The following is a 144179-nucleotide window of genomic DNA, read 5'->3' as shown; positions in this document are numbered from 1 at the left end:
CATTTTTTTTTCAATATAGATCAGTATTAGAAAATATTGGCCATGATTGGGAGTTCAAACTATGGGTTTCAAGGCCAAGGCAACACCATTGCCCTTGAAGCTGCTCCTGTAGCTATGTCAAACATTGTTTCTGCCTCTACCTCGCTTTTTGGTATTCCTTTCAACTTAAAGCATTCTATCTTTGCTGCCAAAGTAGTTAATAGGAGTGTTTATAGCAGCAACACTTGGGTTCTAGATACATGTGCCACCGATCACATCATTTGTTCTGTTAATTTGCTTACCACCATTACTAGTCTAACCCAATGTGTTGTTGAATTGCCTAATGGAGAAAGTGCCCAAGTAACTCATATAGGTTCAATTGTACTTTCTGCAACTTTAGGTCCCTGAAAATGTCCTTTGTGTACCTACCTTTTCTTTCAATTTGTTATCCATTAGCAAACTTACTCAGAAATTGCCATATTGCCTTGTTTTTTTCCCAATTTTGTTCCATACATGACATTTTCTCTTGGAAGATGATTGGAATAGGTGAAGTGCATCATGGACTCTATTTGCTGCAAAAATCAGATTGTATCAGACCTTCTTCTTTGATAGATCACCTCACCAAACACAAGTCTGCTAATTCTTTGTCTTTTGTCAATTCTATAACTAGTAGGCCTAAAATTTGGCATTTTAAGCTAGGTCATCCATCCATGAATAAATTGCTACATTTACAAGAAACTTTTTTTGTTGATTTCAATTCTTTTACTGATGTTTGCCATGTCTGTCCCTTGGAAAAACAGAGAAGGTTACCTTTTCCTTTTAATAAAAATTTCTGTGATTCTCCATTTGATCTTGTGCATGTTGATATATGGGGACCTTATTCTATCCCTACGCATGAAGGCTTTAGATATTTCTTGTCCATTGTTGATGATGCTACTAGAAGTACTTGGGTTTATCTTTTAAAAACTAAGTCAGATGTTAGAGGTCTACTTATCTCTTTTTATAAAATGATTCAAACACAGTTTAAGACTAACATAAAATCTATTGGATCTAATAATGGACAAGAATTTGCAATGGTTGATTTCTATTCTACTCATGGTATCATACATCAAAAGATTTGTGTTTACACTCCTTAACAAAATTCTGTGATGGAAATGAAACATCAGTACCTTTTTTCTGTTGCTAGAGCATTAAGACTTCAATCCAATATACCTTCATGTTATTGGGGTGACTGTATTCTTACTGTAGCTCACATTATCAACAGGCTACCTTCTCCTGTTTTACAAAATAAAAGTCCTTTTGAACTTCTTTTTCATTCAAGCCTTCTTGGATGCTTGTGTTATGCTTCCACCATATTTTTTCATGGGGACAAGTTCTAACCTAGAGCCCAAGCTTGTGCTTTGCTAGCTTATCCTCCTGCAACTAATGGGTATAGACTTCTTAATCTCAACTCTAGAAAAATTTTCATTTCTAGAGATGTGGTTTTTCATGAGCATATATTTCCTTTCATTTCTCATAATCCTGTGTAACCATCTTCTGCAGCTAATCCTCCTAATTTTACATCTGATCTCACCTCAAGTCTTTCCTCTTTTCCTACTAATTCATTTGTTTACCATGACAATTTTTTTTCATGCCCAGCATTTGGCTCCTGATATTGATTTAGATTCTGATGATGAGGTTGATGGTCCACCTCAATCTGATTAAATTCCAAATGTTCCTTTTACTGGTTCCCCTCAATCTATTTTATCTTAAGATGTCCGCCATGCTTTTGAATCAAATATTGTTCCCTTCCCAATCTGTAGCCTCACATCCTTCTCTAACTGTTGTTCCACTTGAGGTTCCATCTATTGACCCAGTTATACCATCTACCACACATCCTACTGTTCAACCTGATGCACAACCTCAACTTGTTGCCCAACCTCAACCTGATGCACAATCACAACCTGTTGCATAACCTCAGCCCGTTGCCCCAACTCTTGTTCTTAGGAGGTCCACTAGAGTGTCACAGCCCCCCCTCTTACTTACAATCTTGTCATTGTAGTCAAGTCAGTACTTCATCTTCACCTTTTACTCTAACACTTCTGTTGGGAAATTTAGATCCCGGTTGATAGAATTAACAAGTTTTAAACCCAACTTATTAATTAGATTTATTATGAATAAACCTTGTTAAAACAAACTAACATCAATATCATGCACAACGGAAAATTAAATAAGACAAGATATGATGACCCAGGAAAACCAATGAAACAAACTAGTTTCACAGTAAAAAACCTAGGGGGATCCCTTCCCGAAAAGCAATTCACTAAAGTAAAGTGAAGTTCCAGATCTAATACAAAACCTTTGTCCCTAGACTCTACAATCCCTGTAGATGAACTCACAGCAGAAACCTTCTATCGCTTCAAAAGCTCTAAACTCTTCAATATATGAACGCCATCCTTTTGATGCATGAATCCTAGTACATGACTAACCAATGATGCACGGCTCCCAGTATGTGACTAACTCATCAACTTGAAGAAGATGTTGGGTGCAAAATTCTTCACTTCATTAACAATGAAGATCAAGAAGCACTTGGTTACAAAACCCTAAGGTACAAGGACGCAGTAGCTTCTTTCGTAGAGAATAAGGCATCGGTCACCTTTTGCATATGTTTTTCTTGTATTCTCTTGTATGACGGCCTTTAAAATAAGCCTTATATATGTTTAGGGTTGTAAGAAAAGAAACCCTACACATACATGTCAGAATGGGCCGAAAATTAGATCTGAAAATTTTGATTTCGTAATTCTCGATAGATAGTATCTGTTGAGCTATTTGTCAAACCTCGATAGATAGTATTTGTCGAGCAGTTGTTAAGCTTTAATGAGTTAATACTTCTTCACTTGTTTCTTGGACAGATTTGCATGGATTCAATACTAGATTTGAACTCTTGTTCTTTGAAGTATTAAACACATCCTAGATCTACCTAAATACAAGTAAAGTGCGTTTTGTCAAAGGATTAGCCAATTCTAAATGCCATATGTTCCTAACATGAATCACATATGTCCTAACAACTTCCTAAGAAAGGTACTGCTCATCCTCTTCATAACTTCCTTTCTTACTCTAACATCTCTCCCAACCATAGACACTTCTGCAATTCTATTTCTTCTGTTGTGAAGCCTATTTCTTATTCCCAGGCAATTAACAACCCTAAGTGGAGAGATACTATGGCAGCTGAGGTTGCTACCTTGGAAGCTAACAATACTTGGTCTCTCACTTCTTTACTTGTCCACAATAAGCCTATAGGTTGCAAATGGGTGTATAAAATCAAACATAAGGCAGATTGTTCTATAGTGAGGTATAAAACTCGGTTGGTTGCCAAGGGTTTCACTCAAAGAGAGGGTTTAGATTACACAAAGACTTTTTCTCTTGTAGCTAAGATGGTTTCTGTCAAGACTTTGCTTGCAGTGGCTACTGTGAAAGGTTGGCATTTGTCTCAAATTGATGTAAACAATGCCTTCCTTCATGGAGATCTTGAGGAAGAAGTACACATGGTTTTACCTCCAGGCTTTCACAGCAAGGGGGAGGTTCTTTGTAAGCTTAATAAGTCTTTAAATGGTCTAAAGCAAGGCACTAGATAGAGGTTTTCCAAGTATATTCTAATGCTTTGATTTAGTTGGGATTTCAACAGTCCAAGGTAGATTACTCTCTCCTTACAAGGAACTGATCTTTATTGCTTTACTTGTCTATGTGGATGATGTCCTCATAGCTAGTAACAATGTACAAGATGTTTCAGATCTTAAAGTGTTGCTAGACAAGCAATTTAAGCATAAAGATCCAGGAGACTTGAAGCTCTTTTTGGGCTTAGAAGTTGTAAGGTCTAAAGAAGGCATAAATCTATGTCAAAGGAAGTATGCTTTAGAGCTCTTAAATGATGTAGGCTTGTTAGGTTGTTGACTAGCAAAAACACCTATGGATCAAAATCTGAAACTAAGCAAGTATGAAGGAAAGGAGTTAAAAGCTCCTGGCATCTATAGAAGACTGATTGGTAGATTGTTGTACTTAACTATCACAAGACCAGACATCACATTTGCAGTTAATAAGCTCAGTCAGTTCATGGCCAAGCCTAGGATGCCACACCTTCAAGATGAAAATAGAATTTTATAGTATATTAAGGGCACTCTTGGTCAGGGTTTGTTGTTTTCTAGCCAATCTGAGCTGCATATTAAAGCATTTGCTGATGCAAATTGGCAGCATGCCTTGAGACCTGAAGATCAACCACAAGATATTGTGTTTTCATTGATGAATCCTTGGTTTCTTGGAAGTCTAAAAAGTAGCAAACTGGTTTCCAGATCATCAGCAGAATCTGAGTATAGGGCAATGGCTGTGGCAGTGTGTGAAATTGTTTGGTTGATTAGTTTTCTCAAGGATATTCAAGTTCCTTATCCTAAATTAGCTCTGCTCTTTAATGATAGCCAAGTTGCATTGCATATTGGGACTAATCGTGTGTTCCATGAGAGGACTAAGCACATAAAAATAGACTGCCACGTTGTTAGAGATAAGGTTTAGGCCAAAGTTATACGATTGTTGCATATTAGAACTAAGTCTCAAGTTGGAGATCTTTTAACAAAGGCACTTGGCTCACAACAATTCTCTCATTTGTTGACCAAGATGAATATGGTGAATATACATTCCCCTCTTCTTCTTGAGGGGGCGTATCAGAAAGATCATATTAAAGGTGAGCCAAGGACTTGAATTGGAGCTAATCAAAGAACCTATGCTAGAGCTTTTGCAGAAAACTAAGGATTTGAAAAATAGCACTAGAATAATTTCTTTTGCATAAACGGCAATAGCTCAGCTTGTATCTTTGTAATACTACTTGTAGTTTAGGCTTTGTAATAGTGAGTTAGTTGTAATTATTGACACGTGTCTGTTGTTGATTAAGATGGTTCATAACATAATTTTGGAGGGAAAATTCGTATAGTTTGGAGTTAGTTTTTAGGGATTTAGTTATTTTCTTCTTGTATAAATACATTGATGTACATTTAGTTTTCTAATCAATGCAAAATATTTAATCATCAAATTCTTATAATAATACCGGGAGTTTAGAGGAATAAACATAGACCGAATGGTTGTTAAACCTTAAGATAGATAACCTTACCTTATTCTAATTATGCATCTTGTAGTTCAATCTCATCACCAATCATTATGCCCATAATGATATGCGACAATTGTACGACTGCTGGAACCCAATGATACGTAAAACTTGGTTGTTAAGGATGATTTTTTTGAGCTCCTAAGAGCAACCACATCAGTTCTTTTATTTTACACATCCATTTTTACACTAAAAACCTACTTTTTCTATTTTACACATTCATTTTTACAAAATACCCACATCAGTTCATCTATTTTATCACCTCTTTTAATTAAATAATCAATTTTCTCAAATTTTTTATTATTTGTTGCTTTCTCTCTCTACCTATCTCTACCCATTTTTCAGATCAACTCTCCCTCTCAGATCAACTCTCCCTCTCAGTCTAATCCACATCATCTCGGCCACAAGCATCAATCCACAGCTCCGATCAAGCAAGACCTGACAAGCACCAATCTCCTTAGCTTTGATCAAGCCAGACCCAACAAGCACCGATCTCCCTAGCTCCGATCCACAAGCACCGATCAAATCTGAGATCTCCCTAGCTTCGATCAGGCACCGATCAAGCAAGACCCATTTCGATCAAATCTCCCTAGCTCCGATCAGGCAAGACCCACGAGCTCCGATCCAGTCAAGCATCGATCGTTCCATAAGCACCGATCAAGCACCGATTTGTGTTTGTGTATCTCTGTGTTTTTTTTTTTTTTGAGCAAGTGTATCTCTGTGTTGATTTGTCTGTGTGGATGTGTTTGTGTGTGGGTGTGTTTGTGTTCATCTGAGGAAAAAGAAGAAGATGAGGAGAAAAGTTACTGAATTTGTTGAGCACGGAGAAGAGAGAAAAAAGGAGCGAACGGGAAATTGATAAAATAATAAATAGACGAGTTACAGTAGCCGTGTATATTTACACGGTTACTGTAGCCCGTGGATGAATTTGCACAATTTTACATAGCTTTGCACCCACTGATGTGGGTGTTTTTTTGGCCAAAATGTGTAAAATGAAGTAGTTTTTCTATTATAGAAGAGTATCCACCAACTGATGTGGATGCTCTAATATATATATATATATCTTCTTATTATAATCCAAGTTCAAAACAATTATATATTTTGCTCATATATTGTTATGTAAACTCCTGCCTGACCAGCTTCCAAAATTTGTTAGGCTGATGAAAAATTTTATTGAGAAGAGAAGACACCATTGAGAGAGAGAGAGAGAGAGAGAGAGAGAGAGATTAGTCATAAGTTTTTTTTAGTAAACAGTAATACTTATTAGAACACACACGAAAATAGTTACATTAGTATTTTAAATCGGGTTTATATAATACATTACATAACTAGAGTACAACTATAAAATGACCTAACTTTTGTTGTTGTAGACTGGGGTTATAAACAGCGGACAATTAGTCATAAGTTAACATCATATCTTTAGGACAAGTTGACACCGTATCTTTCTCTTTCTTTCATTCTAATTTGGTAGGTAACATCAAATTCTAGCATCTAATACTATGCCAAATAATGCATATCAATCACCTTTGCATTTTGAAGTTGCTTTTAGAGTTTAATGACCAAATCAGGAGGTTAGAAGTCCACACCAGAACTTTCTAAGCCTTCTTTAATTTCCATTATTGTATTTTTGAAAGAAAAATATTGAAAGAAACACAGACATGGGAAGAGGGGATGTAGTTCTAGCACAAAGTCACGCCACAAACTCTATTCAGAAGTTATAATGTATAAAATGTATGTGATATACAAAAAATAATGCTCTTCTTTTGAAATTGTTTTATTCATAGGCCGAACCAAGGAGGGGCAATTGTCTCTCATATATAATTATTATTTTAGGTTGCCACATCAATAAGTAGAAAATTCTACAATAGAAATGATAGTCTTTTTTTTTTTAATATTATTTCTATTAAGAATCAAAGTCTTTCATTTTAATTGAAATCCAATGTTCCATATACCATATCATATATCATAGCACTTTTTCAATCCAAAGCAAATCATTTTTTCCTCCTCACTTGAAACTCAAAATAGTGGATTCTATATTTTAAAACTCAAAATAATTATATAAAAAATTACCGCTCTGTTTGTTTTGCTGGAAAACTTTCTGTAAAAATAGTTTTCCACATTTTTCAGTGTTTGGTAGCACCAAAAAAAAATGGTCAACGGAAAACTATCTTTAGTCAATGGAAAATCCTAATAAAAATAAGGCTTGTTTTTTATAGCTTGTTTTCCAAAAAAAAAAAATTGGAAAACAATCTCTATCTCACAGTACGCTCTCTCACTCTCACTCTTTCTCTTTTCCCTTTTCTTTTTCTTTTCTCACACCCTCACTATCACTCACTCTGGTCTCTCCTCTTCCATAGATCTCTCTCCCTCACTCTCTCTCCATATTTCTCTTCCCCTTTATAACACAATTCTTTGAGTAGATTTTTTTTCTCTCATTGCTCAGTAATTATTTCATTCCTCTCTACCAACTTGCAAAAGAGAACATATTTGCTGCGGTAATTATTCATTCATCTCTACTAAAATCTCAATTCTTTTATTTGAAATTCAAACTTGATTTTATTTTTTTCTCTAAGAAACTTTTGGTTTGATGGATTCCATGTATAAGTTTTTTTTTTGCACATAAAAGTGCTAAAAAAAATATATAAAAAATAAAAAAGAAGAAAGAATGAATGAATGAAGTAAAAGACGAAAATTTTAAACATAGTGCCTATATGACTCTAAATTACTTTTACATAGCATAATCTTTTTTGTTGATAGATACATTATGCAGATATTATGTAGTGATGATATATTATGTAGATATCTTATATAAATACATAATTTTGAGTAATATTAAAGACTTCTGGTTGACCATAGTAGACAATTAGTGTACTAGCAAAAAAAGTAGACAATGAAAAGTTATTGTTATTTTGTACTTATTAAAGATGTATTCTTCTGTCAATTTTATGTATATAGACAAATGGTTAATATAAATATATATATATATATATATATATATATATATATATATATATATATATATATATATATATATATATATATATAAATGTGTATGTGTGTGTGGACGTTCATGTCCCTATATATAAGTAAAATGAGTGGTAGAGATCATGAAAATTTGACAACTAATTTTTATTGTATCTATTGTCAAAATTTTAGTATGAAAACCAAATTCATTCTTGGTTTTTTTTTTAATATTGATTACATTAGTTAGTTTACATAATACGCATGTTTTAAATTATACAAGAAATATAAAAAATAAAAATAAAAATAAAAATTTGCATACCAAACACCAAAAAATATTCTCAAGCTCATTACCAAACACTGGAAAATGATATAGTTTTCTAGAAAATATTTTTTGGAAAATGAACCATTTTCTAGAAAATATTGATGCTGAAACAAACAGAGCGTACTATTTTGTCTTATTTCTTATGGCACAAGATCCCTATTGCGTCCAGCCCTACACTAACCTTTTTTCAATTAATTTGTTGACTTTTTCACTATTTCAAATTTTAGGTTTTTGCTATAAATCCAAATTTTAAATAATTATAAAAAATACAAAAAGAAAGATTGAATTCTACATAGTTTTTAAAGCAATCGAGGCACCAAGTATGCATCTTTCAAAGCATATTGTGATGCTTTTAAAACTTTTACATTGATTTATTTTCCTAATTTATTTAGAATAATCAAATTATTGAGAATGAAAAAATATAAAATGAATTTAAAAATATGTAAAATCACCAAGGGCAATGAAGTAAATCAAATTAGGTATGAAAAAAAAATTACAATTACAATTACGATTTATATTTTATTTTGTATATTAATTACATTATTTTTTATTATCACACATGAATTATCTTAAGTTTAATTTCACTTTCAATTTTTTCTTTTACTTTTTTCTCCGTAAACTAAAGTCCTAACTCTGACACAGATTCTAATTCTATTCCATATAATTCGGATTAAATACTATAAATTTAAAATTGAATCTAAAATTTAAAATTTTAATTTTAAATGACATATCACTAACAGGAAATAAAACTTTAAATGTGAAATGAACTCTGTTCTCTCAAATTTAAGTGAAATGAAGAGGAGGTTAATATTATGTGTGTTATTCCTTGTAACAAATGTCCAAACACATATAATCACCAGCAATGTAAAAGTAAGAGTCTAAAAGATTGATACATGAAGTGAAAATTTAGCTTAGCTCACCTCAAAATAATACTAACTAAATGATAACAACATTAATAATAATAATAATAGTAATAATAATAATAATAATAATACACAAAAACATTCAGCTAAAAATAGTTTCAAGCAATTTAGAAAGGGTTAATTATTATATGTCTGCAACATCCTAAGGATTTTTGTTTGTTTCTTTTTGGCCATAAGATCCCAAGCAATTGAAGATGAGGAGGGACAAGGGCACTTCGCTGTAACTTTAGGAGAGACGACAGATCGATCTGGTGGTCCTTACGTTTAGTTAACAAATAATTTTCTCTCAGTTAGGAAAAAAAAAAAACCCTAATAATTTTATTTCTTTCACCAAGAGTTGAGCAAGACACTTGTAACTTGTAACTCCCTCTTTGAAGGGGAATGAAAATGAACAAAACGGATCTACATGGTTGATATGACGACATAAAGATGACGGTTCATACTTAACATGGCCAAGGAGGACGGATCCACAGTGGACGGATCGAGTATGATACAGTGGTCATCCTTCCAGGATTGTTTCCAAGAAACCTTAAATAGGATTCACGCTATGTAATTAGGGTTGATGTGGCCTTGCTTGATCTCCACGTGAACATGTATAAGAAGAATTCTTGCATCACACGTTTAGACTTGATCAAAGGACTCCTATGAGGAAAAGAACTCTAGAAGGTATCTAAAAGGAAAGAGTTCCAATTCTAGAAGGAAAGGACTTCATGGTCAAGGCATGGATGCTAACCCTACACCACTATAAATACTCCAAAACCCTCATAAATCAAGGTACGCATTATTAACTCGACTCTGGCACTTTAGGGTTGTGAAAAAACTCTAACTTGACATTCGGAGGGTTTTTGGCCGGCACCACACCGGTGCTCTCTGTTAGGTCTTCTCTTTTCGTTTTATAGGTGTTGTTTCGATTTGGGAGTGTGTGCAGCTTACTGGTGATTTTTTCGGCATCATCACTCTTAATAACTAATCCTTTATTTTTGTTCCCTTTAATTTTCTTCTTAATCCCTGGCTCTTCACTGCAAAAAAGAATACGATATTATAATTGTATTTTTTAGTTTACTTTAAAAATTTTATTTTTTGTTTCAAAAAAAATTTATTTTCCAAAATAATTCAAAATTAAACATAAACTAATCAAGAATGTCCACAAAAGTAGTAGAGATCTGAGTTAAGAATGCCAAACTTTACCTACTTTGTTTGTGAACTTGTGCATGAGTGTGATATTGCCATGTACAATCTTTTGGCATCTCTAGTTTGGTATAATTTTCTGTTGGGGACATATTTTTATGTAATTGGCATATTTTTTGACAAAACGCACTTTACTTGTATTTGGGTAAATCTAAGTAGGTTCAAGATGATCATTACAAGTGGTTAAATTGAAGACATGAAGATTACTCAAGAACTGCTCAAGAAAAGTGCAAACTGTAGGTCTCGATACCTCCTCGATAGAAGCTCGATCTGTCGAGATTCATTAAAGCTCGACAGATGTCCCGATCAATCGAGTTTACAGGTTTCAGATTATAGCTAGCAATATTTTTACTCTAAAAGGCTATTTGTTTATGGGTTTGTATAATTCTTATTGGACTAGGAAAACCCAAAATTTGTGTAAACCTATTTGGAATAGGAGAGCCCATTAAGCTCCTATTTAAAGGAGATGGAAAAAGAAAAACCTAACCCTAGAAAGCTTCATTAGGTTTTCTTTTTGAAACCTTAGTCTCCTCTTACAGAAGAAAGAGTTCTTGCTGCGTTTCTTGTACGCCTTTGGATTTTGTAACCAAGCAAAGTCTTTTGCACTAACATTGAAAATCTTATTGGTGTTTCTATGTGAAGCTGCTGCAAATCAACTACAACAATCAAAGGGTTGCTGTGGAGTTAGTCACGTACTGGGATTCGTGCAAAGGAGTAAGCTGCGTACTGGGATCCGCACATCAAATTTGTTAGTCACGTACTTGGGAGCCGTGCATTGAAAGGAGAAATTGTTACTACAAAACAAGTCCAATTAAGTATTGGGGTAAATGTTCAACTGTAGGTTGGTAAGGTACTTGAGATTCCTTTATTTGTAACCGCTTGTTGTGATAATAGTGGAGTTTCGGGAGTGATGACCTTAAATTCACCCGGTGGGATTTTTGCCGTGTTGATTTTCCCCATTCGTAAACAAATCACCGTGTTATTTATTTTCCGCTGCATACTTTAGTTTATTTGTGATTTGTTTGTGCTACCACGCGTTTGCATGTTAATTTGATTAATTAATAAAGTTGACTAATTAATCAATTTATCCATCACAAGGGGTCAAAACGTTTTTGGCTTATCAAGTGGTATCAGAGCAGACACACTCTGATTATGTTTTAATCTTTACTGTGTGATCCATTGACCCCTGTTGTCATGGAAACTCTTGATTGTTTTGATTTGCATGATCTTGTGTTGAATGATGATGATGATATTCATGATGCCTATTGCAAGCTTTATAATTTTTGTATGAAATCTCTTGAATGTTCTACAAAATTAAAAGCTAAATTTAAAAAGGTTAAGCTTGAAAAAGATGATTTGATTGCAAAATTAGATGAAGCTAATAATTTGAATGAGAATTTTAAAAATCAAATTTCATCTCAGGTGGACAAAATTAAGAGTTTGGAAGAGCAACTAGTTGAATTTAAAACTGAAGTTGAAAAATTAACTAGTGCCAAACTTGTTGTTGAGTCTAACTCAAAAGAAAAAGATTTTTATATTCCCCCATTTAAAAGGAATAATGAAGAGTTGAAGGCTAATATTGTTAGGATAGACAAAGGTAAACAATTTGATGTTAACGCTGAAGTTTCTAAACCTATGTCTAAAACTCCTAGGTTGAATAAAAATTCTAAATTTGTCCCCACTTGTCATCATTGTCATATTGTTGGTCATATTAGGCCAAATTGTTCGAAGTTGAGGTCTCTGTCAACCTCTAAGGTTAGACCTCCTTCTAGGAAGCCGAGTAGCTCTAAAACTACTCATGTTTGTCACTATTGTGGTGCTTCCGGTCACACTCGGTCTAATTGTTTCAAGTTGGTTCCTCATAAGCGAGTGTCAAATAGGTCTCATCCTTTTTCTAAAGGCTCTGTACTTATTCTTGGTGAGTTATTTAAAGCTTTGAGCTTTTTAACTCAATTTCAGGGGAATTTCAATTCCTCTATGTCCTTTAGTAGTCATACTAGGACACGTGCCTTTTCATCTTCACGGCCAAATACTCGTGCTGTGTGGGCCAAAGACACGTGCCTTTGCATACAGCTTGGTCAGTCAAATTTAACTAGAGTTCCTAAACTGAATGGAACATAGAGCTAAGAACTCAAAAGATAATTGTTTTCTTTTCCTTCCCGGGAAGTTGGCTCTTTCTCCAAACTCCAGAATAAGAAAAGAAAATTTAACCATTCTAATGTTTCCACCAAATTGCAAAAAATTTTAGATGAAAAATGCCCAAAATAATTTGAACCGGTTCTGTTACATGCCAAAGTTTTTGATATAGATCACAAGTCATGGTTTCAGCATGATCTCTGCTACACCAGAGAATAGTAAACTGTTCCACACTTCATTTCACATCCTTTTCATGTTCTACTTCTATCATATAGCATTAAGCAAGAAATTACTGATACATTAAAATAAATGAGAATGAGATGGCCATTTGTCATTGAAATGAAAAGTACTCATCATAAGTAAGATTATACACCAACATCAAGCGATTTTATTTGTAATATATATATATATAAGCTCTTCCAAGCTCTTGTAGGAGTTGCACCTGTATACAAAACGTAAATAAATGAATACACAATCTATATGAGATAGCACATCTATTACCAAGTTTATCCCCCATAAGTCTATGGAGATCCATTTGGATTCTAAAGTCATCTTACTTTCTAAAAATTCACAAATAAGAATGAACTCTTAAAATTTCATCAATAGTATCCAAAAAATATTAGATATCAAGGTCTCATTTTGGCCACAAACAATATAATATTCATATAGTGTTACCAAGTAAAAAGAGTAGGTATTTGCTTCGTAGACACCCTTAGTTCAATCCAACTAATTTGAGAGGTCAGCTATTTTCTAGGGTTTTTGCTTTATGTTTTGTTTATTGAATTTCTGTCGTGTGATGCAATCAAAGCATAAACACAATAGTTGTATTTTGCTTTCAGTTGTGATGTATATTAATAATTTTTTTAAAAATCAATCAATTTTAGTAGGAAGAATAGAAGCCTTTTAGAGGCAGTGCTATAGATTTGAGTAAAAAACTATACCAATAAGGATGTAAGTTGAGAATGATTTTTGCAATATTTTAGAATGTCACTCTTCTCCCTACGTCTCTAATCGGTGAAATTTACTTGTTGCGTCATTGTTGTATGTTTACTTTATTCCTTTAATTACAAATATATCCAATTACGACCTTTTTTAAAAACATGAAAATAGAATTTGTATCACTTCTAAAATATGATTTTAGAGAATCAACACAGGGACATGAATATACATGTTTGTATGATCTAGAGGATAAATGATAGGAGACTCATTACAAAATCATTCCTTACTGCCATACATGCAAGAAGAGGCACTCATAAAAATAAAATAAAAGCCTAGTGGATACATATCATTTTGTAATTGGATACATATGCTTTAAAGTAAATATTTGATAAAAGGGAAATATGCACAAACACATAACAACCCTGTAAGCATAAATACGGGCGAACAAAGATGTGTTCTGCAGAGAACAAAATATGCAACAAAATAAATACAGCCCATGGACATACAATACAGAAACAGAAACAACAACAGATATTACAATTACCCCCCTGCAAGCACAGATTATGCAAATAATCCTGAACTTGTTCTATAGAAAACAAAATATGTAGCAACAAAAATACAGCCTATGGACATACATCAAAGAAACAACAACAGATATTACACTCAGCCCCCCTATAAGCACAGATTATGCAGAAAATCCTGAACTTGTTCTGCAGAAAACAAAATATGCAACAGCAAAAATACAGTCCATGGACATACATCATAGAAATAGCAACAGATATTACACTCAGCCCGCCTGTAAGCACAGATTATGTAGAAAATCTTGAACCTGTTCTGCAGAAAACAAAATAAGCAGCAACAGAAATACAACCCATGGATATACATCACAGAAACAACAACAGATACATTGTTTTTCTTTGGGTCCGAATAGATGCATCGATTTTCTTTGAGTGTGGCATTTCAAGTTTGTTTTACGCGTGTTTGTTTTTTAAGTGTGTATTTTTCCTACATGGCAGAACAACCAAATCTAAATCAATCCAACCAAGAAATTCAAACCTAAATCATATTCAATCCCCAAATTTGAAAAAAATAAAAAATAAAAAAAGCAATAACTTTACCGATTATGGGGTAATGGGTATGTGGCCTCTCTCTTTGTGCCTTCCAAACTATATCTCTGTGTGCATGTGGTTCTGACCAAAAAAAAAAAAAAACCTCAAATAAGATTGAAAAAGAAAAAAGAAATATCAGCGTAATATTCAATTCTATACTTATTTGATCCCAATGAAAATTTCATGGAGAACTCAAAAAATCGAAACAAAAACGAATGAAAGTCAAAATCAAATCTAAACCTATACAAAAAAAAAACTAAATAAAAAGTAAAATTGCATACCCAAATCTGAAAAATAAAAATAAAAATAAAAAGAGAGAGAGAAAAATGTCCCGGTGCTGGTTCCAACGATCTGATGGTGGAAGATTTTCTTTCTCTATGTGCTTGTGGTTCCGGTTGTCTATGTCCGGTGAGGGAACAAACGTTGGTCTATATTTGTGTCGTAAGTTTTTTTTTTCCTCCTTTCTATCTCTGTATCGCAGGTTTTTTTTTTCTTCTCTATCTCTGTATCGCAAGTTTTTTTTTTTCTTTTGGAGTGTTGCAAGCCTTTGCCTTGTATTTCAAGCGGTTAGTTTTCTTTTTATTGAAAAAACTATAAAGACCCAATCCCTAATTTAACTTGAATACCCCAAACGAAAGCATTATTACCCAGATTCCTTCATCAAAATCAAATTTAATCCAAACACCCAAATTGATATCAATCTAACCAAAATAACCAAATCTAAATAAAAATTAATCCATAAATTTTAACAATGAAAAAAAAAACGATAGGGTATGTGCAGCGTATATGTTAATCTAAATCTAAACCAATCCAACCAAGAAATTCAAACCTAAATTATATTCAATTCCCAGATTTGAGCACGAAAAGGAAAAAAACAAAAACGAAAAAGAAAACAATAATTTTACCGGTTATGGGTACACGGCCTGTCTCTCTGATGGTGGCAGATTTTTCTCTCTCCCAGTCCCCACTCTGTGCCTTCTCTGTTTACCGTTCTACCAAGGTTTTGGGTTTGCAAAATCGTTTTTTGAAACTTTTTGATTTCGTCGCCTCTTTCTTTCTCTACTTCTCTCTCTATTTCATCGCTTCTCTCTATTTCTATCTTGGTGTACAACTAAGGGTGAGTTTGGTTGGGCTTTTTGAAAAAGTGCATAATGAAAAAGTTGAGTTTTTAAAAAGTGCATAATGAAAAAGTGATTTTTCAAAAAACTGAGTGTTTGGTAAAAGCTGTTAAAAAGTGCTTTTTAAAAAAGCTGAGTGTTTGGCTAGCATTTATAAAAGTTACAGTTTAAGAGATAAATTACCAAAAAGGACAATGTATATATAAGGGAGTTTATTTCATACTTAAATCAACTACTTCATATACTTAAATCAATTTTACTCTTTCTAAAAAAAAAAAAAATTTCTCATCAATATTAGCTAATAATAACCTACCACTTAAGATTTATTGTGAAAGTATTGTGAAAATATTGTGATAAAAATTAATACTGATTAAAATTTGAACGTACTATTAAAATTATTTTTTTCTCTTTCTATAAAAATTATTTTTTTCTCACCAATATTATTTAATAATAACTTACCACTTAAGATTTATTGTGAAAATATTGTGATAAAAATTAATACTGATTAAAATTTGAACGTACTATTAAAATTATTATTTTTTCTTTCTATAAAAATTATTTTTTTCTCACCAATATTTACTAATAATAATTTACCACTTAAAATTTATTGTAAAAATATTGTAATAACATTCTCTTCTTTTTCTTTCCTTTTTTTTTTTTTTAATCTTTTTTTTCTCCTCCACACGTTATTGCATTTCCTTATCTTTCCCCCTTTTTTTTTTTTTCCACTCTTTTTTTCTCCTCCACCCACGTATAACTCCTTTCCTTTATTTCCTTCTTTCCTCACTTTTCCCAGCCACTTCTCCCATTCTCTAGAGCATTCCACAGAGCTCTCCAACTTCCTCTTGTGTTTTTTTTTTTTTTTCTTCTTCTTCTTCTTCTGCAAGAACTCATCCGTCCACAGAGGTACTCCCATCTCTTTTTTCATCTTTTTTCTTTATTTCTTTATTTCGTATTTCCTTCTTTATTCTTTTTTTTTTCACACTCCATAGAAGATGATGATGAAGAAGATGAAGATGATTGAAACATAAGGATTTTGGGATTTTGGGTTTGATTTTGAGTTGATTTTTTTTTAGTTGATTTTGGGTTTGATTTTGGATTTTGAGTTGATTTTTTTTTTGTTGTGGATTTTGGGTTTGATTTTGAGTTGGGTTTGGGATGGGTTTTCTAATGGGATTTGAGTTGATTTTAAGTGATTTTGTGTTGATCAGATTAGAGAAATAAATTTAAAAAAAAAAAAAAAAACTGAGGAAGAGGTAGAGGCGTGAGTGAACTTGATGAGAGGTGTTGAAGAAGACGAAGAAAGGAGAATTTGGTAATTGTCCAAGATTGTTCAACGGATACCTTAGAACGCGCACTGGCTTTTGGCAAAATGGACCTCCAGAGCTCCATAAGGGATTGCGCGTTTTATGCCTTAACTGAAAACGCAACTTTTGAAAAAAGTTGCGTTTTGGGCTGAACCAAACACGCATAAAGGTCTGATTTTTTGAAAAAGTGGCGTTTTGGGCTCAAAACGTTGAACTAAACGGGCACTAAGTTTAATCAGTTAGTTTTTTTTACTTACAATGAGAGGTTTTCAAATGGTGTACCAAATAATGTAATTTATCGTTTTTTAACTAAAACGTGGTTGAAAGTTTTTTTGAAGGTAAAACGTGGTTGAAAGTTAGATTGGCATTTTTCCTACATGGCTGCACCACCTTAATTGCACGAAAAGACTTATGCTATTATATATAATATATGATACCCTATTTCTAAGTAAACCAAATATCCTTATGACAGTATGTTGTGTGAGAATAAACTTTCCTTGCGACAAGTCAAGAAACTTGGTTCTTATTGCAACTCACTTTAAATGAAAAAAAATAACTCCTAACCATCGTAACATTTCAAATTACACAAACAAAATATTGGAAACAACAACATATCTAACAGGAGGCATTTCACATCTTAAGGTATTTCCTACATTACAAAGCAGAGGACATTGTCCAACAAGAGCACAAGAATCATATGTAGCAACAAAGAACAGCAGGGAAAAAAGAGCAAGTGGTTTCATATAAACTTAGTCAAAACTAATGAACAATTAATCTTTAGATTTGTAAAAGTTGAACGTACATACTCATCATTTGTCAGACATTAACAAAAATATTCTGTATTGCACACAACGTGTAGACATTAACAACAACGTCTAATGTTTGTAGATAGAAATTTTTGAAAATCATCATTGCTTGAATCTGAGAAGTCTGAAATATCTCTTTCATCATCTAACGAAGTAACTTCATTAATAGATTTGATGACTTGCTCTTGCGCCTTCCCCTTTAGATGCTTTCTAGCTTTTTGGATTGCGTGAAAATGGTCTAGTTGCCTTTGCATTTGATTGTTCTCTTGTTCAAGACCAGCAAGTATGTTGCTAGGTTCGTCTCTAGGTTACTCGACTGAGCGTGCCTTAGGAACTCGTAACCCGTGCTCTCGACAATACACTTCTAACTCATACCTCTTCTTGTATAGGGTTGACCATGGTGGTTCTACTACGGTGAACTCTATTATGGTGGTATCTGTACTTAGTTTTGTAGGTTTGACGATGATGATGTGCCCAACACTTTCAAGACTCTCGTACGTGTATATTGGAATATTAACAAAATCTCTCTTCTTTCTAACCCATTTCCCTCCATAGTGGTCTGTGTATGTCTGTAGTTGTTGATTTGCTAGAACTTGTGATAATCCATTTGTTGAAGTAGATCCAAACTTGTTTCGCATTGTACAATTTGATGTTGAGGTGTAGAGGCATCACCGACACCCAGTCTACAGACTTGTCCATAAACAAAATGGACCCCAACCACACGAGTATGTGATAGCGGGCATGTTGCTGCACTACATCGTCAGTAGCATCTGCAGCTAGGGGACCTCTAAACTGTGTCTCAAGCCAGCTGACTCTTATCCTCGCCCAGTAAGGATAGACTTGTTTTCATGGGGATGCGGTACCGGGTCTAGAGGTCGATGACCCAGTAAATCAAAAAGCATTGTCAACCAATCCATCCTCACACTCCTAGTCACGGGCGACCCATCAACAGGAACCCCTAGCATCACCTCAATATCTTGTAAGGTGATACCCATCTCTCCATGAGATAAGTGGAACATGTGCATCTCCGGACGCCAACGCTCGACCAGTGCCGTGATCAACGCATGATCAACTTCCATGTCTGGAACCTTGAATAACCCTTTGAAACCCGCCTCAGTTATGTAACGGGTGATCCGTTGGTCTAGCCCACCCTAGGGTAACTCACAAGATCGGCATCTACACTTTAGCACGCCTGGCACTACCTGCACATGAAAGAGCATTGTGTTAGGATAGTGCACACGAAATAACTATAAGAATGCTACATAATAATAATATGCAAGAAACAGTAGGCTAACGGTTGCTAGAAAGCAGTAAATATTACGAACATTTTGCAATATGTTAATTACAATGTTAACTGGTTATTCACTCTAGCTCAATAGCAGATAAGATCAATTCAGGTTGATTTTATGCCTGCACTTTGATACAGCCTGTATAAATAGGCATTTACCCTCCTATTGTAATCAGTAAGTTTGAAGTTAACCAAATATGTAGCCTTCAGTGCTAGTTGAGAGAACTAGGTATATTTCGATAATGAACTTGCATCATTCATTTACTGAAGTATGTTTCATAAACCATGAAAGAACCAAAACATTTTGAATATTAAGAACAGTACTTTTACTAGCATCAAGCCTCGTATAAAGGTGCTCATTATATATATTTTTTACCTGGTAAAAAAAATCATTGTTTAAGTTTAAGAGGATTAAACTTAAACAATGATATTTGGGATCAATCAATCAATCCAAATTGGGATATTGTCCCATAAAATGTCTGTGGACACTTCATGCTCAAATAAATCTATGCAAAATTTAATTTGGATTAAATAAAATTCTGCCTAAACCAAAAGAGAAATGAATCAAATGATACCATTTCCAACATCTATTTACAAATTATCAAAGAACCCTACAGAAAGAAAAAAGATATGATTTCGAAATGTCCGAAGTTCAGTACAACTACGTATCTGACCAACGGCGGGCGTCTCCCACAGTGCCGTGGATCGATGAGCCGACTGCTGCGTCAACTGTGTACGAACCATGGGTCCAGGATCCACATCTGACAATCGCTACATATTTGACACGCATGCAATCATGTTAATAAACCATTAAGCAAAAGTACAAAAATCTAAAACAAAAAACAAAAAAAAGATGGGAGAAAGACTACTGTTTAGCGTAAACCACTATTGCTTTTTTATGATGGCATATGATTTGTTTCAGGAGAGCAGTGTTGAACGAGATGATATTAAGGAACCTTTCAGTGAGGTATATTCACTTTGGTCTTTGCTTGACTTAGCTAGGATTTCAGTAATAGATATGACTGATTTGGTTTAAAAGGTAGCAACATTCTTACTGATTAAGTTGTAATATTAAATTCTTTGTATTATATTATGGACTATCTCTTTAGACATTTTTCAATCTTTGTCAATTCAAGTAGATTGCGTTTGGGAAAGTCCAAGATGCATAATTTGTTTCAAATAGAACTTGTCAAGGTTGCTTTGATATTTACTAGACTGCCTGTTAGATCTGATATTGAATTTCCTAGTCCTACTTTTTAGCTTTCCAAATAGGTCCTTAGTATATGCTTAACCTACACGCAGACATAAGCCATGCTTGCAGGGCATGTCCATGCAAATGGAGGTCTATTATGGGACACTTTTGTACTGCAATTATTTTAACCTAGATTGGATATGACTAATTAGTTTTGTTTGTAGCCATATATTACTTAGGAAGTTTTTGGATTTTGGTCAGTGAGTTAAGTTACGCAGGTTGAAGCACTTCACTATGCTGCAATCTGCTTCATATTTTTTAAGTAGCTTAGTTTTGAAGAATCTATGGGCAGGGAACTTACAAGTTATTATGCTCTAGTATGAAATGTCTCAAGATCACATGCTTTGTTAGTTTTTCCCTTATGCTCTAGTAGAACGTTCTTCAACCACATAATGGCAACAAGCCCAATACAAGTATCAAACAAATAAATCATATTCCAACTCAAATAATGTTTGACACACCATTCATTATAAAGAAAAAGGGAAAATCATCTAACTTGGTTTTAACAAGATAGCCTTTACAATCATAATGTTATTGACCATGACGTAGTAAAATAAAAATTGATTGAATTCACATAAACCATCCTCCCTAGCTATCAACGGTATCCATGAAATATACCCCAAAAAAAAGAAGAGGGGTGGGTGGGTTTAGCCGCGATGTTATCCCTAGCTTCCCCACAAATTCCTACTTCTGGGATGACGGCACAAAAAGTAGGCAAAGGACATTAGTTGTCAAGGGGAAAGGGAAGGGCATGAGCCCCAGTCATTAGGTTGATATGAGAGGAGCGCAAAGAATGGATGAAAGAACCGTTTAAGCATCCTTAAACTTATGCATAATCACTTATGCCACACACCTCATGCAAACATATAGAACACAGTTGCTCCAACCTTAATCCATGATAGTGATCTACTCTTCTCAGATAATTCTATCAATTAATATTCTCATGTAGTTTAAAAGTGAAAGCAAAAGAGGAGTAGTGTGTGTCTGGCAATCTATGGAGCATGATCAAAATAAATACTTCTAGCCACTTAGGGATACATCTCATTGCTTTCCACAAGGAAACCAACCTCCCCTCAGCCCTCTCTTCAGAGTGGATTCTTTTTGAGAACATTCCAGGGGGTGTTTATTAACATCATGTAGTTCAAGCATTATTTCCATCCAAGAATAATGCCCTAACTTCCCATTGGAAACCAACCTCTCCCATATCTAGTCTAAGGATCTCTTCAATAAATCTTCCCGAGTTATTTGATGGTTCATATCTCTAAATTTGTAAAAGTTCAAACAAGCAACTACAATATCACATAGTTCCAAGAGGGACAAATTGTGTACCCAAACACACACACAAAAACGCATATTGGACAAACTATGCCTTTCAACATAGAATGCTGATCCAGCAACAGTGAACATGTTAATGATGTATGCATGGCTGATAAAAAAACACTGAAATGCAGTAAAAATTCCTCTCTAGAGCATGTAGTAAGTCATCATTTTGACAAGCATTAATGACCTCAGTGCCAATAAGGTAGACTGGTAGAGATGTCACAATGCAATGGTGGAAGGAATTGAGTTGTCAAGATGCTTTTTCTCATGGGAAGTATCAATCTGAAACTTGATATGGACCTTGATTTGAAATTAAAAGAATTCTCCAATTCACTTTGTTGAAAATATGATACCATAAGCTACGAACACATGAGGAGTTAGCCTATCATTTTCCTTCACATGCAAACCAACACAATGGCGAGCATAAGAACTTGGTGACACAGATCACACACAGCTTGGTTGCATGCAGTGAGTGAAAACATGGAAAAATGTTTATGAACCAATCATAGAAAATTACCCTAGGGCCAAAAAAGTGACAAATTTGGGGTTTAGATTATTGAAAACTGCCACCTCCGATTTGTGAGAAATTTCAAGTTAAAGGATCCATGACACAGGCCAAAAAGTTAGAAATAGTGTTGGCAATCTTCGTACTCCACTGTGGCTAGAGCATGTCTAACAAATATATGTCACATAATCTTTGGTTGCTTACTGAGTAGAGGTGTGTCAAGGCAACAAACTGCACAACCTGCAAGACCTAGGATACAGGAACATGGCTAATATACGAAGTATTTATTATTCTTCTTTTATACATCATTATTCTTCTTTTATACATCATGGTAAACTTAACATCCATCTAATATGGCATATTTTATGTAGGCACTTCATAAATATCAAAATATCATCTTAAATTTGAACTCATTCAGAAAATAAACATAGAATTTGCAATTTTGGGTACATTATAAGCCAGACTCAAGAACTGTAATATCCAACACAGTGGATTTGTAATAGGGAAAAACGAGTTTCCATGTCATTGTGTACAGAAGCTTTGATGGGTTCCAATAAATGGCCAAAGGGTTTGCATCACCATCATAGGACCAGGCAACCAATAATAACACAACACAGATTCAGGCAAGTCCTTTATTAAGAAAATTGCCTCTACCTCTCTCTCTTTTCCCCCTTTATTTTGAGAGGTGTAAAACTGAGTGTCAAAACAAGTTGAGGTAACTGACTCATCAGGTTGCTTAAAAGTTAAGAAGCATCCAGATAAGGTACCTAGACTTTTAGGGATTCAACTCAAGTGAGCTCCACCTAGTATAATGTTTTTTTCCCTGATAAAGGAATGGAACTACAGTTAGCTCTTTACTTATTTCTTAGTCTATGCATAAAAGCACATAATTAAAATTAGCAAACAGGAGCATCCACTAAAATATGTAGTATATTGCACAGCACAATGAGTATTGGTTTTGGGTTCAATCACTGTGAATACAATATCATGTGGACCCCTAAGAGTCCTGGATTATTTCAATTTAACCCATTTTACATCTTTAGGGGAACAATCAGTTTAATCTTTAGTAAAAAAGTAATATTCAACTTCTTCTATTGATGAACATAATTTTACTGATTCTTTGAATCTCTTTGTTCAGTCAATGTTTCCAATTACTTTTTGAAAAGTAAAAAAAAGCAACCCACTTAATCAGACTTTTAACAGTCGTAACATAAGTATGGACAATCTATGGAGCATGATCTATGGAACAAAAGAGGAGTAGTGTGTGTGTGTGTGTGTTTGTCTTCCTCTCTTAGGAAATTCTCTAATTGAATAGTTTATTGCTATCAGAATACTATTGGTGCAGGACAATTAGTAGAAAAATAAAAGAACAAGAAAAGTAAAGGATAAACCTAAGAATCAGCACTTAGATCACTTGGAATCAACACCAAGCTAAATCCTTAGGAATCAGCACCTAAGGACCCTTAGGAGTTAGCACCTAACAACTGGAAAAAATCTCCAATTTGAATTTCATTAATCAGATCTATTCTCCAAATGCAAATAAACTAGAGTCTTATATAGAGCTAGAACTGGAAAATAAAGAGATAAAGATAATCCATGATATGAGAGGAACGCAAAGAATGGATGAAAGGGGGGTACTAAAAGCCTAAAACTTGTTATACCAAAAAGATAACCTTCTATCCTATATATTGTACAAGAATGTGAAGCAACTATCTCCCTCATTAGTAGGTGTTACATCCTTAATTCCTCAGCATGTAGCGGTGATAGCAAAAAACGGAAGGATTAGATACGCAAAAAATAGGAATGAACTACAACTATTTGGCATCCACATCCTTAATTCCTAAATGAATGCTTTTTTATTTTGATTGAGCAAAGATGTAAGATACCTCCACTTGTTCTGACACTAGTTACAATTCCGTCATTACATATCCTTAATCACCACAATATATATTACAAGAACTCATTTCTTTAACAAAATAAAAATAAATTTACCCATGACAGGATGAGGATGATGATGAGGATATTGTTCCAAAGCCAATAAAGGATTTACTTGGAAAAACATACATGTTTCAGGATGTTTTACCTTTATCCTTTTACCTTTACATTAAAACTCGGGCAAACACACATTGGGTTTCATTTTACCTTTTTCATTGGAAATTAGGAATTTAGGCAAACCCAAATCAATGCAAATTAGGCAAAATCTAATAGAGAAAAATTAAGAACTCTTTAACCTCAAGAACCCAAACTCAAATCAGAGTACATGCACAACCCAAACTTAAATGCACAACCCAAACTTAACTCGGATTAAGTGCAAAGGCAAAAAAAATTGAACTCAGAATTTTGAAATTACCTTAATGCGTTTCTAATCCTTTAACTCTAAAGATGGATTGGGTTGAGTTTCGGCTATGGTGAGGATTATGGTGAGAGTTGCAGGTCACGGTTAGGTTAGGGTGTGGGTTTGGGTTGAGCTTCGGCCTATGGGTAGAAAGAAGACAACTTGAAGATGGATTGAACTTGGAAAGGGTGTACTGAACGGACGGAGGGAACCAGAACGGACTAAGGGAGACAATGGTGGCTACTGATCGAACTAAGGGAGAGAAATTGTTTTGGAGACTTTATATTCAAAATTTCATTTTATTCTGCATGTAACACGATTTCATTATTACTGAGTTTTGAACCGTCCAGCTAGAATATTTTATTGCAGAATAGTCATGGTGACCATCCCGTGTGGCAAAAACGTGAGAGGAACTCGGTTTTAGCATAATCAAGTTCCTTATATAATTCGATTATTGGACGATCAAGTATTGAAACAGAGACACGCTCCTAAATAATTTGGAAACAGGGACATATTACTGGTTTTTTTGCTAAATAGGGGCAAAAGCCCAATTTCTCCTAAAAAATTAAAGAAGCATATGAAACAGGTGTAAATGCACAACAAAAAAGGATGAATGAGTCATTCACAATTTATGGATATGAGAGCTAATGATATCATGTTTTTTTTTAAAAAAAATTATAAAGTATGTTCTCATTTTGATCAAATTAATTATTAACTCGTGTTCTCATTTTAGGAGGATTCCTCTTATTATCACTTCTTTTTTTTTTTTTTATAAAATTCTTATTATCACTTTATACTTTATAGAAGGTTTTTAACTTTTCCCTCAAGAAAAAAAAAAAAGAAGGCTTTTAACTTTATGATGCGATTGTTTTTCAATCATTTTTGTAAGGGCTATTAATAAATAAATAAAACACAACAAATGAAATGTAGGAGAAAGCTCCTGCCGCTCATATAGGTAGATTTTGGTCTTAAAAAGCTGCAGTACTAATAAAATTTTCACATGGTAAAAAGATAGGAGTTATTACATATATATATATATATATATCATTCTATTAAAACAAAAAAGAGCATAATTTTACAATTTTAATTGAAATCGTGTATTAAAAATACTATTTGACAAGAAATATACAGTCATATATGTATGCAACCAGATTTACACCAAAAAAAAAAAAAAAGTCATATGCCACTGCTAAAACTACTACAATTTCCAAGAATAAAAAGGCATTGAATGCGTTTAGCAACCTCTTGGTCTTGGTCAGTCACAGACTCGCGCACACACATCACTTGCCTCTTTACTACTCACTGCCCCTCACTTCCTACATTCTCTACTTCTTCTCTCTCTCATCACTGTTTATATTCTCATTCTCATCCTTCTTCTTTGCCATTATTCTCTCCATATCTCTCTAAAAGCCATGAACCCCTCTGAAGAATTTGTAGAACAGGGAATATCTCAACAGGTATGCATCTTTTCGTGCCCACTGAGCTATTAAAGCAGTAATGGTATTTCTATTTTAGTGTCAATTTTTTTTTTTCCTCTGGGATCTTTTCTTTTTTGGGGTTGAAAAACTATATAGTTACTATCTAATAGCTTGGGTTTATTTATTATTATTATTCTTATGAGTTTGGCATTTAGCGGACCTTATGATTGGTGGTTATTTCTGGAAACTTTGAACTCTTGGAAAGAGTTTCCGGGTCAAATGCTTGTATGCTAGAATTAATGGGGTTGTTTGATATGATCATGTTTATGGATAATGTGAGTGGAAAACTAATAGAAGAATGGGATTATCATATTAAAATTGAGTCCTATTTTAAATGGGGTTCTAGAAAGAGTTTAATTGCGGAGTTATATAGTATGAACTGGTGAATGTAGAAGGAGGAATACTGTATTCTGCAGCATTTACTGAACTTAGTTCAGGATTTTAGGACGTTGTTGGCTGTTTCAGTTTATTTTGGACATAATGGTGTGTGAAGTGTATGACTGTTTCATATGATTCATCCCTGAAGGCAACTCATGTTTTAATCTTAATTGCTGCCTAAACAACGTCAGACAGTACTCAAAATGTGCAATCATTAGAAAGATATTGAACATGAAAAATAATTATAATATAATTTGAGTCAAGCTTGAATGATAAACCAAAGTAGGATAGTTAATATCTGATGATGCTGATCCATAAAGAAGAAAATTTGATGTGAACACTATTGCCTAATCATTTTCTTTCTTCTAGCTAAGTTTATCACTTATATTTTAATGAATTGAATGTCTTGAACCAGAACTTAAGAACGGTGTCCTCTACAACAGTGCTTACATTGGCTTATCAAAGTCTTGGAGTGGTATATGGCGATCTCTGTATCTCCCCTCTCTATGTTTACAAGACCACATTCTCTGGGAAATTAAGCCTTCATGAGGACGATGAAGAGATTTATGGGGTGCTTTCCTTTATCTTCTGGACAATTACACTTATTGCTCTCTTCAAATATGTATTCATAGTGATGTTGGCTGATGACAATGGTGAAGGTATAGATTTGTCACTCGTTCAATAACCGATTGCTTAAATTTGATAATACGATTGAATTCATGACTCAAAAATTTACTCCTAGTCCCTCAACTTTACCTCACATACCAACAATTGTCAAGGACTGAAGGATATAAAAGATGTTATGACACCATTATCTGGGAAGGTTCACTTCTGGACCTGATTCTGGAGACCGCTGCATGTATGGAGAACTTGCATATTGCTTTGCCAAGCCCTGAAAATGAGTGATTTACTTTAATCTTCTAATTTTTCTTTGATCTTTTTTCTCTTATAAATTTGGGGTGGTACATAGCATGCTATTAAAATGGATATATAGCAAGCTAACTGCTGCTTATTTATATGACAGCCTTCTCAACACTGAACAGAAGCACCATGTGCTTTTGATGCTTTACCAAAAAATTGTGGCTGAGAATTCCTCCTGTATGTTTAGACCTCAATAAGGAAAGCTGTAATCAGTTAGATATTATTGTTTGAAACATGATTGCAATGTTTAGGCAAAAAAGAAAGTTTATCTTTGTTAACTTTTAACTAATGATGCAGGTGGTACATTTGCATTGTACTCTCTTCTCTGCCGACATGCAGGACTAAGCATTCTACCCAATCAACAAGCCGCAGATGAGAAGTTGTCTGAGTATGTAACAGAAGGATCTGCAGACACCTGGCGGAGTTCTGCTCTGAAGTCATTCTTTGAGAAGCACCCAAGGTTTCGCAAAGGGCTGTTGATTTTTGTACTGCTTGGAACCTGCATGGCTATTGCTGACGGAGTACTCACTCCTGCAATATCAGGTAGCTGGATTTAGTGTGGCTGCTCAGCCTCTAGTGCTGTTTACTGCATTACTGTTATTTGCTCCATCATTTGAACTTTCTGACTACCCAGCATTATTCATATCAATTCTTCAATTTTTTTTATCCATATTCATATCAATTCTTTAATATGTGGATTATTCTTAGTTGCATATCGTAAATATGTTCCAGATTTTGAGTAATGAATTTATTAGCTTTTCGTGTACCAATTTTATTGTTGCTTTGTTTTAAGACTGCATGATATCTTCATTTCATTAAATAAAACGTGCATGTGCGCTCTTAATAAACCCAGCTCTAAAGCACATACTTCTTTCTAAAACATGTATAACTGTGATAGATCTTGCTACTATATTTTATTGTGTGATATTTTGTAGCTTCTGCACTTATTATAATCAGAAAAATCTTTTTTTTTTTTTTTTCTGCTGATTTTAAATTTCATAGGAAAATTCTTCAAATGATATTGGAAAAGCGAAGATTTTATCATGCAGAAACCTAGATAATAATTTAAAAAGAAACTTGGTTGAAGATGATTCTTCATGCTAAAGGCAAAGTGCTGTAAAGCATGAATGAACACCATGAGAGCATTTTCCTTTTGACTTTTCTTTCTTTTCTTTTTTTTTTTGGGGGGGGGGGGGGGAACCTACATCTTGAAATACATTTTATATGAGAGTCAAATATGTGTAGGTCTTTCAGTTTCATTTCTTCTTTACTTTCCATAAATGCTCTTATAGAGATTTGTGTGTGTTTCCCCTTTCAGTTCTTTCAGCAGTTTCAGGCGTCAAACTGAAGATCACAGAACTCCATGAGAGTGAGTCCAGCTCAATACATTGCTATCTTCCTGTTCCCTTTAAAAACTTTCACTGTCTATCAATTCTTTTTGAATTTCTTTTCTTTCAGATCACATTGTTATTATCTCGTGTGTCATTTTAGTGGGGCTTTTCTCCCTTCAGCACTATGGAACACACAAAGTTGCTTTCATGTTTGCTCCAATTGTCACAGCGTGGCTTCTTTGTCTTACTGGCATTGGGGTATACAACATATTTTGGTGGAATTCTCATATATTTCATGCACTTTCTCCCATTTACATGTTAAAGTTCCTTAAAAGCACAGGCGTTGAAGGATGGATATCATTAGGAGGAGTGGTTCTTGCCATCACAGGTAACTCTTTCACACTTCAAATATGGCTATTGCCATGTATTTGTAGCGAAAAGAACTACTGGAACTATTTTTAAACTTTTACTTGGAATATCATCTCAGGTGTGGAGACAATGTTTGCTAATTTGGGCCATTTCTCTCCACTCTCTATTAGGGTAAATCCAAACTCTAATTATTGTATAGGACACGAACACCTTTGCTTATTAAGTTATTGTGAAACTCATTGTCTTAACATTTGGTTTTCTAATCCCAGATAGCCTTCACATTTCTAGTATATCCCTCTTTGCTTCTTACGTATATGGGTGAGGCTGCATTCCTTTCTAAGCACCATGAAGATATTGAGAGAAGCTTCTATAAAGCCATACCAGGCAAGAACATCTTAATGTGCCAATTGGTTTAATGTGATTCTTTCCCCATCTCTTGTGTAAATACCATTATCTTCTATGCAGAAACTGTCTTTTGGCCGGTGTTCATAGTAGCTACTTTTGCGGCCGTGATAGGGAGTCAGGCTGTAATATCAGCTACTTTCTCCATTATAAGCCAGTGCTGTGCATTGAATTGCTTTCCCCATGTTAGAATCATCCATACTTCCAGTAAAATATATGGGCAAATTTACATACCTGAGGTCAATTGGATGCTAATGTGCCTTTCTTTAGCTGTGACAATCGGATTGAGGGACACAAGCATGATGGGTCATGCATATGGTATAAACCTAAACCATTGAGTATAAAAAGGGCTGATGCTCTTTAGGCCTTTTTGTGTACATGAATGAATGTGGTTGTTTTCCTGACTATACAGGGCTAGCAGTGACTACTGTTATGTTTGTGACAACTTGCTTGATGGCAATGGTGATGATAATAGTGTGGAAGCAAAATACATTTACTGCTGTTGCATTTCTGTTGGTGTTTGGATCAATGGAACTGCTTTACATCTCTGCATGTATTTTCAAGGTACCCGAGGGTGCATGGATTGCACTTACAGTGTCTTCTATTTTTATGGCTGTAATGTACATATGGAATTATGGAACAATGAAGAAACACCAGTTTGATGTGGAGAACAAGGTTTCGATGAATAGGATAGTGTCTTTAGGGCCAAGCTTAGGAATGGTCCGGGTCCCTGGAATTGGACTTGTATACACTAATCTGGTAACAGGGGTACCAGCTGTTTTTGGACATTTTGTGACTAATTTACCTGCATTCCATCAAGTGCTTGTTTTTGTTTGCATAAAATCTGTTCAAGTTCCCTATGTTTGTGAAAAGGAACGAATTCTCATTAGTAGGGTAGGCCCAAAGGAGTGTGGCATGTTCAGATGCATTCTGAGGTATGGTTACAAGGATCTGCAACAAGAAAATTACAATTTTGAGAATAGATTGGTGTCTGGACTAGTACAATTTGTAGAAACTGAGGAACAAACTGCACCAAAAGCAACTGATTTTTGTGGAGAGTTTGGAAACTCAGATATTGAAGCCTTCGATTCTTCAGTGCATACCACCACAATTTCATATCCTGAAGAGGACAGAGCGAGGTGTTCATGCGATATTCAAGTGATGACATCAGATATTGGTCGTGTGGAAAGTTTTCTTCTTAAAGATGAGTCCCTGCAGATTTTAAAAGCCAAAGAATCTGGCGTCACTTATGTGTTGGGGCATTCCTATGCAAAGTCAAAGAAACCATCTTCCATTTTTAAGAAATTTGCCATTGATGTAGCATATGCTTTTTTAAGCAAGAATAGTACAGAGCCTAATATTCTCATGAAGGTGTCCCCTACTTCTTTGTTGGAAGTTGGTATGATTTACTATGTCTAACATCTAAGTGCTAAAGAAAAAGTTCACTTCTTGCCAGAGGATCTTCCCCACAAGTGTTATTTCTTTTCTGTTAGATTATCTGTTACTGATCTTTAGGTTGACATGCTACACTGTCTCTCAGGATGTAAATTATGTATATAATTTTATCTTTTTGATAAATGAACACCACATAGCAGAACTGGCACTTAAGAAAAAATTGTACATGATTCTTTTAGGGACAGGGAAACAGAAACGAAGTAGTCCCGTAGTGAGGGTTGTAGGGGTCAAGTTTTGGAAAGGCTAAGTAAAGCAGAAATTGGTCCAATCAGCCCCAGGTTCAATAAATGTAAAGAATAAGAGAGTCATGCCCAAAATTCACATTACTTACTGATTAGAAGCTAGTGGTGCATCACAAAGAAATACCCAAAGGTGCCACCTCGAAAGGGAGAAAAATACATGAAAATTCCTCGAACTTTTATTAAGTCATACATATAGCAGAATGGGAAAATAAAATTAAGGGAGGTAGTAAGGGAATTAATGTAGATGACAACTGCAATTTTGGAAGAGTTTGTGGCGAAGGTGATACAACTTAACCTACTCCTTCAAGAATGGTTACTGACACTGAGTGCTTAAGATGGAGATAACTTTATGGACTTCATTGGTCTACATGGAGCACAATCAACCAATATATGATTTGGATAGTGGACAATTTACACAAATCATAGGTTTAGTTTTTGATATTCTCTAGAAATCCCCCCCCCCCCCCCCCCCCCCTCCCTCCTTTTTATTTATTTATTTATTAATATTAGGACAAAGTTTAGCTATAAAATTAGTTGTAGCCTAAGGCAACAACTTTACTTAATAAAATAAATATTATTACATATTTTGAAAATCTAACTGTTGAATTGTATGTTTTTTTTGCGTTCTTAATACACAAGTCAAACTTTGTATCAATTGGATATTATTTACTATATGATCTATAAATTTATATTTTATGCATAATTTTAAATTACAAAAATTTGCAATTTAAACAATTTATTGATAAGATATCTATTGATCTTTAATTTTCTAGAAATTTTGCAAGAATTGAAAATATAAGATGAAGGTGTAATCCAATGATGGATTTGTCAAAATTCACCTCCAATAAAAATATATTGAATAAGATTGTAACTTTAAGCCACAACCAATTTTGTAGCTAAACTTTATCTTTAATTTATTTTTTTTCTAACTTCTACTATATTGCATAATGTTTTCCGAAATTTTTGTTAGTACAACTAAAATTTTTAAGTTTTTTTCTCAAAAAAAAAAAATTTAAGTTTCAAATTTTTATTTCTCTTAAGGTACAAATTTTGCATCACAAAATTACTTTAATTTATTACCCAAAAAATTTATTGGTACATTCAAATACATAGTAATCACCATTAATATGAAATTAACCAACTTATATCAATCTCAAAAAGTCAAAGATATGTTAGAATTTTTATTTTTATTTTTATTTTTATTTTTTTATTAATCAATTAGAAATTTTATTGATAAAAAAAATGACAAAATTTAGTTACAAAATTAGTTGTAACATTAGACTACAACCTTACTTAATATCTTTTTATTAGAAGTGAATTATGACAAATCCACCATCAGATCACACCTTCTTATTATATCCTACATGCTTGCAAAATTTCGAAAAAAAATAAAGATCAATAGCTATGTCATCAATAAATTGTTTAAATTGCAAATTTTTGTAATTTAAAATTATGCATAAAATATTAGCTTATAAATCATACAGTAAATAATATCTGATTGACACAAAATTTGACATGTGTATTAAGAGACTAAAGAATATGTAATTTAACAGTTATATTTTCAAGATATGTAGTAATGTTTATTTTATTGAGTAAGGTTGTAGCCTAAGGCTATAACCAATTTTGTAACTAAATTTTATCCAAATATATATATACATATCGTTTATACAACATCACTAAGGAATGCTTGGGTCTCCTCTAACCTTACGTGATCATTATTACAATAACCTACAAACTATGCCTACCAATGGATTTATGAATCATACATAGTTTTTTTAGAGAAAAATAGAGTGAATAGTGGAAAGTTTCTACTATCCCTATAAATATGTTGTTGGGTAGTTATTATGAGAAAATATATACTTTAAAAATAAAAAAGCGAAAATATGTTTGGATAGTTTTTTAATATAAAAAATAAACTTTTCAAGAGTGTTAAATAAATTGATTAAACCAAATTAAACTAAAGTGATGAAAAGAGAGTATCGGGAATTAAAACAGAAAACCACCAAACCACATAAATTAATACAGATCTACCAAAATAAAGAAAAAACATTAGCCCAAAACATAATGGAATTGTATAACATATTAGAATTGATGGTAATTTTTTGTAACACTATCGTTTAAAAATCAAAATTGATGTGGCAACCAAAAAACACTGACAAAAATATCCATCAAAATATCCGGCGAAAATTGGCAAATGCCCATTTCGCGCAAAAAAAAAAAGCAAATGCCTCATTTTCCAAACTAATTAGGGAAATGCCCCTCTTTTGAAACTTAATTTTCTCAAAATCGAGTTTAAAAAAAAAAAAAAATTTCTAGAGCCCTATAGCGATGTTTTAAGGAGTCTATAGCAACGTTTTAAGGACCTATAGCGGCGTTTTGTAACTCGAGCTCCATGAACTCGAGTTCCATGCAAGTTTTTTTTTTTTACCTATAACTCAATTTCATGAAGCTCGAGTTTCAAAACGCCACTATAGGCTCCTTAAAACATCGCTATAGGACTTAACTCGATTTTGAGAAAATTAAATTTCAAAAGAGGGGCATTTCCCTAATTAGTTTGGGAAATTGGACATAATGCTTTTTTTTTTTTTTGCGCGAAAAGGGCATTTGCCCATTTTGGCCCAAAATATCCATTAAACCAAATTAAACTAAAGTGATGAAAAGAGAGCAGTGGGAATTAAATAGAAAACCACCAATCCACATAAACCAATACAGATCTGTCAAAAAAAATCGGCCCAAAATATATTGAATTGTATATCATGTTAAAATTAATGGTAATTTTTGGTAACACTATATTCTTTACAAATCAAATTAAATGCAGCAATAAAAAATAAAAACACTAACAAAAATATCCATCAACATAGTCTATAAAGGCCATTGTTTCTGTTGAAGCAGAATATCGTCAGTTGAGGAAGGTTCGTTCAGATGAATACCAGTCGATGGGAGTCCGTCCAGGCGATGACTGTGTCACTCCAGTCGGTGGTAGTCCGTCCAGGTGATGACTATATCACTCCTGCGAATAAGACAAGTTTCTTTACTCGGTCACCGGTGTGGTGCCTGCCACAACACCTTCGATGCCAAAGTTAGCACAAAAAGAAAATAGAGTTTTTATAAAGGAATTACTTTGTTCTTTATGCAATTGTGTCCCCTTTATGTGGGTGGTGCTTCTCCTTTATATACCTTTTTTTTTTTTTTGTCTAGCCGTTGCACCATTAATTCCTGGCTTAATGGTGCTCCTGGCCGAGTAATGGTTCTTTAATATGTTTCCAACGGTCTACCCAGCTGGCGTCGTAACCGCTCGAGGTATTATTGCTGGCATTGAATCGTTTTGGTGCCTTCGTCAGTGACGTGGCAATATTTCTCTCGTCATGGGGGTATAGGTCGTCTGTAGCATTATACCCGTCTGTGAGCCATTCTCGTCATTCCCATCAGATGCCCCCGGATCATGTGGTCGACGTGACACGTCACGTCGTCCACAGAATGCAAATCATTCGAATACGTCGTCCACAGAATGCGCATCGTTTGAGCTGCAGATGGCTTTTGGGGTTTCGTGCTGTAATAAAGGCGTAGTGGCGGCACCATTCTGGTTGTTACCACGTGGCGCTTACTGGTGGGTGCAGTTACTGTTTTTTTTTGTGCGACCCTTGGGTTTCCCGCTAATTTGCGGTTTTTTTCTGGGCTTCGTTTAAAAACTTCCTATTTTCCTTTTCTTTTTTGTTTCTCATCTTCTAAAATTTCCTGTTTGTGCTCTTTCCTATTTCTTCGATTTTCTCTGTGAACTAGTGCGTATTCTCCATTTCTCCAAAGCTGGTGCAAGGCAGGGTTCTTTAGCTTCTCTATTCGAGGTATGTTCTTCCATTCTTGATTTTTTCTCTCTTTTTCCTTTTCTTTTCTTCTTCCCCCTTTTTTTTTTTTTAATAATGAGATTCTGATGCCCCCTTTTTCCCTCTTTCCCTTTTTTTTTTTTTTTAGCTTCTTTGGTCTTTCTATGATAGATAGTTCTGAGGTTTGGGTTATTTGTCCTTCGGTTTCTTTCCTTTTCGTGCGCTTAGGAGGGTTTGTAGGAGTTTCCCCAAACCTTGAGGGTTTTGTCTCAGAGGGTAACGGTTTGGGAGTAGTGGTTGGGGAATTTGTTAAGGGAGTGGGTAGAGATGTCTGAGGTGAGGACTAGTGAGCTTGAGACCGGGTTGTCATCTAGTGACGACCCAGTGGGGGGAGATACCGCCGTCTCTTCCTTCCGGGAGGTCAGGGCTTTCCACGCCCTTAGAGAGGTATGTGGGCTGGATTCTGAGACTCTAGGTCGATTTAGGGAAATATTTCAGTTCCCGGAGCGGGTTAGGGTTTGTTTGCCTACCAAGGAGGATCGGGCTTGTCATTCTTTCCCTGGGGAGGTCTGTTTTTATGAGTCTTCCTTTATTTGTGGGTTGAGGCTCCCGGTCCATCCCTTTTTTATGGAGTTGTTAGATCGTTACGGCATTGCTCCGGGGCAACTTATGCCTAACTCCTGGAGAATACTGGTTAGCTGTATGGGAATATGGCTGGCCGCTACGGACGGTGGAGAGCTTAGGGTGGACGAGCTAACCTATTTGTACCGTCTAAAGGAGTCTAAAGAGTTCGGGTACTATGAGTTAGTCCTATGGGAAAAGAGGACCAGGATCGTCCGAAATCTACCCTCGTCTTTCGGGTACTGGAAATCCCGGTTCTTCTTTGTGTCGGGGGACGATTTTGAAACCCCCTCTGGAGGGGTTTGGGGTGAACTCCCGAGGCTATCTCGTCAGTGGAGGACCCCAAACTTAGGTGCGTCATTACTTATTCCCGTCACCCGAGTTTCGTTGAACTTGACTTTCTCTTTTTTTTTTTTAAACTTCTCTGTTCATTGTTTTGCGCAATAAAAAGGCGTCCTAAGCTTAAGAGCAAATATAAGGAACGTGTGGAGAAGGCGATCGAGTATGCGCGGACAATTGAGTATTGGGACGACCTTGTAGATCCGCACACTCTCGCGTTCTATTGCCTCGGCCCAGAACCTTCTGCTTTCATCTTGCGTAACCTCAGGATTGAGGGCAAAAAAAGTAATTTTTGCCTCGTGTATTTCTTTCTCATGTATGTTTCTTTCACATGTATGTTTTTTTTCACATGTATGTTTTTTTCAGAGATGACGACCAAATTTAACAAAGGCATGTATGACAAGATGAGAGCAAAAAAGGACGAACCTCTGTCCCACCTCGGGAAGAAGGTGGTACGCATTACCGGGAAGGGCCCTCTGGTTACTTCTGCGGCTTCTGTCACGCATCTTACCTCCGGGACTGACACGACGAGGTCAGCCTCTCCTGCTGCCTCTATCGAGGAGATCCCCACTCCTGCTTCTAAGAAGCAGCGAACTTTAGATAAGGGGAAGGAGAAAGTTGATTCCCGTTCGTCATCAATCTGGGACGACAAGAAACTTGCTGTGGACAGAGCTCGTGAGGTGGTGACGGCAAAGGACTTGAGGGTCTTCTCAGGCTCATCAACAAAGGACCTTGTGGATCGTCATTTGCACAAGCTAGTCTAGGTAATGCCCTTGCGTTATTTTTGCTTCATATGCTCGTCCACTTCCCCCTTCTCCCTTTTTTTTTTTTTTTGAATGTGACCTCCCTATGTGTTTTACAGGTGTTGGGGGAGAGTATTCATCTTTCCTCCGAGTATTTAGCTCAGGAGGCCAAGGTCGAGTCTGCTTTATCGCAGATATCGGTCTTGGAGATGGATAATTCAAAGCTGAAGAAGGAGCTTATTACTGTTATGGGTGAGGCCAATACTGCAAAGGAAGAGGCCAGGAAGCTTCAGGATGACCTCAGAACTGAGCGGCAGTTGGTTCTAGAGAAGGACGAACAGCTTGCTTCTGCTCGGGAGAGACTGAAGGGAGTTCTTTGCAAGGGCCATGTAGGGCTTCCGACAAGGCCAGCAAACTGAAGAGTACAACTCTGTCCTCTTCAGCTGGTACTTCAAGGGATTTGAGCTGCTGCGGAGATACCTGATCAAGCACCCCTCTGGAGTGAACTTGGAGACACTAGATATGGAGGAGGTAGATAAAGAGATGTCTGCTGACGAGGCCGCGCAGCAATCGGTTCCTGATGCTAGTACCCCGGCTGAAGTTCCTCCTGCTAATGAAAGAGATGACAAATGAAAATTTGTGATAATTTTTGTTTGTGTTGTTTTTTTTTTTTTGGATGTGCCCTTTGTATATTGGGCTTTAATTTGAGAACAATTTTACTCATATTTTGACAATACTATTTTTGTTTCAAAGTAATCGCTTACTGCTCTTGGTTTCGTAGTTACTTGTTTTGTTATCTCAAATTTTATTCGTACTTTGAGGATACTACATGTTTTGCTACTTTCACTTAGAATATACATCCGTTATTGCGGAATTCTTTCACCTAGACTTTTAGGGACAATCTCTATGTCTCGTCAGTAATGCATATCTGTCATTACTTAGTTTTTTTTTTTTTTGGAGACATTCTTTGTGTCTCGTCAGTAATGTACATCCGTCGGTGCAGGATCCCATTACTTAGAGATTTTTGGGGGCATTCTTTGTGCCTCGTCAGTAATATACATCCGTCGATGCGGAATTTCATTACTTAGATTTTTGGAGACATTCTTTGTGCCTCGTCAGTAATATACATCCGTCGATGCGGAATTTTATTACTTAGATTTTTGGAGACATTCTTTGTGCCTCGTTAGTAATATACATCCGTCGATGCGGAATTTTATTACTTAGATTTTTGGAGACATTCTTTGTGCCTCGTCAGTAATATACATCTGTCGATGCGGAATTTTATTACTTAGATTTTTGGGAGACATTCTTTGTGCCTCGTCAGTAATATACATCCGTCGATGCGGAATTTTATTACTTAGATTTTTGGGAGACATTCTTTATGCCTCGTCAGTAATGTGGACTGGTCTGTTAGCACGACTGTAGGCAATGCTTTTATTAATTTCAGAAAAATGAATACATTAGCTTGTTACACCTTTTGATGGTACTTCTTTAAATGCTCAATGTTCCATGGTCGAGGAAGCGTTTTCCCGTCCAAGGTTTCCAGGTGATAGCTGCCTTGCCTAGAGTAATGAGTGACTCGGTAAGGTCCTTCCCATGTGGGGCCGAGCTTTCCTTGGGTGGAGTTTCTAGTTGCTGTCGTCACCTTCCGCAGGACGAGGTCACCAATATGGAGTCGCCTGAGCCTCACCCTTCTATTGTAGTATTCGGTCATTTTCTTTTGATATTCCGCTATCCTGTCCGAGGCTCTGTCTCTTACCTCGTCCAGGCAGTCCAGGTTTACTCGTAACTGTTGGTTATTGCTTTCATCGTGGAATGCTTCTCGCCTGATGCTAGTTACTCCCACTTCGACCGGGATTACTGCTTTAGTGCCATATGTAAGCCTGAATGGAGTTTCGCCCGTCGGAGTTCTTGCCGTGGTTCTGTAGGCCCACAACACGTTGGGTAATTCTTCAGGCCAGGCACCCTTCGCATCATCCAGCTTGGTTTTGATCATCTGGAGCAATGTCCGATTCGTTACTTCCGTCTGCCCGTTTGCCTGTGGATGCCCAGGGGATGAGAACTGATTTTTGATACCGAGGCCGGAGCAGAAATCTCTGAAGCCTTGGTTATCAAACTGTCGCCCATTGTCCGTGACAATCGTCCGTGGGATCCCGAACCTGCAGATGATACTTTTCCACACGAAGCTTCGGACTCGTGCTTCGGTGATGGATGTCGTTGCCTCGGCTTCGACCCACTTTGTAAAGTAATCAATTGCGACGAGGAGGAATCTTACCTGTCCTTTTCCCGGGGGTAGCGGTCCGACGATGTCGATTCCCCATTGTGCAAATGGCCACGGGGATGATATGGTCGTCAACTTCTCCGCCGGGAGTCGTTGGATGTTCCTAAATCTCTGACACTTGTCACAATTTTTGACGAGTTGCGCTGCGTCTGTTTGGACAGTTGGCCAGAAGTAACCTGTTCGGATGACTTTGCTCGCCAGGGATCTGGGGCCAGCGTGGTTCCCGCACACGCCTTCGTGTATTTCTTCTAAGATGTACCTGGCTTCGTCCTCGTCGACACATTTCAAGTATGGTAGGGAATAACCTCTTTTGTATAGTCGGTCATTCAGAATGGTGAATTTGGTTGCTCTTTGCTTGATTTTCCTAGCTTCTTTGGGGTCCTGGGGGAGGTGCCCGTCTTGGAGGAAGGATATGATTGGCGCCATCCAGCTGTTTATTCCCTGGACTGCGAATATCGAGATTTCTTCAATGCTGGGGCATTCTTGTATCTCCATGGTCAGCTCCGTGCATGATGGTTCATCTTCTGACGAGGCTATCTTTGCAATCTCGTCTGCTTCCATATTCTGGCCTCTCGAGATCTGCATGAACTCCAGTTTTTCGAATTCCCGGGCCAAATGCTTTGCTATCTTGAGGTATTTCTGCATTCTTTCCTCCTTTGCTTCGTACTCCTCCTTGATCTGTGCTACTACTAGCTTCAAGTCACTTTGGACGACCAGGTTTTTTGCTCCGATTGCCTTCCCTAGTCTCAGCCCTGTCAGTATTCCTTCGTACTCGGCTTCGTTATTGGTGGCTGGGAACTTAAGTCGAACCCCATACCTAAGTTTTTCCCCGTCGGGAGTTGTTATAACGATCCCTACTCCTCCCCTTTTTTGGGCTGATGATCCGTCAGTCTGGATCGTCCATCGTTCTGCAGCATCTTTGTAGTTGTCATCATCGTTAGGGGTGAACTCAGCAATGAAATCCGCTAACGCTTGGGCTTTGATGGCAGTTCTGGGAAGGTATTCGATATCAAACTGGCTAAGTTCCACTGCCCACTGAACCATTCTCCCGGCTGCCTCTGGCTTGTTCATGGACTTCCTGATCGGTTGGTCCGTCATTACCAATATTGGGTGTGCTTCGAAGTATGGTCGCAGCTTCCGTGAGGCTACTATCAAAGCGAATGCAATTTTTTCAATCCTGGGGTACTTGGCTTCTACCCCCTGGAGGGCCTGGCTTATGTAATAAACTGGCAGCTGTTTCTTGTCTTCTTCCCTAATCAGGGCCGCGCTGACGGCTGATTCTGACGCTGCCAGATATAGGTAGAGGCTTTCCCCTTCCTTTGACGGACTTAGTAGGGGTGGATTGCTTAGGTAGCGTTTGAGCTCTTGAAACGCGGCTTCACATTCGTCGGTCCAGGCGAAAGCTTGCTTCAAAGTCTTAAAAAAGGGGAGGCATTTGTCCGTTGCTTTGGAGACGAACCTATTCAGTGCAGCGATCCGCCCTGTGAGTTTCTGGACATCTTTGACGGACTTCGGTGACGTCATGTCTAGTATTGCTTGCACCTTCTCCGGATTGGCCTCTATCCCTCTTTGGGACACCATGAATCCCAAGAACTTCCCTGATGCTACCCCGAAAACACACTTGCTGGGATTCAACTTCATCTGATATCTCCTGAGGGTGTGGAATGTTTCTTCCAGGTCGTCCAGGTGTGCCAGTTCTTTTTTGCTCTTGACGAGCATGTCGTCCACATATACCTCCATGTTTCTGCCGATTTGCTTGCCGAACATTTTGTTTACTAACCTTTGGTACGTTGCCCCCGCGTTCTTCAGTCCAAAAGGCATTACCTTATAGCAGTAGAGCCTTTGGCTCGTGATGAAGGCGATTTTTTCTTGATCTTCCTCAGCCATCTTTATTTGGTTGTATCCTGAAAAGGCGTCCATGAACGTCAGGACTTTATGCCCGGCCGTGGAATCCACCAGCTGGTCTATCCTAGGCAAAGGGAAACTATCCTTTGGGCATGCCTTGTTTAGGTCCGTGAAATCTACACACATTCTCCATTTTCCGTTTTCTTTCTTTACCAGCACGACGTTGGCAACCCACTCGGGATAATACACTTCCCTGATGAAGTCTGCCTGCAACAACTTGTTAACTTCGTCGTTGATCGCCTGGCTTCGTTCGGGGGCAAAGACGCGGCGCCTCTGTTGGACGGGTTTCTTTTCGGGATCTACGTTTAATTTGTGCTGAATCACTTGTCGCGATATGCCGGGCATATCCTCATGACTCCATGCGAAGACGTCCTGGTTTTTCCTGAGGAATTGAACGAGCTTCGTTCTCATTTCGGGGCTTAGTGCTGTCCCTATCCTCGTCATCTTCACGGTTTCCCCCTCCACGAGCTCGACGGCTTCCAAAGCCTCTGCTTTGTCTTCTTTCTCCTTTTCTATCGTCCATGTGTGGCTCTCCTTTGTGGCCACCACAGCCTGGTAGCATTCCCTAGCCAGGACTTGATCTCCTTTAACTTCGCCAACACCGTCCTCAGTTGGGAATTTCACCTTCAAACAATATGTGGACGTGACCGCCTTCCATCTATTGAGCGTAGGTCTACCAATGATTACATTGTACGTCGACGGGCAGTCTACTACCAGAAAGTCCAGCTGACGTGTTTGCTGCTTTGGGTATGTTCCTATCGTGACTTTTAATGTTACTATGCCCCTAGGGTATACTTTGTCACCACTGAAGCTAACGAGAGGAGAGTCGAAGGGGCGTAGCCTCTTGGGATCAAGTTTGTTCTGCTGGAAGGCTGGCAGGTACATAATGTCTGCGGAACTACCATTATCTATAAGTATCCTCTTGGTGTTAAATCCCTCGATCGTGAGTGTTATAACTAGGGGGTCGTTGTGTGGCTGCCTTACTCCTCGCGCATCTTCTTCGTTGAAAGATATGTCATGGTCTGTTTGTCTCTGCTTGAATGGGGGCTGCATATGGACGCTATTCACTTGCCTCTGGCATGTTTTCTTGAGGGACTTGCACGACCCTCTCGTTGGTGGCCCTCCTGCAATCGTGTGTATTTCTCCAATCACGTCTTGTGGTAGTTGAGGAGTGCTGGCCCCATTCTTTACCGAAGACTCGCGCTGGCCCTTGCCTTCGTCTTTGAACCTGCTGGGTTCTCCCTTCTTGACATACTTCTGCAATTTTCCTTTTTGTATCAACTCTTCTATTTGTCCTTTCAGGTCTCGGCAATCCTCCGTGTAATGGCCGTGATCCTTGTGGAATTGGCAGTATTTGTTCTTGTCCCGCACGTTAGGGGATGAATGTAAAGGCTTTGGCCACTGAAGGTAGTGTTGATCCTGGATCTGTGTCAAAATTTTGTCAATAGGCATAATCAGAGGGGTAAATTTTACCGTTCGTGGCGTCTTCTCTTCCTTTCATTTGTCTACTTCACTTCCCCGACGGTTTGGACGCTCCCTCTTTTGCCCCCTACGTTCGTCTTCGTGCCTTCCCTCCTTTTTTGATCTACCCTCGTCAATAATGGCTGCCAGTGCGTCCTCGGCATTCATGTATTTTTGCGCTTTCAGGAGCATCTCTGCCATCGTCCGGGGCGGATTCTTTGCCAGTGAGACAACGAATTCCCGAGACCTAAGCCCGGCCTTAAATGTCGTCAGCTGTACTTTGTCGTCTGCATCGTCCACTTCTAAGGTCTCTCGAGTGAAGCGCTTCACGTACGAGCGCAAGGTCTCCTTCTCACCTTGTTTAATAGAGCAGGTGATCCGCGGGTCTCTTAGGACGTTGCCCTCCGACAAAATGGCGCAGAAAGGCGCTACTTAACTGTTCGAAGCTGTCAATAGATGAGGTGGGCAGCCTCGTGAACCATTCCCTACCAGCCCCCTTTAGCATGGTAGGGAAGGAACGACACATTATCTCGTCAGGGGGCTGTTGAAGACCCAATGTCGTCTTGAAGGTATTAAGGTGGTCTTGGGGGTCCTTGAGTCCGTCGAAGGGTTCGAGTTGAGGTAACCGAAACTTTGGTGGCACTGGCCGTTCTAAAACTGCCATGGTAAAGGGTGAATCTGTTGCCCTAACCATCTTATCTAAGCTCCGATCTGTCTTCTCCTTGATGGCATTTTTCAGCTCGTTCATCTCCTTTCTCATCTCCTGGAGGAGATCAGAATGCTGTTCTTCCGGAGTGATGGTCCTTCGTCGGTCAATTCTCCCGTGGCTATCTCCTTCGTCTTCTTGGACCGCTCTCGATCGGTTCTCTTCCTGCTGAAGCTTTTGCCTCATTTCTTCATTCTGTCTGGTGAGCTCTTCCACAGTGGCCACAAGAGCTTGAACTTGCTGAGCCAAAGCTGCTGGATCTTGGTTGGACTCCATCTGGATATTGAAGTTGGTAGGAACTGCGCTTTGAGAACGTCGTTCCCACAGACGGCGCCAAACTGTTGAAGCAGAATATCGTCAGTTGAGGAAGGTTCGTCCAGATGAGTACCAGTTGGTGGGAGTCCGTCCAGGTGATGACTGTATCACTCCAGTCGGTGGTAGTCCGTCCAGGTGATGACTATATCACTCCTGCGAATAAGACAAGTTTCTTTACTTGGTCACCGGTGTGGTGCCTGCCACAACACCTCCGATGCCAAAGTTAGCACAAAAGGAAAATAGAGTTTTTATAAAGGAATTACTTTGTTCTTCATGCAATTGTGTCCCCTTTATGTGGGTGGTGCTTCTCCTTTATATACCTTTTTTTTTGATGTCTAGCCGTTGTGGCATTAATTCCTGGCTTAATGGTGCTCCTGGCCGAGTAATGGTTCTTTAATATGTTTCCAACGGTCTACCCAACTAGCGTCGTAACCGCTCGAGGTATTATTGCTGGCATTGAATCGTTTTGGTGCCTTCGTCAGTGACGTGGCAATATTTCTCTCGTCATGGGGGTATAGGTCGTCTGTAGCATTATACCCGTCTGTGAGCCATTCTCGTCATTCCCATCAGTTTCTTTACTTTATGTCCTAATGATTGTTGTACTCATATGTTCATACAGTGGTGTGGTTTTAATATTCAAAAAATTTAAATAACTTTAGTACAATCTATAAAGGCTCTTGATTGTATTACGTAGTTAATCAAATAATTGGTATGTACAGCGAAATACATATTCAAATAGTGTGAGAAACTCCAAGCGACTTCCAAAACTCAAAATAAACCAAAGTAATGATGTGAGAGACTACGCTCCCGGTGTAGATAGTTTATTTTGTAGCCATTAATAACCTTTGGTTCTTGACCCCAATGATGAGCTTGAAGATGTCAATCAAGGGTAATTAAAGACTACTCATTAGTTTGGAGATAATCACAACTTAAAAGTGCTTAAATGGCTTTGAAAACGATGCTGAAAATAACATTTTCTCATTGTTTTGATCATAAATTTTGATCTACAATGAATTGAGTGACGTTTGTTGCATTGGAAAGTAAATATCCTGGGATTCAATTTGAATTTAAATTATGTGCATTTTGGATTGAAAATGAGTGAGTTATTGTTGTTTTAAGTCGAACCAACAATGCAGTCAAATTTAGGGTTTTACGTGCGCGTGTTAGGAACCATTCGCGTGCACCCACGACCAAGCACATGCATTGTGTGTTCCATAACTTTATATCTTCATTTTTAGGGGGCCAAAGCTTCAATACTCAGGTTGGGCTGCCACCCTAGACTCTTAGGAATGTCCAAAAATCTTTAAAAAAGCTTTAAAAAAAAACTCAAATTTACTCATATAAATACTCATCTTATATCTCCAATCTAAACCCTAGTTAGATAGAGTTTATTTTTTTCCTCCATGTTTTCTAAAACTCTAGTTCATCTTTTCAAAACACCAACACAACACACTTGCACGTTAATGTATTCAAAACCTCTCTCAAGTAGTATTCTAAGGCAGAAACTTGTTTTTTTTTTTTTTTATTCGTTTTTTAGAACCTTTTCAATTATAATCTTGTTCTTAAGTTGTGATTAACTAAATTCTATTGTGTTCTTTATTTTCTCTTATAATTTCAATCTAATCTCAATATTGTAGGCACTAAGTGGTAGGTTAAACAATCTCAAACTCGTGATCCTAAGTAAGGTGAGTATTCTTCCCATCATCACATGAATTATTTCTTTATTTAATAAGATTCACATGAATTTCTTAACATAATTTTCTTAATTATTATATTTGATATGCTTGATGTTTTTTTTTTAATTCATTTTGATATGTATTAAAATGATTTTGGGTTAATATAATTTGTTTTATTGTTCTTGTGTCTTTATTTTGTTCTTATGTTAGATTAACATGTTCTCAGTGTGATGTTAGTTTGAATATTCATATTTGTTTTGTTTAATGATTGTTATGATCTTTGTTTGATGTCTTAACATGTTTACAAATTAGTTATATTTGGATCTTAGTTTAGTACTTAGCGTTTCTAACATGTTTCTTTAGTTTTTTGTATTAAGTTGTTTGATTAGATGCAATAAAATGTGAGTTTTCAGATTTTGTGCTAAAGGATGCACATGCAACATCGAGCATGCGCATGCAAGGTTACGACCCTGCACATACATGGTTGAGTATGTGTATGCACTCCAAACCCAGATTTGACAAAAATCTTGTTTTTATTGTTTTAATCAATTTTCACATGCTGTATGATTATGTTTTAGGCTAATTAATTGTTTTTAACTATTTCCCATATTTATTTGAGTCTTTTTGCCATGTTAGGTTTAATTTGATATATTTCCTTATGTGTTTGATTTGGTGTTATTTTTTCCTTTTTAATACTATCTATTTTAATATATTTCCTTCTCCATTTTAATGTGTTTCCTTTTATATTATGATGTGATATTTAACATGTGTGTGTGCTTTTTTCATTTAGTACATGATGCATGTTTAGGTTTAGGATTATGACTCACTTAATAAACTCTTTTATTAAATATGGTTATCAACATTTAATAGAGGCCAATCCACAAGCCAGGCGGTCTTGGGTGTCTAACACCTTTACAAGTTGTACCTTAACTCCGAATTCATAATCTAGTATGTAGACCTATGCAAGTAAGAGCCTAAAAGGCCTAATTTGGTTCCTGGACCTAAACTAGGTGGCGACTCCCAAATCCCCACCTTCGGTCCATTCGGTTGAGACATACTTCCCATAGGAGGCATGAATCACTCGTGAGAGTGTGAGATGGTGTGCTCACTACTCAAACCTGACCCATTTGAATTCATTAGTTTGGGCTAAACTAATGTGAATGGGTGGGTTCATATTGGTGTCTCTCAAAATGGTGGTTCGACTAATTACATTTCCCCCTATATTAAGGGTTTTAAAATAGAGTCATCATTTATTTAATTATTGGAAAAAATAAAAACACAACAATTGAAAAATTCATTATTTTGTTGATTTGAGAATGAATGTACATTGATCACAAGAAATTACACGGCTTTGGTCTTAGATAAAACTTAAGATAAAATACATTACTTGTTTCTTAGTTACAATCTAGAGATTGAAAATTACATGTATAAGTATTCGATCTACTAATCCTTGATCTAATCTCGAAGGCAATGTAACAAGATGAGAAATTGTTAGGCACCGACCATACCCTGTGAAACCAGTCTTTTAGACTATGTTAGACAATGTTCATGTTACATCATCCAATCAATCGACATATTATCAATTAATTGCATGTTTATTACTTTAATATAAATGTATGTGCATGTGATAAACCCTAATTTCATTTATTCATCATCATACTTGGAATGAAAAATAAATTCTAAAGAATGTGTACGAATGGTGATATCCTAGATCAAGGATTTGAGAGAATTATGAAAATAATTGACAAGTTTTTCATATTTTGGATATGAATTTAAGATCAAAGCTAGTGTTATACATGAATATATAATAAACAACCAAGAAATGCAAAGAACACATATGAACAAAATTCAAGAATATCAAACATATTCAATAAATTTAAATCATCAACTAGCATGCTTTAATCTTACATTAAAGCATGCAAGATCCACAAGGTGAAAGAGGCTTTTGGTGGAGGTCCTAAGGGTGGGGTTGTATAAATAAAACCAGGAGAGAGAGGGAGAGAGAGAGGATCACTCAATATCTTAAGCATCAAGAAGACCAAGATATGACACTACTAACTCTACTTCACTAGAACTCAAGAATGGGAGAAGAGGATATTTTTGTTTGTCTTGAAATGAAGGAAATCATTTAAAGGGAGGTTGGTAGGGACTGAATCTAGACTCAATTTCATGCTTAGGAGGTCTGATCGGTGTGGGGAGCAAGTAGACGGCCGAAAAGGAAAGAAAATTTAAATCTGCCTACCTATTCGATAGTTAAAATACCAAATAAGTAGTCAACCAGATTTTTCTTTCCTTTTTTCCATGATTTTTGCAATAAATGCCAATTTTCTAACTCATTCTTGCTGTAAATAGATGTTCTTGGTCTCCAAGGTCAGCCCTTGACATTAATTTCCTCCAATTAACATCAATTAACACCCCTAATCATGCAAAGTCATCAATTATGGCTAATTGAAATAATTCTATGCAGGAAATCCTATGGTAAATTGTGGTCCAAACTAATAAGAAAAATGACATGTCAATAATTTTAACTTAATCAATAGTCGAGCAAATTTAAATTAATTATTCTTCATCTCATGTGATTAGATTCAATTTATTAGAATGTATTTTGGCCATTAAAAATTGATTTAACTATACCTTTCAATCTAATGGTCCGATTGGTCTTGTGACCACTCATTTTGATCGTTGCAACATCAAGACCACTTTGATGATATGAAATTAAGGATCCAATGGTCAAAATTAAGATACTTATCTCCAATGTGAAATTACTCTTACCCTCCATGTGATATTCAATGCGGGTTGAAAAATGAAGTGTCTACAAATGAAAATAGAGAACTTGTAATTAGAATGTATTTCAATGTAGTCGAGACTATACTTGGAAATAATTGGTAAGGTAATTAATCAAATAGTTGGTATACATATTCAAATAGTATGAGAAACTTCAAACCACTTCCGGATCTCAAAATAAACCAAAGTAATGAAAATAGAGAACTCATGATTAGGTATGTGTAAGTGCACAATTGTACCCAGACCCAAAAACAAGTGTTGGGTTCAGGCCCAATGAGCCTTATACAATAAAACTTGTAGAGTATAGATTTGAAATCTAGGTTCGGGATGTTGGAAGTTTTACTAACAGACTAGAGTGCTACAATCTATGCAAATGGTAAACGAATATGACAAATGGACCTCCTCGGACGTAAGCCGAGGACGATTTGTATAAAAATTCTCTTTCTATACCAATGTTTACAATTCTTAGTTCCTATTTTTCTCAGCAGAAAGTGCAGATCTCCCTTCTCTTTCCTCTCTCGTTTCCTTATATACTTCTTCTTCACTAGTTCATCCACGTGTCATACAAATCTTCCCCTTGGATACTTGTCACATCCACCACCTTCTTGAAGTCTTCAAATAATAGCAGGGAGGCTGAATCCTACTGTTTAGAGGTCATTTCCCCATTAATGCGGCTAGGAAGGTAGATGCAGGGCCTTTAATGTGGTGGTAGCAGCTTTTTCCTTAGATATTTCTCACATGTCTCTGTTTCTAAAGGGTGTTTGGATCACCCTCTTACCCACCTGTTCTTCCAAAGTTCTGCCTCTAACCCATTTAGCAAGTCCTAGGGTCATTGCTGAATCTGTCTGAGGAGACACTCCTCCTCAGACAACTCCTCGAACTATTACAGTGCGGATTGACTTGTGGGCCTAGAGGCCCTGATCAAAACAGGCTGGTACTAACCGATCAGGCCCAAAGCCCAAACATTTATTCAATAGCTTTTACACCCCACAGTATGTATTTTAATATGATCAAGATTATACTTTGGTAGACATTGACCAAGGAAAAAAAACTATTAGTGAAAAAGAGAAGTGATAAAATTAAGAAGACCTGAAGAGTAACAAACTTTAGAGAAAATTTAGAGTATTATAAGCACATTGAATTACATACCAAACTTCAATGAGTGCGCTGTGTTATATAACAATTTTATTGTGAAAATTACATCTTAATCTTACTAAAAAAATCAACATTTTATTCATGACCAATTATGTAACTCTATCTTATTTGCATGATATAACATTTACGATATATGGGATACTATACTTCATGTTTAAGTTTAATATTTTTCAAAAAAAAAACTTTTGTAGCCAAATATGCGCAATAATTCATACATTCTTGTTACGATTGTAGGCAAGATATTAAGAAAGGAAAAGTAGAAATTTGTACAAGGATATAACATACAAGACAGGAACTGAACCTATTATCTGGAGTGTAGATGCGAAAATAGGAGTGGGGCAAAGGCGAGTGACGTTAATGGTGGGATAGGTTTTGTCGCAGTGAAGGGTAGGAAATTTCTATTATGCGGGTGTCAACCAATAAGGAAACATGCCCCTTTTGTGAAAATGTACAACTGTCAATATAGTAGTTTAAAAGGCTTCCAATATGAGAGGTGCTACGTCCACAACATTTTTACAACAATTTTACAAAAAATCATAGGTGGTTAGTTGTTATAGGTTCAAATTTGAATTTAATACTAAGATTACTTTTTTGTCCCAACAATAACAACCAGTAATAACTTGCCACTTAGGATTTGTTGTAAAAATGTTGTAAAAATGTTGTGGACATATCATTTCTCTATATCTAAAAGCTGACTGAAGTATAGCATTTATTGTTACTATTTGCTACTCTCTTATTGAGCCACATCAGCAGTCACATTTATCTCCATTATTTCCAACCATTTATCTCCATTATTTCCAACCATAATATCTTTTTTACCTTTTTATTTGTCCACTACTCTCAATCTTAATGTCACTCTTCACGTATCTATCTTCCAATAATTTCTTGTGATGGTCACCTCGTGTGCATACTTGAGAGTAAGATTTTTCATTACGAATAGTTTTTAGAAATGTGAGATATGAAAAACATGCAATAATTTCAGTTTTTTTTTTTTTAAATTTCAGTTGTGTTCAAGTATTTAGAGGTTAGGGACCAGGGGCGGCTTGATGCATTGAGGCCTAAGGCGAAAAATGAATTGAGGCCTTTCATATATTTAAAAATGATTTTTTTTTTTAAAAAAAATCTAAATATTGCTTAAACTCTGTTCTCTTGTTAGATGCAAAATTACTGATTAATATGAACCGCCTAGAATATTTTTTTTAGATTGTTTGTAGACGCAAAGAATTTGACAAAACATTTCACACTTGTTGATGTGGCAGATTAATAATGGTTTGTAAAAAAGTGACGTTAATGGTGGTCCTAGATGAGAATTAGTGAAAATTTGTCGACTCAATTATTGTGAAAAATCTCGTGAAATTTTTTGTGTATTGATCCTTTTTTTTTTAGAAGTGCTAAATTCATAACATTTTCACAACAAATTCTAGGTGTTAAGTTGTTACTAGTTCTAATTTGAACCCACCATTGAAATTATTTTTTTAACCACCAATAACAGTCAGTAACATCCTGCTATTTAGAATTTATTGTGAAAGTATTGTAAAAAATATTGTGAACGTAGAATTTCTTTTTCGAAAAAAAATACTATTTTATTTATTGGCTAATATTTGGGCTTAATTAATAATATTAAAATGAAAAAAAATAACTCTATTGTTTAAAATTAGGGGGCCTTTTTTTACTTGGGGCCTTAGGCGAGTCGCCTCTCTTGCTTATATGCTAGAGCCAGCTGTGTTAGGGACCATAAGCTTCCGTGGTATGTGTGTGTGAAATCTAAGCTTTAGTTTTATTTTCTTCTAGATTAAAAAAGTTATTACCATAATATATTATGTGAAATATTTATAATAACAAATTTGTTATGCTTTTCTTAATGAGATAAAGATTACAAATTTTCCACACTTGTGACTTGAGTAGATATTCTCATGTTTCATTCTTAAGTTCATCAATCCTCGTAAATTTTGTTGAAAGAACGCTAAAAAAACTTTATACAAGATCATTTAAAAAAAAATTTGTTAATGTGGTGTTAAGTAAACTCATTTCAAGATCTCAAAATGCATTTGTTAGGCTCATTTGTTAATCTATTTTTATTAGTCAAAGGTTAATTTGTCATTTGCAAAATATACAAATGCGATTAGAACACAAAAGGATGAATATGTTACGTTAATATGTTCTCATTATAATGGGTGAGACTTTTAATATCTATTGAATAATTAAATATTTTATATTTTCATAAAAATTAGAGATGTAAATAAATAGGAAAGCATTTTACCATATTGAGTAACCAAAAGTATATGTAAATTTGAGACCACAAAAGATGGATAGGTAAAGTCAATCTCATTATCATGTTGTGGGAACTTTTCTATCTATTGAATATTCAAATAATACATATATTTCTTCTCAAAAAAATTCATATATTTTATATTTAAAAATATTAGAGATAAAAAATAAATAAGAAAACACTTTGCCATATTAAGTAACCAAATAGTTTATTATTTTTTAAGGGTTTTTTATTTTAATTTTCAATATAAACATTTAAATTAAAGTAGATTAAACACAAACTTGTCTAGATATAGATTCCTAAGTCTATAGATATATTAGATAATGCTCAAGATATTGCAAGTCAGAATACAAGAAAAAAGAAGTTGCAGGTTCAAGAAATTCTAAACATGTCAAGTTTGACCGATCAAGATAAGGATCTGTAGAATTTAATTTAGGCCCAACAACTCATTAAGCCCATCAAATGATTAGGGTTTCAAATCTGATTCTCCTAATATTTAAAGAAAACCATAAGGCACGTTTTAAAGAGACTTTGGAGGTACTCTTGTGAGATGTAATAGGTACTGTGTGTCTTCTACTTTCAAAGTAACTACCGGATTTCCATCTACACATTATTAGAACCATTAGATGTGAAGTTGCTGCTACAAGATCATACATAGCTGATGATTTAAAGTTTTAAGTGGAATCTCAGAGTCACAAACGTGGGTGTTTGCGTGTGACAAATTCAGATAGAAGAGTCCATGGATTCAGCATTGCACATGGTCGTGTGAGTAAGTACTAAAGGATGTAGCTTTAGATTTAGGGTTTAAATCTATTGTAAAACTTTCATTCTATCATAGTGAATTTGTTTACCTTGAGAATAGATTAAGTTAAATCCTCTCCAAGTTTACCTTGAAAATGTTGGTTTTAATGGTTTTCCAGGGTCATCATATTACTATCTTCTTTACTTTTCCACACTAAGTAATATGATTGCATGAGTTTAACCTAGATCTAAAAAATCAACCTAAGCAACTACTTGGTTAATTAATTAGGTTAAACGAATCTGATTTATAGAGGTCTAAATGAACTAACAGCAACAATAAATGTTACGCCTCATCTTTTATATATATATATATATATATATATATATATATATATATATATATATATATATCAAGGAAGTCAATATTGTATTGGTACTGGCCGGTATGTACCATATTGGCATGTATACTGGTATCGAAACGCCAACGTTTCATACTGGTTTAAATTTCAGCCAATTTCAAGCAATACTGGCCGGTACAAAAAAAATCTTATTTTTTTGTTTTGTAATTTTTGAATGTTTGTAAGAGTAGAATGGTAACTTATTTGCATTAACTTATTAATATTATTTTTTTCTTAGTATGCAATAAACAATTAAGCTTTTTATTTTTTATATTGTGTTTTTTTTTCTTCTTTTAATTGATGCTAAAGTCTAAAATTATGAATAATTTTTTCTGAATTGAGGTAATGTTTTATGATAAACTTTTATATTTATTATAATACACACATACACATACACACACACACACATACACACACACATATATTTATAAATATAAAAAATAACGGTAAACCCAAAACGATACACCGGTATTAACCAGTACCGAAATATATCGTTCCACTGGTCAAATCGGTACAGCCTCCGATACGAAATTGACTCCCTTGATATATATTCCCCCTTACTCTACTTTTATAATACTGCTTGCTTCCGCCCCCCCCCCCCCTTTGGTATCAAAGCCATAAGTCTTCGTTCTACTTATTGTTGTTCTATCTCTATCTTTTCTATTCATTTTGTGGTCCATTATTCTTCCACTATTTAACTCTTTCTTTGTTGTGTCTTTTTCTTGTCTCCTTTGATGCCACCTATGGGCGCAACACGTGTGTTTTAGGGAGTATGCCTTGGCTAAGTAGACCAAGGTGGAGAAAATGAGTCGCCACCTAGTTTTATGGTCTAGGAACCATGAATATAGCGTCCTATTTGGAAAAACTGATCTTACTACCAAAGTATGGGTTTGAAGTTTAGGTACAATTTTAGGAAGGTGTTAGACACCTAAAACCACTCGACTGGTGGGTTAGCTTCCACTCATTGTATCTTACATGTTAATCTCATTAAAGAAATGTTCAACATTGTATTCTATACTCACACACACACATACACACACACACACTAACATGCATCTAACAATCAACATGGCATTAAATGTCCTATAACCCTAACATACATCTATCATGGCTTCTCATATCATCACAAGCCCTAGCATACTTTAATCATATATATCATATTATCTCATCCAAGGCCGCAAACAAATCACAGTAGAAACGTAGGCATGGCAACAAGGTATTAATCATCAAATATATCACAAACATCTAGACATGAAATCAAACATCAAACAAACATAATCATCATCAAAAATGCATGTTCATGTGAATGCATGACTTACCTCACTGCATCATAGCATCCATGACACCAATGCATGATCATGTTATATGCATGTTCATAGTAAAACAAAGAAAACATAAGGGAAAACCCTAATCTAACCATGTTAAAGGCAAACAAGTAATTAAATAGAGGAAGAGAGACTTAAAAAGCATGAAAAGGAACCAAACAGAGGCATATGATGTAAAAGAAAAAAAAAAGAAACAAAAGCAGGAAACTCATATTAGGGTTTATGGGCACGAGTATGCATGCACATACAGAATCATGCGTACACAGACACACTTGATGAACCCTAACCTAGAAACTCAAAAACACATAAAACAAAGCAAGACTTAAAACAACAAATCTAGCAACCTAACATGCTTTAAAATAGAAAACAACTAAACCCTAGGCTAAACAAGCATATCTAAACATAAACAAAGCAAGGAAACAGGATTAAAAACAAGATTAAAGCAGAAATGAAAGAAAAGAGTTTAGAACTCAATACCTCAAAACAAAAGCCCCTAGACTTGATTTTGACTATTCCCATTAGTCAAATCTATTCACAATCAAACAAAGAGACGATTAGTAATCTTAAAACTCAAAGATCAAGGCCAGAAAATGCCCTAATTAGAAAATATTGACTTGAAGATGTTTTGTGAAAAAATCCCTCTTTGATTCACTATTTCTAGTGAAACTTATATTTTTCTTTAAGATTTTCTGTGTATTTTTGAAATATTCCATATAAGGCTTTATATAGTTGAAAATTTAGGGTTTGGAATGGCTCCCAAATGATGTGGGATTCATTCCAAACCTTAACTTTAATGCAGAAAACTTGTCTTTCATAGGTTTCTGGAACCCTAATTGCGTGCGCAGGTCCGTGCCTGCGTATACATGCATTGGACCAACATGCATAGGTATGTGCCTGCGTACACATGCATTAGACCTACGTACGCAGGCCGAGGTATTCCTTGGCTTTTATTTTCCAGAAATAGATTTATTTGCTCATAAAAATTTATATTTTTCATTTTAACATTTCTCAAGTAAATTTAGAATTTGATTGGACCCTAAACCAGCCTTGGGCCTTAGAATTTCAGCATTATTGGGAAACGAGGACTTGAATTGTAAGGGGTATAAAATGTGGTGTCTACACCACCCTTGTCTTTAAAGTGTATTCTCATAACTAAACAATAAGGAATGCTTTTGATTTATCCGCTCCTATTATTTATATTCAATTAACAGTCATAAACACAGCATTTAATATCGATTTAGTTGCCTTACATGATGAGTATAGATCTGCAAAGTTGAAAGTAAAAAGAAAATGTTACCATGCTACTTTTGACGAAAAAAAAAGGTCTCATATAAAAAGAAAGTGGAAAGAAATGATGCATGATATACAAAAAGAAAACCATTATATTTCAAAAAAAAATTTCTTTTTCTTGTCTTCGTTGGTGCCACCTTTTTCTTAAAGTCTATCCCCATCACTGAACCATAAGGCCTGTGAAAGTGAGTTAAGGTGTGAGAAGTAGAGGGTTGATTAGGGTATGTGATACCAAATGCAACGGTTATGAGAAAGAAAACATGATAAGTGACTAATTGAACTTGTCTTTTAGCTAGGTCAATCTTTGGTTCAATTCTAATAACTATGGGTGGAAGTAGATGATTTGGGAAAGAATGAGATGATGGAGAGAAATAATAATAAAATTATTAAAGAAAGAATATTTAAATAAATTAGGGTTAATTGCTCCATCACATTACGTAGAGTCTCTTTGTTGCTAATGAAAGTTTGTGCTTGTAGAAGTGGAATTTTGCAACCAATAACACCTCGACACGTGTGGATATTTTAATTTAAATGATATAAGTAGTCTAATAAAAACTGTCATGTGTTATTTTAAATTAAAATACTTTGGCTAATCAAATAATGTCATGTCTCCCTTGGAGAGCAAGACATAAAGTCCTTCTATTTAAATTATGACATGTGTCACAGCTCATAGCCAATCATGTGTCAACACACCTCCTCAAGACTTTTATAAGTAAAGGACCTCCTCAGTCCTACGGAACAAATTCAAGCACATTCATGAGTTTTGAAACTCTACCAAAATCAAGCTCTAAAACCTCCCAAGAACTTCAACCTTCAAATATGAAGAACATTCGAAAAAAAATCATTCAAGTCATCTTTTTATATTTCAAAATTCACTGGTATCAAGCTCAAAAGACTCCATAAACACTAAGAGACTACAAATTAGTAAAGCTCTATGAATCCAAGCCTTTAAAGCCCCAAAAAACTTCCATTACAAATATTCAAAGCCAAAGAATATTTGAAGAACATTCATCCAAATCATTCTTCCAAGTCTCAAAGTTTTACTGGAATCAAGCTTTCAAAGCCTCTAGAAACTTTAAAGACTTTGATCTTTCGAAACTTCATCGAATTCAAGCTCTAAAGATTCGAAGAACTTTCACCACTAATCTTCGAAAATCAAGAACATTCGAAGAACACGAAGAACGTGGAGAACCAGAAATCTCTAATAAGCACACAACTAAATATTCATCACAATTTCGTTCCAAACACCTTTCAATCCACTTTTCAATCCAAGTGGAAGACAAATTGTGTTCAAGTCAAGATTACATCGACGCAATGCTTAAATTGAGGGCTTTTCCAAGGAGATCGAATCAGAAGGTTATTCTATTGTATTAGAATCTTAGGGTCTATTTGGGATTCGCTTATTTTGCTAAAACTCAAAACTTTTTGCTAAAAGTATTGTAGATAAAGGTAAAAGTTAGCTGAAATAGTACAGAGAGACCTATGAATAGTACCAAAAAGTGCAGTGGAATTCATGAATAGTAGCAAAAATAAGCTGAATAATAAAATAAGTTGGCAAAATTAATCATGTCAAACAGACACTTAATATAAAGAATTATACTACAAATTCATTAATACAAAAATACATTTGTAAAACTATTTTGATTGTTTGGTTTCTAAACTTGAAATTTTGCGTTTACAGTGCTACCAACTTAAAATAAGTTGGCAAAATTAATCATGTCAAACAGACACTTAATATAAAGAATTATACTACAAATTCATTAATACAAAAATACATTTGTGAAACTATTTTGATTGTTTGATTTCTAAACCTGAGATTTTGCGTTTACAGTGCTACCAACTTCTCCTAGAGGCTATAAAATCTTTGTTCCTTCTCTTGAAGGCAATTTTGTCCCCTTAGATAAACATTGTTCATCTGTAGGGCTTGTAGGTTTATTTGTTGGGTCTAGGGAAACACTTTCTTCTTTTTTCATGGACGATTTAACAAGAGATTGGGGCCGCTTGTCTCTTTCAAATCAAGAGGGTAGTGGTTTTTGTCTTCGTAAGGATTTGGGTTCGGATGAGTTCATTCTTGCTGCTGAATTCTTCACTAAGTGAACCTTGAGTACTGAGGCGATTGCTAGGACTTTCAAACAATTGTGGCATTCTAGGAATAGCTTCAAGACTAATGATTTAGTTAATCATATAGTCCTTTTTTATATTTGAAAACAAACTCGAAACTGATCAGGTTTTATCGAGTGAGCCTTGGAGTCTTGATAAACAACGCCCAATGGTTATTCAAAGCTACGATAAGGATACGAACATTCGGGTCTTGGGACTTACTGGGGTGCGGTGAGCACTCCCTTCTCTGCTGAGATTGTGCATTGTGCTGATGCATAGTTGTTTGCTGGCTCAATCTTTAATGACTACAGTTCTGTTGAGTATTCCCTTCTCCTTGTGAGGAGAAGGAAGTCATTGTGCATCCTGATCGTATGATAGTCGCTAATGGTCCTAACGAAGGACTTCTTCAGGCACTTGCAAAGAGGCTTGACCGCAACACAACTGCATTCAAAAACAACAGCCGCATCCACATTCCTGATGGACTTCCCCTAAAAAACTAGGCTAAACAACCATTGAGGGTCAATGTTCTTTTTCAGCATATACAGAATATTCTCTCAAGTGACACTGCTGTGATTGTTTAAACAAGAGAGTCCTGGTTTAATTGCCAGAAACTCAAATTACCGGAAGGACGTGGGTAAGCAACAAAGTTAAGCTCTAGCATAGTATATTATATTTGTATTAGTTAAATTATAGTTAAACGATCAGAAGATAAAATAAATGTTGGTGTTGCAGGTATGAATTCCAGATGCAGTATGGCTCAATCGGTTGGTCAGTTGGTGCATCCCTTGGCTATGCTCAATCAGTACCAAATAAGCGCGTCATTGCTTGCATTGGCGATGGGAGTTTCCAGGTTAGCATGGTTCCAATATGCTTCTCAATTAAGTAGAAATTTGAGAAGGACAAGCAATATTACCTATCTATTATTTTACCGAATCTTAAAAGAATTATGTTAAGGCCAATGTACTAAGAAATTCATATGCGTAATAAATTATCTACTAATGTTGTTGACCGGTGGTTCCAAAACCAATATGTTCTGGCCGATAGATGACTGCACAAGATGTCTCAAGAATGTTACAATGTGGGCAAAAGAGCATCACCTTCCTAATAAACAATGGTGGATACACCATGGAAGTTAAAATCCACGATGGGCCATACAATGTGATCAAGAACTGGAAGACTGGAACTACACTAGGACTGGGTTGGTGGATGCACTCCACAATGGTCAAGGAAAGTGTTGGACAACAGAGTTCAGCATGTGTTTTAAATAATGCTCACAAGTCACAAGTTTGGCTTAGTTAAAGTTTGAATGGTCACATGGGAAGTCATCTGCCATTGAGTCGTTATGAAGAGGAGCATACTGAAGCAATTGAAGTAGCTAATGGGGAGAAGAAGGACTGCCTCTGCTTCATAGAAGTGATTGTTCATACCAGTAAAGAGTTGCTTGAATGGGGTCCAGGGTCTCGGCAGCCAATAGCCGCCCACCAATTCCTCAGTGAGAGAACTATGTTTCAGCTGATTTAAGTCTTGGAGTTAGAATAAGAGCATGTTAAGTATTTTAACAATTTGTCACAAACAAGTCTTTTATTGAGGATAGATAATATATGCTGAAATATTATTGAATGAATGAGATAGTGTATAGTTATTTCTCAATTTTGAGCATATTCAATGTGAGAACCGTTTGCATCATTTTTGTGGCTCTTTTTAATTGGAATTGAGAACACCTTTTCTTTTTTAAGAATCTAATCAGAATTGAGAACCTAATTACAATAAAGTCTTACATTAGAGACTGTCCTGAGATTTTACCAATGTATACTGTTTGATGTATATTCTGCGTTCTTGCCTCAAGTTCTGTTATCTTGCTGAGGGGCCAAGTAGTTTCGGGCCCGTCCTCCTTAGCCCAGTTTCTTACACTTTTTAATGAATCCAAGCTTTGCACTAAGCCCTGTTATATCAGGTCCATGACTTTAGAAAAGGTTTTGTAAGACTTTTGTGATTTTTAGGGGGTGTTTGGTAGAATAGTTTGAGTAATATTGTTTGAGTATTTTTAATATATGTGTGGGTGAAAAAGTGTGTAGAAATGTGTGTAAGTGTGTTTAAAATACTCAAAAGTGTGCTTAAAATGCCCTACCAAACGGGCTATTAACGTCCTAGAGTTACGAGACTGAACCAAAAAAAAAAGTCCTAAGGTGCAAGCAAGGAGGCTTTTGTGATGGAGGTGCAGGTAAGGGGTGGTGGAATCCTAATATATATGCTGTGTTGGAGTCCATCTTACTTGGATTCTCCTAACACACAATTGAGTGCCCAGATTTTATGGGATCCATAGGTCTCTTCCAATGGAATAGTACTTAAATAGAGATTTATGTGTATGCATGATCACGATTCAAGGGATTAACATGCTTGGTTGGAGAAATGTTGCATAGGTTTCAACCTAAGGATTCAATGAAGCGTGCAGGCTGGATGTTTCTCACAATTGGAAGTGAGCATGTTCAAAACGTCACATGATCGTGACTGGCACAGGTAGGCATGATTGTCTGTGGAAGCATTTCTTAGATTCTAATTTTTTTTCAGTTTCTTCGTATTTCCAATTTTAACTCCCTGATTCTTTTTAAACTATATTGGCTTAGATGTGACAATGCCAAGGTTTGCACTTTCATGCTATGGGGCAATATATATCATGTATGCAGGTTTAGGGATAGCGGGCTTGAGATTCTGAGTTTTAGACTAGTAAAAGCAGCGCAATCAATAATGAACTAGGCAAGCTTAAGCTTGGGGAGTTGGAGGCAACGACCTCAATAAATATCACAGCCTTGCATTGTCGGAACTTTATTAGAAGGAGGACGACATCATGAACAGTTTTTTTCTCTGATTAAATTTTGACAGACAATTTCCCTATGTCTTGGGGCATAGATGGCACATACATGAAATTCCTACCACAAAATTTTCGCTCTATCTTGCCAAAGTAATGATGCTTGAGATATATATATAAACAGTTTATTTAACTAAAATTAAAAAAATTTTGTTGAAAGTACTATAAATAAAGCTAAAAGATAGCTAAAATAGTACCATGAGACTTATGAATAGTACCAAAAAGTGTAATAAAACCTGTGCGTTCCAAAATAAAGCTGCTAGGCCTAAGGGGAGTTTGGGCTCACAATTTATTTGTATGGTGGGCTTTTGGATTTCCTACCACGGGTGGCGCTATGCTCGACTGCCCCGTTTCTTGAATCTCCCATCTCTTCTCACTAACACTCCCCTTTCTTCCTTGGGGATGATCAGTATTACTTTCTCTAGTATTTCCACCTTGGAATTACCAACCTCCCCAACTGAGTTCCCCTTGCCTATTTATAGCAAAGGTTAGTGGAGTGATCATCACCATTCCCCTGGTAGGTGGAATGAGAGGTCCAATACCTTCTCCCCTAGGTGGAGGTTTAATGGTGAGTGGGGAAGATGGCAGTGGCATTGGAACTGGCTCCACCGCTGGATTTGATGCTTGGCAGGGGCGTTCCCTTAGCAATAGAAAGGAGGTCCAATATCGTTTCACCTAAGTGGATGTTTGGTGACGAGGGGGAGAAAACGATAGTGGCATTGGGACCAGCCCCGCCAGTAAGTTCTGTGCTCGACAGGGGCACGCCACAGGCTGCTTCGAGCACTCCGAGCTCAAACCCCTCGGACGGCATGTGCGTTATCATGTGTGATCAGTGCGGGGCTCTTATACAAGTTAGTTTTCATGGGCCTCAGGGCGATTGGGCTTGACAAGGGGTGAGGCCCGTACAAAACCCATGAATAATAGCAAAATAAGCTAAATAGTATAATAAAATTTTTTTTTTTTTTTTAAAAACTGATTTTTAAGCTAATACCAAAGCACGCTACATTTATATTTGCACCTACCATGCTAATAAGATTTTTGAGCCTTCAACAAGTTGTTAGTCGGTTAGCAAAAAACAGGTTGTTAGTCAATCACCCTACAAGGTTCCCTTACCAATAGGCAATAGGGAGATCATATTAAGAGCTACATGACCTCTCGAGTCTGGAAAGTAAAGGCCAAATTCTAAACCTGTACCAGCTACTGCTCAATTTTTAAGGCACTTTTACTTTACATCTTTGAATATAGTCCTTTTTAAGGTTCCAAAGATAGATCTAGTGCTGTTAGAGTCTAGACCCTAGTAATTGTACCTCAAATTTAGATGTTTAAGTAACACGAGTTGAGGGCCGTTGAGCAACCTCTCATTTTAAGTGATTTTAATCTTCTTCACTACAATTATAGTGCTGCTGAATTCTGTTTCAGATTCAACTACCTCAGAAAGCAAAATTTCGCCATCAAATTACTTTCTATTGTCTCCCTTAAATAGACAGCCTCCTCATCATATTTTGTTATGTAATCCCACCAATACATTCAATTTGTAATGTATAATGTATCAGATAATAGTTGTGTTTATATTTTAAGGCCTTCTGACTCAATAATGATCCCTTAGTAAAAACCTCTACACAGTTGCAAATGGGAAAAGAAGGAGATTAAAAAAGAAATATGGGGGTGGGGGTTGAGAACAAATACCAAGTAAATATAAGGAGGATCTCATTCTGGTAGGCTGTACTCATCAAAGCTTTTTCTTTATAACTTTTCACTGTCAGCACCCTTCAATATAATTCGTTTCTCACCACCCTTTCTTTTTTTTCCCATTGCTTCACTTCACAAGCAAAGAATAACAAATGCCGCTTAAGTCCATAGAGAACACTGTGCATCAGTTCACATAAGATCGCCTTAAAATAAACATCATAAACAAAACCGGGTTTGACCAAATGATTTCAACATCCCAGTCCAGGATTGACACTTGGACCACAGGATTTGAAGGTTTCTTTTTTTTTTTTTTTTTTTTTTGAGAAACAGATTTGAAGGTTTCACACATGGGAGGTTGGAATTTTGCAATCAATCATATTTCATTTGCTATTTGGGCCATGTTTCAAAGACTACGTGTAAAATATTAAAAAGTAAGGGCCTATGATCCGGTCAAACATAAACCATAGTAGGCTTATGGTTTTGTACTTTATGACGTGATTTTAATAGCTAACAAAACACGTATTAATGAAAAATAGATCCAAGCAAAAGGAGTGTTATGGTAAATTCCACTTAAGAATTTAATGTTGTACCTAACTTGATTTCCTCAAGAAATTAATCACATGCTAGCCACCCAAAGTAATCTTCTCACCAAAACTGCAAATTGAAAGAAGTGCAACTGTGCAAGAAAAATAAAATTCCCTGTTTAACACACCAAAAATTGCAAATGACTAAAGCATCCTTGTGTGTGTAGACTAATGTACATCACTATATTATTTAGTGTTTACCACCCAAAGCCAAAACGCCATTTCTAGAATATCTAGGGGCATTTTCTTTAATATCACTCCTGAGTCCTGAGGCTTAGGTAAACATGACAACCTTACTTAAAAAGCAAGATCATAAATAAAAGAGGAAAGAAGCAACAATTGGGTGTGACTCCTAGTCCTATGTCTGTGTCATCCTTCGAGTGAAAGACTAGCAGAGACAGAATGCCACAAGAGGACGATGAATCAGAGATCAAGCTTCTCAAGAAAGAACTTGAAGTGTCTCAGGCCATGATTGAATCGTTGGAGAAAGAGAACCAGGAGCTAAAGCAGGAAGTAAGCCGTCTAAAAGCACAAATAAGTTCCCTTAGAGCACACAACAATGAGAGGAAGACCATGCTATGGAAGAAGTTACAGAATTCCTTGGACAGCAACTATACAGATGCATCTCAACATAAACCATCAATTTTCATGGGTGTATCAGAACAACGTCCAGGAGTACTAGAAAAGACGAGTGCCGGAACAGATATCCCAGAAGCAATAGCAGAGAAGAAAACAATAAAGGTACCGAACCCACCACCAAGGCCTCATCCAGTCACTCCTTCCGTGCCTAAGGAAGTAGTGAAAGGAAACAAAGCACCACCAACACCCCCACCACCACCACTGCCATCAAAATTGCTAGCTGGGTCAAGAGCAGTGCGGCGAGTGCCAGAGGTTATGGAGTTATACCGTTCACTAACTAGGAGAGATGCCAACAAGGACAACAGAACCAATCCTGCAGGAACTCCAGTAGTTGCGTTTACTAAGAACATGATTGGAGAAATAGAAAATCGCTCATCATATCTTTCAGCTGTAAGTATGGTAGCGCTAGCCAGCCTATTCTTCATATTTATTAGTTTATCTGAAAACTATTCTGACACTAAATATGCAATGCAAATTCATGGACAGATAAAATCAGATGTGGAAAGTCGCGAAGAATTCATCAAGTTCTTGGTTAAAGAGGTAGAGTCTGCAGCTCATAGAGATATATCTGAGGTAGAGTCATTTGTGAAATGGCTAGATGAGGAATTATCATCACTGGTTGATGAAAGGGCGGTACTTAGGCATTTCCCACAGTGGCCCGAACGTAAAGCAGATGCACTAAGGGAGGCTGCTTTCACCTACCGAGATCTAAGGAGCCTTGAATCTGAAGTTTCACATTTTGAGGACAACCCAAAAGAGCCTTTGACCCAGGCTCTAAGAAGAATTCAAGCATTGCAAGACAGGCGAGCATGTATAAACTATTATATATACCAACTTAGTAGTTTCATTCCACACATAGATTAATTACATGATCATATTTCAAACTACAGGTTGGAACAAAGCATCGACAATATAGAAAGGATGAGGGAAAGCACAAGCAAGAGGTACAGGGATCTCCTAATCCCTTGGGAATGGATGCTGGACACAGGCCTAATTGGTCAGGTAGGCAGCACATAGCCGATCTTTTTTTACTCCAAACCTTTGAGGTTCAATTGATAAGAATGCCTTACCAGTAAGAAAATGATTGATAATAACTGGAATTGCAAATTAAACTAGTAGATATCAATCAGGGTTTCTTTTCTTTTCTTTTTCTTTTTTATTTATTTATTTTTGTTCCTGTAATTTTTAAGGTACAAACCAAATTGTCCTTCCACTTGATAAATAGGAAACTGCAGTAGTCCCTGCCAACATTTATCAGTCAATAAACCTCATAAAAAATAATCTCTATAACGAAAAAAGAGGACAATCGAAATTGTCTAATTTATTGCAGTAACTAGTGGTCAAGCACGACTAATAATCGGAAAAAATTCCCCTGGACAAATGATTAGTGTCAAAGGATGCTGGGACTTCATAGCTAGCTGACAAAGCTAGAATGACTTAATGGCCAGCATCGACCCTTTGATACAAACTGATACAAGGCAGCCATGTAGACATCTATATCTTCATCCTAATAACCTACACGAAAGTTTCCAAGTCGACCAATCATTTTATATAGGCTTTTCTACTCTTTAATGGGTGCCAATCATTTTATATAGCTTGCAATTAACAGCAGGTGCCATTAAAGAGGAATTTAACAGTCCCATTGCATTGGGGAGTACCAAAAAACTGAAGCTCACACCAATTAGAAAAAGGGAAGTTGATTATCATAAAAACAAACCCCCTAAACCAACGCAATTAAACACTAACCGAAACCTTTTATGTATTTTTGTGGAAACCAGATCTCCACTTAAGCAATGGTAAAATAACTGTAAATCCTACTTCATTCTTAGCAGATGAAATTAAGTTCACTAAAGCTGGCCAAGGAATATATGAAAAGGATAGCTAAAGAGCTGCAGTCTGATGAATGCTCAAATGATGACAATCTTATGCTTCAAGGAGTTCGATTTGCATATCGAATACACCAGGTAAAATGGACTCCTAACTTTTAATGCTAATCATTAATCTGTAGTCTTACTAAACTTCAAAACCTCCAGTTTGCAGGCGGCTTTGATGCGGAGACCATACAAGTATTTCAAAAGCTAAAGAAAGTCGGCTTGGGTAGTGACAAATGATTACACGCATAGCTAAACACCACAGAGATGTTAGAAGAATGTGGAAATTGTCTAGCGGTATACTACTAATCTACCAGTGTGAGTGAAGTGCCATACAAGTTAAATTAGCTATTCAATGTTGGAAATATTTGGTTATATTAATTTAGACAAGGATAAGTTCCAATATGATAAATCTGAGTTCTAGTATTCTAAGACGCATTCAAAGTTTATTCAAAGCTGTAGCACGGCAAACCTTTGTAAGGCTTGATGAAGCAAGTCCTTCCTAAAGTCCAATGCACATATTACAACTGCACAGGTCTTACCATCCATATTAAGATGTGATCTATTTACTAATGACTCAAACAAAACAACTAAGCCATTCCTTCCTTGGCTACCAAGGAATAAACTAACTGGAAATCATTTACAAATGCACGTGAAACATGTCCTAAATGATTTAGACAAAACCACCAGGCAAGCTCAATTGCATTTCATATTTTCAAATATATATATATCAAATCAAATTTTCTTTTGCATTTCACATTTTCAAATATGAAAATGCTTTGTACAAAAATGCTTTGGTAACAATATATTGGAACGGAAAGCATAGTGCAAAAATGCTTTGTACACACAGAATCATTAGTGTTAGGACAAATCATAAAATTTTTATGCTAGCCCATGTAGCTCACTCAGCTACCAAGAATTCAAAACTGGTTACCAATTACTGAAAGCTATATTTAAACTACTGTATAAATGTTTACATGGAAAGGAATAAACCAAACTATCTAAAAATTCTAGAAATACATTTATGAATTGGTTCATCCCGCTCAGAAACAATTTTCAGGTTTGCCAAACAACCCTTTAGAACACCCTAAGAGCCCAATGCATGTTTTGTCAATTAGATTTATTATAAACACATTCAAATCCAAATCTATAAGATCAGATTCCACTACAAACATAGTAGAATTGGGCTTTGCATTCTAATTCCCATTCCATCTTATTATGCCCATAAAATCAAAACCTGTTATTTGCAACAATAACACAATTGCATTCACATAAACAATACCATCAAACTTAAAAGCAAAAGATAAAAATTAAAAAAATAAAAATAAAAATCAGTTCCATCAATATGGTAGATTCATAAAACCCATCTCATAATGCAAATATCAAAATCGTTAACAGAGTCACTAACAAACAAAAGTTGTTAAGGTGTCCACAAAACGTTGCAAAATGTTTCACAAATAACCCTAAAACGAAAGCTAAATTATAAAGCTTCAAAAACCAAAGGAAGAGCCAGAAACGTCGATGTAAGAGGTTGATCGAGGCAGTTGCTTGTGCATAGCGATGGTGATAGTGCTACACTCTCGCTTCTACTTGGATCTCTGTCTCATCTTTCGGCGCTTCCTCTTCAACCTCCTCATACGCTTCTTCTTCCACTGTTAAACAAAGAAACAAATCAAAATGCTATTAACATTTGAATCGAACGAAGGGAAAATGAATCATTACAATGCAGGAAAAGTTATAATATGGTACTGATTTTTGTTTACCTTGGCTCTCATGGCGACGGAGTGAGAGAAAAACCCTAGCCTTGCTTCTTCGTTTAGCTCTTCGCAGCCGTCAAAAATGAAGGCTCTGGAACAAGCGGAATTAGGGCTTTGAGAATGGCTTTAGTGACATTTATATGCAAACCCTACTTTTATCTGGGCCGGGGTTGCCTTTGGATAGGGCCCACAGAAAAACGGGCTTTCAACATCATGGGCTTTTCTTTAAGTACAATTATACGATTTTGCGGCTTTGGATTTACCAAAATCGAAAGCCGTTTCCATTTTCAATTTTTCAAGTTTATATTTTGATTTAAACTGGGGTTTAAGTGGAATGGTAATGTCTTTTTTTTCTTTTTCTTTTTTGTAGGAGGGCAAAAAGACTGGCCCATACCAAGCCCTAGCCAACCTAGCCCATACAAGCCTAAGTCGGAGCACACCCAAAGTTGAGGGCAGCCCAAGCCAGGTCAATTCTAATTAAGTGAACGTCGAGCTGCTATACAATAGGGGCACAACCCAAACTGAAATGCCTAAAAAAAATCTATTTCCACCAAGAAAGCAAAGTAGTGTCTTGGGGAAGTCTATCAGCCAAACATAAGATTCGGCATTGGGCATAAGTTACTAACAAATTATTTTGATTGCAAGGTCATGGGTCCCACTACTGGTACATGATTAGACACATTGGAACAGTGGTCTAGACCTAAAAAGCTACTTGGGTTCCAGGAGTGGAGGGATCCACACATGTGTGGAATATTCCATCATCATGATGGGTCCACTAAGAGGAAGGTATAAAAAACAGAAAAGGATCAGGGTAAAGGAATTGGAACAAAGGCTAGAGGAGAGAAAACAAGAGAGAAGAGAGAGAAATAGCATTTGGGGTAGCTGACCAAACTTGGTCATAAAAGGGGGGGGGGGGGTTCTTGGTGGTAAGCTATCCTTCTCAGATAGACATACTTGGAGCAAGTGAACACTATAACACCATCATCAAACTATCAATTATAGACCCATTTATTTCTAGGATCTCCCATTGTGAGGTATACCCAGATAGTTAGTTGGGGAATCACACTCAAAGAGCCTGGGATCACTAGGGAGGACCCTCACAAATTTATAATTCATTTTTTTGGGGAGGGGAATTTGAACTATATACCTTTTTATTGAGAAGTGACAATTGAGCAAAAAAAAAAACTCTCAAAAGTAATGGCATCTTTTGTGATATTAAATATATGACTCCAACCCACCTTTTCATTCTTTACTATTTACTTATCTTCAAAAAAAAAAAAAAAAAAAAAAATCTCAAAGATTGTGATGATACATTGTGAATAGCTTGAGAAAGAAATATGGTCAAAATTGTATATTGCCTTAGCCCTTAGGTTCAAGTATTTGTTTCAGCTTTTAAATATAAACTTATTTTGCTTATTTGTGTATAATCAAGTGCTATTAATATCCTTCTCAAAAAAAAAAAAAAAGTGCTATTAGTATTATACAGAAAGCAAGAGTTTGAAACAAAGACTAAAATGATAAAGCAAGTAGAAGACAAATAACAAAGACTTTATTATATGGGAAGGCATTCAAAAAACTTAAATAGAAGGTTGGACTCTATACTGAGTTCTGCCTTTCTTCTTCAACGTACAAGCCTTTTATAGGCTACAGATTTCAAATTACATTACAATATATTTTACAAATAATAAATAGGTGTAAATTTTGAAATAGTCAAATAACTAATCCATTTAGAATTTTTTAAAAATAAGATAATTACAGTAAACCCACCTGCGGTATGGCCCGTTTTCACTTTGCTTACCCATGGTTTAAAACTTTACATTTTGCCCACTTGAAGTAACTTCCGTTAGGAATCTGTTACCCACATCTCCTTTTGCCGTTAGAAAACACAGTTTTAGAGAAAAACAAACATAACAAAAATAAAAAAGCTATGGTTTTGATTGCTTAAGAACTTCAATAAGAACAAAGTGGAGGAATATCACACAAATCAAAGGGCTCAATGAAAATCACTTTTAGAGGTTCACGCATTGTACAAGCCCCTCTTTGTTATATGGCTTCCTCACATTTGGTCATCACTCTTCAATTTGGTCTGTCAATGCAACTTTTTTTTTTTTTTTTATAGCTCACGTTGAACTTGAAATCTCATCCACTAGGGTTCATGAAACTGGCAATCTGCCAACAACTTTCTTCAACATAGTCAAACAATTATCCCTTGAACTCATGCTGGGCGTCTTTCCTCTATGCTACTATGGGGGTAGAAATGTTTAAATGCACATTTGGGCCTTGGGCCTGGTTGGTTGGTATAAGTCTGTTCAATCAGAGTCTTCGAGGCCCACAGGCCAGTCCGCGCTACAAGGAGCAGAGGAGTTGTCCGAGGAGGAGTATCTCCTCAGACTAGCCCAATAAAGGCTATGGGATGTGCTAAAGGGTTTAGAGACAGAATTTTGGAAGATCTGTTGGGTAAATGCGTGATCCAAGCACTCGTTAGAAGGAGGAACATGTGAGAAATATTTAAGGAAAAAGCTGTTACTACCGCATTAAAGACCTTGCATCTACCTCTCTGGCCACATTAATGGAAAAATGATCTCTGAATAGTAATATTCAGCTTTTTGGCTATCATTTGAAGACTTCAAGAAGGTGGTAGATGGGGTAAGTATTTATGAGGAAAATATGTGTTACCCATGGATGAAACAGGGAAAAAGAAGAAGGTTATAAGAAGACGAGAGAGGAAAGAAGAGTGGGGGACCTTTTTTGGAAACTAAAAATTGTAATCTTTTGCTTAGAGAAAGAAAGGTCATACAAGTGGTCCTCAGCTTACGTCCAAGGAGAGTTTTTTGTCATATTCATCTATTATTTGCATAGATTGCGACATTCTAGTCTATTTATCAATTCTCCAATATCCCTAACCTAGGTTTCAAACCCATACTCTACAAATTTCATTGTATAAGACTCTTTGGACCTGAGTCCATCTAGGGATTGGACCAGGTACAAATTGTTCACTTACAACTACTATCTAGTGTATACAAAAGACACAATCTACCTCCAAAAAGATCCAAACATTGCAACAACAAAAAAAATCAACATATATACCCTAACAGAGAAAAGCTATTAATGTGTTACCTAAGGCAAACCCAAAAATTTGCAAAAGAGAAGAAATTGGGACATTAACAACAACAAGGACCAGAATCCTGAAAAGACAAGAGATTATCTTTACGTGAAACCTCATCCACTGAGATGGGTGACCTTGGAAGTCCAAGGGAGGCTCGGCTTGAAAGGGTTTCAGAGATTAGAGAGAGGGAGCACGGGTTTGGTGAGGGCTCGGTGAAGTTCTGATGAGGCAAGAGTGCCTGAGATGGCGACATTGATGTGAGGGGGTGAGCTTGAGAGGGGCGGCCAAGGAGTTTGTTTGAAAGAGTTTTAGAGATGAGAGAACAGGGGTTTAGAGAGAGCTCAAGCCGAGAGCTTAGAGAGACTAAGCTCGGGTTTAGAGTGAGAGAGAGGGATTGGTAAGATTTATTGTGGGAGATTGAAGGGTCAGCCATAGAGGTCCGATGAAGGCTCGACCTAGGAAAGCTTCAGAGATTGGAATGAGAGCTCGGGATTGGTGAGGGCTTGGTAAGGTTTTTTGGTGAGGAGAAGCTCGTTGTTGAGGTGGCGTGGAGGGTCGGCCATGGAGTTTCATTTAAGGCAGCTCAAATGAAACCCAACCACAGTAGCAAACACACCCCAATTCCAACTTCAAACTCACTTTGAATCCCAGCTACAGTAGCAAAGCACCTGAATAAGCAATCAAACCCACTTTGAATTCCTCAACTTTGTTCTTATAGAAGTTTTTAAGCAATCAAAACGCTAGCTTTTTGTAGATGTTTTTTTTTTTTTTTTTTTTTTTTGCGAGCCCAGTAGGAAGGAAGGCCCAAAGTCATGGGCAAAAGAAAGTATTGTGAAAATGCCATTAAGCAAGTGGTAGGAATAACGGATAGCGGGTCTAAGGAGCAGATAAATGGATCCTGAGGAAGTAAGTGGGCCTAGAAAGGCTCGGAAGAAAGTAACAACAAACCCATGGGCTGTATGGATGTGAAAAAAAGTGAGAATGGGTCACGGCTGCTACAGCAGGCCCAAAATAGTGCAAGTAAAGAAAATAAGGGACTGTGGAAAACCCATGAGCCCCAAAGAAAATGTGAGAAATACTTAGGTCGAGGAAGCCCAAGAAGTTAGTAAAAACCCATGGGGAACATAGAATTGGAAAAGGGCCAAGGACGCCCAAGAAAGTACACGGGCTGAGGACGCCCAAGTGGAAGCAGGCAGGACAATGGGAGCCCGCAAGTAGCAAATGGCCCAGTGAGATCATTAGGCCCTCAGAGAAAGAATAAACAGAAAAGGTCTTAAGTGGCTTAGTAGGCTCGGGTCAAGTGGGCCTCACGGCAGACATAATAGAATTGTGTGGCAGGAAGCAAGTAATAGGGGCTTGGAATAAAGGCTTGGAATGGCCCACGAACAGGCATGACCCAGCCCTTGGATGATGCAAGTCATAAATGATGAGTCAGGCGAAAATAGCCCACGACAAAAGAAGTAAAAAACGAGCAGCAGACTGGGCAGTTTGACCTTCAGACCGCGGTAGACAGATAAGCAGTAGGCGGAATTTGAATAAGCATGGAGGCAAGGCGCGCTCAAGGCTTAGGCACCACCAGCCTATACCCAGCCAATACAGGAAATGGTGAGGTCATGGGTTAGAGGTAAGGAGGTATGCTCTGGCGGTGGGGAGGGGGAAAACCCATTTTTGTGTTTCCTGCTCAAGCCCTTTTGAAAGCAATGTCCTGCTGAGAAGGCATATGACCCAAAAGAGGCAAGGTTGAGTGGGAACCACTAGGTGCATGCCGTGAAAGATAAAGGGAAGGAGAGTATTCACACCATGGCAGGTAAGAATGTTAGAAGGAGCAAACAAAACGAAAAATCCTTCTCTGACTGAGGCGGAACGGCACTGGCTGGGTGACTGACCAGTCAGTGATGGTCGATAAAGGAGCCCATGCTAGACAAAAACGGTTAAAGGCTAAAATGGTAAAAAACCAAGCACGGCTAGCCCTATATAAGGGGCCCTACAGTGCACGGCTAAGGAATGGCAACTTGGGGAGGAGAAAGTGGCTAGAATCACGAAAACAGGGGAACTAGAAAAAAAAAAAAAGATTAAAAAGAAATTGAGGGATAGGGAAATAAAAAACGAAGCTAATAGAGTGATCAACATGTACCAGGTTAATCCTCCTCTCCCCTTCCAACCCATGCTCTCTGGTAACAAAAGGAAGGAAACTTCATTCAACCCAAATCACTTAGGCCCGTTCCTTTAAAGCAGCTAATTTCATCCTTAGAGAAATTAGTCGCGTTGAAGGAGTGATTCCCTTTCCTGACGCAAACTTCACGGAATAGCTTGTTGCGGCAGGCTGACATTTGTTTTTCTTTAATATGTTCATTACTTTCTATCTAACACTCATTATTTTGATACCATAGTGTAAAACGGCCACCATTCATCAAAGCCCACTGACTATTTTGCTTAAATTCCAATTATTTTTATTATATCTGTCTGTTGTAGTTAACGTGATAGTTCTGTCTGCCGTAAAGATTTGATTACCAAAGGGCATTGTTTGCGCACAAGCCGGACCATGATGGTTTGCTCTTGGACCGGTTCTGACTCCTTAATCCAGAAGAAAACTTTGGGCCTAGTGTAGCAGCAGGCGGCCCAGCCCAACACTTGCAAAAAAGGCCCACACACTTTTTTATTTTTGTTATGTTTGTTTTTCTCAAAAAATGTGTTTTCCTAACCGAAAAAAGAAGAGGTGGGTAATAAATCCCTAACGGAAGTTACCTCAGGTGGGCAAAGTATGAAATTTTACACCACGGGTAGGCAAAGTGAAAATGAGTCATACCACAAGTGGGTTTACTATAATTATCCCTAAAAAAAAAAACAGTCATGTAAGATGTGGAAACGGGCCGTCGTCTTTTCATGGGTTCCTCCTCTTCCTAAATTGGTCCCACCCATTCCGTAGGCTTCTAATAAACTTTAATATATTTTTTCCTAATCTCTTTGCCTGTTGGGTATAGATGTTGCCTATGCAATTGGTCAATAGTTTCCTTGACTTGTAGCCATTGAAGTTGAAAATTATTGCGGACCTTAGTTGCAGCTTATCGACCCCCTTTCAATCTTGTCGGCTCTTCCATTCCATTAATAACGCTATACATATGAGAGGGTCTTTTTGGTACCCGTTTTATGTCATAAGCTATGGGTTCCATTCCATGATGTAAGGGATCGGTTACATTGAGGATGGTTTTTTTAATAGTTGCATAATTTTTTTTAATCCCTAGACATGGCAAATGGTTGGGTTGGCTCGGGTTGGGTGGCATGCCAAAACTGGTTGTTATAAATGTGCCATTTTAAACGAGTTGAAAACAAATTAGGTTAATCGGGTTGCGTGCGGGTTGGGCCGAGTCTGGCCGACCTATATTTTTCACATTAAAAGAAAAAAAAAATTTGCCAAAATTTTAAAGAAAATGAATCAAATCAATCAAAAAAAGAAAAAAAAGAAAAGGAATTGCACCTAATACTATTTGTTTTATTTTTTTCGTTAAGTGGGCGCTTACTCCTATTATAGATTATTTGTGTTACTATTAACAAACCAAAAAACATAATGTTTTCCATATCTTTCAAATTCTAATAGTTTTGAGCATGACTAAAATTATTTACAGTTATAAAAACAAAATATTCCATGTTAATAACTCACAACTAGAATGCTTTTAATTAAAATTTTACAACTTGAGAAAGAGATAGATTTTAAGGAACACCAAAAAAATTGAAAAATGCTCAATAATTTTCCGCAATAATTTGATTCAAAGTTCACTAGTAATATGGATTTTGTAAATAAATTTGTAGTTCTAACATTTTTCCTTCTTTTAAAGGCCAAAAAAATATTTATACATCTAAAAGTTAGAAACAAAATATACAAGCACAAAACAATTAGCCCAACAAAAAAAATTACCGATAACAAAGCTCAAAAAAATTAAATTAAATTAACCAATTTTACTCATAAAAAACACGAAAAAAACACTCAGTGACTAAGCAGTAACAGAGCCAAGAGATTGAAGCCACATGCACGCAAACAATAGCAAAAGTGCCCCTAACTCCAAATCCTGATTTCATCTTGGAGCGTTAAATATAATTTTTTGTACAAAAATAGCAATGTAGCAAAAACAACACAACATGTCAAAATATATCAAAATCAGAGTAGTGCCTAAAGCTTTAACACAACTCCCACTAAGTCAAGCCAAGTTTTTTTTTTTTTTTTGAGAGAGAGAGAGAGAGAGAGAGAGAGAGAGAATCAGGCTAGCCAAGCTAAAAACTAAATACATTCATAATAAGGATGTGTTTAGATACCGTTTATTTTGCTGAAACTGAAAATTTATTGCTGAATGTATTATAGATAAAGGTAAAAGTTAGTTGAAATAGTACAATAAGACCCATGAATAGTGCCAAAAAGTGTAGTGGGGCCATAAATAGTAGCAAAATAAGCTGAATAGTGAAATATTTTTAATTTTTCATCCGCATCCAAACGCATGCTAAGGGTCTGTTTGAGATTTGTTTTTTTTTTTTTGATTTGCCGTTTGAGATTTGTTTATTTTGCTGAAACTGAAAACTTTTTGCTAAAAGTACTGTAGATAAATGTAAGAGTTAGCTAAAATAGTATAGTGAGATCCATAAATAATACCAAAAAGAGCAGTGAGACCTATAAATAATAGCAAAAATAAGCTGAATAGGAAAATAAATTGACAAAAATAAAATATATGCCAAACCACACTAAGTGATGGTAAATCTACTAGGGAACGTAATAATGCAAATATATTAATAAGTGATGGAAAATCTACAATGGACACGTAATTATGTAGATAACTAAGATAAATATTAAGGAAAATGAGTATAACAAGAAATGTTAACTCTTTTTTCTTTTTCTTTTTTTTTTTTAATAAAAAAAAGATTGACGTATCTTTCTTTAACAAGAAATGTTAACTTCTTTTTTTTCGCTGAATAACAAGAAATGTTAATTTCGTAGAGGACAAAAAAGATTGACGAATTTTTTTTTTTTATAGGAAGTGTTGAATGATTGTGTATGTCCTTACGTATATATATGATTTTTTAAATAAATAAATTTTGGAGATCCGGATAAAAAGAAAAGAAAAAGAAAAAGAAAAAAAGAAGATAAGTGTCACATTTAAAAACACGTGGCAGACAAAGACCAATAGGCGATGCAAGGATTCGCTAAAATTCGGGTAAAGTAGCTGATCCAATCCGATACACATCTTGTTACCAGAATCTGAGCTGTCCACAAAGGAAGGCCAACGTGTGAAATAAAGAAAGCGAATGCACAGTTGTGACCCACCGCAAGCGAGTAGAGTAAGCCCAAATAGGCGAGAGTATTAAAGAGTCGGAGTTCGTGGTGGCTCGTGCCGCGTGCGTGGGATTGCTGGCCCGCCCTACCCTACCCGACCTCCAACCACTGAACCATCATCCTTTCACTTTCAGCCCCCTACCGTTCCGTTATCTCAAACCAAAAAAACTATCCAAATTGTTTCTCTCTTTTTATTTCCATCGCTCAATTTGATTTCTATCTCTCTCTCTCTCTCTCGCTCTCTTCCCTATCCAAATTCCAAAACAAAACAAGAAGGAAAAAGGCATGCATCTTTTAATTCATGGACTAGTTTAGTCTATAGAGTCCAGTCTGATAAAATTAAAATCACAATGAGTCCGAGAGGAATATCCAAAAGCAAAAGCAAAAGCAGCAGGGTTTAATTTGGTTTTGGTGAATTGAGAGAGAGAGAGAGAGAGAGAGAGAGAGAGAATGGGAACTGGAGCGTCGAAGAATACGGAGGAGGGTGGGTCGCAGGGAATGGGGGAGGAGGAGGAGCGAAACCAAGCCGGGGGGCAGTTGTATGTGTCGTTGAAGATGGAGAATTACAAGCGCAAAGGAGACCTCATTCCTCATGTCTATGGCTCCGTTCCTCTCGTTGGCTCTTGGGATTCTTCTAAAGCTGTAAATCTCTCTCTCTCTCTCTCTTCTGTTCTGTGTTTAATACGATACGATACAATACAATACAAAGAAAGTACTACTTGTTTAATTGTTTTGATGATTGTTTTGGTTAGCTTTCAATGGAACGCGAATCCGCGTCGTTGTGGGAATTGAGCTTTGTTGTTCCTCCTAATCACGGTAACTAACTAATGTTTTGCATAAGCATTTTGGAATTACTTACTTTTATTGCTTTTTTGAATGAATAAAAAGGCATGCTTGCACAATACACCAATAATTAACTACCTCTATGTCTGTTATATGCTGATTCATTAGTACCCAATCAAGAATAGTAGTATCCTCCTCAATCCATTGGACAAATACAGTTTCCAATGGTGAAAATGAGTGAAAAGGAAATGATAGAAAGAATGAATGAAGAAATATATTTATTTCATTATTCAAATATTATAACAAACAATTAGGCAATATTCAATATTTATTTGAGGGGGGTTTTGGCTTGTGTATTTGATAAATTTTTTTTTTTTTTGGGATGTAGAAACTTTGGACTTTAAGTTCCTTTTGAAGCCCAAGTACAGTAACGTGCCTTGTATAGTTGAGGAAGGTCCAAACCGACAACTCATTGGGGGTACCTTGCAAGGGGATGCAAGGTTGGCTCTATTTAGGCTTAATGCTGATGAGGTTCTAGAGTATCGGGTGTTAATTCAAGCCGACAGGGTTTCGCCATTTGATCTTGCGGCTAGTTGGAGGGCTTATCAGGAGAACCTTCGGCCTTCAGCTGTTCGTGGTATTCCTGATGTTAGTATTAATTCAGCGCCAGAGATGAGTGCCGAGGTACAATTTTGACTTACCACTGCACTAATGCTTCGCCATTCTAATTTGTTGGAGAGGAATTCTGATGCAAAACAAATTTGAGAGTTGTATTCATGTCCAATGAGCAATGAATTCAGTTAAACTACAATCACACAATGGAAAATTGGAACTTGTTCCTTTTACAACAGATTATTTTATGTTAGCTTATGGCTATTATTTGAAACGTCTTATGTTCCCTATTCTGTGCAGAATGGCTCTTCAGCTAGTTTGGAACTTGATCTTGAACATTATGTTGTTCCAGCTCCAACTTCTGCCAATTCAGGTTTGTTTTATGCAGCCAATAACACAGAGACTCCAAGGTCATTAACTCTTGCTGGGGTTTTCTCTAACATGGATGGCTCAGGGAATGTTTTACATCCCTCTAAGGATGGTAGTGTTTCTACTGATCGCCCTGCAACCATAAAGGTTTTTCTTGTTAACCTATCTTGCATATAAGTAAGTTGGAATTAGTTAAGGGCTTTGAAGTATTAGTGTGCTATATTATCAACATTCGAACTTCAGGATTTCTTTGGACCATAATTGAATGGAACTATTATATTTATGTTTGACAGGCTAGTTGATTCAATAGCAATATGATGATGTTGTTTAATGTCAGATAAGACACTTACAGTTGATATGTCTGTGTAGCTTGAAGATGTCTCCAGATTTTTTTTTTCTTCTGTAAAATATTTTATTTTGGATCTAATGTTTTATCTTCATTTTTACATAGGAGATGGAGGTAATTGTCCCTGATTCATCCAGGGTTTATTCAGGTTCTGGGGTAGTTGAATCAAAGTCAGTTGGGACATTTTCACCTTCGCAAAAGCAAGATAATCATAGGGGACTCCTTGTGGATAGGGGTGTTGGATCTCCAAGGCTAGTTAAATCTGCTAGTGCAAGTACTTTCACTGTAGATCTCAGAATGGATACAGAAACGAAGGTTTGTAAAAAAATGTATTTAAAAAAAAAAAATTATTTCTTTCACCTGTGAAGATTGTATAATCCAATCAATTGCTTTTTCTCCCCCCTTCCCTTTTAAATTGTTAGAATTCAATGCCGGCGGCTGCTGGAGCTGTTGCAGCTGCAGCTGTAGCTGATCAGATGCTTGGACCAAAGGAGGATAGGCATTTGGCAATTGTTCTGGTATTTCCCTGCATGTGTGTTTGTTAGAACCATTGAAAACATAAATCACTGTTCTCCCAGTTATATTTTAGTGAGATTGAAATTCAAAGTTGACCCTTAAATAGCCTGAAAATTGGATTTTGGTGGTAATTGCCATCATCAGTTCAGACGCTTCATAAAATTATTTCAGAAGTACTACTTATTAAAAAATAAATTAGTAGTACCGTTGAGAATGAATAATTCTAACTAGTTGCTTGTACTTTAGGTCGGTTTGCCAGCTCGAGGCAAGACATTTACTGCAGCTAAACTTACCAGATATCTCCGCTGGTTGGGTCATGATACCAAGCATTTCAATGTTGGAAAGGTCATTTAATCTTACCATGACTACTCTTTTTGTCCTTCAGACCTCAAGTTAATGGGGGAACATATAAAGACAAAAGTTGTTCTAATTTTTTTTTTTTGGGTTGTAATAGTATCGGCGGCTTAAGCATGGGGCAAATCAGGTACATTTCTGCCCTTTCTTCCACAGTGACATTTCCTTCATCAATATAAAATTTCTTTTGCCTATTCTTCTTCTAAGTTGTATAAAGTGGGATGTGGTTAATTTCAGGCTGATTTTCTGGCAATGGAAGTGATTATTATCTGTTTTGTGGCTTAATTTTGGTCAGATGAACTCATTTGACATAGTTGATCTCATAGTGTTCATAAATAATAACCTGTTTCCTTCTCTTCCTGTCTACTGTATTTCTTTGTTCCTTAAAAAAAAAAAAAAGAATTTACTACGATTCTCTTAGACTTGTTTTATAATACTCTACTTTAAGTGAATGGGGTCTGACAATATGTTAATTTCACACATTTGCACAACAGTGAGTATGTGCAAGGTATAGATGATGGTAGAAACACTACTTTCAGAATTCTTTATCAAATAGCCAACGGAGCTGTGTGGAAAATTTTCTACATGGTATCAACAAAATTTGATTGGGTTTCTGGTCCACTTCAGAATAATCCTCTGCAAGTATATGCAGAGGAATGAGGACGGAAAAAGGGAATTGGGTGGTGGCTTGGACCTAGGAAAACTATGGGTCTGTTTTATTGCAAGACTAGGATCTATAAATTTAAAACAAGAGGGAGTTGAGCTGGCCTGTAATTATTATGGCCCTATAAACCAAACTGGTCCGATTTTTTATGCAGGAAGGAATCTTATGTTCTTGAAATGTCAGGGTTTTTGTAGTTTAGGAGAGAGGGAGCCCAATTTTTCTCCAACTGCTGCATTCATCAGCAGAGGGAACCTAGTTTTTTCTGGAAGAATTTGTCTTGCATTTAAAGGGAAGAAGTTTAGTTCCAAACCGGTTTGGAGCTATCTTCTTCCAACCCATTATGTGGCCAATGAAGAGACCCTCCACGTGTAGTTTTAGTCATATGACTTTTTTAATGAGTCATGTGACTTGTTTAAATAATACACTTGGGTAGTCTTGTAAATTTCCATGTAGTGGGTTGGAGGAGATTCCTCTAAACTAGTTTGGAGCTAATTTTTGTCCTATTTAAAATGTCATTTTGACATCAAGCCAATTTTTCTTTTTTGAATGTGTGTTATTTTTTTTTCCTTTTTCCTTGCTTTCTAAAAGCCTGAAGAAGATTGCAATAGTTTTATGAAATTTCTTGAATTATTCTTGATGGATGACTCATTTTCTTGGTGCAGTCTGCAGATTTTTTCAGAGCAGACAATCCTGAAGGCATGGAAGCACGTAATGAGGTGAATATTCATGAGAATGATTTATTGCTTTGGGTGGATCATATGATTATCTGGCCTTTTTACAAAAAATAATAATAAAAAAATTTATCTGTCAGGATCATTAACAATATGCCACCTTTTCTGTGAATGAATGAGTTATTTAGTTAGACTGAATGGTTAATTTCTAAAAGTTTCTCTGGGATTTGAGCATCTATATCGCCACTGATATAATGGTTAGAAATTCCAATGGTCATGAGTTATTTTCAAATCTCATGAATAAGCTACGATGGTGGGGACACCAGATTAATGCTAATTGATTCTGTCAGTGCAGATTGTGGGATTTGAATTTTATTTTGAGGGTTTTAAAGGATTTGGTTACTGGTTTGCTATGATTATGTAATGTAATTTGGGATCCTATTTATAGGCCCCAGAGGAAACATTGTGGGTATGTAGAATTTGATGAATACTTTTGAATTGAGATTTTTCTCTCTAGCTTGGTGGTGATTCCAAGCAGTCTTAGGTGGGGAAGCCTAGGGTTTAGGCTAGCTCTAGGGGCCAGTTTGGACGGAGGGGGAGTAAAGGGGAAAATAGCCTAATTTCCGGTCAACTCCCCTCTATTCCTCTCCTGCCCCCTCCATCCAAACTGGCCACTAGGTGATGAAGTCTAGGGTTTGTATTGTTCTTTCTTTCTAAATCCCTACACACATTCCTTTACAAACCTTATGTTGTATAATATGATTACACATATGAACGGGTGAATCCAATTGAAGGAATTTAGGCATCAGTTGCATTGGAGAGTGTCCTATGGTTGACTTATCAAAAAAAAGAGAGTGTCCTATGGTTGTTTGTGGAGATCCTTACTTACTATTTCATATTTTAAATCTGAATTTTGTAAATGGCATGGCATGATTTGGAGTTAATTGAGTGAACAGAGGCGGAGTCAAGTTACCCCTATCCAACACCCCCCCCCCCCCCCCAAAATTTTTTTTTTTTGAATTTTTATATATATAAAATGTGTGTGTATATATATAATTTTTTTTCAAAGTTTTTAAAGGTTGGGCCTCCAAAAATTTGAGGCACCCCATTCCCAAAAATTTGAATTAACCCAATGATCAGTGGCCTCCAAAAGCAGTTGGCCTAAGTGCTAAGAAAAGAAAGTTTTTAACAAAAAAGTTCCCTTTTTGCTTAAGTGTTCCCTTTGTCATAGTTGTTATTTCCATTAAGGCCACAAAGTATTATGTTTTTATTTAAAAAAAGAAGAAGAAGCCAAGAGCCTTGTGGTTTAGTGGTACTGTTTTGTCTCCCCCATGGACAGCACCTGGGTTTGAATCTTGCTTCCCTTTTTTTGAAAATTTTTGTTTGTATTGTTTGTAGCGAAGTACACAGCTTTTTAGTATACTTATTAGAGTTAAGGTAATCGTGTATACACACACACACACACACATATATATATATATATATATCAAAGTTGATAATCTAGTATATAGTATATTTATGAGTTATGACCTAATGTAATATTAGAAATTGTATATTTTTTATATTGACACACACAGTATTGTCTGTTAGTTTCTTGAGTGGTTTATCAATACCATAATTATGCACACCCAACCCCCCCCCCCCCCCCCCAAAAAAAAAAGAAAAAAAGAAATCAAAATTATTGGCTTTGAACACTGGCATGGTAGGAACAAAATAATCAAGGAGGGAGGGAAAGGTGCAAATATGCTGTGAGAGGCAATGTTTACACCATTCAGCTATTTGGCTTATGTTGTTGAGGTGGTGTTTGGATTCATCACATGAATAAGGTGAAGAGGGACTATATATAGTTGCTCATATTAATGTAATTAGGTGTATCATACCACCAAGACTAATTTTTCATAATAATGCAATTACTAGTATTTTTTTTAAATTTATTTTTATAAATTTTGGACAATTGGTAATGTTCAAACCATATTAACCCTCTTCTTTCTACATAGTTTTAATGTATCACATGCTACTAGGTAGCAGCCTTGGCTATGGAGGACATGATATCTTGGATGCAAGAAGGTGGCCAGGTAAGTTCTGTGGTGTAGATTCTTTTGATCTTTTTGTGGCTTCTGGCTGATCCCTTTTTTTTTTTTTTTTTTTTTTTTCTACAATCCTAATTTGGTTTTAGGTAGGGATATTTGATGCCACAAACAGTAGCAGGAAACGAAGGAATATGCTGATGAAAATGGCGGAAGGAAAGTGCAAGGTACCATGATCACAGCATGTATATCTGAAATGTAATATAAATAATTTGGCTTGTGATACATATTTTCATTTTGATGCAGATTATTTTTCTGGAATCACTATGTAATGATGAACGCATTATTGAAAGAAATATACGCCTTAAAATTCAACAAAGCCCTGACTATGCGGAACAGTATGATTGCTCTTTAACCAGTTGTTTCATATCTTGATTGAAAGTTATGTGCCTGATAATTTGTGTCCTCCCACAGGCCAGATTTTGAGGCTGGATTGCAGGACTTCAAAGATCGACTAGCCAATTATGAAAAAGTAACTCCCACAAAATGAATTAATACAAATTGGAAGTAGTAAGATTTGGTTGTAAGAATGCTAACTGTCATACTAAATATACATTGTGATCCTTTTACAAGGTTTATGAGACAGTTGAAGAAGGGTCTTATATCAAAATGATTGATATGGCCAGTGGACACGGAGGTCAAATACAAGTAAGTTTGCTGACCTTGTTAGTAACTACATCAAAATTTTGTATGCCCTCTAAATGTACATTGGGCTTTTAGTTGGCACTATGTTTCTCTGTTAAGAATTGCCTAAGGATAACATACAGGTGTGCCGAATCATGTTTAATTGCAATTCCTTGTTGATTATAGAGAAATTTTGGATGTACCATTAGTAGTGTATTGTTTGTTTTAGTGGTAGACGTAGTTGATGTGTTCACTTCCTCTTCTGTAATGATAGCTGTGCATGATAACTTTTTGTCATGTATTTAATTAAACTTAAATACAATTAAATAGTACTTTAGTTCATTGCATTGGCCTCCTTGCCAAGTGGCGTGATTGGCATGGACCAATACTTGTCTACTAAGATGTTTGTGCTTTCTTGCAAGTTGCCATTGTCATTTTTCTTGTTTTTAACTTTTTCCCCTGAAAATCCTTGGTTTAGATCTTCAAGCATCTCTTTATTCTTCCTAATGTAATTGGTTTATAGTGTGACTTACGATTTTTGATCTACTAAAGACCTTTTATCTTTTGTTCAGGTGAACAACATCAGTGGTTATCTTCCCGGGCGAATTGTATTTTTCTTGGTATGCTGTCCTGTGAAAGACATGGTCTTAGCATATTATATATTCTTTAGCATGCAATTTGGTCTACTACAGGCTAACTCTAATCTTTGTTAATATTTGTAGTACAAAATCAGATTGACCAAAAAAAAAAAAGTGGATATGAAACCCGCAATAATAATCTTCCATGCTTTTGCTTTTGGTTGCTTTGCATGTGTAGAAGGTATCTAACACATGGCAGGGCTGATATTTGGATTAATTATGGCTGTGAAAAGAATTGTCCTTATTTCAGGCTCTTAAGGAACATCTGTGTTAATGGTTAGACCATGTAAAAAGTTGTACGCCTCTTGGTTGCAAGATAGCTTTAGGATGTATTGAACACCATGTCTATATGTTACCTTCCATGTATTATCTGCCACATGTGATGACCATTTGGCTGGGAGTAAGATCATTTTTTGGATAAGTAATGTGGTTTGAATAAGATCATATGATGAGCAAAAATGTGTTAGTCACCCTCACAGATGCAAATATATGGAAATTGTATTAATAGCAGAAAATAACATTTATAAACTATGATGATTTAGAAATTGTATTACATCTATACCTCTTAAAAGCTTCCTACGTATTTTCTATGAGATTTCTTTCACTCAATTTGAGATTATGAATAAGGAGCGACTAACATCACTAAAATAAGTTTTAATTGAGTGTAGAGTTCTCTTTGTTAGATGTAAGATCTTTTTTCCCTGTTACTATCTTTGATTAAATATTCATATTTTGGAATGTGTTTTCCTTGTATCTGTTGCAGGTAAATACTCATCTCACACCCCGCCCAATTTTACTTACTCGGCATGGGGAGAGTAAGGATAATGTTAGAGGCAGGATTGGGGGTGACACTGCATTGAGGTATATCTTTGTATTAGTGGTTTGATAATCTTTTTATTAGCTTTAATGTTCTCTAAAAATTTTCAAGTCCATGAGTAAATTTCCACACTTAATATTTTGAAAATGAAAGCTTTTGGAATTGATGTGAAATTCTTAGTAGCTGTACTACAAATATTGTTTTTTTTTTTTTTCAAAAGTTTTCATAAATGCTAGAAAAACAGGTCAGAACTATGTGAACATGCAAGAAACCAGAGATTGATGATATTGCTATAGTGGGACCAGCAGGTTCTGCAAAAAATTTTCTTCATGGGAAAATTGGTTACAAGGATTATGTTTGGTATCTTTTTTCTTTACTTGATTGGATTTAATGCTAGCTCTCCCACTAGGAACTACTTGGACACGGAAACCCATCTTTTTGCTGAAATCTATCTTTGGCTACCAAAAAGCCTTTTTTGCTTAGTACAATTTCCAAAGGTCTGAAATCTAGCCTGTCTTTGATACTGAGAACTTTTCAAGAACATAAATTTGGCTAATGAATGGAGAGAGGATAAAAAGTAGAGTGAAATTTATTGGTGCAATTAATTGGTTGGGTTTGGATGATTTCATAGGCTTATTTCGGATTCACTATATGCCTTTGTGAAGGGTAGACAAATTTTGGACTCTGTCTTGATTGCTTTTGAATGTATTGATAGTAGATTGAAGTCGGGAATTCCAGGTGTGTTGTGTAAATTGGATGTGGAGAAGGCGTATGATCATGTGAGTTGGGATTTTTTAATGTATATGCTTTAGCGCCGTGGTTTCTCAGAGAAATGGAGAAAATGGATACGGTATTGCATTTCAACTGTAAAGTTTTCTTTCTGATTTCTTTGGAAGTTCTAGGGGCTTCGGCAAGGGGACCCATTATCTCCATTGTTGTTTGATATTGTGATGGAGGCATTAAGTTGTATGTTGGATGTTGCTGCCTCCGATGGGCAATTCTTAGACTTTTCTGTGGGTAGTACGGTTGGTCCATAAGTGATGGTGTCTCACCTTCTATTTGCAGATGATACCCTGATATTTTGTGATGCGGAACCTTCTCAGATTGCTAATTTGAGGGTGATTCTTGCTAGATTTGAGAAGGTGTCAGGGCTTCGTAATAATTTGGGAAAATTTGAGTTGGTACCTGTTGGTGTGGTGCACAATATGGAGGCTTTGGTGGGTATGTTGGGGTGTGGGCAGTCTTCTCTACCCTTGAAATATTTGGGCATTTCATTAGGTGCTAAGTTTAAGGATTTATTTGTTTGGAATCCTATCCTAGAGAGAATGGAGAGGAGATTAGCAGGTTGGAAGAGACTGTATTTATCTAAAAGGGGTAAGGTGACACTCATTAAAAGCTCACGCTCGTCTTTACCTACATACTTCATTTCCCTTCTCCCTTTACCGAGTAAGGTGGCAAAGCGTATGGAGAAATTACACAGAGATTTTCTGTGGAATGGGATTGGTGGTGAACCTAAAATTCATTTAGTTAAATGGGCCAAGGTCTTTAAGCCTTTGCAGGTTAGGGGATTGGGTATAAGACATTTGGGAACCTTTAATTCTACCTTGCTAGGAAAATGGTTGTGGAGGTATGGCATGGAGACAGATGCTTTATGGAGGAGCGTTATAGAGGCAAAATATGGGAATATTTGGGGTGGTTGGTGTACGAAAAAGGTGACAAGTCCTTATGGGGTCAGCCTGTGGGGATACATTAGAAGTGGCTGGTTGAACTTTTCTAAACTCCTTGTATATGATGTGGGGGATGGTACTAGAGTGAAATTTTGGAAGCATGTGTGGTGTGGGGATTGTACTTTCCAAAGAGGCCTTTCTGAAGCTTTATTGTCTTAGTAGGTCAAAGGATTCCTTGGTGGTTGAAGTTATGGGTTGGTCTGCTGGGAGGTTTCACTGGAATATGCAATTTCGTCGTCCTCCACAAGATTGGGAAGAAGAAGCCTTTGATCGGTTTATGGGGTTGGTCTATTCTTCGACAGTGCAGGGGTTTGGTCCAAATAAGGTTTGTTGGAAGCCTGCAAGGAATAGAGGTTTTGAGGTTAGAGGATATTATAACTCCTACCCTCCTACTCTTGTTTCCTTCCCATGGAGAATGATATGGCAATCGAAGGTTCCTCCAAGGATAGCTTTCTTTTCTTGGTCTGCTTCTTTAGGTAAGATTTTAACAACAGACAACCTTCGTAAAAGATGTGTGCTAGTGCTTGACTGGTGCTATATGTGTAAGAGATGTGGAGAGTCGGTGGATCATCTTCTACTTCATTGCCCCATAGCTTGGGAGTTGTGGTCTATGGTTTTCTACTTGTTTGGTATTCAATGGGTTATGCCTCATACTATTCTTGCACTGTTTGAGACTTGGCAAGGAAAGTTCGCGTGACATTGTCACTTTGATGTTTGGAGATTAGTGCCTCATTGCTTGATATGGTGCATTTGGCGTGAAAGGAATGCTAGAAGCTTTGAGGGTTGTGAACGTTCTTTGCTAGAACTTAAGTCTTTTTTCTTGCACACTCTCTTTGAATGGAGTGTGGTCTTTTCTCATTTTTCTTGCTCTTCTTTTTCTATTTTTCTTGATCGTTGTATTTTGGTTTCCTGATTTGTGCCCCCATAGTACATCCTCAATGTACTCAGTTTGGCACTTTTTCTATTTTTAATAATATTTTTACGTTGCTTATATATATATATATATCAACTGTTAGTGACAATAATGGCACCTAAGAAAAACACATCAATCCATAGTTTAAAAAAAAAAAAAAATCAATGGGCTTGTAAAAACTGTTAATTGCATAAAATTTTATTTATCAAGAAAAAATAATGATTGTCTTAGGGTTCATTCTTATTTGGCAAATGCTACTCATAAATGCATAAAAAACTGAAGGTCATATTGGTCAGCTGCTTGCTCAGAACCCAGAAAGTCATATGGCATGCTTCTTATTCAATGTTTCAGCTGAATATTGAGTATAGAATTATTACAATGGCTTGACTTTGCCAATGGTTATGTTACTTGTTTTGTTTAACCCTAAATTCAATTTAAATTATATATACTTCCATTCATGTGTACCTTATCTTCTTCTTTCATTTAATTAGTTATTTGGCTTTTTGCCCATCATAACTGCTACCCCTGTCCATCTAAATCTAGGTTTCATTTAATTTTATGCTGAGATGTGTTTATTTGATTTTGATCCACTCAGTTGTCTAAGTTATGTAATATAATTTTGTTGTGAACTTGGTTCTTCAAAAACAATTAGTTTTATATCTCAAATGTGTCTTACACGCTATACTGTAACTTTTTTGTGCAGTGATGCCGGAGAAATTTATGCAAAAAAACTAACCAACTTCATTGAAAAGCGACTCAAGTCAGAAAGGGCTGCTTCTGTAAGCTTCAACCATAAGCATGATTGTAATGTTTACAAATTTTGGTTTTTACTCTGAGCAATACTTGTATGTTGATTCTTTGTTTATAGAACCATAGAGGATCTTACCCACTTTTCCTTCCCTTTGCTCAATAAATCTCCAAATAATCTACTTTCATCACTAAGTCCTAACAGCTGATAAATTTAGGAATGTAAGTATGATTTGGTTAACATTTTGGAATTAGTTTTCTTGCTTTAAGAAACAAATTGGTAATTACTGTTCCAAGATATTAATCACGCGGTAATATAACTGTTGAGGCCTTGGGGAAGCTTTATTCGTACACTTTTGGCTTCAATGTCTAAAATAGGTGACAATATCTGGATAATAGTCTTGGGCTTGTATGAGTAAATGTATTAAACTATTACTTAAAAAATGAAACATGTCTAATAATTTTTGACTATTTATACTTAACTAAGTGCTAATTTATTTTTGGCTTTGTTGTGGTTTAGATTTGGACAAGCACATTGCAACGAACTATTTTGACAGCTAGTCCAATTGTTGGATTCCCTAAGGTATGTATTGATCCGTAGGAATGTCATTTAGCCTATTCAGTCTTTTAAATTATCTAATTTCAGCTGGCTTTGGTGGGTGATAGATGGATCTAGAAATTATTCTACAGTTATGTTAGAGAGATTTTGTGTTTCTTTACATTTTTGGTAGATACAATGGCGTGCACTTGATGAGATAAATGCTGGAGTTTGTGATGGAATGACATATGAAGAGATAAAGAAGAACATGCCTGAGGAGTATGAGTATGTTGCAATTTTGCTCTCTCTATATTAGTAAAGATAAAGAGTGCATACACTTTTTTAATCTCTCAAAATGAAAACTGGTCAGTAAATTTTTGCTGGTATGAGTGAGTAAACTGCATTTGCAATAAAGTGTGCCGTGGATAATTATGTCATTTTCACAATAGCAGGGCGCGTAAAAAGGACAAGCTTAGGTATCGGTATCCTCGTGGGGAGTCTTATTTGGATGTTATTCAAAGGTTTGTATTTCACAGTTCTAATGATTCATGAGTTTTCTTGACTTTGAATACATGGTTTTCCAACTTGTTGAATAGTACCAAACATCCTTCACTACAATGCAGGCTAGAACCTGTAATTATTGAGCTTGAACGACAACGGGCACCTGTTGTAGTGATATCTCACCAGGTTTATATCATTTTGAACTTGTGCTTGTACTGTTTTTTTTTTTTTGGTTTATGATCTTTTTAAACTTTGTTATTGCTTTATTCTTGCAGGCAGTATTGAGAGCATTATATGCTTATTTTGCTGATAGGCCTCTGAAAGAAATTCCGCACATTGAGGTAATATGGCATGTAGCATTCTTTTTACAGTTCTCTTGGCGTGTTCTATGCATATCTTGTGCATATATTTTGGGGCAAGAGGGAAAAGGATGTTGGTACTTCACTACGATAGATATATGATAAGAATATTACATCCTTATTGCAGTCATTTGTTGAGTCATTTGTCTCAAATTTGGGTTTTAGTAAATAATAAACTGCTGTGAGTGAGAGATGGGTGGCACTGACAAAGGTGGAGCCGGAGATGGGTGGTGCTGGAGAAGGTGGAGGCGTTGAGTTGTGGGAGAGGACTGATGGTGGTCTGGGTTGTGGAGAGAAAACTGATAGTGAAGAGGGGAAGAGTATCGGGTTTGAGAGATGGGAGCGTATATATTTAATAGAAAGGAATATATCAGATTTAAAAATTAAAAAAAAATGTTGGTGTGTAAAATTGTGGAGAGTTCAACTAAAAGTTAGAGGATTCGCTTTTATATATATATATATATATATATATATATATATATATATATATATATATATATATATATATATATATATCAGATTACTGTGTTTCTAAAACTAATCTCAAAACTTTGGGAAATTAAAAAAAAGTGAGCTGAATTGAAAGTTGAAATCGTAAATTCTACTCATGCTTTTATGCTTATAGATGGCAAGGGTGACCTACCATTACCAGTAAAAGGGAAGGGATGCCACCTCTGAAATAGTGAGTTGAACTCATGAAATAATGTCTTCAACTCACAATTTCAGTTCAAACAACTCCCAGTTACCATTTCCTTATGCCATTTTTGAAATCTCTCTCTCTCTCTCTCTCTCTCAATTCATGTGAAAAATCCCCTCCCCCCCCTTCTCCCACTCTAAACCTTCCCACCCACCACTCATTTGAATTTTGAACCACTTGATAGTCTCCTTCACTGACAATGTGACTGGTAGAGATTCTTTACCAATAGATGGCAGTTGTGGCAGGTGCATTCACTGGTGGCGACCCTAAACCATCTGGCTCATACCTTCTTTCTAAAATAAAAAAAAAATCAGTTAGCAACTAGTATAAATCAAACAGCACAAACCCATTGCAACCTAGGTCCCAATAGTGGGACCAATAAAAAATAATGCTACAAAAGCATGCTTTTTTAATCTTACTAAACATCAATAGCAAGCTTGGTCTTAAACCTGCTTTGAACACATTGAGCCACAAGTATAGATTCAAGAGAAGAAAAGACCTGTGATCTCAAAACCAAATCTTGATTGGGAAACCTATTTTTGTACTTGGGAAATCTTGTAGTTTGTGAATTGATGGGGGATAGCTTTGAGGCTTTGGTATCTGCCGGAGTGAGAATGCTAGAGTAGACATTGAAGGAACTTTAGAGCGTTTTTTGAGACGCCCAAGTCTAAAAACCTGAAAGGGAGAGAAGAAAGAAAGGGAAAAGGAGATAGGTTAGAGAAAGAAAAGAAAAGGTTTGGTGATTTTAATTTAATTTTCTAAAATTAAAAAATATGTTTGAGATCCCAGCCTTTTAGTTGAAATTGTTGAACTCACGATTTCAGAGGTGGTACCCCTCCCATCTCCCTCTTCAGGTCCACCCTTGCCCTTTGACGAAGAAAGTGTGAGTTCTTAAGATTTGTTTTACAATCACATGATTTTATTTTATTTTTAATTAAAACATAACTAAAACCAAATGACTCAAACTGTCTAGTTGGTGGTAAAATCTGAGAATTGTGAACGACAATCAGAATCTGGATTTTGATACAATGAAGAAGCTGTTCTTATACGCTGGATTATTCTTTGTACTTTGCTGAGTGTATATTTTGGAATTACATCCTAATTGAATTAGTATTATGGTTTTCAGGTGCCACTTCATACCATAATAGAGATTCAAATGGGAGTTACAGGCGTCCAAGAGAAACGATACAAACTCATGGATTGATTAAGATTAACAAGCACTTTTAGTTTTTGAACTTTTTAACTCCAGAAATGAGGCAAGTTTCCATTCTTTTAATTCTCATTTGTTAACAAGATGTAACATCAGCATAAATGTGATACATGTATTTATAATAATCATCAATCCAAAAATGTTTAAATTTTCATGCGCGGTTTTATTGCTGTTTAAATACTACTTGTTTTCCCACCAAGCGTTTCAATTCATATGTGAAAAAAGGGATCCTAATATGAATGAGATAAATACTTTCTGAAGAGGGTCCTAGATCTGTTGCCATCCTCCTACTTTCAATGCAAACGCGGTTTCTGTCTCATGGTTTTAGTGTTTTTTCTGTAGTTTGTGGCATTGTGTACGTACTTCTGACTTGGAGTTCAAATTTTTTTGTCCTCTCCTTCGACTTATGTTTTATTTTATTTTTTAGATTAACCATTATTGGCTAATGTTTTATTTGAGGAATCTATGAAGAAACGCAGTTGAGTCTGTCACAAGTCACAAGTCACAAGTCACAAGTCACATGTATGGTACGTTGACACTGTATGGGTCAAGGGTTGGAGGTCACGAGCCTGTAACCTACATTAAAGTTTGATAATGTGCCTAAAACATGCATCAAAAAAAGGTAGAGGCTATTCAAAGATGTACAGTATTAGCAGCTGACTGTTTGTTGTAGGGTCAAAAGGAAGACAAGTGTGTGGTCACTGGTTAGATTCACATGGGACCCCTGATACATTAGAGACGCTAAACAATTTGTTTACTTATGTGATTGACTTATCACTTGTGTGATTTTGTGATTACGAGTGGTCGACACTATCTGCCCATATAGATCAAATTTAACAAATTATGAAATTGGGTATTATGAGTGGTAGTCACTATGTTCATATAGATCAAAAAATTGGGTATTAGAATGGGCGCATCGAGGCCAAAATATAGTCTCCTAATACAAGTAAAATGGTCCCCCTCACCCTACCAGAACCACACAAGAAATACCAGAACCTTTTTTTTTGAGAAAAAAAATTCCAGAACCTAATAAAAGAATAAATAAAATGACCATATGTTAGGCCTTGGGATCCTACAAAACCCACTAATTTAAACAAATATTTTAAAACAGCGCATGAATCCAATAACCCCACCCACCCTCGTCTGCCGTCGCCTTCACGAGTCCTTCATTTCTGCACATCTCTTTCTCTCTCCTCTTCTAAATGCATGAGTCTCATTACCTCCTTGAATGATGGGATTCTTTTTTGACTTCAATGTACCTGCACACAAACTCACATTACATGAAAGAGAAAAGAGCGAGCTATTGGGGATGTTGCTAACTGGACACGCAAATGTGTAGTATAGTCCAGGGCACAATCCCCATATTTTAATCCCTTTTAACAACGACTTTATTTTCACGTAAACGTTCTCTCAGTCTCATGCTAAATAAGAAGAAGGAGAAGAAGCAGAAGATTCCATTGGGTATTCTTATACTTTCTTATATCCCCAACCTTTGCATCACAAACACACACGCACCCCCACCACTCTTTACTTGCATTTACAAGTCACAATGTTGAGCCCTCCTGACTCTCCAAATCAAACCAACTCACTAAGTCGGGTCTTCAAGAGCATATTCTCTTACGACGGAAATGTCATGCTGGCGGCCGTGATATCTCTACTACTAGTAATTCTCTTGGTCTTGCTTCTCCATGTTTATGCAAAATGGTTATTGGCTCAATCCCGGGACCGAAGACGACGACGCTCCATGACTGTCTCGCATGTCCTCGGCCCCTCTCGGTTCCACCATTTCCACACATTCAACTTTGACACCTCTCTCTCCAACTCTTCAACAAAGGGCCTTGATGCATCGGTCATTGCTACAATTCCTTTGTTTGTGTACAAGTCGGAGGAGCATAAAAATGGGTTGGAATGTGTTATTTGTTTAAGCCCTTTCGAGGAAAATGATGTAGGGAGGGACTTGCCTAGGTGCCAACACGGTTTTCACGTGGAGTGCATTGATATGTGGTTGAGTTCACATGCGAATTGTCCTATTTGTAGGGCTCTAGTGGTGTCTGAGTCTGAGGCTAAGGTTTTGGAGGCACATCAAGATCATGGGAATTCAAGTGTGGAAGTTAGTTTGGAGAGGGTTGAATTGGGTTTGAGTGAGCATGGGGATTCTCATTCTACATTGGGGGATATTATAATTGATATTCCAAGTTGTGAGAATAATCGGACTGAGAATATTGGAGTGACGGGTGATTCTCAATCGGTATCTTCTCCATCTTCATCTTTGGGTTGTTCGTTGAAGAGGATGCTGAGCAGAAATAAATCAGAACGCAAGGTTTTCCCATCGTCTTATGCGAATCAATTGGGTGCTTGAGAGAGAGAGAGAGAGATCATTGCCAATGTCAATAGCCAGCTCTAGTTGTATAGATATCCTGGAAGTTACTATATTTTGTCAGTTTTCTCTTTAGATGATGCTACCTTTGTGAAACTTTTCTTTCGGGTAGTTCTAATAGTAAGATCTTATACTTGTGTTTATTTTTCACTAGTCCTCATTTGGTTATGGTGCTAGTAGCCAATTTGGCGATTTGACTGGTCACTCTTAATTCGTGATTGTCATGGGATATTGGGGTCTTATCAATTTTGTGCACTGAAATTCGTTTTGGGCATAGTACACATTATGAGTAACATTAACTTTCATTTTCCAAAAGAAAATCCGTTAGACAAAAATGTAAAACTGGCCCTCTAACTTTTAGTCTTTTCATTTCAGTCCTTCAACTTTTAGTTTTGTCATTTCAGTCGTCTAACTTTCAATTGTTGTCAATTTGTTACTTCGTTAAACTTCAGTTATGACCTGCTGTTAATTGAGTCAAAAGGACGTCGTTTTTACTTTTTTTTTTTAATAATGCATTTCGGAATTAAAAGAAAATTAAAAAAAAATGATATTAAAAAAAAAAACCATTTTAGAACCAACACATCAGAAAATTTAACACAATCAAAGTAATGCAGCTCTAAACTAAACACCATTTCATCAAAAATCAAATCCAAATTAACCAAAACAAAGGTGAAGCACTCATTTTGAGCTTTACACTCATCCACCCATCACAACATTAACAACGAAAACAGTTCAAGCACATAGATAATGCAGAAAATAAAAAACTAACAACCAATTAATCGTAAATTTTATTTAATACCCACTTGCTCTTCAATCCCGATGAAATTGAAAAGAATCAACATTTTGGAGTAGAGGAAGATGACAAAAAGAAACGCACCTCATCAACAAAACTCCGATCCTTAGGCCTATCCTCTCTTCTCACAAACCCACTCGCCTCTCTCTCTCTCTCTCTCTCTCTCTCTCCCACAACTCCTCCCCAAAGCTACAGTGCGCATAGTACGCCTCCGCCTCCACCTTTGCCTCAGCATCGGCCTCAACCTAAGTCTGAATGGGGAGCCGCTCGTAGTGGCTGAGGGCGGTGCCCTCCAGCTCATCTAGGCGGCCGAGTCCGTAGGTTGACACGGAGTAGGGCTTTTGCCCAAACACCATTTCTCTCTTTGGTTTTGGTTAATTCGGATTTGATTTTTGATGAAATAGTGTTTAGTTTAGAGTTGCATTGTGTTGATTGTGTTGAATTTTCTGATGTGTTGGTTCTAAAATGGTTTTTTTTTTTAATATTAGTTTTTTAAAATATTCTTTTAATTTTGAAATTAAAAAAAAAAAAGAGCCAAAACGACTTTGTTTTGGCTTAATTAACGATAGGACATAACTAGGGTTTAACGGTGTATCAAATTGACAACAATTGAAAGTTAGAAGACTGAAATAATAAAACTAAAAGTTAGAAGACTGAAATAAAAAAGACTGAAAGTTAGAGAGTCAGTTTTGCATTTTTGCCAATCCGTTATCGTACTTTTATGTCTCAAATTTGAACATATTTCGAATTTGCTCAAATTTGAACACATTCCAAATTTGCAATACAAATTATGTGTCCTTTGAAGTAGGACCATCCCCTTTTGTTAGGTAACAGGGGGAGAATGGGGAGCTGGGTTTTGAACCAAAATGAAATTATCATTGATCAATTACTTGACCCTCAAGAGCATTCTGCACACTTTTTTCTAAGAAGATTTTGTCAAGATAATCACTCCAAGGTATTTCCTAGCAAAGAAACAAAATCACTATTACCTAGCAAAAAAAAATCAGTGTATGCTATGGGATCTATTGTTAGTGATACGTATGCTGACTTCTGTGGTATGGGATCTATTATTGGGGTGAATCACACGGATCTTGAATCAGCTATTGGTCATCAACATAGGGACCCAATTAATTCTCCAGATGAGTTGGGAAAAAAGAAAGAAAAAGATTTTGGTGTCGTGGCGCTAAACATAAAAATAAAAATAATTGACATGTTTGTACCAATAAATTGGTATGAGTTTGTATTTTACAGTGCCTATGATTTTGTATTGTGATACAAAAGGATGTAACTAATGTCGTGGACTGGACAGAAGGACAAAAGCAGTTGTACAGACTTCCATGATTTCTGGTCAATGTTTTTGAACCGCGCAATCGCATCAATTATGTGAAGGTGAATGGTCAAATAACTACTGCAATGGTGGACGTGCTTAACATTTAATTGCAGTCCTTTGCCTGTATCTCTGTCTCATTCAATCAATATGTGGTCCCCGTATATATGTGGCTAGTGGCTACCTCTGAAAAAAAATATTTATATTTAAAATATAAAATAAAAATAAATTATAACGTATCATTTGTACGTTTATTTAAATATATAATTTTAGTTTTTAAACAATATTTTTATATATATTTTTTAATTTTTATATATATTTTTAAATAACAAAATATATATTTATAAGCGCACGTACTAAATACCCTTAAATATCTTCTGCTTCTATTGTGATGGGATATAAAACTGGGAAAATGATGAAACTACTGTTAGCAAAGAGCAAATACCCAAATAGGGATTGGCTGCTGAAAATTGTTTTCAGTACTGATCCTGACAATCTTTAAAATGGTCGAGTTTAACATCAGCTTGATGTGCACTTCTTTCATGAATAAGTGTAGCAACATTTTTTTTTTTTCACTTGATTGAGGTAGCATGTTGTGAGCGATGGATAGTAGGAATAATGTGATAGGTTCATATGAAAGTGTTGTCCACTAGTCACCTCTTATTATCTTTTAAAAGTTATTTAAGAAGTTTTGGGACCCATCACACAAGCTGCAGAAGACCAATATGAAAAGTAATTTTTCACTTTCTCATGGGATAGATATCTTACAAGAAAGAAAGGAAAAAACAGAAAGCGAGTGTGTGGAAAAAACTGCATATATGATCTATATATTTTCTATAAAAAAAAAAAAAAAAATACAAAGCCAATTGACTTAAAAGGGCCTTATCATGCGTAAAAGGATAATTGAGGACATAGGGAGTTGTGTATAGATCAAGGGAGTCAATCTTGTATTAGAGGCTGTACCGATTTGACCAGTGGAATGATATATTTTGGTACTGATCAATACTGGTGTACCGTTTCGGGTTTATCGTTATTATTTATATATATATATATATATGTGTGTGTATATATTATAATAAATATAAAAGTTTACCATAAAACATTTCAAAAATTCAAATAGGTTACCATTTTGTTCTAACAAAAATTCAAAAATTACAAAACTTAAAACAAAATTTTTTTTTCTATACTGGCCGGTACGCCCGGTACTAGCCGATATTGGCCAGTATGGCTAGTACAACCAGTATTTAAACTGGTACAAAATATTGACGTTTCGATACCGGTATACGTACCGGTAAGGTATTGACTACCTTGGTATAGATACATTTGAGTGTGTTTGTCAAATGCGGGTATGTTAAGTATAACAATTAATGCTAACATCCCCCCTTCAAAAATCGCAAGTGGAGTTTGGAAACAAAATCACAAGGACAACTGGGTGGATAAGATTCTGGTAAAGGTTTCAACAAGGTGTTCAACAAAAGGAATTGAGTGGAGATGGAGATTGCCTAGCTATAAGGCAAAATGAAGGGTGGCGGCTCCATGAATTTCTTTTTAAGTGGTCATTAAAAAACTTAAATTTTTTATAAAATTAAAAAAAAAACTTGAATATATTGACATCGTAAAAAAAAAAGTGCAAATACATAAAGTTTCAAAATTTCTTTTTACAAGTTTTCATATTTTGAAATTGTTGTATTATAGCTTCACTATCGATACTATTAGCTACATTTTTTTCAATTAAGACAACCAAGCAATCATTAAACTTCTGATTTCCGATTGAATTACCAATATATTGCCTAAATAAGTAATAATATAAACACCTATATAAAAAAAAGTAACAATATAAACAAAATGCATTCTCTTTTTTAAAAAATGTATCACATAAATTCAACAAATTCAGCTAAAGACTAAAACAAGCACTATCAGACTAGCTATTTGAAAAATGTGCATTTTTTTAATAAAAAAATAGCAATTTTAAAATATGCACTTTCAAATAACAATTTAAAAAATCACAATTAAATGGGCTTTTAGGCTAATTTTTTTGTTTGGACGATTTTTGAGAAGTGCTACATCTACAATATTTTCGCAACACTTTTACAACAAAGCTTAGGTAGTAAGTGTAAAATTGTGATTTTTAACTATGTTTTGTTGGCTTTAATTCCATGTCAAATTTGATTGTATTCTATCTATCTTTTTCCTATATGTTTGTGGGATTTAATGTAAGGGTCGAGTGTGAGAGTTTGGTGAAGAATTGTGAAGACAATAAAGTTTGTGATTTGCTTGCGATTGACTCACGAATGGATAACTTTCGCGAGTCACTTCGCGACTTGGCCATTTGGTGAGTGACCCGCAAAACTCTCTGCCTGGATGATTTTAAAGGGTGCTTTCCTCATTTCATTACCCACATTATATAAGCCCACATTACCCACAAAAGTGTAAGGAGACTTTCAGAGAGAAAACTCTAGCAATACACTTGAGAGTTAGAAATTGTAAACCCACAATCATCTACACAATTTCTCTTAGTTTTCATTTACTCTTACCTCTCTAGTTACAAATCATTGAGAGGTTCTTAGCCCAAGAAGGTCAAGGACACAAAACTCCAGATTCTCACTACTCGATTTAAAGAAGTGAAGATGAGTGAAGACGAGTCATTCGACTCACTTTATGGAAGACTCAATGAGATTTTCAATGCCAAACTTAATCTTGGAGAGAAGATAGAGGACACCAAAGTTGTGAGGAAGGTCCTAAGCTCCCTGAAAGCTTCCGGGGCAAAGTCACCGCCATTGAAGAGAGCAAAGACTTGGATGACATTAACATTCAAGAGCTTGTTGGGTCACTTCAAACTTATGAGCCCGAGTTGCCTTCTCATAAATCTAGAAAATCTTTTGCTTTTAAGACCATAAATGAGAGAGCTGATGAGTCTTCGGATGAGGATGATGTAGATAAAGAGGTGGCTTACCTTGCAAAGAATTTCCAGAAATTTCTAAAAATGAAGAATAATGGGAAGTCATTTGGCAAGGGGAAATCTTCATCCTTCAAGAATGACAAGAAAGATTTCAAGAAGAAGGATGCTAAAGAGTCATCACCATCTCAAGGAATCATTTGCTATGAATGCAACGGGCATGGACATTTGAAGAGGGAATGCCCAAACTACTTGGGAGGGAAGGGTAAGGTGTTAACAAAAACCCTTAGTGATTCTAAGAGCTCAAGTGTAGATTTGGAAGATAGCCATGATGGTGATAATAATTATTTTGCCTTTATGGCAATTACCTCGGTGGACACAAAGGAAGAATTAGAAGAATTGAATGAGGAACTTAGTGAGCAAACCGATGTTGAAGAATTTGAAGCTACTGATGATGAAGAAGAATACCTTGATGAAGGTGATAGAAAGCTTCAAGTTGTATACGATGCATTGCTTGAGGACTGTGGCAAGTATGCCAAAGTGGCAAAGAGTGCGGTTAAGAAGAAGAAGAGAGAGTTGAAGAAGATCTTAAATCCACTCTTGTACAATTTAAAGATGCAAAATATGAAGTCGAGAATTTGAAAGAAGAGTTTTTGAATGCTTATTCAAAGATCAAATTTCTTGAACTAGAGGTGATCCAAGCAAATGCAAAGGTTGAGCGCATCACAACCAAGAAGTTTGACAATGTACTTTCATCTCAAAAGTCCTTCTTGGACAAAGCAGGATTGGGTTTTACCAGTGAAAGAAGTTCAAGCGCTGAACCAAAAAGGGATAGAAAGTTCGTATTGGAAAAAGTTGTGGAGAAGCCCAAGGTTGAGAGTCCAATCATTGAGAAGAAGGCCATTGTGGCAAAATCTAAGGCAAAATGGAAGTCATTGCCTAAGAATCAAAGGGGAAAACTCAATTTTCTTTAGTACTTTTGTACTTTGGTTTTTATAACCTTTATGATGCATTTAGTTATCTATTTTCTGTTACTTTAGTTTCTTTTTTGCATCATAGTCTTGTTGGACATGCAATTAGTTTTTGCATTGTACTTAATTGCTTACGTGTCCAGATGTTCATTTACTCGAAGAAATGACTATTCATGTTTGATCATGTTATGCTATGTGTTTATATTTCAATTGGTTTTTATTTGATCACATTTTACTTGTTCTATATACATGCGTTGATTTCTACTTGTCTCAAACTTAATGAAGTTATTTGTTATGTGCAAGTGTTTTAGGTTACAAGTATATATGGTACAAGTTCTTCACAGGTTTTAGATTTAGGTGTGAGTGAGTTTTGCCTCTATTCCTAAACTCACGTTTTAAGTCCAGAGTCTGTTTAGGGGTTTTGTCATGGAATAGCCAAAAGGGGAGATTGTAAAGTTGTGATTTTCAACTATGTTTTATTGGCTTTAATTTTGTGTCAAATTTGATTGTATTTTGTCAATCTTTTCCTGTATGTTTGTGGGATTTAATGTAAGGGTTGAGTGTGAGAGTTTGGTGAAGAATTGTGAAGACAGTGAAGTTTGCGACTGACTTGCGAGTGGACAACCCGCGAAAGGTCACGTGAGAAGCACATGCTAGATACTGAACAGTCTCTTGCTAGGTTGTATTTCCCGAGTCACTTCGCGACTGGGCCAACTCGTGAGTGACTTGTGAAACTCTCTAGCTGGATGATTTTAAAGAGTGCTTTCCTCATATTTTTACCCACGCTATATAAGCCTACATTACTCACGAAATTGTAAGGAGACTTATAGAGAGAATATCCTAGAAATACACTTGAGAGTTAGAGATTGTAAACCCACAATCATCTACACAATTTCTCTTAGTTTTCCTTTACTCCTACCTCTCCAATTACAAATCCTTGAGAGATTCTTATCCCAAACACTTACCTCACCCAATCTAAGTGTTAAGAGAAGTTTTGGTGCGTGTGGAAAGCATTGGAAGAAGCCATTGATTGACGGATGCAATTTGGAGCTAATTGTAGGATCCAAATAATTAGTGAAGACAAGACTTAGTGAAGTCCGTTAGGAGCTAGAACTTGAAGGGTTCAAGTACATTGGGTAGATTAGGCTTGGAGGGTCTTTTTGATATCCTTGTACTCTAACTTTATTCACTAGTGAATCATTTTGGCTTAGTGGGCCGCGGAGAGGATTTTCGCTGAGTACTTTGTTTTCCTCTTCGATAACACTTCTTGGTGTTATCTTGTTTTTGCATATTTTTTTCATTACTCTATGTGCTTTACATTTATTGTTTATTGTTTATGTTTATGCACTAGAGAGTAGTTCTGGTCTATTGCATTTCATTTGCTCTTTTTTCACACTTAGTTAGTAGAGTAAAAGCAACTTAGTCGTAAGTTTAAAATTGGGGTCTAAACAAGTTATAGTGCTTTCAGTAAATTTTTACTGGTTCTAATTTGAACCTACCATTAAAATTATTTTTTTATTCACTAGTAACAACCTGCTATCTCATATTTGTTATGAAAGTGTTGTAAACATAGCATTTCTCGTAATTTTTTTGTTCAATATTCAATGAGCTAAAATTTTGAAGAGATTGAATTTTTATTTTTAATGAGCTCAAATTTTTTTTAGGGTGGTCAAGTTTTTTTTTTTTTTTTTTTTTTTTTAGGATGGTCAACGACTCACATTAATTTAAAATTCAAATTTTTTATTAAAGATATTTTAAAAAATATTTTAGGTTAGGGTGGCCATGTGACCACCTTGAGTAACACTTGGCGTTATCCCTACAAATGAAGTGGTACTTAATCTTATGTTTACTTTGCTAATGGAAGACCTTGTGTGCAACGTGAATAGCACTACGATTATCACAGAAGAGAGGAGTGCCGGTGGTTTGAAGAGCACCTTTATTAATGAGTAGCAATTGAAGCTACAAAAGCTCATATATAGCATTAGCAAGGGAACAATACTAAAAAAGGTAGGAGGAAGGAGGTTTACCTAAGTGAACCTTGAAGATCAAGGTCTAGTGAAGGCTCAAACAGTTGTAAAGGAGCTAGATTTAAGTCAGATGAGCCAAATGGAGGGACAACGGTTAAGCTATAATCTACAGCAAGTTTAGAAACAAACTTATGGCTAAAGGGAAATAGAAGGATTAGAGCATATGGAGGCAAGGAAGAGGGGGATTGAAAAAAGTGTGAGACACTAGAGAAGGTCTGATGGGTTCTAACAACAATATTCTTTTTGAGTGACATTATGGGGTACTAGAATTCCGAGTAAGTTTGTCGCACCACGTGTCATGGCATGGCTGAGGAGGGCAATCACAGCACCGAGGAGTCCACGCCCTCAGATTCTATGGTCGCGTCATCAACCTGTCATCAAAGGAGGCCTTACTGTGCGGAAAGAGCTTTGGGAAATGGTCTAGCACTGGTGTGACTGAAGAGCTGGAGGCTGCCACCACATTCAATGCATTCTACCAAACCTCCTGGCCACATTTATATGGAGAAGACCCTTGAACAGTGCTGCCTTGGTTACCACATCTCACAAGGGTACAAGGAAGGTGGTTGATAGGACTGGTATTTGAGTGGTGGCCTGCGTGATCAACAAATGGAGGGACAAGATCATCCAAAAGGGCCTATATAAGGTAGAAGGTCCCCCGGAGAAAGGGGATAGGGAAAAACAACAGAGAAAAACACTGTAACATGAAAGAAAGGAAATTGTAAACAAGTCTGATAGTGATATATTCAAGAACAAAACCTCCTTTAATCTATCCGAGGAGAATTATCCTTCTTAATTTGGGTAATGCCTTCTATTTTTCCTTGTCTCATTATTATCCTTGACCCATGGTAAACGCTATCTCATCCATGAAAGCCTAGTTTAGGAGCCCATTCTCTAACAAATTCATTGTATTGGGCTATTTGGGCCTGGGTCGTTCAATCGTTTGGTTTCAAACACTAAATCTAGTCCTTACAATTGGTGCCGTCTGTGGGGATTTACTTGAGTTTTTAGGACATTCAGCGTTTAGCTATGGTAGGGTTAGGGCCAGGGCCAAACCAGAAGGAGTCTGTCGGCTCCCAATGCCAGGACTGCTTCGTTAACCGCGAATGAGGAGGGGATAGAGAGGTCAGCGTGCATACTACACATACGAGCAAAAGCCAATCTCGAGGAAGGAGCTACATCTCCCACGAGGAAAATACTAAAAGCATGCAGCGGGAAATTGGCTACCTCCACAGGAGGCTGCGAAAGGAGAGGCGAAAAAGGATTCCCACGCACTCCGACCACTCTTCTGAGGACGACCAAGATGGCAGCTACAGGCCCAGATCTAGGACCCCCCTTAGCGAGTCCTTTTCAAAGGAAGAGGAGCACCATCATAGGCGCAGAATCAGGGGCTCATCCCGTGAAGGCTTGGGAAATGACGCCATGAGCAGGGCGTTAAACCAGATCTCCAAGTCGCCCTTCATGCGTAGAATCGAGGTAGGAAGACTTCCTCGCTAGTTTACCCAGCCTACGTTTACCATGTACGACAATAGGACAGACCCCATGTAGCATGTGAGCCACTTCAATCAGAGTATGGCTGTACATTCCAAAAACAAGGCCCTAATGTGCAGGGTGTTCCCCTCCAATTTGGGATCTGTGACGATGAGATGGTTTAGCAACCTAAGGGAATGCTCCATCGGCTCTTTCAGGGAGCTCACTCATGCATTTGGGGCCCTTTTATCACTTGTAGCAGGGTTCCTAGGCTTCTGGACTCACTGTTGTCCATGGTGATGCATGAGGGGGAGACCCTAAAAACGTATTCCGACTGGCATTGGGAGATGCTCAACGAGATTGAGGGAAACTTCGATGATGTGGCCATAAGCACCTTTAAGGCCGGCCTTCCCATCGAGCACGACTTGAGGAAGTCCCTGACGAGAAAGCCTATGGGTACTGTGTGCTAGCTCATGGATCGCATCGATGAGTACAAATGGGTCAAGAAAGACCAGTAGCAAGGAAAGGGAAAGGTTAAGGTTATCCCCTAGGAAATGAGGGATTTTCGGTAGGACCGATACAATAGCAACAGGCCTCAAAGGGACTTCACGAGGCCCTCGGGCCCGGCTGTTGCCCAAGCCATTAGCACCGTGTTCCGAGACCTGTGCACCGGGTCTTGGAAAAGATAAGGAACGAACCCTACTTTAAGTGGCCAAATAAAATGGCGGGAGACCCCACGAAGCGCAACCAGAGTCTCCATTGCCAATACCACCAGGAGCGTAGGCACACCACCGAGGATTGTAGGACTTTGTGGAACCATCTGGAGCAGTTGGTGTAGGCATGAAAGTTGAAGTAGTTCCTGTATCAGCCTAATGAGTAAGGCAGCCAGCCCGGGACAAGAGTGCATGGAGATGCTCTTTAAACCCCATTGGGCATAATTAGTGTAATCTTCACCGCTCCGGGCAGAACCGGCTCCATTCCCTCCAAGATAATGTCTATAGATTGGACAACTGTTGAGGACCCAACCCCTGGTCTGAAAAGAAGTAGAGTGGGAGTTCAACCAGCCTTAAGCTTTTTCGACGAGGATAAAGTGGGAACCTCGCAGCCGCATGATGACGCCTTAGTGGTTACCCTAGGAATTGGGGGATATGATGTGATGAGAGTGCTGGTAGATCAAGGCAGCGGCACGGAAATTATGTACCCTGATCTGTACAAGGGGCTGAGGCTAAGACCGGAAGATCTAACTAGCTACATCTCCCCCCTGGTGGGTTTCGATGAAAAGGTTGTCATCCCAAAGGGGCAAATTAGACTGCCCATGCAAATGGGATCAGAAATAGTAGAGGTGGATTTCATCGTTATGGATGCCTACTCTCCTTATATCGCCATTGTGGTGAGGCCTTGGTTCCATGCCATGGGAGCTGTCCCCTCCACCTTGCACCTGAAAGTAAAGTATCCCTCAAGGGATTGGATCGAAGAGCTGGTGGGAAGCCAATCTATGGCCAGGCAATGCTTAGTGGTTGCGATCAGACAAGATGGAATAGAGCCCTCGACCCCTGGCGGGCAAAGTTTATAGGAATTAAAGGCGCCAGTGTTATCCACAGATGTAGTGGGAAGTGAGGTAGAGTGCGAGCAATTGGAAAAGATTATCGTTGGGGATGACGAGGAGAAGTTCTTTTAAGTCGGCGTTCAACTCCCTCCTCGGGAGAAAGAGGAGCTGGTGGATTTTCTCAGAAGGAATGTTGATGTATTTGCATAGAACCTTTACGAGGCTCCAGGGGTGGATCCCGACTTCATCTGCCACCTTTTAAACGTTAATCCATCTGTCGCCCTGAAAAAGCAACCACCTTGGCGCTCATGTAGGGAACATTCCGATGCCGTCAAGGAAGAGGTACTTAAACTTAAACAGGCTGGAGCTATAAATGAAGTGTTCTACCCTGAATGGCTGGCCATCACAGTGGTGGTGAAGAAGAAAAGTGGGAAATGGCGGGTATGTGCGGACTTCAGAGATTTAAACAAGGCTTGCCCAAAAGACCCTTTCCCCTTGCCTCGGATAGACCAACTAGTAGATGCAACCGTGGGCCATCCTTAGATGAGCTTCCTGGATGCCTTCTAGGGATATCACTAGATACTATTGGCCCTGAAGGATCAAGGGAAGACTTCCTTTGTCACGCTTACAGGAAATTACCATTACAAGGTAATGACATTTGGGCTGAAGAATGCGGGGTCTACTTATCAAAGGATGATGAACAGGATGTTCGAACCACAGCTGGGAAAATGTCTCGAAATCTACATAGACGACATGGTAGTAAAGAGTAAAGTAGAATCCGAGCACGTAAATGACCTCGGAAGTATCTTTGGTGTATTAAGAAAACACAAGTTGTGCCTTAATGCTTCAAAGTGTTCTTTTGGTGTCAGCTTTGAAAAGTTTCTAGGATACCTGGTCACCCATCGGGGGATTGAGGTCGACCCTAATCAGATCAAGGCAATCTGTAGTCTTCAACCTTCTCGGAGCCCTAAAGAGGTCTAGAAATTGACAGGAATGGCCGTCGCTTTGAACCGATTCATCTCCCAATCCGCGGATAGGTGCCGGCCTTTCTTCCAGCTGCTACACAAGTGGAAGGGATTTGAATGGTTAGAGGAATGCGCCTCGGCCTTCCAGTAGTTGAAGGAGTATCTCTCTCGGTCACCTATTATGTCCAAACACGAGAAAGAGGAAGTTCTGTTCACCTACATTGTAGTAGCGTTGCATGTGGTGAGTCTGGTATTAGTGCGAGCCGACAATGGGGTGCAAAAGCCAGTCTACTATGTAAGTAAATCACTACACGAGGTGAAAGTCCGTTACCTACCCCTCGAGAAGGCTATCTTGGTAGTAGTGCATGCTACGCGAAAGCTCCCACATTATTTTTAGGCACACACGGTTGTGGTTCTAACCCAACTCCCCCTTTGATCGCTGTTTTGGGCAGCAGACTATACGGGGAGGATTGCAAAGTGGGGGACAATCCTAGGAGCTTTCGACATCAAGTATATGCCACGCACTTCCATGAAGGGCTAGATCCTGGCGGATTTGGTGGTTGAATTTGCTGAACCTTTGCCAGTAGAAAACAAGGATAAGCCAAACATGGATGGAAAATCAGTTGGGATGGTAGCCGTATAGGAGCTTCCGCCATGGCAGGTGTACGCAGATGGTGCATCTAATTAGAGGGGATCAGGAGTGGGGCCAGTTATTGTATCCCCTAAGCGGATCACCATTGAAAAGTCCTTAAGGTTGGGCTTCTCGGCCACAAACAATGAGGTGGAGTATGAAGCTCTGTTGACTAGAATGGAAATGGTACATAAGATGGAAGGGTGAGTAGTGGAGTGTTTCCGAACTCAAGACTAGTCGTTGGCCAAGTCAAGGGGGATATGGAAGCCCGAGATGTAAGAATGCTGGATTACGTGAACCGGGTTAAACTCGTGCAGGCAGAGTTTGAGTCTTTCTCCCTGAAGCAAGTTTTGAGGAGCAGAAACACGCATGCTGACTCCCTTGCTACCTTTGCGACCTCCTCGACGCAAGATTTGCCTCGGGTTATCCTAGTTGAAGATCTATACAGGTCGAATGAGGGAAAAAGAGAGAAGGTCCTCCTTCACCAGATTAGGATAGGGCCTAGTTGGATGGATCCTATTATGTCATTTCTTAAGGACGACATCTTTCTTGAAGAGAGGGGGGAGGCTGATAAGGTGCTGAGGAAAGCTCCCTTTTTTGGCTATCCGAGGACCAAAAATTGTATAAATGCTCTTTCTTTGGGCCTTACTTGCTGTGCGTACACCCTGAGGCAGTGGAACCTCTCCTAGAGGAATTGCACGAAAGAAATTGTGGGAGTCACACAGGTAGCAGATCTCTGTCTCATAGGGCTCTTACACAAGGGTACTGGTGGCCGGGTCTACAGAGGGAAGCACAGGAATATGTGAAGAAGTGCGACTAGTGCTAGAGGTTTACCTCAAACATTCACCAGCCTAGGGGTTCTCAACCCCTCTCAAGTCCTTGGCCCTTTGCTCAATGGGGCTTGAATATTGTGGGACCTTTTCCTAAAGCAGTAGGGAACAGGAGATGGCTTTTGGTCGGCACCGATTATTTCACCAAGAAGGTTGAAGTTGAACATCTGTCAAACATCAGGGATGTGGACGCTAAGAGATTTGTGTGGAAAAACATTGTTACTCGGTTCGGGATTCCTCATACCCTCATCTCAGGCAACGGCCTTCAATTTGATAGTAAGGCCTTCGAAGGTATTGATGTGATTTGAGCATTATAAATAGATACTCCACCCTAGCTTACCCGCAGGGGAATGGATAAGCCGAGGCTGTCAATAAGGTCATAGTCAATAGACTCAAGAAAAGGTTGGATGATGCAAAGGGAAAGTAGGTGGAAGAGTTGTCGCATGTCCTTTGGACGTATTGGACTACGCCTTGCAAATCCACAGGGGAAACCCATTTTTCAATGACTTACGGAGCCAAGGCCGTAATTCCTCTCGAGATCGGGTTCCCAACACTGAGAACAAGCTCCTTCACTCTGGGCAACAATGATGGGCTGTTAGAGAGGAGCTTGGATCTAATTGAGGAACGAAGGGAAAACGTCATGATCCAACTAGCCTACTATCAACACAAGCTCAAGTAGGGGTACAACTCAAATGTTAAGCTAAGGCCATTGGCGCCTGGGGATTTGGTGCTAAGAAAGGTTTTGGGAACTATAAAGAACCCAGCATGGGGAAAGTTAGGGCCCAACTGGGAAGGGCCATACTGCATCACTTCTGTAACTGGAATAAGGGCTTACTATCTTGAAGATTTAGATGAAAATGTTGTACCATGCCTCTGGAATGTAAATAACCTGCGAAGGTATTATTATTAATGAAAGATTTTGCTGTCGTATATCGTTTATTATATAATGCGTCATACTTTTTCCTTTAGCATGAAAACAGAGCTTTAAGTTATGTTTAGTCCCTCGGACCACCTATTTTTGGATAATTTAATGCTTTGAGTCACTTAACACGAGTGTCGAACAGAACATTGGTCATGTCTGGCTCCTCAGATCACATATCTCGAGCAAATTGATACTCCCCACAAATTTTCTAAGTGTTAAACAGAATCTTGGTCATGGTTTGGGAAAATTAACACCTTAATCAAATTTTCTAAGTGTTAAATAGAAACTCAGCCATGCCTTGGGAAAATTAACACCTTGATCAAATTTTCTAAGTGTTAAACAGAACCTCGGCCATGCCTTAGGAAATTTAACACCTTGATCAAATTTTCCTATGTATTAAACAAAACCTCGGCCATGCCTTGGGAAATTAGCACCTTAAACAAATTTCCTAAGTGTTAAACAAAGCCTCGGCCATGCGTTAGGAAATTAACACCTTAACCAAATTTTCTAAGTGTTAAACAGAACCTCGACCATGCCTTAGGAAAATTAACACCTTAACCAAATTTCCTAAGTGTTAAACAGAACCTTGGCCATGTCTTGGAAAATTAACACCTTAATCAAATTTCTAAGTGTTAAACAAAACCTCAGCCATGCCTTGGGAAAATTAACACCTTGATCAAATTTTCTAAGTGTTAAACAGAATCTTGGCCCTGCCATGGGTAAATTAACACTAGGGTCAAAACTTCTTATTATTTTTTCTAAGTGCTAGACAAAACCTTGGTGGCGTCAGGCTCCTCGGACCACGCACATTGGATGAATTAGTACTTCTTACTGTCTGTTTAACTGTCAAGCAAAGCTTTGGCTATGCCTGACCCCCATACCCCATGCCTTAGTCAAATTAACACTCTCCATTACTTACTTGAACCCTCGGACTGCCTACCCTAAAGGAATTAACACTTAGTAAATCTACCCAAGGTGGAGCCTTAGCGTGGGCATCATCACACGAGAACAAGGGCCCACCCAGGGCCTTAGCCAAGCTGCTTTGAGGGTATACTAAGGTGTTGTTAAGGTAAGACACTCATTTCCTACTAGGTACTCTGCTTGCTCTTGAAGACTTAGGCCTCCCTTGTTAATTACACAGCTAACCAACTATGAATATGGCAAATAAAAAGGAACATGCACAGAACAAAAATTTAAAGTCTTTCCATTGATTAAAGTAATAATTACATTACGGATAAAGGCAAATTGCCTAGAAGAAATGTAAAACAAAACAATCATATTTGCAATAGCAAAATAAAAGGGACCCTAAAGCTATGCCTTGGCCTTGGGAAGGGGATCTTCCTTGGACTTGTCCACAATATCCTTGGCCTTGGTAAGGGGATCTTCCATGGACTTGGCCTCAGCATCCTTGGCCTTGGGAGGAGGGTCTTCCTTAGACTTGGCCCCAGCATCCTTGGCCTTGGGAGGGGGAGGGGGATCTTTCTTAGACTTAGCCTTAGTCTCCTTGTGCTTGAGAGGAGCTTCTGGTCCCTTAACCCCTGTCAGAGACTCAACCTCCTTGCCCCTGCACTTCTTTCCTGCCTGAGCACCACCTTGGCCAGCCCCTTTGCTTTGAGCCCTCTCAGCCCCTTGGCCCTGATCACCGACTTGTTCAGGCCCTGTGGAGACCTTGGGGGGAAAGAGAGAGCTCTGGGCGGCAGAGAGCTGCTCGAGGGGAGAAGGCTCGAGGGCAGTTGGAGATAGAAGTGCAGTTGGAGTCGCGTGGATATCGGAAGATACCACACGTTCTCAGGCTTCCTCCATTCCGAGGTAACTGGGACTCCTGCCACATTCAAGGCTTTCTTCCACACCATCTGGCAGTAGTCCCTACAAACCTCGGTGATCTCCTCTACCAGTTGGATCTCGATCTTCTCTACCACTTGGTTATAGGAGGCTTGCGCTGAGGCCTCCGCCGTTTCTTTGATGGTCTGAGCTGCTTCCTTGGCCTTAACCAGCTCCGCCTTTAGATCCAGAGCCTTCTATTGGGCCGTAGCTCGCTCTATTTCAGTGTAATGAGGCTTTTTGCGCTGCTCCTCAGCTTGTCTATCAGTAGTTTTGAGCTTGGCCTTAGCACTCTGTCTCCCCCTCTCCTCTTCCACCAGCTTTGTGTTAAGGTCATGGACTTTCTGCTCAGCCGCTCCTAGGGCCTTGTTAGCATCAGCATGAAGGCTGGCCTCGGCTTTAGCCTCATTACGAGCGTTGTCCACCCATTCCTCGGTGACGAACACCTCCTAGATGGCTTGCACGAAGGCAACAGACAAACGTGCTACTCAGTAAAAAAAAAGGGGGGGGGGAGGGGAGAGAAGAGCAAAATGGAAAAAGATAACCAAAAGTGGAAAAAGCCTAAGAACTTACTAAGGTAAGGTCCCTCTTCAGGGATAGGAAGAGCTCTTGCTGCCTTATTTTCCTTAAGGTAGCCATGTCCTTAGGCAGAAGGATAGGTTGCTCTAGGGCTTCAGCCACGTAGTGGGCTTGCCCTTTCTGAAACTCCCGGATGAAGGAGTTTTAAGGAATGGTAGCCCTATCTAACTCCAAACGAGGGGCCCAGGAGGGGTTTTGGTGGTGCACCTCGGCCACGTAACGCTCTTCCTGGCTCTCGGTAAAGGAAGCCCATGTTTGGCCCTTGGCCACTTTTTGTTACTTTGGGTCCTCTTGCTAGGCTAACTCCCCCTCCTCGATCTCGTCTTTTTCCTTTCTTTTCTTCCTTAAGTTAGGGATGGGAAGTAAGCTTTCTTAAGGAGGAGGAGGGGGAGGAAGGATGGGAAAGGGCTGGGGAGGTGAAGCATCTTTTGATGTCTGTCCCTTATTTCTGTCTGCCAGAAGGGCCTTAAACTCTTCCCCTTTTTTCAAGGCCATCTCTTCCTCTTCCTCTGTGCTGCTATCTACACGAGAAAAAATGAAACCGGGCGAACACCAAAGGTCCTATCTAACTCGTCCTCCTCGTCTGAGAGGTGGATGACAGGATCTCCTGCTTCATCCTCCTATTCCTTGAGATGGAACTGGTCAATTTCCTCCTCGAGTGATAGCCGAGAGGAGGCGGTCTCTTCTCTTGGAATCACTGTTCTTTGGGGGGCGCGTTGATGAGATCGGACAACTTGCACCATGTCTTCTCGGGCAAGAAAACCTGGCACAGTGACGTCTATACAATTGAGCCAAGGATCGCCTGCTCAGATCGCGTTACCAACCTCTTGAAAGGAATCGGACAGGGGCCGGAAGTCGAGAATGAGATGTACAGCCCTTAACTGCCCATCTTCGCTCACGAACACCTCGAACCTAAGCACCCGGTTGAGACCGTCGACATTCATGAACCGGATGTTAGGAGCCACGTATCTCTTATCTGCAAACACAACCGAGAAGGAAAACCACAGTTAGAAAGGTGAACACTTAGTCAAGAAAAAGGAAAAAGGGGGGGAGGGGGAGGAATCGCAAAACTAGGTCTCGTGATGAGGAACCTAAACCTAAGACACCCCACCTGGCTCCCTCTTTTGAGTTGGGCAGTGAAGACTGTCGTGCCATTTCCCAAAAGCGATCAAGTAGTCGTCCTTCATGCCCTTGTTGAACTTGGGAAGACACGATACGAGCCTAACGATAGAAGATTGGGATTTAAGATAGTACCCGGAGTCACTAAGTGAATGGCACTCGTACATGAAAACTACGTCATGCCAGGTGAGGCCCAAACCCATATGTGCATTAAGGGCGTTTACACTGCTTAGAACCCTAAATAGGTTAGGCGCGCTACCCATGGGGAGAGTCATTCCCATGGGGAGAGTCATTCCCCCTTCTATGAAGGCGATCATAGGAATGACCACCTCCCCCTTGTGTTCTATCGGTGTACCATTGCCCCGGAGCGCAATTCCGCAAGGAGACTCTTGGAGGGATGTGGTACTTGGCCCTAAATCCCTCCATACCGGCGGGGGAATCTGCAAGGTGTTTGAATCTGCCCATTTAAACAAATTAGAGAGAGAAGCGAAGGGGGTGTCTAAGAAAAGGATGACGAAAACAAAAAGGCCGAGGAGACTGGCCAAGGAGAAAATAGCCTAAAGATGAAAAACTTACAAAAACGAGAGAAAGTACGCCAGAGGAACTTCTTGGGAACGGGAAGAGTTGAGAAATTTGGGAAGTTTGGAATTGTGGGAAGCCAGGAGAGTTCGAAAATTTGCAAAGTGGGTGAAATGAACTCTCCAAGCGCCTTATATAGGAGGTGGATTTTAGGTGGGAGTTATCCCGCCCAAAATTCAAGGAAAATGTCAACCGTAGGATCCCCATCGCACCATTGGATACAGGGAACAAGGCGCCGCCTGAAGCATTTAATGAAGTGTTGTGGACCACAAAGCGTCAGGTACAGTTACGAGACACATGAAGTGACATTCCTATGCATGGGGGTCAGAGACACGTGTCAATTTAATCGCCTAAAGTCAAAACCCCATTTCTCTCCTCGGGCGGAAAGAAACCAATGGGAGTTTTGAGGAGCTATAGTGGTGTACTAGAATTTCGAGTAAGGCCATCGCGCAACGTGTCATGGCATGGCCGACGAGGGCAATCATAGCGCCAAGGAATCCACGCCCTCGAATTCTATGGTTGCGTCATCAACCCATCATCAAAGGAGGCCTTACTGTGCGGAAAGAGCTTTGGGAAAGGGTCTAGCATTGATGTGACTGAAGAGCTGGAGGTTGCCACCACATTCAATGCATTATACCAAACCTCCTAGCTGTATTTATGTGGAGAAAACCCTTGAACAGTGCTGTCTTGGTTACCGCATCTCATAGGAGTACAGGGAAGGTGGTTGATGGGACTGGCGCTTGAGTGGTGGCTTGCGTGATCAACAAATGGAAGGACAGGATCATCCAAAAGGGCCTATATAAGGTAGAAGGTCCCTCGGAGAAAGGGGACTGGGAAAAAAAGCAGAGAAAAACATTGTAACATGAAAGAAAGGAAATAGTAAATAAGTCTGATAGTGATATATTCAAGAACAAAACCTCCACAGATCTATCCGAGGAGAATTATCCTTCTTAATTTGGGGAATGCCTTCTATTTTTCCATGTCTCATTGTTATCTTTGACTCATGGTAAACGCTATCTCATCCATGAAAACCTAGTTTAGAAGCCCACTCTCTAACAAATTCATTGTGTTGGGTTATTAGGGCCTGAGTCCTTCAATCGTTTGGGCTCAAGCACTAAATCTAGTCCTTACAGACACTATAACCAAGAAAACAACAAAGGCTAGATTGAGTGCTATTTAGCTCCATTGCTGTGAGTGATTTTAGGTTCTCATGTGAAGAGTAACAAAATAGGCACATCAGGAAGTATGAGTAATTTCAAACCCGATCATGAAGAAGTTCAATAAGGGATTTATTATGAGTGGTAGTTTAAGGGAGACAGTTGATAATATGGACAGTTGTGAATGCGCCTCACCCTATAATAGTTCAGGTATAGAGGAGGAGATAAGGAGGGTGCAGATGTGGTGGTGTTTGCATTTGACGCAATCATTTTGTTGTGAGGAGTAAGGATAGGACTAGTAAGGGACAATGCCAATTTTGTCCAAAAAGAAGAGAAATGATTTGTCATTATATTCCTAAACACTTTTTGAATGAAAGATTAATAGTAGGAGGGAAAACGTGTTCCAATAATTTTATGAAAAGTGGGATAAATATGCAAAAGTTAAGACCGATACTTTAAAAGATAGACCTAAGTGTATCAAAAAATAGTCATTAACAAAATTGACAAAGTAACAAGATTCCCTCAAAATGGGAATTGGGGTTGGAGATTGGACCATTAATATTAGAGTGTACAAGATCAAATGGTTTGGAAGAAATAGATTCACTTTCATCAAATGGTAAAAGAGTTCGTTTTCCAAGAAGACAAGTGATATAACCAAAGTTTTGAAATTTATTGAACTTAGATAACTCCGAGAAGACAATAACTAAAGCCAAGTTAGAGACACATGACCTTACCTAAAACGGAATGCCATAAGTCTGAAGTGAGTGTGGCAGTAATGGTGGAGGATGATGGATGAGAGGGAACATGCAAAAAAGGAGAGCTCAAACAGGCGTCCTACCTAACCTGTCTTAAGAAACAGGCCCATCAATGGACCCGACCCTGCACATCACAACCACGATTAGAAAAGTGTACCTCAGGACCAAGTTCACATAGTTATCTAGTAGAACGGAGATTGAGAGATAACTTCGAAACAAGGTATGTATCACTAATGGATAGTGCGAGTAAAGGAACAAAACCAAGGTGACTAATTGGCATGTATGAACCATTAGCAGTAGTGTATATAGTAGGGTTTGAAGGAGGATAGTTTGTAAGAAAACAAATAGGTATTGCCGTATTGGATATCATGCGATTGCAACATGCACAGAATAAACTAGGAAGAGTTACCTAAGGTGACTAAAAGGGTAGTGAAAGAACAAGATAAAACCTAGTGGATTAGGGTCTTAATATCAACTGCAGTGAGCAAAGGAATTGAAGGAAGATCAATAGAATGATTGAGTGAAGAAGGATCAAAGGTACTAATAAAAGCAGTCTAGTTTTTTTTTTTTTTTGGGAGGGGTGGGGGGTGGTGTGGGCGGTCCAGGACTAGTTCCTTTATAGTTTTTTGTGATTTGAAAAAACAACGTGACCAATGTGATGAGTTCCAGTTAACTAAACTGGTAAAATATCTTGTCATCAAAAGACTATCAGAGGCTAAACTACTAAAGCCTTGCTCGACCCTAAGCACTTGAGTGTGCTATGCTGCTTTGTAATACTTTGTTTTTGTTTTTTCCCTATGGAACTTGACGTACTGATAGATAGTCACCATATACATGCTTTGTAATACGTTGGGCTTCAATCCCTTTACTTTAACATATTTCTATCTTCACAATAAAAAAAGAGAGAGACTATATTGGTGATTATTCATATTTTGTAATACCTTACAATATCTTGTTGTCAAAAGGCACTCGAGGAACTAGTCCCAAAACACCTCTTTAATTATAACTTGTTGCTTGTGCGATGCACGGATAATGTAGTAATATTTTATGTAAGATAGTTTTAGAAAATGTTGTACATATATTATAGCATAATTGTTATAGAATTTTTTAGTAATGAGTTTATCATAAGAAGAAACAACTATAGATTACACATACATATCCATTATAATTATTTAATTCGAGTAATGAGAAATAAAATTTTTTTTTGGAGAAATATTGTAAAATAAAAGTTAATATAAAAGGTGTCTTTCTCTTTCTTCTTAATTCTAAAATAAAATACACATTTCAAACACCCACAATCAATCACATTCTTTACAAAACCCACAAATCTACAACATTTGACCTTAATTAACATCAAAATCGAAATTACTGTTGTCATCACTCAATATAAAATGCAAGCCCTCCTTCCTTGTTTGTAGCCAAATCATATACGTTAGGATTAGATGGGACAACATGTTAGAGATAGGTGTCGTCGAAAGATTGTAGATAAATGAAATCATTTTTAGACTATTGTATTTGACATGAGATGTCATGAGGAGCTATGTGGAGTCATATATAAAGGAGTAGAAGTGCAAGAGGTGAAAATGATGAATTGAAATGAAAAGAATTTTGTGTATATGTGTGTGAGAGAAAAAGTCTTGAAACATTGAACTAAAGGATACAAAGAATATTTACTTTTTAATTAAAAATGTCTTGAAACATTGAACCAAATAAAAAAAAATTTAATACTTAATTTGATCTTATCTCTGTTGTGGCACTTGAGAATATTTTAATTCTCTTTGTCAAGAATGCCATTTGGCAGAACCTCATACTCTCTCACATGAGGTCTTTGTTATATATATATATATATAGGTTTGTTATGAAAAAGAAATCATTTTTAATCCCTATATTTATGTTCTAGTTATGTAAAGTCTCTTCTAGTAAAAAAAAATCACTTTTATAATACCTTATGAGTTGAAAGACACTATTGGTATATTATTCATAATTTATAATACCTTATAATTTTTATATTACTAATGATTTTTTAAAATATTTTCTTTAATGGTGTAGAATTGACAATGTAAATAATATACCAATATAGTGATTTTTTTTCCAAAACAAATTATAAGGTATATTACAATATATATTAGGGGTGTAATCGGTTCGGTTCGGTTGGTGTTGAATGCAATTTTTGCACCGAACCGAAAATTTCAGTTTTAATTTTTGAGCACCGAAACCGATTTGTAAGGAAGGGACACTGAATTGACCGATTGCATTTGGTTTCGATTTTGTTCAATCAGGTTTCAGTGTTTGGAATGTGAGAAACAAAAGCAATTAAAAAAAAGAATTTTTTTTTCATCAAATAGAGATATAATTGAAACACAATCATAGTACAACAACTAACAAGAAAAGAAAAACTAACACAAACCCTGTTTTCAACACAAAATATAGAGAAACACAGCCAAAAACATAAAACACAAACTAAAATTAAGCCATCATCTCCAACAAAAGGTAGTAGAGTTTCTTTAAAACAAAATCAAGAAGACATACCCATAGCAAGCAACCAAGAGAGAGAATCAGTGCTAGAAGAAACAAAATCAAGAAGACATACCCATAGCAAGAAACCAAGAGAGAAAATTGGTGCTGGAAGAAATGAGAAAAATATGATCAGTGAATATCAAAAAAAAAAAGAAAAAGATGCAAGGTATATGTTTGTGAGAGGGAGAGAAAATTGGGGAAGGGCGGCTGGAATGAGGGGCAGCTGGAATGACTATTAGGGTTATAAGTTTATAAGATGCTAGGGTTTAAAAAAAATTTAAAAACTCAAAAAGGGTAGCGCGAAGGCTCGAACTTGAGATTAAAAGGCTGAAACACGTGTGTCATTTCTCTAAGCTACTCACTCTATTATGTTTTAAACACACACACACACACACACATATATATTGGTCGGTTCGGTCGGTTTTGGGGTGAAAAATCCAGCACAGAAACCGAAATTGAAATATTTTGGTTTCAAGAAATTCAAATCGAAACCAAACCGAATCGAAACTGAATCAAAAAATTGGACTCAGTTCGGTTAGTTTCGGCCGGTTTTTTCGGTTTATCGGTTTTTTTGCATACCCCTAATACACACACACACCAATATAAATATAATCTTTTTTTTTTATGGGTACCAATATAGTCTTTCAACTTACAAGAGATATGGCCAAAAATCTTGTACCTTAATAACATTGTTTTATCTCTTTTATGGGAAGAGAAACATGGCTCAATCCCCCCCACCCCACCCCACCCCACCCAAGTTGTTGTAACAATCCTATTATTTTCTAATAAAAAACCTTACAAGAGATACGTCAAGAGTCTTATAACTTGATGGTCATGTTCTCTTTTATAAGAAGAATTAGAGTTCCAATTCTCTTCCCCTATTATTGTAACTGTGGGAGAACAAAGTTCGTCCCATACCAAACCTGGGCTGAGCACCATTAGCCATGGCCTCATCCCACGAATGAAAATCTCAAGCTAAGCTGCTCAGGCCGTTGTTCTTTATAGCACCCGAGTAGACATCCTATATCCCCCGAGGAAGAGATGTATTGCCTTGGGGGAGTCTGCCAATTGAGCACAAGATTTAGCATCAGGTTCAAGTAATAAGAAAATTGTGCCAGCAATAGAATAATTGGCCCCACCTCTAACATAGTATTAAACACGCTGGAACAGTAGCCTAGACTTAAAAGACTACCCAGTCACTGTGGGTGTGAGGACCCACATGCCAATAGGATATTATCTCATCATTTCAAGTCCACTAATGAAAGGGTATAAAAAGGTGAGAAGGGGTTAGGTTTAAGGGTTGGAGCATCTTTTAATGGAGAGAAACACGAGAGAAGGACGGAGAAATCATCAATCGTTATTAGGGAAAGGTGATCCAGCTCGGAACACCTAAAGGGTACCTCGGTTGCCTAAAATCCTCCTTAAGCAGCCATATTTTTAGCTATCAACCATCTCACAACGAGTTCTATTAACCAACCACCGATCAAACTTCTCTTTAGACCTCTCACTGTGGGCTATACCCTTAAAAAGTATACAATTTAATTGAGGGTCTAGGTCCAACGACTTAGATAACATCGTGGGTTAGTTCCCCACAATAACTATTGAATTATTTAACTTAAAAAAATACAAGAGATAATCAAATAATGGTCCAAGAAACATGAGGGTTGAGGCTTGATCATGGCATTTCAATCAATGCTGCAAAAATTAGCACAAGATGTCTTGAACTCTGACAAAAAGAGATTAGCACTATATGGTCTATAGTCTTTTTGGTTAAAAGTTGAGCACTATTCAATTTCTAAACTCCTAATTGAATAACTTGACCGACACTAAAAAAAAAGTATGAGTTTTGGGTTCTTTTCCTTCTTGTTTTTAGGGATATAATATGGGGAAATTTGCAATTTAACATGATTTCATGAAACATTTTCATTAGTAAGCACGATTTTGAAACTATGTTGTAAACTAGGATCTTGAGTTTTAAAGACTTGAGTTTGGTGACAAAAATTGAAACTCTCAAACTTGAGTTCTATTGCTGACATAGAAGAATTTAGCCACATGGAACTTGAGTTGGAGAGACTTGAGTTCTATAGAAGCAGATTTGAAGAAGGAAAAGGAGAAAAGGAGAAGAAAAGAAGATCCAAATCAAAAATAGAAGAAAAAGAAGACTTGGAGAAGAAAACAGAACTTGAAGAAGAAGAAGATCTTGAGATGGAAAATGCAGGTGATGTAGAACACCAAAGTAAGAAGAAGAAGATCTCGAGATGGAGAAGGCAGGTAATGGAAACCACCAAAGAAGAAGAAATAGAGGATCATATGATGGAAGAAGAACGTGAACCATGCAGGAACTTGAGTTCCACGTGGATATTTTTTCCATATCAGTTTACCATCACTTGCAACTCGAGTGTTAGAAACTTGAATTTAAAATCTCGAGATATTAGTTTGCTAAATAATTTTGCAAACTTGACAACTAATTAAAATGTTTCAAAAATAATGCTAAATGCAAAAAAAAAAAAAAATTGGTATAAAAGATTCTCTGCTTTCTGAATTGGACGAAATGCACAAGTATGCTGCTTTGTTGGATTTGGGCTTGTTATGGTCCAGAGTCATACGGCCTATTATTAAAGTGTAACAAAAAGAAGGGACCCAATAAGGTAATAATTTGGTCCCGGCGGGGCTCGAACCCGCGACCTTCGGCTCATAAGACCAACGCTCTAACCAACTGAGCTACGGGACCTTGTTGACAACAATAAGTTTTGTTAATTAAATATTCATAACAAAACAATTGCCTTATACTAATTAGTTATTTTTATTATTTTATGTATGTTGAACCCGCTACTAAATTGAAATTTATCCAATTCTACCAACAATAAATATTTCTAGGTCATTTCCTTACCTGAATCTTATCAACCTTATTGATCATGACGAAACTCCTCCATGCTAAATTTTTTGATAAATAACTATTCTATGCTAGTTCATTAGGTCTTTAGTATATATATTTTTCATTAATTTCCAAATGCCTTGGTGAGGGTTTTTTTTTCCTCAAGGATTATTCCTTAAAAAAAAAAAATTGCTCACACTTGCAAGTACATTCAAACTCTTTTTCAATTTACTTAGATGTGTCCCCTTTTATTCATAATATTAGCTAATTTCACGTGTGAACTTTCGATTATGGAATTAACCCAAACATATTCACTTTTGACAAATGAAAGTATCTAGATCTTTTTGATTATCTAACTATTCATTTGAGTAAATGCAGTATTCCTATCCCACACACCTCAGGTTATAATAAGAAGGAATCTCTTAGAGGTGATCTCAAGATACTTATAAGAGATTTTGAATTCAGGATCTTAGGAATATCATGAGGCTTTAGAAATCACTTAATACATTATGGCTTCCAAACATATTTGATAGATTTTCCTTATACGATAATTATGTGTTCATATATTAATGTCATGGTGAATAAAAAACTTCAAAGTAAAATATGTTAGGGATTAAACTTTGACTGTGGAATAAATAGGGGTGGCAAAATTTGACATATCCCACGAGTACGACACGAAGTTAATAAGTTATAGGTTTAAGCTTAATGAGTTCGTGTCATATTTGGGTTGACACAACTAACATGTTTAATAAACGGGTTATGTTTGTGTCCAACCCAAGAAATTTGTTTAGCCCGTTTAATTAAATGTCATTTACCAATATACCCTTCAAAACTTAGGTATATAAACTTATTAGTTGTAGTGGTTTATTTTGTTTGACATATTGTGATTGATTATTTGTAATATTGAAATATGGTTAATTTTGAATGATTATTTGTGATGTAGTTACTCGTTAGTTCTGAATTTTATAATAAAAAATCTATTTGTTTGGTTTTTCATAGTTCAAATCAATTGAGATAATACTAAAATTTGTATTTTTTTCTCGTTTTGCTAAGAAACAATTTGTGAACTGTTCACAATGTTTTCTTTTATAAAAGTTATTCTTTCTAATGGCCAAACTATAGTTCAAAAAATTATAAATAAATAAATAAATATATATATATATATTAATAGCCATAACTCAGAAAATTCAATTAAATTTTAATTTGATTCTCAATTTTGTGCCACGTATCCCATTTAATTTTTAATTTTGTGTCATGAATTATTGAGTGTATAAATTAAAGAGTCAAAATCCAATTAGATTCTAAATTGGATTTCAATTATAGTTCAATTTTCCGTCATATGTCTGTTTGTGAGAATACAAACTATCTTGAAAAATAAGTACTTGGAAGACAAAACTTCACACCAAAATGATGGGCTCTGCCACTGCCTAAATTAATAGGACTTCAAAAGTACAAAATATTCAACTAAGAAAAACAAGGGAACAAGCAATGTAATCACAATATGTAGATATTTTATTTCACAATTCAAGTTCATACAAATAAAAAAGATTCAAATCACACAAACTCCTAAGTTAAATAACAAAAACTATCCTTAGATAATTCATGTGAGGCAAACGCACTTACAAACATGAAGGTATCCTTCCGTTGACCGGGTATGTGAATCTAGTTTGTCAGATTTTTTGTTGTGTCCCTCTAATAATATCTTTAATCTTTATTTATAGTAGACAAAAACAGTTACTGCTCCCTCCTTATATTTTGGTAACTTCTATTGTATTCTGACTTAGTGGATAACTGACTCACATGCTCACTTTTACAAAAGCCTTCAGTTACGTGGACCTCCAAAAAATGTACTATGTTATTTTCTTTTATAATGGGCCTTGCAAGTTTGCTTATTTGGGCCATGTAAAATAAGATCCAGCTCTCTCAAGTCACACTTTGGTGGACAATTTGACTCACATACTCACACATGTGAATATATTTAGTTTTTGTCCTAACAATGTCCATCTAAATTTTTAATTTTTGTGGCAATTGAATTATTGGATGTAAAAACCAAAGAGTTTAAAACCAATTAAATTCTAAATTATAAATATAAAATATATAATGAGAAACCATTATATAATTTTGAAATGCATGGTTTTAAAAAAATGTAAGCTAATCCAATATATAATTAGAAGATTTTCTTTAAAAAAATATTTGAACTGTATAATTGTGATTATTTTTAATTGTACCTATATATATGCATGATGCTACACACTAACTGATATAATGGAGAACTGAATCATAGATATGGACCTTGAGACTATTCTTCGAATTATACCACGAATTGAATGGGATTAAAAAAAAAAAATCCCACTAGTGGATTTTGTATGTGCATCAACTATTTTTTAAAGTTTGAACACTCCTTACCCCTAGGGAGAAAAGACACCGTCCAACTCACCCTCCACAAAGCTTTAGCCAATCTTTTTCGACTTTTATCGTGTCTGATGCAATGATGCATGTTTGTGCACTTCCTTTTAATGTTGGAGATTGGAGATTACATATTAAAAATAAATAAAAAATAGATGTTGGAGATGACAAAGATGGCAGAGACCGGAAGAATGATAAAAAGCCAATATTAAAACAACTTTAGATAAAGCATTATTTGGGTTGCTTTCGCTGCCTATTAATGTAACCTATTTGGTATTTACATCTGAGACACTTTGCAATGCAACTGGTGATGGTTAACGTGACAAATTATTGTCAAACTTAATGAGAAGAGAGAACCAAATGAATTGTCATCTTCATCCCAATCAAAATTATAAATGTGAACATGACGAAATTGTTGACGTATATTACACAAATCAATACCTTCCTAAAATCAATTGTTGACGTTTTATTTTTTATTTTTTATTTTGGGTCCAACCTTCATAAAATCTGTGGAGAGGTTTCATAAGAATGTGCTTTGCCTGCTCTGGCTATCAACTCGAAAAGGAAATTTCCAGTTCAATGGGTTATATCTATATAATATAATTATGTAATTAACATGTAACCAATTGTCATGGCATGTCTAATTACAATTTACAACCGAAGATAGGGAAAAGTTGAGCAATTTCTCATTGTTAACACTACCACTTGTTCAAATGATAATTTGACTGTCTACTTTCCCTTATATGTTTGTTCCCAAGACTCTAACATGCTACCAATGGTTTTGAAATGTATATTGTCTATCATGGAACCCATATGACTTTTTCTATGCTTATTAAAAAAAAAATTACAGAATTTCGAGGCTCAAGCCCAAAGGGCAAGGATAGACATTGAAGTAGAGCCAAGAATTAATGCTATATAAGATGCCTTTTTCAACCATAAATTGGAAGTTAGCATCTTGTTGTGGAAGAAATCAACAGCAATGAGATCCACTAGACCCATGTATATGAGTATACCCGAAGAGAAAGACCCCAACAAGCCCTCCATGATCAAGGCCTTAGGGCTACTGTCATCGTAACCGGTCACAGAGAATAAAATCATTCCCAATACTATCCCCATGGGTGTTGTCACCGAGAACATGAAACACATGTAGGCCGTTGTTCCAAAGCTAAATCCCGCCTGTAATTTTCACCATAAACCATCAGATCACTAATATAATATGTATATGATCAATAAATTATTTGCGTAACTGGTTGACCCCAATAATATTTGTTTGTTGTCTTCTAAATATTTCTTGGTTCTGCCGTTCCGATTAACAAGTTCCACCTTTTAAGGCAATTATTAATAAATTATTTTAAGGAAATTTTAACACAATTCTTGTGAAAAATATAAAAAGTCGTCCAAAAATTAATTCATTTTTTCTTTTCTCAAAAAAAATTTTCTAAAAATATTTCTGAAATCAATATCTTTAGGATATCTGTTAACTTTTTCCATATTTTCTTAATTTTCAACTTGCTACAGTAAGCTCTAAAAATAACAATCAACTATTGGAGCTCTAAACATTTCTGGCCTTTTTTTATTAGCCTCTCTCTCTTCCTCTTTCACCTGATTACACAGATATAAAGGAGATAAGCTCTACAACTTGCAAAACTAAGGGCTTCTGCGATTGGGAATCTGAGACCAAGATTATGGAGGCGGCATTGTAATGAATATGGGTTTGTAAATTTTATTTGGTGGTGGTTGCTAGGTCAATGGGTTTGCATCGTGGTCATTGGGTTTTTGTGGGTGGTTGGGTCGATCATTTTGGCGGTGGCTGTTAGGTCGATTTTTTTTTCCTTCGATTTTGGGGTAAAAGATTGGATTTGCCCAGTAGTGGTGGGTTTTCGTAGTGGTGTTTGATTTTGGGTTGATGGGCTTCATGATAGAATTTAATTTTTGTTGTTGTGATGGGTTTGGTTTTGGGTTTGGGTTTGATTTGGGTTTTTGTTGATGGGTTGGCTTGGTTTTGTGATGGGATGATCAAGTTTAATGGGTTGTGGTGGGTGGATTTGGGGAAAAGTGGCGGTTGATTTTGTCATTTGGGTTCAATTGCTACTATTGGCGTGGGTATAAAATATATTATTTTAATGTGATAGAATGTAAATTAAAGATTTGAATGTGGGATATGATATTGAGAATGTAAAATAGGCAAAATGGTGTTTTGGGGAAAATGCTTCTTTTTTTTTTTTTTTTAAATAAAATTTTTTCATTCTCCGGGATGGAAATGCTCTGAGATATTTAGTTTAATTTTCTTAAAGAAAACTAATTCCCTAAACAATGTGAAATAATTCAATGTAGTTTATGTATAGCACTGTTCACCCTCCTATTAAAAAAAAAAAAAAGTGAGTTTCATATGTGACATTTGTTTAAGAAATAGACATAATATACCAAATATACGGAAGGATTTCTCATAAGCAAGGATAAATATAATTGTTTAAACTTTAAATCATACCAAATATAGTATACGGAATAATTTCTCACAAACAGGAGATCAATATAATTGTTTATTATCTTTCTCAAAAAAAAATGTTAATTAAAGAATCTAAATCATTTCAACCCTTAAAATATTTATTCCAAGGTAGACTTTGAATCATTCGGACTTCCTTTCCTCTCTAATTTTTTTCAATATAAAGAAAAAAACAGGGGGGGACCAATTCTTTTTTTCTACGAAAGAACCATCAACCATTCTGTTAGGCAATTTACTGATAATCTAGTGTCAGAAACTCAAAAGATGGGTCCTATAATAGAAAATGTTCCCTCGGGGTCCCTAGTGAATATGCAGGAAATTTAATCAAACACGTATCCATGTGCTGAGTTTTCGTTGTACTTTACATCAATACATTGACTATCCTATCCTATCCACCAGAAAGTCCATGCCATCGATAATACATTTTTTTTATTTTTTTTATGCATCGTTTGAGAGGAGGAAATAGAATGAAAATGAATGAAAAGAATAATTTTAGAATATTTTTTCCTTCTTTTGTATGAGAGTTTTAATGGAGGGAATTAAAAACTCATTCCCTTGTTTGGGAGCTTAATTCCATTCCATTCTTTTCCATTTCTTTCCCTTACTTATATACATTCCATTCTATTTCTTTCCATTTTCTTATGATCATTCTATTCCATTCCATTCTCTTCCCTTCTCTTAGGCTCCGTTTGGGAGTTCATATGGGAAGGGAATGAAATAGAATGGAATAATCATAAGGAGATGGAAATGAATGGAATGGAATGAAATGAAATGTATTTAAAAGTAAGGGAAATGAGTGAAAAAGAATGGAATGAAATTAAGTAACATTGATTGGATGTTTTAAAATAAAGGAATGGAAATGAATGAAAATGAATGGAATGGAAGTAATCTTGTTTGGGAGTGACATGGAGGGAATGGAATGAAATCATTTTATAACAATATTACTATTAGACCCCTATTTTAAAATAAGGGGTTGAATATATAGGGTTATTTTGGGAGTTTTAGTAAAAAATTCATTAAATCTAATTCCATTACCTCCCATTCCTCTTAATTTCGGGGGAGTGAAAATTTGAGGTTTTAAGGGAATAGAGAGGAATGATTGTTCCCTTTTACTCATTTCATTTTCTCCTACTTAAACTCCCAAACAAGGGAATGGACTTTTCATTCTCCCCATTAAAACTCCCAATCAAGAAAAGGGAACAATATTCTAAAATTATTCTTTTCATTCTTTTCCATTCTATTCCATTCCATTCCCTCCTCCTAAACGAGGCTTTATGAACTCCTAAACGGAGCCTAAGTGGGAGGGAATAAAATTGGTAGGAGGGAACCCTCATTCCTCTCTATTCCCTTAAAACTTCAAATTTTTATTCTCCCCGAAATTGGGAGGAATGAGAAGGAATGAAATTAGATTTAATGATTTTTTTACTAAAACTCTCAAAATACCCCTATATATTCAACTCTTTATTTTAAAATAGAGATCTAATAGTAATATTGTTATAAAATAATTCCATTCCATTCCCTACATGTTGCTCCAAACAAGATTACTTACATTCCATTCATTTTTATTCATTTTCCTTACTTATATACATTCCATTCCATTCTCTTCTTTTATGAACTCCCAAACGGAGCCTTAGCTAATGGACTCTAATTCCCTAATCACACATTCTTACAATAAAAGTGAAATTTCCCTATTACTGCACTCTAGTTTACATTAGGTATTTACCGACGCCAAGACAAAATCTGTGACCGCCAAGACAAAATCTGTGACCATCAGTGACATATTTGTGTTTCACTATGTTCTGCTAACCTATTTTTTTCCTTCCCAAATCTATTATAATACCGGAACAACTTTTGCCCTAACTGACATCAAATGCTACCCCTAAATGCACAATTACCACTCGCACTCACCCTCCTTAGGACTACACCAGGATGTGATTTTATCATTCTTTTTATCTAGCTTTTTAATAAACTAATTTTTCCTTACTTTTCTTTTCATTTTTTTCACAATACAAAGTATCATTTAGCATATTTTCAACAAAAAGTTAAATAAATTGCTACAGACACAAACATAATCTGTATATGTAGAGATACTGATATTGCCATAAATAATCTTAATTTTTTTTTTGGTGTCAGACTTAATAATAACAAATTAATTTTTTTAAAAAAAGTTATCGAATACCTTAGTAAATTAATTTACTAAATATTTTTAAAAGCTTTTTTATGAAAAAAGAAAAAAATCAATTTTTTTAAACCATTTTTTATATCTACGATGAATTTTTGTAAAATGAAAGATCACCGTCTCTAATGCAATCTAATCTATTATTATTATTATTATTATTTTGGCTGGAAGCAATCTAATATATTTGAGCTATCAAAGTTAAAATTAGGGATTTGGGTATTACCTGAGCAATGCAACCACCAAGACCCATGCCTTCAAAGATCTGATGAAAGGCCAAAGCAGCAACAAGAGGCTTAATTGTACACTGATTCTGAGACATCCCCATGGTAACTCCAATTATGACCGAGTGAAATATAATCCCAATCTCCAACACCTGAGACACCAGTCTCTGCTTCAGCTTCAGCTTCATCACCTCCTGATCAACTCGCTCCTGCTCACTCACCACCTGCACCACCATCTCCCCCGGCCCCGATTCATTTCTCAACTCGCCCCCACACAATTTCTTTTCGTTTTCCTGATCATGTGTCCCCACAGGAACGTAGCTCTCACCGTGACCGTGACCGTGACCGTGCTCCACATGTGACATGGCGGTGATGTCCACCAAGAGAGCGGTTAGAGCCCCAATCAAAGTGACCAATCCCGAGAAAGGGTAGTCCTTCCAGGGGTGTTGAGATGCCACCTGGCAGTCAGAGAGAGCGTCAAAGGCGTCAGGGAGGACGTGGACCAATGAGGTGGAGAGAATCACACCGGCCGCGAAGCACTTGATTAGTAGCACCGCCTTGTCGTAAAGGGGTTTGCCTTGGAAATAACGGGCTAATAGTACTGGCGAGGAAATTCCTATGACACTGGTTATGAATATCACCACAATTGATATCCACTTCAGGTGCTCCGCGGCTCCTGAGTCCCGGCACGCTAGGGCTCGAGCAACATCGGCGGCAACTACACACTTGGGCATGGCTAAGTTTCTCAGCTAATTAATTCAACTCTTAAGAGAGAGAGAGAGAGAGAGAGAGAGAAGCTAGAGCAAGACTCTCGTGTTCGGTGTATTCGTATTTGTGGACTTTTTGTTGTGAAGGACTGAAGACGAGGAGAGATTATGTGGTGGGAATGTGGAGTCCACTGTGGGAAAACAAAGAGACAATAAATAAGAGTCGTGTCCACTTTCACGGCTTCATTCTCTATTGGTGGTGATTTGTTATCAGATTGGAAAAGTGGCACACATGCATTTGTCACGACTTTGGTCATTACTTGCGCAGTTGCACATATGTGTAGATTACTTTTTGATGACGTCGAAAATATCACCAATAAGTTGCGGGCACTCTCCAACCCGAATCAAACCTGCAAACAGAAAACAAAGAGACCTAAAAGAGAGCACCGGTGTGGTGCCGGCCAAAAACCCTCCGAATGTCAAGTTAGAATTTCTTTTCAACCCTAAAGTGCTAGAGTTGAGTCCGATGCGCGTACCTTTAGTCATGGGGGTTTTGGATGTATTTATAGGGGTGTAGAGTCGACTTCCATCCCTTGACTATCAAGCTCTTTCCTTTTATGATTAAAACTCTTTTCATTCTCATACTTTAAAGAATTCATTTCCTTATGAAATTCCTTTGATTAAGGCTAACGTGTAGTGCAAGAATTCTTCGTATTTATGTTTGCGTGAATCACACTCAGGGCCACGTCAGCCCTAATCGCATAGCGTGGTTTGAGGTAGCCTGGAGAGCAATGCATGAATTCTTCCTGTTCGTCTACCACCCATCCATCCTCTTTAAGTCATATTACCCGTCACCTTATTGTAATCATACCAGCCATACCGTCATATTGGTTTTACCCTTATCAGTTGCCCCCTCATTCCGTGATACCATCATCTCTACGAAGCGGTTTCATGGAATGACGGTTATAGTTTCTGACGGACAGGCTGGATGCTGTCATAAATGCTCAGGGACACGTGGGGAGATTTCAATGGTTGTTTGCTGGAATCGATGCGTCACTTCGTTTACCCCGCTATCACCTCTATATATACCACCCTCAGTATCCACTTTTACACTCTTTAGAAATTTTTCTGCTGCTCAGAGCGCTACCGTCGACCTTGTTCAGAGAGCAACCATCTCCTTTGGGTAACCGGGAAACATCGTGCCGATCACTTATCCGTCGTGTTTATCTCGCCGTTTACTAGTAAGTTATTCTTATCCAATGTTTCGTTATTTATTTTTCTTGTTGGTCCCGTCGTCGGCACAAATCTAGAGCCTTAGGTTTCCTTTACCCGTCATATGTAGGTGTCAGATGTCTAGTGAGGCGTCAAGTAGTCAGTCTTATGCCCGTGAGGGAGCGGGTTACGAAGAGGTGTTCTCGTCAGGTCAAGCGTAACCAAGACACCTCCACGGGAGCAGGGAACCGTCGCTCTAGCCTCCTTCCCACGGGGGAAGATGGAGGGTGACGGGGACGGCCTAGAGTGTGACTCGACCGACAACCTGGATGGTGTCGACCCACCGGTCCAATCCGTCATAGGTCCTGACGGCTTCAGGGAGTTCGTCTTGCTCCCTTTATGGACGGTGAATGACTTCATGTCAACCATCAAGCCAGCGCACTTCAACACGCTAAGGCAAAAATACCAAATACCCGACACCATATCCATCTGTCTGCCATTCAAATAAGAAAAATGCTATTACTACGGTCTTGAAGATGTCGGTGTCTACGAGCAAATGCTAAAAGCGGGTCTCCGATTTCCCCTAAGTGCATTGCATCGTCGTCTCCTCCAGTACCTGGGTCTGGCCGTCACCTAGGTATCTCTGAACGCATGGAGGGTTTTCCTGAGCGTCGAGGTACTGTACGGTGTTATGTCTGACGGAGCTAGATGGTTAACAGTGGAAGAATTTTTTCATTGTTACCGTCCGTCCGAAATTACAAAGTCAAGGGGGATGTACAGCTTTGTGCCGAGGAGTCCGGTACTTAGGCTAGTGTCCGAGACCCCAGACTCCAACCGTAACTGGAAGGGTCGTTACTTCTTCCTTCGAGGAGATAACTGGATGTGTCGTCCAAGCGACGACGACTACATGCCGGTTGATAAAACGTGGGGTATAATGCCCCCGTCTGGTACGAGTCCGTCTACTCATTAACCGTCATTCATTTTCATGGATTCTATCTTAATCTTTTTTTTTTTTTTTTTACAGCGAAGGACCGTCCACCTATCACAACCGAACAGTTCGGTTTTCTGGAGAAAATTTTCCAAAAGACAAAGTTGTCTGAACGGACCTGGTCGAAGCTCGTCACATTGGATATGTTACATTGGTATTGTGACGGTCCTGAACCTACACCCGTCGCCAAACGATACAATGCAGGCGTACGCAAACGTAAGTTCTGGAATCCTTTCGTCGATAATCTGTTTTTATGTTATTCCTTTGTTGACCGTCTTCTCCTGTAGAAATGGATGATGCCAGGAGACGGGCTATCATCAAACAGCAAGCAGCAAAAAAGAAGCAGGGGGGCAATGCTCCAAAGGTGGATCCGTCACAGACGGCTCCTAAAAGGCCATCTTCTGAGAAGTGGGACCGTCACTCCAAGAAGCAAAAACTTGTGACGGGTCTACCTGCCGGTCAGGGGTCTGGCATGGCAAAACCAGCGCCCAAGCTAGGAATTGGCAAGGGTAAGGGTTTGATGACCAACCCGGACCCCGTGCAGAAGAAGCCCCCCGTCCTGCTTCGTGAAGACCCCCAATACGCTCTCCGTCGTATTGGTTCCATCATAACCGATGAAGATTATGAAGACCTGGGGAACCATGCCACCGAGACCATGGGGGAGACATGTCTGTACAAGCCTTAGCCTGGTTAATTCCCGTCATAGGCCCATTCCGTCATTTTCACTTCGTTTCGTTCTTATCCATCCCGAATTTATTTTTATCCGAACCGTTGCAGGTGTATCAATGGCAGGGCTCCGTCGACCGTTGCCTAGCCCAGGAAAGAGCCCTTGAACGAGTACGTGCTAAGGCAAAGGCGACGGCGGAAGAGCTGGACGAGTTGAAACTATGGAGGGTCCGTCATGAAAAGAAGCCGAGCTGCGCTCCGAGCAGGCTCGCGAAAACTTAGAGAAGGAGGTGGAGCTGCTTCGGAAGACGGTGAAAGCCCATGACGATAATATTGTTCAAGCGAAAATTGATGCCGTCAGAGAGTACCGAGATTCCGACGCCCTTCTGACGGAGCTTGGTTCCTCCTTTAGCGACGGGTTCGATGACTGCATCCGTCAGGTGAAGGCGTCATTCCCTGACTTGGACTTGGCTCACATAACCATTGATGCTGAAGCCCGAACCCCTGCTCACCCCGTCGACTCTGAAGGGACGGAGGAACTCTTTGGTGAGGTTCCAGGTGATGACGGGGTCGCTAAAGCTACAGAAGAGGCGGCCGTCACTGACTCTTTCCAGCCGTTGCCTGAAGGCCCTGAGGAACCCGTCACAATTAAAGATTAATGTAATTTGTAGCAATAGGGAACAATTTCACTTTCTGTATTTGTTCAACTTTTTGTTATTGAACTGCACTGTATTTTTGATACTTCTTGGGTAATCCGTTCATATTTTGACCCGTCGTTTTATGCTTTGCATGATATCTTCAGTATTCCTTGGACTATCCGTTCACTTTGATTGAATTTCGCTTTTGATTTTGCTTATTTATTTAACTCTTTAGTGGATCCGTCCACAGAAGGTTTTTGTCCTTCTGTATGACCCGTCTACTTTGTGGACTTGTATGTTTTTATCCTTTCAATTATCCGTCCACTTTGTGGACTTGTAGTTTTTTCATCCTTTCAATTATCCGTCCACTTTGTGGACTTGTAGTTTTTTCATCCTTTGGATTATCTGTCCACTTTGTGGACCCGTAGGTTTCTCATCCTTTGGATGATCCATCCACTTTGTGGACCCGTCGGTTTTTCATCCTTTGGATGATCCGTTTACTTTGTGGACTCGTAGGTTTTTCATCCTTTGGATGATCCGTCCACTTTGTGGACCCATAGGTTTCTCATCCTTTGGATGATTCGTCCACTTTGTGGACCTGTAGGTTTCTCATCCTTTGGATGATCCGTCCACTTTGTGGACTCGTAGGTTTCTCATCCTTTGGATGATCCTACCACTTTGTGGACCTGTCGGTTTTTCATCCTTTGGATGATCCGTTTACTTTGTGGACTCGTAGGTTTTTCATCCTTTGGATGATCCGTCCACTTTGTGGACTTGTAGGTTTTCATCCTATGGATGATCCGTCCACTTTGTGGACTTGTAGGATTTCCAACAGCATACATTTCAAATTTTTCTAAATAAAAATTCCTCTCATAAGTTCAACAAACCAAATTGTCAATGGAAAGAAAACATGAGTTAAAAAGTGAAAGCTATGACTGTCTAGAATTAAACTGAAAATAAGGCAATAGGTATCGTCTTATGACTGCTGCACTACTGGTAGTACTTCTTCAGGTGCTCCGTGTTCCAGGGGTGGGTCAACTTCCTTCCGTCTAATGTCTCCAGGTAGTACGTTCCTTTCCTGCGCCATGAGATGATTCTGTACGGCCTTCCTCGCTAGGACCCAGCTTTCCTAGTGGATGCATCCTTTGTAGCGCCAAGCACTTTTCGTAACACTAGATCTCCGACCTTGAAGTCTCAAGTGTCGGGACCTTGGAGTTGTAGTGTTTCGCCATCATGTCTTGGTATCGCGCCCACCCGGGCCCCGCCGTCGTCCCGACTTCATCGACAAGGTCAAGCTCTAGACGTAATGCTTTAATATTCTTGCTCTCGTCATAGCTTTCCACGCGTAGCTCGTCAATCCCACTTCCGCCTGCATTTGAGGCTTCGCACCAAACGCCAATTGAAACGGTGTCTCTCCCGTTGGCGTTCTTGCCGTTGTCCTGTACGCCCATAGGACACTTGGTAGTTCGTCTGGCCATATGCCCTTTGCCCCCTCGAGCCGGGTCTTGATAATCTTTAACAAGGACCAGTTCGTGACTTCAACCCGTCCGTTGGCTCCGTGGCGGGCGGGTGACGAGTAAAGGATTCTTGATCCCCAGCTGAGAACAAAAATCTCAGAATGCATTGTTGTCGAATTGCTTCCCATTGTCTGAAACGAGTACTCTCGGGATCCCATATCGGCAAATAATACTTCTCCACACAAAGTTGCTAATGTTTTTCTCCGTGATAGTAGCGAGAGCTTCTGCTTCCACCCACTTGGTGAAGTAGTCGATACCAACCACCAAGAACTTCAGTTGTCTTGCCGCTATTGGAAATGGACCCATGATGTCTAACCCCCATTGCGCGAACGGCCATGGGGCCGTCATGGGTGTGAGTTCCTCCGTTGGCTGTCTAATAAGATTGCCAAACCGTTGACACTTATCGTAGGCTCTAACGTACATATGGGCATCCTTCTGCATTGTTGGCCAGTAGTACCCTGCTCGGAGTAGCTTGTGCACCAGAGACCTTGATCCCGAGTGGTTTCCACAAATTCCTTCGTGAACTTCCCTCATCACGTAGTCCGCTTCATCATGGCCAAGGCATCTTAGATACGGTCGGGAGAATCCTCTTTTGTAGAGGATGCCTTTAATTAGTATGAATCGGGCAGCCCTAACCTTCAATTTCCTTGCGTTTATCTTACTGTCTGGCAGCTTGCCGTCCTTGAGGTACGCCACGATTGGAACCGTCCAATCGTCCTTAGTGCTTAATTCCTGCATTCGAACGTTATCTAGTAGCGATGAATTTTGGACGAAGGACAATACCTGTTCTGGAGCGATCATGGGTTCGGCCGAAGCAGCCTTGGCGAGTCGGTCCGCCTCTTGATTCTCTTCTCTTGGGATCTGAGCTATCGTGAATTGGAGGTCGCTCGTTAGGCCCTTCACTTCTCCGAGGTACCTTCTCATCCGTTCATTCCTGCAATCATAGCTCCCATTAACTTGGCTTGGTTACGATCGAGAATCGGAGTAGACTATTGCCTTCCTAGCCCCGCCGCTATCGCAAGTTCCAATCCTCGCCACCGGGCCTTATACTCCGCTTCATTATTTGTAGTGGGGAACTCCTACGATCATGCATTCAATCTTATCTCCTTCCTGGGTGTGGAGTACAACCCCGACCCCTCCCGCATGCTTATTGGAGGATCCGTCTACGTGAATTCTCCACGCGGGCGTCTCCCCGCCCCCGCCGTCGGGTGTAGTGAATTCCGCGATGAAGTCTCCGCGCATTTGTCCTTTCACAACGGTTCGTGGCCGTGTATTGGATATCGTACTCACTCAGCTCGATAGCCCACAAAGCCATCCGTCCTGAGCCAGGATTGTTCATTGCTCTTCGCAAGGGTTGATCCGTCAGGACTATTATCGTATGCGCTTGAAAATAGGGCTTCAGTTTTCGAGCTGCAGTTACAAGTGCGAAGGCGAGTTTCTCCATCCGTGGGTATCTCTCCTCTGCGCCTCTTAGCGCCTGGCTTACAAAGTACACGGGCTTTTGTATCTTTCCTTCCTCTCTGATGAGAGCTGCGCTTACCGCTGCTGATGAGACGGCAAGGTACAGGAACAATTCCTCCCCCGGCGTGGACGAACTAAGCAATGACGGGGAAGAGAGATATGCTTTTAACTCTTCAAATGCCCTTTGGCATTCGTCTGTCCACTCGAAAGATCTCCTTAGTGTTCTGAAGAAAGGTAAACACTTGTCCGTTGCTCTTGATACGAACCTGTTTAGGGCTGCTATCTTTCCTGTTAAGCTTTGCACTTCCTTCACCGTCCTCGGAGGAGATAGCTCCATAATTGCCTTCACTTTCTCAGGGTTGACCTCAATGCCCCGCTGGGACACCATGAATCCTAGGAATTTTCCAGCGGTCACTCCAAATGCGCAGTTGTTCGGATTCAGCTTCATTTTATACGTTCGAAGAGTGTTGAAAGTCTCCTGGAGGTCCCTCAGATGATCTGACACCTTTGCGCTTTTCACCAACATATCATCTACGTAGACTTGGATGTTCCGGCCAATTTGGTGCGCGAACATTTTGTTCATTAATCGCTGGTATGTGGCTCCTGCATTCTTGAGCCCGAACGGCATCACCTTGTAGCAAAAAAGCCCTTGGCTTGTCACAAATGATGTTTTCTCTTGATCTGTTTTCTCCAACTTAATTTGATTATACCCTGAGAAGGCGTCCATGAAGCTCAATAACTCATGTCTAGCGGTGGAGTCCACTAAGGCGTCAATGCGTGGGAGCGGGTAACTGTCTTTAGGGCACGCTCTATTCAGATCCCTGAAGTCGACGCACATTCTCCACTTCCCATTTGACTTTTTGACCATTACCACGTTTGCCAGCCAGTCTGGGTAGTACACCTCTCGTATGAAGTTCGCTTCCCGTAGCTTCTGCACTTCCTCTACTGCGGCTCGATCCCGTTCGGGGGCAAATACGCGTTTCTTTTGTCGAACCGGAGAGAATGAAGGTGACACGTTCAATTTATGGACGATGACTGCCGGATCTATTCCTGGCTTGTCGTCATGGCTCCATGCAAACATGTCTTGGTTCTCTTTGAGGAACAGTAGGAGCGCATGTCAAACCGTTTGGTCGACCGAGGTTCCTATCTTGGTGGTCCGGTCAGGCCTCAAATCGTCCAGTTGTACCTCTTCCAATTCCTCCACGGGTTCTGCCACTGTTCTCTGTTCTTCGATGTTTATTGCCTGTACATGGTCATCCATCTCCATCATGGCCACGTAACATTCCCTGCGCTCACCCGATTTCCGCTGCCAGCTTCTCCAATTCCATGTTCGCGGGGAAACTTGATCATCGATGGTAGGTAGAAGTGACGGCCTTCCATGCGTCGAGAGTGGGTCGTCCGAGTATGGCATTATACGCCGAGGAGCAATCAACCACTAGAAAGGAAACATCCTTGGTTATTTGCCGCGGGTAGTCTCCTACCGTCACCGCCAATGTGACGGATCCTAAAGGATGGACCCGGGTTCCCCAAAGCCAACGAGGGGCGTGCATGCCGGACCAAGCGCTCTTTTGCAATCCCCATCCGCCGGAACGCGGGTAGTAAAGGATGTCCGCCGAGCTCCCGTTGTCCACTAGAACTCGGTGGACGTTGAAGTCTCCTACCCGTATACTAACCACAAGCGCGTCGTCACGGGGGTGGTGAAGGCGCCTGTGCCTCTTCTTTAGAAAACTCGGAGCACGGAGCCGTTCCGCCGTATTCTTTCTAGTGAAGAGCCCGTCGACTGGACACTTTGTACCGCCCGTAAATATGTCTTCCTGGCCTTTTTAGACGACCCCGTTGAAGTACTGCCCCCTATTATCATCCGTATGTCTCAAGCACGGCGGGTCCGGGACGTTCGTTTTCCCGTCTACGATTCTCGCTCCCGGGGTTGATCCATTCTCTCCTTCCTCACGAACCTCCGCAACCTTCCTTGCCTCGATAAGGGCCTCGATCCGTTGCTTCGGGTCATACCGCCTCGTCGTATCATGGCCGTGGTCACGATGAAAACGGCGTATCTATCTCGTGGCCTCTTGTTCGATCTCCCTTCAACTTGCCCTAGAACGTCAAGGTTCCTTCATCTTTGATTTGCATTAACACTCGGTCAATCGGGGCCGCTGAGGGGGGTGAAATTTGTAAACCTCCCCGAAGGTGGTTTAGATCTCCGGTCTTCTCGTCGATCTCTGGTTCTTGCCATTTTTCGTCCATTATCTGGTTTCGTATCTTCCTGTCTTTCCCTTTTTATTGGTTTATAGTCGTCTCGCCGCCAAGGCATCCTCCGCGTTCATATACTTCGTCGCCCTGTAATATACATCGGACATAGTCTTTGGGTCATTCTTGCATAGAGAGAACAAAAACTTACCCTCTTGTAGCCCGTTCGTGAATGCTGCCACAAGTATCTTGTCATCTGCTTCGTCTATCGAGAGGGATTCCTTGTTAAAGTGGGCTATATAAGACCTTAATGTCTCGTCTTCTTGTTGCTTAATGCCCAGTATACACGCAATAGACCTCTTGTGTCGATGACTTCCAATAAAGTGTGATACGAACTGTGCACCCAGTTCCTTAAAAGTGCCGATAGAATTAGGCGTCAGCCTACTGTACCAATCCCTTGCAGGCCCTTTCAAGGTGGTGAGAAAAGCCCTGCACATGATTTCATCTGGTACACCCTGAAGATGCATTAGGGTTCTGAATGACTCCAGGTGATCCAACGGGTCTTTGGATCCGTTGTAGTTTTCCACATGGGGCATGCGAAACTTTGGAGGAACGGGGCATGGATTCACCAACGCTGTGAAAGGCGAATCCATTCTATGGACTAGGTCATCCAGGTTGCTGGATACCCGTCCTCGAAGGGCGTTCATCATTACATCCATGCGTTCCCTCATCTCCTGCATCTCGGCTGTGATATGAGGTGGCAGGGAGTCCGAGGCGGATGGCGGGTTTGTCTCCGGCCGCTCCGGCCTTGTCGGTGCGGTGCTACCTTCAGGCCTGACGGCATTCCTCCCCTCCGGGCTCGCGACTTCCTGGTCCTCCTCTGGTGCACTTTGGTGCGCAGTCATCTGCCGTAGTTGCTCTTCTAAATCGTGATTCTGTTTAGTGAGGCGCTCAACAGTAGCAGCAAACGTCTGAACTTGCCTTTCTAGCGCTGTAGCATGTGGTTCTTCGCCTTGATTGTTGACTGTCGCCATTGATCTGGTGAGTACCATGCAACTTTTTGTCTTTGGAATAGAGCAAAGGTTGAACTAGTTTTCCTTTCACTCTCGTTTCCCACAGACGGCGCCAACTGATGATGTCGAAAATATCACCAATAAGTTGCGGGCACTCTCCAACCCGAATCAAACCTGCAAACAGAAAACAAAGAGACCTAAAAGAGAGCACCGGTGTGGTGCCGGCCAAAAACCCTCCGAAGGTCAAGTTAGAATTTCTTTTCAACGCTAAAGTGCTAGAGTTGAGTCCGATGCGTGTACCTTTAGTCATGGGGGTTTTGGATGTATTTATAGGGGTGTAGAGTCGACTTCCATCCCTTGACTATCAAGCTCTTTCCTTTTATGATTAAAACTCTTTCCATTCTCATACCTTAAAGAATTCCTTTCCTTATGAAATTCCTTTGATTAAGGCTAATGTGTAGTGCAAGAATTCTTCGTATTTATGTTTGCGTGAATCACACTCAGGGCCACGTCAGCCCTAATCGCATAGCGTGGTTTGAGGTAGCCTGGAGAGCCACGCATGAATTCTTCCTGTCTGTCTACCACCCATCCGTCCTCTTTAAGTCATATTACCCGTCACCTTATTGTAATCATAACAGCCATACCGTCATATTGGTTTTACCCTTATCACTTTTCATCAAATATAACCCTTTTTTTTTTTTGGCAAAAAGGAATTTTCATTAAATAAACAAAAGGGGGAAGGGAGTATCAGAGATGGTCCTATTAAGATACAAGCCAGATCTGTTTGAGCTTAATTGCTCCAAAAGATCCACAAGCGGATCTTGATACAAAATGAAAGTTCTCTCATGATCAGACCTTATTCTAGCGAAACAATTAGCACACGAATCAGCTTCACGATAACAATGCACGATCCGAACTTGGGCTATTTGGAAAATGAACTGCCTGTAGTCCTCAATAAGTGGCAAAACAGAGAGATTAGAATTAGTTGGACTGGTGAGGAGCTGAACAACAGCCATGGCATCAATTTGAATGTTCACTGCATTCAGGTGTATATTTTTACAGAGCATAAGGCCATCTCTAAGACCCCACATTTTCGCTATGAAATTATTCAAGCACCTAAGCCTCCTGGAGAATCCCTCGACCCACTCCCCTTGCTCATTCCTGATCAGGCCACCACAACCAGCTCTGCTAGCGCTAGCTGATGCAGAACCATTAGTATTAAGGCAGTACCATCCGGCTTGAGGCTTCTCCCACCTGAAATGCACCACCTATCTGCTACCTACAACTTTTGGAGACATCCCACAATGCTGAAACTCTAAGGCCTGAAATAGCGCATCCTTATGGATAGAAGACTGAGCATGTTGGTTATTAAAAACCACATCATTTCTATGCTTCCACATAAGCCAAATGGCAAAAGGAAAAACAATTCCATGGGGGTTGGTTGCTCATTCTATTCCTATTATACTTGCAATTTTTCTCAAGCCAAGAACTCAGGTTGCCCTCATAGAAGTTGCTGGATCCATGGATTCCCATCTGCCACCAAGTAAGTCTAGCTGCCTCACAGTCCCTCAATCTATGCAGTATGGATTCAGGTTCTCTTTGGCACAAAGGTCAGGAAACCGAGTCCCTAATACACCTCTTAACAAGGCACTCTCCCACTCCAATACTATTATGTAAGCACTGCCATATAAAGGTCTTTATTCTAGGCAAAGTGTCTAATTTCCAAACCCAACATCTAGAAAAAGAACTCTCATCAACAACCCTACCTGTGGTTATAGAGTAGGCATGTTTCAAATCAAAATTCCCTTTCTTAGCTCCTACCCAGAACAATTTATCTCCTTATTGATCAGCTCTAATAGAACATGGAATGGAATTAATATCCATAGGGACTTGACTTGGAAGCTCAATGGAAATCCTAGACCAATCCCACCCTTGTGGACCAAAAACATCCTTAACCCAAAGAGATTCATCTTCAACAATGAGAGGGCCTTGAATAAGAGTTCTTAAAGAACCATTGGGGACCTAATTGTCATGCCATACACTCAAGTTGCTATTTCTCCCTGGAATCCACCTAATCCCCTTCTTAAACACTTCACCCCCATTTTCGTAGCCTTCTAAGTCCTATAACAAGGGAGTCTATCACCATTTTTGGCCTTAAGCCTACGGGTAAAGTAGTATTTTTTGTTAAGAACTTTAACCCACAAGGCATCCTTTTCCACATAGAATCTCCAATTTAGCTTGGCCAACAAAACCTGGTTCCTTCCCTTAGCTGATTGAATTCCTAAGCCCCCTTCTTCCTTAGATTTGGTCACTTTATGCCATCTCACCCAATGTGTTTTTTTTGGCATCTTCCGTCGACCCCCATAAAAAATTTCAATTGACCCTATAAATGTTGTCAAGTAACTTCTTCGGAAGTTCCGTGCACTGCATGACATATGCTGGGATAATAAAAGTGGATGCTTGGATCAAAACAACCTTACCTGCCAAGGAAAGAAGATTGGCTTTCCAACCAGCCAATTTAGTCTTTACCCAATCCAAAACAAACCTAAGATCTTCATTGTTGGTTCCACAATGCTTTATGGGAAATCCCAGGTACTTACTAAGGGTGGGGGTTGAATGAAATCCTAAGATATCACATGAGGATTCTCTTGTATCAACATCAACATTTGGTTGATTTGCTTGCACTAATGGACTGCATAGATATAGCACAAAAAGCATCCAACACATCCCTAATTGTTGAACAATTGACACGATCCACTTTAGCAAAGAGCACCAAATCATCCGCGAAGAAGAGATGCGAACAATTGCCGTTACTTTTCTCATGATTTGATAACATGTTATATAGTCAAGATGGAACCAAAATTTCAATTTAGGAATGATAGGAGTATAACCAAATAAAATTTAAAAAAAAAAAAAGAAATTTTCTTAATGTTAGTATTAACAAACATCTATGAAAAGTGAACTCAATGTTAGTTCAAATCTCATAGATCATTTATAATTAAATCCAAATTAAAGGTTGAGGCAATATCCTTTTCAATGTCATAACATATGCACTAATAAATTTTTTCTCCACCACTCATAGTTTCACATGTGATTAAGTTGTAGTAAAATGTATGTCCGCGTACTTTTTCATCAAGTATGTAGTGAATCTATATGTAAGTGATGCAAATACATGTGCAAATTGTGATAAAGTATGTGATTGTAAAAACTAAAAGTCTAGGAACACACACTTTGTGACAACTTTCTTGTACGTCAAGATATGATTAGATTTTTTATTAAGAGCATTTGCATCAAATAATGCAAAATAGGAAAATGACTCAATTTTACACATCCAAGTTCCAAAATTGCACACATCAGTCAAGTTAAATATGTTTAAATTTGCAAAGTTGTTACAATAACAACGTAAAATTACACTAGCATTATTCATTTTGCATTTTGTTTTTATTATTTCTTTACACATCCCAATGATAAAGGAAGAGAGTAGATAGTGGTTGTTGTGTGTGAAAAAAAAAGAAATAATAAATTTTTATTTTTTATTTTTATAATGAAATAGAGTTTAGAATAGATAATCTAATATGAGTATTTTTGAAAAGTGTTTATGTAAAATAAAAATTAAAGAAGATTCTAATGCTAAAATAAACATATATTTTTGTATGAGCTAATATGAATATTCCAAGTACCAGTGGTTGACCCGTAAATGAGGAAATCCAATCACAAGTTAGACAAAATTTAGCTACAAAATTTGTTATAGCATAAAACTGAAACCTTATTCAATATCTTTTTATTCAAGGTGAATTTTGACAAATCTACCATTGGATTACATTTTTTTCTTATATTTTTCATGCTTGCAAAATTTCTAAAAAATAAAAAATCAATAGTTATATCATTAATAAATTGTTTAAATTGTATGTTTTTGTAATTTAAAATTATGCACAAAATATAAGTTTATAAGTCATATAGTAAATAATATTCGATTGACAAAAAAATTGACATGTATATTAAGAGTGTAAAGAATATGTAATTCCACGGTAGATTTTTCAAAATATGTAGTAATATTTATTTTATTGAGTAAGGTTGTAACCTTAGGTTACAACCAATTTTGTAACTAAACTTTTTTCTTACATTTGTTTTTTAGAGAGTTTCTACCTATAGTGTCCTCTCCTGATAATAGATCTTTATCATGAAACTAAGACATAAATCAGTTTTTGGTATAAGTGGAGATTGAATTTTAAATCTCTTATTCAATTATAAGAAAATTTACTAATTGAGTTAACTAGAACCTACAATCCAATTACAAGTTGATAAGCAAGTTGTGGGATAACGTGTAGTCAAGAAAAAAATTGGCTGCAGAAGAATGGCTATCAGATGAGTGGTGATGCGTGTATTTTCCATTTCTGAAATTTTTTTATAGCATAAAAGGTAGGTCATGATCTTTCAAAAAAAAAAAAAAAAGGTAGGTCATGCGAGAAAGGCATAGATAAATTAGTAAAACAAATAATGTAGTCCTTATCTGGCTAATTTATACATAATTATGAATTTTCTATTTTCACTTTTAGGTTACAGGTTACATTATAATAATTTTTAGTGAATGGTTGGCCACGGAATAATTTTTTTTTCTCTCTCTCTAAAGTTATTTTAGTACATTTTTTTTTATTAGAAAAAAGAAGAGGAAAGAAATCCTCTAAACAAAACAAAACAAAACCCGATTACTTATGTTTTTTCGGAATGACAAAGAGTAACAGTAGAGTGGCAAAGGTCAGGTAAGATAGTGATGCTTTTTATTTTTTATTTTTATTTTTTATTTTAAGGTAAGCATGTGATGTTGGAAGAAATGCTAAATGACGAAAAAACTTTTGACAAGTATTAAGGTTTTTATTTTTAATGAACGTATTACGTTTATAATAACCACAGCATTTCCTCAAAAAAATAATAATTATAACCACAGCAAATTATTTTATAATTAATAATTATATTGTGTAAACATTATATAATTAATTCAATTTTCTTATAACTTTCATATATTAAAAAATAAAATCTACTAGACCTTTGGTACAAAAATAACGCTATAAAAAATAAAAAATTCTGAAATTGATGTCAAACTATCTTACCTTTATTTTTATTTTCCTTTAGTTTCAATTTTGATACAATCTTTATAAAATTGATGTCAAACTTTTTTAAAAAGAAATTCTGAAATGGATATAACATCTAGATAAGAAAAACAAAAACACGAGAATGGTGACCCAATGATGCACAAGAGCAGGAGCGACTGTATATTTAAGTCAGGATGGCCATGGGACCATCCTGATCCTGAAAAAAAAAATTATTATATATAAATTTTATGATCTTTTTAACCTTAAAAAAATTTGTGACCACCTGAATTTTTTTTAGACTTAACACAATTAAACTTTGGACAAAGTTTGGTAACAAAATTAGTTGTAAATGAAAGTTACAACTTCACTTAATATTTTTTTTATTAGATGTGAATTTTAACAAATCCAACATTCAATTACATTTTCTTCTTATATCTTCCATGCTTAAAATTTTTCAATAAAATCAAAGATCAATAGCTATGCCATTACTTAATAATTAAATTTCAGATTTTTGTAGTCTAAAATTATAGATAAAAAATAAGTTTATGAGTCAACTACTAAATAACATCTAATTAGCATTAAATTTGACAAATCTATCTATCTATTTATAATATAACATAAAAGTTTTTTTTTGAGAAAAATATAATACGAAAGTTTTTTGATACAAGATAGAATTTCTACCATAGCCTAATTTAAGTGTATATCTGTGTGAAGCTTTCTCCTAGAGACTTGAACCCCAACCTTTGTCCCTCACACCCTACAAGCATTTATACTTGTAGAGTGACCACCGCACCAAGGGAGAGCGGTGGTAATACAAAAGTTAAATCCTCAAATTGGAGGATACACACAATGGTGACTCATGTTCTTTTAACAATGCATAAAACAATGACACATATATCTATAGTAGAATATAAAAGTTTGATTCTCAAATTAAAGGATACACACAATGGTGACACGTGTTGTTTTGATAATGCATAAAATAATAAAATTCACCATTTTAATAAATATCCACTACAAGTTCCTTTAAATACTCTAAATTGTCCTTAAATACACATTAAAAATCCCATCTTTATAATAAATTCTTAAATAATATGTAGTTAAATACTTAAAGATCCATTATTAGCTCCTTTAAATACTCCATTATTTTTTTTTCCTTCTTTCTCTAGGAAACAACTTTCCAAAGATTTTCTTTTATTATTTAAAAGGCTTTGTTTGGGTGGGGGGGGGGGGGTGTTGGTGAGTAGCCTAAAAGGCAAGTCTTAAAAAATTAATTTGTACACATATTTCTTTTTTAATTGTAAACAAAAATAAATAAATAAAACATAGATGTCTTAATATATATATATATATATATATATATATATATATATATATATATATATATATAATTACACCTATTTATTATCATTCGAAAAAAAATTATTACCATTTTTATTTAAGTGGGTATTACTATTGCACATCATTTAGGGGGGATTCTAGATATAAACACACTACAATTACACTTTTGTGTTGCACACACCTATTTATTACCATTTCTATTTAACTTTTAGGGGAAAAATGAATACAAAAAAAGAAGAAGAGTGATTTACGTCATTTTGTGTTCAAAAGAAAAAAAAAAAGATCAACGCATTTAAATATGATACATGAATTAATACAATACATGGTTATATGTCCTTTTATATTACAAAAAAACTGTCAATTTATTAGTTTGTATCAGGGCTGTCCAGACCTGACTGGAGCCCAACAACCAGGCCAAACCACTCGACGCCAACTCGATTCCGGCCCGAATCAAAGGTCCAGTCAATTGGTAGTGGGTTTTCGTTCTCAAGAACCAACACCGGTGGGTCTAGTGGCGGGTCTACTTCTCCAAAACCTGAGCAACCCGAGCCCGACTGGTGCTATATAAAACATATGGTCAAATCCTGCAAAAACAAGCCAGATCCAGTAAGATCTCGACTAGATTCGGCTAGATCTGGTGGGATTTAGCTAGATCTGGCCAAATTCCAACAATTTTTAGAGAAACAAATGTAGATTCTGGCGAAATTGTCTAGATTTCGGCGACTTTTCCAAATTTCGACGATTTTTTTTCTTCTAAATTTCAATGACTTTTTATTTATTTATTTCGATGACCGACCGAATCAATCGACACTCACTCTCACCCGAAACCGACTAGACTGATTTTTCTCTTTTTATTTATTTATTTCGATGACTGACCGAATCAATCGACGCTCACTCTCACCTGAAACCGACTTGACTGATTTTTCTGGTGGTCAATTTTGGGGTGCACGTGGGGCCCGTTGAAGGCCCTTCTCGATAATTGTGTTGTTCACGCGGAGCTTCGGGTGCTCTCTCTCTCTCTCTCTCTCTCTCTCTCTCTCTTGATGGAGGAAGGTATTTGTCTACCTTTGGAGGTGTGGCAGGAATCTTAGCCAAATTTTAGGTGATTACCAAAGGTAAGTGAAGTCGCCACCAATCATTGGGTTTTTCTAAGGTGTGATTGGTCACCTGTTTCTAGTTGATTTTATTACCAATCCTAAGCTAAGAAAAATGACATTTTTCCTAATCTAATGTGGATGGAAAAAAAATCTTGATTCTTGAGTCCGAAAGTTTGGTTACGTGTGGGGAAGGTGTTAGGTACCCCACAATGCCTATCTAAGGACATTCCTTTGTTTTGATAAAACCTTAGTTTTCGGAGATTGGCAATAAAAAACATGATTTTGGCATTGGCTTTTGAGGCTTTGCATGCATGGAGGGCTTTGAGGTTTGGCTTTTGAAAGGGTGTGGTCCCAATCTATGCTTTCCTAAGGCATTTGGGCAAAGTACCAGATTTCCACGGTGAAAATCCGGTGATGTGTCAACTTACTTTCGCAGCGGAAATTAGGCATCGCTTTGCCTTAGGTGACATGGATTGTGACAATCACACTAGAAGGGGTGAGTAGGTATATATGTACATACATCATGCACAATGCTAGCACACAGAGCAAGAAAGTAAATGCCAACATCTTTAGAGCATGGCCCAAAATATAGGTGCAGGAAAGTAAACAGAGGTTGCTATACTCTAGAGATGAGGACGAATGGTACATGACATGATATACCTAATACAACCCATT

General features: G+C 37.5%; 5 protein-coding genes, 2 long non-coding RNA genes, 1 other non-coding gene and 1 pseudogene across 11 annotated transcripts; 5 read left to right on the top strand and 4 right to left on the bottom strand.

The window, feature by feature from the left end:
* Window positions 1-13089: 13089 nt before the first annotated feature.
* LOC142606840 (uncharacterized) lies at window positions 13090-15748 on the bottom strand. Its single transcript, XR_012839185.1, has 3 exons — window positions 15594-15748; window positions 14698-14769; window positions 13090-14584 (listed from the first exon to the last, which is right to left on the bottom strand). It is a non-coding gene; the product is annotated as an uncharacterized LOC142606840 (long non-coding RNA).
* A 10112-nt stretch (window positions 15749-25860) lies between these two features.
* On the top strand, window positions 25861-30965 carry LOC142606887 (potassium transporter 1). Of its 3 annotated transcripts, none has more exons than XM_075778255.1 (11): window positions 25861-26076; window positions 26891-27134; window positions 27218-27377; window positions 27500-27573; window positions 27694-27939; window positions 28715-28765; window positions 28888-29115; window positions 29215-29267; window positions 29366-29480; window positions 29562-29816; window positions 29911-30965. In XM_075778255.1, the coding sequence occupies exons 1-11, from the start codon at window positions 26032-26034 to the stop codon at window positions 30915-30917; spliced, it is 2478 nt and encodes an 825-aa protein (XP_075634370.1). In that variant the 5' UTR covers window positions 25861-26031; the 3' UTR covers window positions 30918-30965. The 3 variants fall into 3 exon arrangements, with proteins under 3 accessions (XP_075634370.1, XP_075634369.1, XP_075634371.1); XM_075778254.1 differs by having other exon boundaries at window positions 28855-29115; XM_075778256.1 differs by lacking the exons at window positions 27218-27377; window positions 27500-27573 and having other exon boundaries at window positions 25862-26076; window positions 28855-29115.
* Window positions 30966-43452: 12487 nt separating this feature from the next.
* On the top strand, window positions 43453-58621 carry LOC142605965 (pyruvate decarboxylase 3-like; annotated as a pseudogene).
* Window positions 58622-62559: 3938 nt separating this feature from the next.
* LOC142607187 (INCREASED PETAL GROWTH ANISOTROPY 1-like protein 1) lies at window positions 62560-65223 on the top strand. Its single transcript, XM_075778612.1, has 5 exons — window positions 62560-63293; window positions 63390-63706; window positions 63794-63905; window positions 64736-64867; window positions 64937-65223. Exons 1-5 carry the CDS (start codon window positions 62667-62669, stop codon window positions 65012-65014), a joined length of 1266 nt encoding a protein of 421 aa, XP_075634727.1. The 5' UTR covers window positions 62560-62666; the 3' UTR covers window positions 65015-65223.
* Window positions 65224-66109: 886 nt separating this feature from the next.
* On the bottom strand, window positions 66110-66671 carry LOC142607468 (uncharacterized). The gene is made up of 2 exons (XR_012839326.1): window positions 66538-66671; window positions 66110-66426 (listed from the first exon to the last, which is right to left on the bottom strand). It is a non-coding gene; the product is annotated as an uncharacterized LOC142607468 (long non-coding RNA).
* Window positions 66672-75011: 8340 nt separating this feature from the next.
* Window positions 75012-90281, top strand: LOC142606943 (6-phosphofructo-2-kinase/fructose-2,6-bisphosphatase). Of its 2 annotated transcripts, none has more exons than XM_075778320.1 (23): window positions 75012-75596; window positions 75707-75770; window positions 76126-76421; window positions 76650-76865; window positions 77170-77379; window positions 77487-77582; window positions 77827-77925; window positions 78035-78064; window positions 79261-79314; window positions 81291-81344; window positions 81446-81523; window positions 81603-81694; window positions 81771-81828; window positions 81930-82004; window positions 82553-82600; window positions 83382-83479; window positions 86779-86854; window positions 87343-87405; window positions 87554-87645; window positions 87813-87881; window positions 87984-88047; window positions 88137-88202; window positions 90044-90281. In XM_075778320.1, the coding sequence occupies exons 1-23, from the start codon at window positions 75405-75407 to the stop codon at window positions 90119-90121; spliced, it is 2268 nt and encodes a 755-aa protein (XP_075634435.1). In that variant the 5' UTR covers window positions 75012-75404; the 3' UTR covers window positions 90122-90281. The 2 variants fall into 2 exon arrangements, with proteins under 2 accessions (XP_075634435.1, XP_075634433.1); XM_075778318.1 differs by having other exon boundaries at window positions 87810-87881.
* A 1291-nt stretch (window positions 90282-91572) lies between these two features.
* LOC142606944 (RING-H2 finger protein ATL2) lies at window positions 91573-92647 on the top strand. Its single transcript, XM_075778321.1, has one exon. The coding sequence runs from the start codon at window positions 91677-91679 to the stop codon at window positions 92484-92486; it is 810 nt and encodes a 269-aa protein (XP_075634436.1). The 5' UTR covers window positions 91573-91676; the 3' UTR covers window positions 92487-92647.
* A 25416-nt stretch (window positions 92648-118063) lies between these two features.
* On the bottom strand, window positions 118064-118137 carry TRNAI-UAU (transfer RNA isoleucine (anticodon UAU)). Its single transcript has one exon. It is a non-coding gene; the product is annotated as a tRNA-Ile (tRNA).
* Window positions 118138-121351: 3214 nt separating this feature from the next.
* LOC142607839 (zinc transporter 6, chloroplastic) lies at window positions 121352-126486 on the bottom strand. Its single transcript, XM_075779483.1, has 2 exons — window positions 125593-126486; window positions 121352-121863 (listed from the first exon to the last, which is right to left on the bottom strand). Exons 1-2 carry the CDS (start codon window positions 126322-126324, stop codon window positions 121549-121551), a joined length of 1047 nt encoding a protein of 348 aa, XP_075635598.1. The 5' UTR covers window positions 126325-126486; the 3' UTR covers window positions 121352-121548.
* Window positions 126487-144179: the final 17693 nt, after the last annotated feature.

This window comes from Castanea sativa, chromosome 8 (assembly GCF_040712315.1).
Source record: "Castanea sativa cultivar Marrone di Chiusa Pesio chromosome 8, ASM4071231v1".
In the NCBI taxonomy this organism is placed as follows: Eukaryota; Viridiplantae; Streptophyta; class Magnoliopsida; order Fagales; family Fagaceae; genus Castanea; species Castanea sativa.
The sequence above is the reverse complement of the archived record's forward strand: the minus strand, read 5'-3'. Positions and strand labels throughout refer to the sequence as shown.

Excerpts from the sequence above, each read along its gene's own strand:
- LOC142606887 (XM_075778254.1), top strand. The coding sequence starts at position 26,032 with ATGAACCCCTCTGAAGAATTTGTAGAACAGGGAATATCTCAACAG. Across the intron at positions 28,766-28,854 it reads GATCACAGAACTCCATGAGA|ATCACATTGTTATTATCTCG; the intron begins GTGAGTCCAGCT and ends CTTTTCTTTCAG. Across the intron at positions 29,481-29,561 it reads CTTCTATAAAGCCATACCAG|AAACTGTCTTTTGGCCGGTG; the intron begins GCAAGAACATCT and ends TCTTCTATGCAG.
- LOC142607187 (XM_075778612.1), top strand. The coding sequence starts at position 62,667 with ATGCCACAAGAGGACGATGAATCAGAGATCAAGCTTCTCAAGAAAGAA. Across the intron at positions 63,707-63,793 it reads ATTCAAGCATTGCAAGACAG|GTTGGAACAAAGCATCGACA; the intron begins GCGAGCATGTAT and ends TTCAAACTACAG. Across the intron at positions 64,868-64,936 it reads TTGCATATCGAATACACCAG|TTTGCAGGCGGCTTTGATGC; the intron begins GTAAAATGGACT and ends CAAAACCTCCAG.
- LOC142606943 (XM_075778318.1), top strand. The coding sequence starts at position 75,405 with ATGGGAACTGGAGCGTCGAAGAATACGGAGGAGGGTGGGTCGCAGGGA. Across the intron at positions 77,926-78,034 it reads AGCATTTCAATGTTGGAAAG|TATCGGCGGCTTAAGCATGG; the intron begins GTCATTTAATCT and ends GGGTTGTAATAG. Across the intron at positions 82,601-83,381 it reads GGCGAATTGTATTTTTCTTG|GTAAATACTCATCTCACACC; the intron begins GTATGCTGTCCT and ends TATCTGTTGCAG.
- LOC142606944 (XM_075778321.1), top strand. The coding sequence starts at position 91,677 with ATGTTGAGCCCTCCTGACTCTCCAAATCAAACCAACTCACTAAGTCGG.
- LOC142607839 (XM_075779483.1), bottom strand. The coding sequence starts at position 126,324 with ATGCCCAAGTGTGTAGTTGCCGCCGATGTTGCTCGAGCCCTAGCGTGC. Across the intron at positions 121,864-125,592 it reads TTGGTGGTTGCATTGCTCAG|GCGGGATTTAGCTTTGGAAC; the intron begins GTAATACCCAAA and ends TGAAAATTACAG.